This window comes from Camellia sinensis, chromosome 9 (assembly GCF_055761805.1).
Source record: "Camellia sinensis isolate YWXY chromosome 9, ASM5576180v1, whole genome shotgun sequence".
NCBI lineage: Eukaryota > Viridiplantae > Streptophyta > Magnoliopsida > Ericales > Theaceae > Camellia > Camellia sinensis.
In genome coordinates this window covers 160,724,118-160,868,296 of record NC_138969.1, presented here as the reverse complement: position 1 = coordinate 160,868,296, position 144,179 = coordinate 160,724,118, and the positions used below count along the sequence as shown (strand labels likewise).

The 144,179-nt window shown below is 37.0% G+C and overlaps 5 protein-coding genes and 2 pseudogenes across 18 annotated transcripts; 2 read left to right on the top strand and 5 right to left on the bottom strand.

Moving 5' to 3' along the window:
- Window positions 1-1,140: 1,140 nt before the first annotated feature.
- On the bottom strand, window positions 1,141-2,225 carry LOC145799861 (uncharacterized). The gene is made up of 3 exons (XM_082889493.1): window positions 2,164-2,225; window positions 1,876-2,081; window positions 1,141-1,794 (listed from the first exon to the last, which is right to left on the bottom strand). The coding sequence occupies exons 2-3, from the start codon at window positions 2,077-2,079 to the stop codon at window positions 1,141-1,143; spliced, it is 858 nt and encodes a 285-aa protein (XP_082745619.1). The 5' UTR covers window positions 2,080-2,081; window positions 2,164-2,225.
- A 10,835-nt stretch (window positions 2,226-13,060) lies between these two features.
- LOC114321332 (protein FAR1-RELATED SEQUENCE 5) lies at window positions 13,061-16,183 on the top strand. The gene is made up of 4 exons (XM_028268495.2): window positions 13,061-15,660; window positions 15,747-15,812; window positions 15,915-15,992; window positions 16,133-16,183. Exons 1-4 carry the CDS (start codon window positions 13,387-13,389, stop codon window positions 16,181-16,183), a joined length of 2,469 nt encoding a protein of 822 aa, XP_028124296.2. The 5' UTR covers window positions 13,061-13,386.
- Window positions 16,184-33,630: 17,447 nt separating this feature from the next.
- On the top strand, window positions 33,631-34,729 carry LOC145799860 (putative mitochondrial protein AtMg00310 pseudogene; annotated as a pseudogene).
- A 1,868-nt stretch (window positions 34,730-36,597) lies between these two features.
- On the bottom strand, window positions 36,598-46,065 carry LOC114296244 (lysine ketoglutarate reductase trans-splicing-like protein (DUF707)). Of its 4 annotated transcripts, none has more exons than XM_028240533.2 (17): window positions 45,590-45,974; window positions 44,781-44,843; window positions 44,470-44,579; window positions 44,222-44,329; window positions 43,829-43,864; window positions 43,473-43,583; window positions 43,185-43,268; window positions 42,964-43,082; window positions 42,513-42,614; window positions 41,974-42,090; window positions 41,828-41,893; window positions 41,462-41,528; window positions 40,065-40,118; window positions 39,279-39,368; window positions 37,912-37,938; window positions 37,791-37,817; window positions 36,598-36,839 (listed from the first exon to the last, which is right to left on the bottom strand). In XM_028240533.2, exons 3-17 carry the CDS (start codon window positions 44,527-44,529, stop codon window positions 36,699-36,701), a joined length of 1,209 nt encoding a protein of 402 aa, XP_028096334.1. In that variant the 5' UTR covers window positions 44,530-44,579; window positions 44,781-44,843; window positions 45,590-45,974; the 3' UTR covers window positions 36,598-36,698. The 4 variants fall into 4 exon arrangements, with proteins under 4 accessions (XP_028096334.1, XP_082744008.1, XP_028096331.1 ...); XM_082887882.1 differs by having other exon boundaries at window positions 44,470-44,544; XM_028240530.2 differs by lacking the exon at window positions 44,781-44,843 and having other exon boundaries at window positions 45,590-46,065.
- Window positions 46,066-85,629: 39,564 nt separating this feature from the next.
- Window positions 85,630-105,571, bottom strand: BRD4 (bromodomain 4). The gene is made up of 5 exons (XM_028240541.2): window positions 104,730-105,571; window positions 91,217-91,266; window positions 89,107-89,184; window positions 87,555-88,164; window positions 85,630-86,593 (listed from the first exon to the last, which is right to left on the bottom strand). Exons 1-5 carry the CDS (start codon window positions 104,889-104,891, stop codon window positions 85,865-85,867), a joined length of 1,629 nt encoding a protein of 542 aa, XP_028096342.2. The 5' UTR covers window positions 104,892-105,571; the 3' UTR covers window positions 85,630-85,864.
- On the bottom strand, window positions 94,252-95,583 carry LOC145798821 (PHD finger protein ALFIN-LIKE 4 pseudogene; annotated as a pseudogene). The gene has a single exon (XR_014340517.1). The product of XR_014340517.1 is annotated as a PHD finger protein ALFIN-LIKE 4 pseudogene (transcript).
- Window positions 105,572-121,277: 15,706 nt separating the features above from the next.
- On the bottom strand, window positions 121,278-141,931 carry LOC114296265 (katanin p80 WD40 repeat-containing subunit B1 homolog KTN80.2). 10 transcript variants are annotated; one of them, XM_028240554.2, is made up of 18 exons: window positions 141,508-141,912; window positions 140,361-140,491; window positions 135,876-135,993; window positions 135,358-135,584; window positions 135,161-135,263; window positions 134,224-134,297; window positions 133,930-134,004; window positions 133,700-133,843; window positions 133,364-133,541; window positions 131,775-132,293; window positions 130,702-130,758; window positions 130,483-130,619; window positions 129,274-129,399; window positions 128,970-129,044; window positions 128,747-128,859; window positions 124,614-124,730; window positions 124,439-124,507; window positions 121,278-121,710 (listed from the first exon to the last, which is right to left on the bottom strand). In XM_028240554.2, exons 1-18 carry the CDS (start codon window positions 141,530-141,532, stop codon window positions 121,650-121,652), a joined length of 2,349 nt encoding a protein of 782 aa, XP_028096355.2. In that variant the 5' UTR covers window positions 141,533-141,912; the 3' UTR covers window positions 121,278-121,649. The 10 variants fall into 10 exon arrangements, with proteins under 10 accessions (XP_028096355.2, XP_028096354.2, XP_082744006.1 ...); XM_028240553.2 differs by having other exon boundaries at window positions 135,876-136,020; window positions 141,508-141,906; XM_082887880.1 differs by having other exon boundaries at window positions 135,358-135,559; window positions 141,508-141,906.
- Window positions 141,932-144,179: the final 2,248 nt, after the last annotated feature.

The window sequence follows — 144,179 nt, the reverse complement described above, 5'->3', positions numbered from 1 at the left end:
TCGATTTTTTTTAATGCCATGATTTTGTCCAAAACAAAGCAAAAAAAAGCCCACAGAACAAACAAATAGCGGTGACTATAATGCACTTTGAAGGGGAATTGATTACTTCATAAAAATGCACAAACGGTGAAAAATTGCACAAAAAATAAAAACAACCATACAACAGACCATTAAAAACACAGAGTATTGATATTCAATTTTTTTTTTGTTCAGCAAAACAAAAAATTGTATTGATGGAAAAGCACATACAAGGTGTCAATGATACATCAACAAAGAGGAGGTTGGAGACCAACGAAGAGAAACAAAAACAGAAGGAAAACAATAACAATGTAACTCCAAGCCCATCCTCACAAAACCACATAACAGGGCAACCAGATGAAACTCCAAGGCAGCATGAACAAACTTCAGACCATACAGCCACCATTGAGACTTGAGCCTGAACCTTCAACCTCCATTGAGACTTGAGCCTAATCCTTCAACCTCCAAAAAAAAAAAATTAGTACAGCAGCAGACCAACAATTACAACAAGGCCCGCAGCAGACCTCCAATAACTTTCCCCAATCCAACAGCAGACTTCCAATACAGCACACCAAAACATCATTCAAACAATTGCAAAAAAGCCAATATGCAGCAGCAGACTTAAGCCTATTCGTTGATCCCATATAGCAGCAGCAGAGTACATATATAGCAAAGCAGATTTGAAGCACAGCAGAGCAGCAACCAGAAATGAGCATGCCTGACCCCATAAACTAAGCCAGAGCAACAAGCCAAAAATAAGGCAAAGCATAGCAACATTGAAGCACAGCAGAGCAAAAGTAGCCACCAAGAAGATATGGTAATACCACAGACTGACCAAAATCCTGCATACCACAGCTTGACCAAACTCCTGCACCCCAGTTTCAAAAAACACCAAACACCACCCCCTAAATGAGACTTTGATACTATCCAGAATACAATATATGTCGTCCACTGAATACTGTAGGCCTCTATAACGTTGCTTACAGCAAAGTGCAACCCTCACTTTCACCATCTCAGCCAATTCGGGCCCATCAACAATCTTATCATTAAAAAGGCAATCATTCCTACCTTTCCAAATCATTCCTAGGTGTGCAATACGAAAGAATACATATATAAACTAGCCTAGGATTTGGGGAACAGAATGCCTAGAACACCCCACTCTGATTGAGCATCTGCCAGCATGGCTTGGGCTTGGTCCAACTCAGCTTTAGTTGTCTGAATGGATGCAGAACGATGTCTAATTTGGGAGAGCATCATCCTTGCTTCTTGATTAAGCTGGTCGTGTTGCTGCTGCAGATGAGCCTTTCTTTGCCGGACAGAGGCAAGTTCTGCCATGAGTTTGGCTTCCTCAAGTTCAAGTGCTGAGTGTTGCTGAAGAATGGCTGCAGAGGTCTGCTGGCTGAGTTTGATTGAAGTAGATATGGTGTGGGCTTCGTTTAGGAAATCCTTATTGGTTTGAATATCCTTCGAGCAAGTCTGAACCATCTCTGAAAGGGTTGGCCATTCTGTGATGATCTTGGCCAATTGCTTTAGTTGAATGGGGTTGAAAGGATTAGGGGAGAGGTTTACAACAGCAGAAAGACAGGCCAAGGTTTCATCAGGTTTGTGGAGAATGATTTCTTCAACTGGGGTGTTAATGAGGTTGATGAAGGTGGTTAAGGTTTGTTGAGTTTCAGCATCAAACAGATGTAGCCTTTGAGGCAATGGGGATATTTCGTCTAGATCTTGTTGAAGAATAGAAACTTCGGCCCAAATATCCTGGCATGGACCGACGGCCTGTGAACATTAATAGTTTGGTGAGAATATATGCTTGCAAGTAATAAAGAGTAAATAGGATGAGGTTGGAAATGGTAGTACCTGTCCTGATAACGTGCACGCAGACGGTTGGCCTTGTTCAGCTGTGGTTGTCGCATGAGGACGAGTTGTTTCTGGTACTGATGAGATGGCAGCATCAGCGCCTTGAGGGTGTTTCTCTGGTTCTGCTAGCAGGGGAAAGTCATGAGGACCTTCAAGTTCTGTCTCGCCCATTGGTCGTGGAGATGAGTCCTGTATTATGTCCATCCCTGTAAATTGGAGAACAATACCAGTTACTTAAAGAGAAGTTTTTTTTCCCAAACGAACAGTAACATTTGTATTTCTATTTACCTTGGTTGTGGTGAACTTCTGGTTGAGGGGATTTTGTGTTGTCATCTATTGGAGAGGATTGGCTGTTGATTGAAATGTCAAATTCAATCCTCTATGATTCTTTGTTTGACGTTTGGGAATTGGAGGGGTTGGATGGTGATGGTTGAGGGCTAGAGACAGAAGGGATAATGTGTTGAGGAGAAGTGGAAGGATGTTGTGATGCAGACTGTGTGGATTGCTGTGGCGAAGACTGTGAAGCAGGTTGTAAGGAAGTTTGTTGCGATGCTTCAGGTGGTGGTGGAGTTGGTTGTACAGTGGGTTCTGTGGGTACATTACTGATTGGACTGGGAATTTGATGAATGTGTTGAGGAGAAGTGGAAGCATCGTCATCATCAGCAGCAGCAAGGAGTAATCTCCTTCTTTTTCTCTGCACAAAAGTAAGTGATCAGTCGGGCGTGAATGCAAATTCAGATGCTGTAAATATGTAAAGTGAAGGCTTACTTGGTAGAGCTGCCCTGAAGGATTTGATGTTGTTTCGCCAACCATTTGGCTGAGAGGGATATCCCACTCACTTAGGTCTGTGCTTAGAGCAGGAGCAGTGGAAGGCTCTTCTCTCTTCTTCGCCGTGACCTCTGTCTCAGCAGGGGTACGGGTGGTAGCTCCTCTCTGTGCTTGTGTCTGCGCGGCTGCGAAAGAGTCTGCCATTAATTTCGGAACTGAGGGGGTGTTTGTCTGAGTAGTTGCATCCATTGGATCCTTGCCTTTACGTTGGTCCCTAACCAATGGTTCAACAGCAGGCACAATTTTGGCTGTCAAGGGTTAAACAAGTTAGTGTTGTAGAGAAAAAAACAAAACAAATTGCATGACACAGTCAGGGATATAAAGTATATGAAGGAAGGATACCTGTAGCCTTAAGCTTGGAAGGCGAGGATATGCGGCCCTGAATATGAATACAAGTATCGTTAAGGCAGCTTTCAAGTGGCTTGCAGAAAATAATGGCAGTCATAAGTCCCCACCAATGGTCAAAAGCAACCGAGCAGTCCGAAGCAGGTTTGAAGAAGAAGGGGCCAAAATCTTGGAAAAGTTTGGTGTTCTCTGTCAGAATGGATTCAGCTTGTGTAGGATCTTTCAAGTGGATTCTGGACCCAATCTCCTCATGGATGGTTGGGTGGAAATAAGGATAAGGGATAGCCTGGGAAAGACCAAATTGCCTGGACCATTGATTGGGACAGTATGTCTCAAAACTGCAGCTGGATAGCTTGGCGGAGGATATGGAACAGCCAACCAAGACATGTCTACAGGTGAGAATGTGTCTCCAACTCTCATTTTGTTCTTGGACTTGCTCATTGTGTAAATCAGAAGGGTCTGTGAAGAGGAAGCGAAGTCTACTGGAGGAGAATTCAAAGTTTTGAAATGACATGTACAGGTTGGAAGGTCTCTGCGAAGGAAGGTTGTAAAACATGGTAAGATGATTTGTGAAAGTGAGTTTTGAATGGCTGTTATAAGTGAGCAGTTGCTCAGCATAGGAGTGGCAAACAGGTTTCAAGGTGTTAGGTGGTGGGGGTCGTGCCTCAGGGAAATAGGCATACAACCAGGCCTGGAAGAGCCAGAAGGGGCCACCACAGTTGCCAGAAATCTTCTTGTCGACAAAGGAAAATAGGGCCTTGTAAAGGGTGGCAAGAAGATAAGGGGCTAAAGCCATAAGTTGGCCGTCTTGCATACACAAGGCAAGGGGGAGGTATTCTTTCGTGATCTTGTACCCAGGGACACAAAAAAGAAACTCACAAAGCCAAAGTAAGTAAAAAGCAGTTCTTTCTTTGTCATCGACAGGGGAACCACGCTTGCCTTGGTATTTTTTGGCAAAATCTGTATAGCACATGTCAGTGTTTAAAGTAAATGTCACTTTTGGAGGCTCAAGGAGAGCATGAATTGGATTGCCCAAGATTGGCAGACTAGTCAAGTGAGCTACATCTAAGATGGTAGGGGAAATCATACCAAAATTGAGGAGTAGGGAGTTACTAGACTGCGACCAAAAGCATGCAGCAGCAGCAATCAGCCCTTTCTCCACGTCATAAATTTTAGTCGACAGTCTAATTGCTTCAGCAATGCCCTGGTGCTTCCATACTTCGGCTTCGTGACCTTCAATTCTCCTGGCCCAGCTTCACCAATCAGAGTCTGGTGACCTCCACCCTCTGAGTGGGTTTTTGCTGACATTCCAGTTAGTCCACTTGAGTCCAGCTTGGTTGAGAAGAAGGTTCTCACCATTACCAAGGGGATAGTATGGAGCTAGCTCGTCTGAGAAGTAAGACGCGAAGGTAGGGCCTAGAGTAGCCTTAGCGACAGAGCTTGGGCTGGGCAATAGGGTTGCAGCAAATTTTAGAGGAGCGATAAGTGCTCTGATAGGGTCCGGGAAGCGGAGTAGGTCTTCATTGTTCTCCTCAGCTGGAGATGGTTGAGATTTTTTCGGTGCCATGGCTTAGGGTTTTGTGGTGCTCTGGTTTTGAACGGCAATGGTTGAGAAGAAGGAGTACAGTCTGGGGAGTTCGAATCAGAGGGAAATGAAGTGGTTTGAAGTTGAAAGGGTGGGTCTTTTATAGCTTATGATGGGGCCAGTATATTTAAAAGCTCTTACATTGGGCTGTACTTTATGTTTGTTTTGGGCCCAAACAATGGCCCCCTCGTTGAAGTTAAATATCATATGACTTGGACCCCCATGACCCCCTCTCTTTCTGATTGGCCACTTTTTTTTTTTTTTTTTCAATTTCTTATTTTTTTTCCTTCTCCAAACAGCAGCCCCCACGTGTGTGTGTGTGGGGGGGGGGGGTGGTGATTGGGGGGGTCTCAATCACTTCCGCAATATTTAACTTGAACATGGGGGCCATTGTTTGCACCAAGTTTTGCCAGTCTCTGTCGACAGATGGTCCACTTAATCGAGGGCATGTGGCCAAGTCTGAAGGAATGTCCACGACCTGAAAGTGGGCTCTCTGCATGTGGGTCACCTAGAAGTGATAGGGGAAGTTTTTACCACCAGTCATGGAGTTAGCGGGCACACTTTCAGGAGGAAGCATGAGACAAAGCAGGAGCCTTGCTCTGTCGACCGAAGTTTAAAACAGTTGGTGGCCATGAAATAAACACAAGAAAAGGGAGCTCGACAGAGAGAAGTGGAGGTTTAGTATTGATATCCGTATACTGTTTTTGTGGCCCATCATTGCATGATCCCACACGTCTACACCATAACTGCCACTGTAACTGCCCCGACTTCGAATCTTCAAGTCCACTCTGCCAAATATTGACTCTTCCCTGTCGACCTTCCTTTTCACCATTGTGGGGCATGTCCCTCATCATTATGAGACAAAAATCGACAGAATATTGTCCACTAAACACAACCACAGTCCTTGCAAACTGGGTCAATGAACCGCAACACTTGGCCACTCACAGTTACTGCCCCTGACTATGAATCATCAAACTCTGCCAAATATTGAATTTTCCCTGTAATTTAATCAAAATATATTCAATGTCGGTAAACTTGAAAATACGTTTGAAATAACCTTTTTCTGTATTGTAATGACTTAAACACAATTGTTGTCCTACATTTTACGTAACGAAAATACACAACTTATTTATATCAAAAACAAAATATACATCTCGGGTTTATAATCAAAAAAATGGGAACTGCTTTTTTTTAAAAAAAAGTTCACTCATATTTTCACCTACATTCTGATTGGATATTAGATTAAAAATTCCTCTTTGCACCTATTTTTCCCACATCCTCCCAACAGCTGCTCCATTCAACTAACATTGAATCTTGCATGCCACCTGACTTACACGCTGGAGCAGTTACTGGCAGTGCTCATGGATTTAGTGGCCACCCTCCAAGAGGAAACATGAACGAATTGGGAGTCTGTATCTGTCGAGGAAAGGCTAAAAGGACCTGGGCACATGTGGTAACTTCAATTATATGCACTTCGACAGGTGGCAACTTACTTTCTACATTGTAACTTCTGTGTAGTTTTTTCCCTTCTACTTTCTACTTTGTTACAAACAACACAACAACACAACAACTTACTTTCTACTTTCTACTTTCTACTTCGTTACTTTCTACTTTGTTACCATCACTTCATCGAAAGAAGTCTTCATCCATTTCAGGCATTTGAACCAATACCACAATTGCTTGATTTTCTTCTTGAACTTGTCAACTTTAAATTACTGCTTCGTTGCTGTCCATATAGGCCCACCATAATTTTACTAACAATAAACCCATAGTAAACATTAAATAATTTCACAACTCCTGTTCGTAACTCGTAATTCATATACCGATCGGCATGGAGATAAAGTAACGAGTTCGTTGGGTTACTTTCTCCAAGTAACACCCAAAATTAACTGCCACTTGGATTATATACAAAATGCATGTGCTGGTATGTAATTTTGCAAACCCACTTGGACAAAATTCGTATTTTACTCGAAATATAATACTAATTTACGGACACAAGTCATAACAAATCAATACGAAGCGAAACACATCGTTAGTTGATAAAACACACCGCAAAAAACCCTTCAGTTAGATCCAACCAAATATGGAACAGAAACAAGCAACCCGCAATAGGAATCTTGGAATACAAACATAAGCCAATTCCCCACCCAAAACAACACACAGACAACCCATATATATCTCACCTCACCTTCAGTTAGTTTTGAAAATGACAAGTCACTGCAAACACAAATGACAACATCACTCTAAACAATATGGGAAATTTACAACTCGTGGCCTTGTACATAAGTAACGTTGTGCCATTTCCTGGCATTGTACATAACCAATTATTTACACGTTACGTACAGCAATCCGTGCAAAATCAAAACTACATACATTATTTCCATGTGTTTTCAATAGCTAAGGGAATAAGTAAATCATACAAATTATACAATTACCTGATTCACCTCATCAATTGTGTTCGAATCATTTTTCCACACTGCTGCTTCAACACTACCGTATTGGCCCACAGGCTGCTTGGAATCAGGAGAAACATCAAAAAATAGTCGCCGTTGCTTAATGTGCGGTGTACTTGGATCCACCAACCCAGTTTTGCAACGAACGGGCAATGACTCCGCATTGTACTCACGGTCAGTTATGTGGGGTGTATCTGCATCTGAGTTATTACCCACTGTTCGGCTAAACCGAACCTTAGGACACGTTCGCTTTGTGTGCCCAATGCATTTGCAATTCCCACATTTTCTTGGTCTTCGACAGTTGGACGAGGCCCGTCCTGGGTTTCCTTTTGTCTTCATAACATCAGGATCTTCTACTCCAAATTGTCGACGGAATGAATGTTTCCCTTTGTCTCCATTCCCACCGTTCAAATTCCTCTCATATAACTCCTTCATCCGGCTCGTCATCGGAAGACATGCATCCCTAGCATCCTTGAAACCTTCCGTTGATTGCGAGGCATAGAAACACATTTCGTTGTAGGAAGAACACAATATCCCATACCGGGCCGTCTGTGTTGTAGTGCTATCAATTGAGGGTTGAGGCCATTGCTGGCCATCCTTGCTTGCAGCCCTTGTCCATCTATGCAGCACACAAGTTGGGGGAATTTGCGTTAAATTTTCAGCTTTCATAACACATATCATGTGGCAGCAAGGTAGCCCCAACGACTCAAACTTCATGCAAGAACATCTCATTGCAGCATCCATTGGACTGTGTGTTACTATCCATGATCTGTCCTTCACTCTGTACTTATGAATATAGTAGCATTTCTGACCATCCGGCAAAGGGAACACATCCTTCACATTCAACTTCCCCTCTTCTAAGATTTCATCACGGAACATTCTAAATATATTTCGGGTGAATAGCTCAGCTCCATGTCTCTCTATATCTCGCAATGGAGTAATCAATACCGGAAAAGTGTTATTTGTTTCAGCATCATCTCCAGCCTCGTTATACCTTATCCTTGCAAGAGCCCGATCATAGTGCCTAACAAATTCATATAGCTTCAATTTGTGTTGGAGGAAGGGATTGAAATAAGCATTCATACACTCCGAGCGCTGAGTGCTCTTCATCCCAGCAAAGAAATGTCCACGCATATATGCCTCAGCCCACATATGACGCTTCTCATATGTCTCCAACACCCAACTGTTGGTTTGAAGTCCAAATTCTTCGACCATTGTCGTCCAGCCATGCTCAAACTTTGTCTCATCCGTTTCCATGTCCATGCACTGCTTGAAAGCATGTGCAAAGCCACTTATGTGAACATTTGAAACAGCATTTTTCCCAAGATGCCAATTACATAATCGATGTCTTGCATCTGGAAATACTCTTCTGATTGCCTCTCGCATCGACTTATCCCCATCTGTCAGTACGGACACAGGTGCTTTATTGCCCATCGCCTCCATAAATGTTTCCAAAACCCATGTGTATGTCTCAATTGTCTCATTAGCTAGCAAAACACATGCAAATATCATGGTCCTAAAGTGGCTAGTCACACCAGCCAACATGACAAACGGTTTCTTGTATGCATTGGTTCTGTAAGTTGAGTCAAATATCAACACATCACCAAACTTTGCGTAGTCGGCCCGCGATTTCGAATCTGCCCAGAACAGATTTTGTAACTTGTTATCGTTACACACATCATACTTGTAAAAAAAACGTGCATCAACATCAAGTTTTGCGCATAGGTAAACCAACACACCCTGCGCATCACCATCCTCAACTTCTGCTCTACGTTCGGCTTGAATATGGTTGTGCAGATCCGTGCGGATGAAACCAACATTCTCATAAGACCCGGACTGATTTACCATATAGTCCATGATTTGGCTAGTCTTCACACCGACATTGCGCATAGCCATTGCTTGAGCTTTGTCACCGCTGTTTAAACTGCGATGTGACCTCAGATACATCACACAGTGTTGTTCCGCCAATTCATGGTTGTGGTCTGCGACGAAATGAGTCACAACATACTTTCCCCCTTCACCAGCATCCGCATCGTACCATATGCGAAATTGGGCTTTGCAACCTACTCTTGTTAGTGCCTTGGGAGCTCTACTCTTCTCAGCAACACGGTCCAAGTATTTTGGTAATCTCTGACCTTTCCTTGAACACAACCACAGCCTACTAACGACCTTTCCCTCTTTATTTGTGTTAAATCTGGATTTTCGTATACTAAATCCCTTGGCTTTAGCATACGCATTGTAGAAATCTTCTCCATCTTCGACCGAATCAAATTTCTGTTCCAGAATAGCACGTTCAACATCACCAACCATGTCATTGCGATGAGCATCGTCAACCATTTCTTTTTTCACATCGGCTCCGCCATCTTCAACGTTCATGTTGGTTGCTTCTTCATTGCTCGGACCAGTTTCGCAACCATGATCAGGTTCTGCCCGACTTTCATTCATCAAACGGATGTCATCTGCTTCATTTGGAATGTCATAATCATCACCTTCCCTTTTAACTTCCGCTGGGGCCATACTGCACATGACATTACTACCAACAATTACTTGATGACCGAAAATTGTTAACACAAACACAAACATGACATTTTCACACGGGTTACCTGTTTGTGCAAACACAAACACTCGCTTGAGAAACAGAAAGAGAAAGGTTAGCTGCCAATGGAGGGGTTTCCGTTGGAGCGAAGCGTAGAGCGGTTGAAGTTAGGATGGGGGTTTAGTTGAGGGAAAATAGCTGAAGTGAACAGGCCAGAGAGACAGAGAGGGAGACAGAGAGAGGGACACAGCTCCATACCTCATATCTAGTTCGAGAGAAGGGCTTCACTTCAGCAATGGAACCAACACAGCCTTCTAGTTACGTTGTTGTTGGAAATCGCCCGTTATACTGTTCCCTACAGAGCTTCGTCAATGGAACGAACCCAACAGGGGCTTCTCCCTGTTAATGGAAATCAACGGTTACACTGACTCAACCTTACACAGAGAGGAGAACAGAGAGAGATAGAGACGAAATACAGAGAGTGAGTGGGATGCAATCATGCAAATACAAGCATTAACCGGTTGCCCCGGTTTCAACTTTTTCACGATTAAACAATTCAATGGTCTTGATCAATTATTGTAATCTAACGGCTAACAATTGGGTTGCATATGGTGTGCAACCTTAAGGGGGTTGCACACTTAAGCATGACCCTATTTGTTATAGCTGTTTGGGAAGTTGAGGTTGGGGTTTTTTTGGTTAAAATAGTCGCAACAAAAACAAAATAGGTTTTTTAGTCTAATAAGACAAAATATCACATCCAACCCATAATCATTATATTCTTTCTCTCTCAAAAAGTCATTCTCAAACGAGGCTTTTTAATCCTAAGCTAAAATAACCAAAAAATTAAAAAGTCAACCCACTTCCCAAACGAACCCTCAAATAATAAGAGTCTTTTTCATTATATTATTTGTCTATTTATCCATAGTTCGAGTCTCATGCCCACCAACTAAGTTGTTTCCTTTATTAAGAGTATAGATAAATAATAAGTTTTATAATTTTGACATAATTATATTATATTCTTTGAAGATTTTAATTCAAATAATCTTTTATTCATTTTTTTTATCAATAATTCATTTGGTATATGAATAAAAATGATATAATAATCTTTTTGATTTTTCTTATTCATTATTGTATTTTCACATATTTTAGTTTCAGTCGCTTCACACATACTAAAATAGAAGTCAATGTAATTAAATTAATTGTATTTTTTCCAAGCTTTAGGAATAGAGTCGGTTTTGGCTCAAAAGTGACTTTGGCCCCCAAAAATTGATTAAAAAAAATGTCCCAATTATCATTTGAATTTAAAAGTCCCAATAAAGTTTGATGAAAATTCAAAATTAATAAATAGTTGATGTGGGGGATTATTAAAACTAATGGATGATTGTTTTTACTGGAAAAACATTATGGGGAAATTACTATTCAGGGTGGATTTTGAAAATTTATTGCACACATGTAAAAAAAAATTAATTATAATTATTAATATTTATAATATTTGCTACCTTTTTGTAAAAAAATTTCCTAAACATCACTAATATGTAACTCTCCCAAAAATTAAAAAGTCAATTGATATGGTAAATTATTTAAAATTAAGGATGGTAGTTCCTCAAATGCATGAATTGTGTGTAGAATACGATTAATTATATCACTTACAATTGCATATGGAGAAAAAAAAAAAAAAAAACCTTTTAAATTTAAACTTGACGGAATTTACCTTTGGTCAACCATGTCACAAACAAAATTGAATGAATTAACAATTTTATCCATTAAAAAGTATTTAGTTGATAAGTTAGATTATGTAAGTTTGATTAGCAATTTTGCTATTAAAAATGCGAAAATGGTGTTATTTAAATGATATTTTGTTATAGTTTGTTCACTTTTTATTTGTTACTTGAGTTTAGATTATTTTGATTTTTTTTTTTTGCTCTTTTATATGTTAAATAAATTTTAATAATTATATATAAAAGTAACCCCTTCGTAAATACTATCTAAAATAATGAATACATAATATTTTGATCACAACATTTTTATAAATGTATGAAAGACCTTATATTAGGAGTTCACTTTAGGCCCAAACCAACACTGCTTAGGAGAGGGATAAATCAGATCCTCATGTTTGTCAAATCATTGTTGATATTTATAGAAAAGACAGAAAAAATAATATGTTAAAAAAATTCAACAATGCTAGGTAGTTCAAAATTTTGTGATTCAAATGGCTCAAATCACTTAAAACGACGTCGTTTTGAGTGTAAATAAATATAAAACGACGTCGTTTTGACAGATTTGAACTATTTGAGTCACAAAATTTTGAGCTACCAAACATTTTTCAAAAAAATTATACTGCAATATGCAAAAAGTATATAAAAATATTTTACAATATGTGAAAAATATATTAAAATTATAAATATTTCAACATTTTGTGATTGTTATTGACTGCCTTTAAGGTTGTCATTAGCATGACCATTTTATGATAGTGTCAAAATAAATTCAAAACTCAAAAAAAAGCACTTTAAGTGGTATTGAAATTTATTGAATATGTACATATTTAAAATTTTAAAATATATATATATATATATATATAAGAGGAAAAGAAATGCCATGACCTTAGGGCCCATGTGGAGTCCGTGCCCCTAACGGCCCAACCTAAAGAATGGCAATCGCGGTGCAGGGCTCGAAAGACTAATGGCTCGAATGGCTCGAATTTTTTCCCGCGTGAAATTTTGATTCACGTGGAGCTCACGTGTTCTGCACAAAGTGATGAAGAAAAATGAAACAAAAGAGCAGAAACCAGAGAGGAGAAAAGGGAGAGAGAGGGAGACGATCACGACAGCGAGAGAAGGTTGCAACCACGACGACGAGGGCGAGACAGACGACGACGACCGACCTGGTGTTCACTGACGGGCGTCGCTGACCACCGTCCAGCGGTGTTCGGAATCTCCATTTTGTATCTGTAGGTAAGGAATTTGAGATGTATGTTAATACAAAAAACGTTTGTCTCAACTGAATCTGGAGACAATTACTTACCTATCTGTAGGTAAGTAATCTGTATGTTGAATCTGTAGGTAAGTAATCTGTATGTTGAATCTGTGTGTATTTAGCAGATTCAACACACTGAATCTGGAGACAATTACTTACCTATCTACAATTACTTAATCTGTATGTTCTCCACTGAATCTCCATTTAATAATGATCTATGTATGTTAAAAAAATTCTGCACTTAGGCTCCACTGCAGCTATGTACCATCTGGTTATTGATCTTTGTTTGTTATTGATTGAACATCTGGTTATTGATATGTGTATGTTAAAAAAAAAATTTTGGTTGTTCTGGAAGCAAGCCCTCTGTTAAACATTTCCATGGTAGTGATGCATGCCAATTGTTTGATGAAAGTCCACATAGAGAACTTAGCCTATTTTTTGTGTTGGTTGAGTTCACATGAAAAATCAGGACTTCCCTTACTGTGTAATCAACTTAACTGAAACATATATTTTCAGTTTGTTTCTGAACTCCCCACCGCAACATAAATTTCCTTGTAATCAACTTAACTCAACCATAGATTTTTAGTTTGCTTTTGATTCTGTTTGTTAAAATGAATCAACCTCCTCGAGCCATGCACCACCTTCTAATCTCAGTGTGTTGAATTAATATCAGTGTTGTTGAATTAATATCAGTGTTGAATTTCATCTCAGTTTGAAAAATTGAAATGCACATACATGCACTTACAGTTTAGTTTCTATTTGGTTTGAAGCTACACGAACTACACACTTCAATGGACATTGATTCAACTAATCCTTCATTAAATGGGAGTGAGGAAGTTGAAGAGGCGGAAAACAATCCGTCATTAAATGACATTGGTGAAGTTGAAGAACCTATGAAGGGCATGTGTTTTAGCTCAAAGCAAGAAGTATATTCATTTTATGCAAAATATGCGAAGCGCGTCGGATTTGCTGTAGCTTATAGATCACGGAATATTGGACAAGATGGGGAAGTAAAATACTTTGGAGTTGAATGTACTCGGGCACGCAAGAGAACAAAACGATCAGAAGTACACCCTCTCGAACCATCTTTGTCATCATTCATTGACTGTAAAGCAAAGGTTAGAGCAACTCTACAAAAGGATGGAAGTTTTAAGTTGACCACAGTTGTCCTTGAACATACGCATGACTTGATTCCTAGTGACTCACGACATTTTGTAATGAATAAAAGAATTCTTACCCCTGTGAAGAGAAGACTAGAAATTAACGATGAAGCAGAAATAGGGGTGGCTAGGAATTTTCATTCTATAGTTGTTGAAGCAGGGGGGTATGAGGCATTAACATTTGATGAACAAGATGCCAGGAATCATATTCAGAGTATGAGAAGATTGAGGCTTGGGGTCGGAGATGCTGAATCAGTTGCACTTTATTTTCATAGGATGCAACAACAAAATTCGAACTTCTATTATGCAATTGACCTCGATGAAGATGGTCGCATGCGAAACTTGTTTTGGGCTGATGCAAGGAGTAGGGCAACTTATAAAGCGTTTGGGGATGTGGTTTCATTTGACACAACTTACCTCACAAACAAATATGATATGCCATTTGCTCCGTTTGTAGGAGTTAATCACCATGGGCAGTCAATTTTGCTTGGTTGTGGGCTAGTATCTAATGAGAACACTGAAACATTTGTCTGGCTCTTCAGAGAATGGTTAAGTTGTATGTCTGACGTTCCTCCAAAAGCTATAATAACAGACCAGTGCAGAGCTATGCAAAATGCCATTGAAGTTGTCTTTCCAGAAGCTCGACATCGTTGGTGCTTATGGCATATCATGAAGAAAATTCCTGAAAAATTAAGAGGATATGCCCAATATGAATCCATCAAGCTTGCTTTGCAAACTGCAGTTTATGATTGTTTTACAAAACATGAATTTGATGAAGAATGGGAAGCGATGATTGGTAAGTTCAACTTAGATGATAATGACTGGTTGGGGGTATTATACAGTGAGCGACACAGGTGGATTCCTGCGTATGTGAAGGATGTTTTTTGGGCTGGCATGTCGACTACACAACGAAGTGAGAGCATGAACGCATTTTTTGATGGATATGTGAACTCAAAGACAACTTTAAAGCAATTTGTTGAACAATATGATAATGCCTTGAGAAGTAAGGTTGAGAAAGAGATGAAAGCAGACTTCAAATCTCGAAACAAATTGTATGATTGCTTAACGGTATATGAGTTTGAAAAGCAATTTCGTACAGCCTACACGAATGCAAAATTTAAAGAAGTGCAAGTAGAATTGAAACGGCTATTGTATTGTCGTGCGAATCTTGTCAAAGAAGAGGGAGCTATTTGTACTTATCATGTCAAGGAGGCTGTTCTTGTGGGTGAGAAAATGAAGACTGTGGAATTTGTTGTGTACTTTAATGCAACTGAATGTGAATTGCATTGTATGTGTCGGTGGTTTGAGTTTAGGGGCATTATGTGTGCCCATGCAATTACTGTGCTACTTGAGAGGTGTATATATCAGGTACCAGATCAATACATTGTATCAAGATGGAGAAAAGATATCGAAAGAGGGTACACATGCATTCCAACGGCATACACTAAAGCCGGGGCTGTTCTTAATGCAAAGTTGCATGACAAATACCACAAGATGTTGGACGAAATCATAGAAATAGCTGCCAACGATGATGGTAAACATGAAATGCTTGATCTTGGGCTGATAGAAATCAAGGATAGAGTGAGAAAAGACCAATCGGGTAGTGCGAGTCATGCACCACCTTGTACTAGTAATGTACCACATTGTCATAGTTCGTTGAGAAGTCCGTCTGCTCGTAGTACTACAAAAGCAAGCATGTCTCGCAACATGCTTAGTCCAATGGTTGCTCGCCGAAGAGGACGTCCATGTACGAAACGGAAGGTTAGCAAAGTGGATGCAATAGTGAATCGGTTGAAGGGAAAGAGTAAAAAGCCTCCAAAAGTTGACCCGGTTCATCAATGTCAGCCTCGGAAGTTAAATTTTCCTGGTACCGATGATATGCAAGACAATACTTATGATGAGCCGGTATGTATTTGAATTTTTATGTTGTTGGTTATTTTTTATTTTAATGTCTTCTATGTATAATGAAATTGTGTTACGATGATCATAAGGCGACGCAAACTGCACCTTACTATTTTCCTTGCATGGATGGCACACAACAGAGTATGTATGTACCGGTATGTGGTCAATGTTTAAACTAAAATATTGGTTCTTACTATTTTAATTACTATATATGTTGAATGGACAATATTTGTAAAGTGTACTTCTTTATTGAATAGACACAGTTTAATCAAATGCAAACGGTGGACAATATTGGAGGCACATCTCATACTCAAAGTTCGACAATCGGCTTCATGGTAATTTTTTATCACTGCTTTTAATTGGGAGCTATATGCATTGCCTTGGCCAAGTTCTATATATTAGATGTTTTGATTGGTGAAGGTTGGGATGTAATGGAGATGTTAAAGTATTTAAATAAAGATGTCATTTTTTTCAGGAAGAGGAGCTGCTGTCTTTGCTCCGTGATGAAGAAGATGCAGAATGCTGAATCTGATTCCTGATGCATTACCTGAAGATGGGTGACTGTTGTAAAAAATGCTCACTGACAACTACAAATATGTTGTTGTAAATCATCTATTTGGAGATGTGTCCTTTTACTGTAATGGTCATATTTTATGTTCAATGATGGCAAATGGATGTTGAATGGGCCAGATTTTGAATGTATATCTGTCATGCTGAAATGTATATATCTGATAGCCACATGTTATATTTTATGGTAATATTCCAGGTTTTGAATCTATGTTGAATTTGTATGTTGAATCTGCTGAATCTGCAGAACAGAATCTGCTGAATGAAGCATCACAGAATCTGAATGTTGAATCTGCAGAATCTGAATGCTGAACCAACAGAATCTGTATATTGAATTATGAATCTGCTGAATCTGTGTGTATGTTGAATCTATGAATCTGCTGAATCTGTCTGTATGTTGAATCTATAAATCTGCAGAACAGGTTTTGAATGTATGTTTTGAATGCTTAAAGGTTTTGAATGCTTGAAGGTTTTGAATCTGTATAACAGGTTTTGAATCTGTATGTTTTGAATGTGTATGTCTGTGAGCATAACAGGTTTTGAATGCATGTCTGTGAGCATAACAGGTTTTCAATGTATGTTTTGAATCTGTATGTCTGTGAGCATAACAGGTTTTGAATGTATGTTTTGAGCATAACAGGTTTGAATCAAGGCTTGAATCTGTATGTCTGTGAGCAAAACAGGTTTTCAATGTATCTGTGAGCATAACAGGTTTTGAATGCTTCAAGGCTTGAATCTGAATACAACAATGCTCCACATTTTGTATGATTGAATGCTCCATGCAAACGAATCCATTCTGTAAATCTGCCTGAATGGTCAATCTGTTGTGGTTCATATTTTTAACAGATCCATTCAATCTGCCTGAATACTCAATCTGTCATGCTCAATCTGTTATGCGCCACATCCATTGAAACAGATTCATCATAAAATGGTCCAAGTTATGGTTGTTCAAACAGTAAATTCATCCATTCAATCTGTTATGGTTGTTCAATCCATAATAAAACAGATCCATTGAAATTACATAATAGAATACGTCCATTACAAAATAGGTCCATTACAAAATACGTCCATTACAAAATATGTCCATTACATAATAGAATAGGTCATTCACATATGTCCATTACATCCATTCAAACACTTCCCAACATATTTCCATTACGTTCATTTACATGATAAAGTAAAAAAATACACAAAATACAATGACATAAGTCATTGCCTTCAAAATCTTCTCCATCCTTTCGAGCCTTCTATCATGCTCACGAACCCTTCTCATTAGCTCATTAATTTCTTCAGTTCTTATATCTGTGGAGGCAACATCGTTGTCATCATCATCTGCGAAGGCGAAGTAATTGCAATGTTCGTTCACAGTCTACAATGCAAAAGAATCGGTTAATCAAATTAGACAAATGAAATTTGTAACAAGTAAAACATTAATTTATATTACAGATACTTACATATTTGTCTGGGCAAACAAAAAACACACGTCCCTCATTTCCATTTTCATTCGTTCGTACAATGTGCACGGATGCTGTTCTTCCACAATAACAGAATTTTGGCTTCAATCTTATTTTCATTCCACTAGTAGAAGATGAAGCCATTTTTTAATCTGCATAAAAAATACGAATTCATTCAACTACCTCAATCTTGATAACAAAGCCATTTTAAATTCTAATGAATGTTGATTCTTATAAATGTTGAATCCTTATGAATGTCCCTTATTCTATTACTCTCTTCTATTGCAGTCACTATTGGTCTTTAACATTGAGAAACAGATCTAAGGACTTCACATACAATTCTGCTTCAAGTATGGTCTCACCGAGGCTGAAAGATGAATAAACTATGTCACTGAGCATAGCATAAAACTGGTCAAATGTCTCAGACTCTGTTGTGTAACAGAATGTGTTTAAACTGAATCTGAATCTGTTAGAATGTTTAAACTGAATCTGTTAGAAGCAGAATCTGTGAACATTTTAAACTTTTAGAAGCAGAATCCATTTTAAACATTTTAAACTAGCTAAACTAAAATGTTGACCAGTTTAAACTAAAATGTTTAAACTAAAATGTTTACCTGAGCATAGCATTCAACATTGTAACAGATTCTAGCAGATTCTGCTTCAGTTTGACAGATTCTCAGGTATGGTCTAACAGATTCTCTTATTGGAGATATTGTAACTAATGCTAACAAATTCCTACTTGTTCAACAAAACATGACTGCTTTTTTTTACTAACAGAGCCATTATTATCAATTTGAACAGCTGAGGATAACAGAGAACAGAGTAGCACAAAGCCAACCTGTATTATACAAAGCCAACCTGAACAGAGTAGAACAGGATGTTAGGTGTTTTACAATACTGCTTTTTTTTCTTCCTCCCAGGCCTTCATTCCATTGAAGGCCATTGAATTTCAGACAACAGAGTAGCACAAAAAATTTAAACATTTCAGACAACAGAGTAGCACAAAAAATTTCAGACAACAGAGTAGCACAAAAAATTTCAGACAACAAAGCCAACCAACAATAAATTTCAGACAACAAAAAATTTCATTTAAAGTGGGTTCAAAGTGCAACCAACATATTATGTTTTCAATATAGAGATGAGAAAGCCAACCATTATTATACAAAAAATTTCAATACAAACCAACATATTATGATTTCAATACAAAGATGAAATGCAAAACACCTAACATCCTCGAATAATTTCTACAAAATATTAGTCGTCCTCAGTCCTCCAAACATTATTATAAACCCTAATTTCTACTAAACCCTAACATGGCTAATTTCTATAAAAAAATCGGCTAATTTTTACGACTAAACCCTAACATGGCTTGATTTGGGGGTTTACCTCAGTCGTCCTTTGTACTGCTTCAACAGACGAGAGGGATGAGTCCAGATGCACTCAGTCTCCACTGAAGAGATAGCAAGAGGCGAGAGGGATGAGAGGGATGAGTCCAGATCCAGAGAGGCGAGAGGAATGAGGCATGGGTCAAGAAAAGGAAGAAGAAGAAAAAAAAAAAAATGAAACTCAAAACGACGTCGTTTTGAGTTTCGAGCCAATTTTGAGCCACGCCTTTCGAGCCCTCAAACATTTTTCTAAAGAATGGACTTGGGTTATACATTTAAAAAAAAAAAATTTGTTTACTAAATTATCAGCTTGATGGAAGCAATATTTTTTATAACTAACCATATTCACGGATCATATTGAGCCGATTTTAGAAAAAAATTAGGAGCCGAATTAGTTTTTACAATTCTAAAAAAATTAGAATCATAATTGAATCATTAAATTTATGAAACCAAACTAGAATTGAATAATAAAAGTTGATTTGATTCAGTTCAATTATATAAATATGATATATTTTATGTTGCTAAACAAATCAACAATAATTAGTTTGGTTAAATTGGTTAGAGTATGTCAATTTTACAATCAAAATTAGTGCACAAATCTTATGAGTAACTTCTATATTTTTATTTTTAATATAAAAATATAAGAAAATAATAAAAAATTTCGAAACAAGAACAAGAATTGAAATTAATAAAAATCAAACCAAATCGATAATTTAAAAATTAATAAAAATCAGACCGAACGGTTTCACTATTATCAAAATAAAAATAAAAAACTAATAATTCAAATTGAATTAAAATGATTTACTAATTTCACAGATATTTTTAGAAGGGTAATGTTAGGGATACAAAATTTCCTACCAAATAAATGACCAAATGTCTCATATAGGTGTAGAGTCCACTTTTTTATAAGCTCCACTCCCATGTAAAATATTTGATCATTCATTTAATAAAAAATTTAGGACGTATGCCATTTTCCTTTTTTAAAACAAATTATACATAACATTTGAAGGGAATGAGAAATTTGAACACAACATTCCAAAATCAAATGAAAGACAAAGACAAAGACTTCAATTCCAACGTCAAAAGCAAATTAACCGTCAAGTAGCTGCCAACTATTGATGGAAGAAAAAACAAATACTTGTCCAACTTTTTGATGTTATCTTTTCATACTATAATATTTGGATTTTTGACTTAATCAATTTTATTTATTTTTAAATCAAAATAAAGCAACCGATATGTGGATCAATTTAAAAACAAAAAAAAAATTATGTTGGAGCATCTCTAATGTTGAATAGGTAAAATGAATAGTTAAAACTATAACTTAGCAATAAATAATGTAAAATAGTAATAAGACAATAATGTTATTCCAATGGTCAAATTGCTATTTTTTGCCTTAACCAACTTTTAAGTTGTAGCCCAAGCAGTCATCTAAATTGATAACTTTTACAAACATTAAGTAGTCATCTGGGTGGTTGTCCAAGCGACAAACATTAGATGGTCATCTAGATGGTTGTCCAGGTGATCATTCAAAATTTGTTGTGCTGACAACTTTAACTATAAGTAAAACGTGTGTCAAATTTGACACAAGATATAACAATTGCTATTTTTAATAGCTCCAATAATAGACTGTTGGAACACCATATTTTTTTACACCTGCTATATTTTGTCTTTATCAGACTATTGGAAATACTTTTAAAACGTGATTAATAATCACAATTTTCTTAAAAAGTGTTATTATTAATGGAAATTTAGTCACAAGTTCCTCACACCTTTTATTTTTTATCAAAAGGACAAAAAAAATTCAATACTTGCAAAACTCCCTCACAGCTCCCCTTTTTTTTTTGTAAAAAGGACAATTTTACTTTGATTCATAGTAAAATTTTACTCTGAATCATAATAAAATTTGCGATTTTCACCTGTGAACAAATAACAAAAAAAAAAGAACAAAAAACAGGGGTTTACAGGGGAAGAAGTGAACGAAAGAGATAAATAGAGAGAGAGAGAGAGAGATCAAATGGGAGAGAAACAGAGAGAGAGATATCAAAGAAAAGAGAGAAATAAAGTCAAAGAGAGAGAGAGAGAGAGAGAACGAACTATCGATTTTCAAATCTAAGGTAACAAATCTAAGATCTGAGGTCATCAATCTCATATGAGATAGTAGAGGCAAACAGTGACTATGAGAATGATAAGAATGATATTTTAAAATACTAATGTTGTGTTTAGTTAGGGGATTTGAGGAAGGATTTGGAAAGGGAAATGGAAAAGATAGATGAAATGTGAATAAAACATACCTATATTTCACCAAGTTTCACACACCTTTTCCCTTTCCCTTTCCAAATCCCCCAACCAAACACAGTGTAAGGGTTTTTTAAGGTATTCATATAATTCTTGTCCTTTTGACAAATTAAATGTCTCCTGAGAGATTTATGGCCAAATTTCCCTATTGTTGACTATGTTTTTTAAACACACGATTGGTAATTACCTGTGGAGATATATTTTCTAAGTACCAACACGTAGCCAAGGTGACACCGACGTGTCAGCCGAGGTGCCACGTGTCCTGGTCATGACGCCGAGGTGATCTCGGCTAGGCCGAGGTTATCTCTGAAGATATCGGAATCCGAGATAAGAAGATAAAGGACAAGAGTCCTAGAATGGGAAAGGAACTCAGCTTGGATAAGGATAAAAGCTCTTAGGAGTTTATCTTTATCTATAAGAGAATCCGGGATAAGCACTGAGCTAAAGTCCATTAGAGCAAGGTTTCTATTGGGACAAGAATTGAGTTAGCTATAAAAGAGAGTCACTCTTGATGGGTCGAAGGTACGCAATTTATACTCAGAACAGTGAGTTTAGCAATTGATTATCTTTGAGAGATATACTGACTTGATCGTCGAAGTGCCCCCAGGTAGATGAACCACCGCCGGAATCTTCTGTTTCTGTTGCAGGTCAGCCAGGTGTCATTTATTCTGCCAGTACTCTCCAACTGAATACTAAGTTGGTAGTGTGATCGGAAATTCACTCACACAATTTGGCACCGTCTGTGGGAAAGAAAGGAGAATAGATGGCCAGCGACGGACAGAAGGATAAGGTTGGGAACAAAACCCCTGCTGGGAACGGTAATCACACTGATCCTAATATGAAGGGAGATGGTCACAATGAAGAGACTCAGAACCAGAATCACGGTAGGAAAGATGTCGGCCAGGTGGCGACGTGCCAAGGGAACCAGACCGGAGTGGGTACTACAACGAGGATGACCTCCAGGTATGGAAGGATAGATGTCTGAGGAGGGACGAAGAGGTGAAAGAGATGGCAAACAAATTGGTAGACCTGCAATCGGTCGTCAATTTTATGATGCAAAACAATGTTATGCAACCACCATTCCCGTTGCAGGACACGCCGATTCCAGCGGCCAATGCCTAGAAGGGAGGACAGAAAACTATCGCTGCAGCCCCCCAGCACACCAAGAGCGAAAGACACTCTCACCGACCTTCAAGGGATGTCGGGCGAGGAGAGTCAAGGAGGGAGGAATCGCGGAGGACGCACCACACCAAGGAGGCAGACCCCAAAGAACATCGGCATGTTCAAAGACAGGTGCTATGCTTCGACACAACTCATGGAGAAGGGTCAAAGAGGGTTCACAATGAAGTTGAGAGCAGTGCACCTAAAAAACTGAAGTCAGGAGGTAGCCAAGCTCTTGGGCGGACCAAAGAAGACTTGAGAGATTACCTCAAGAGGAAGCAATAAAACGCCAATGCCGAAGTAACCTTCCCTGATAAGCCGAGAACACCATTCTCTGCGGAGCTAGACAAATTTAAGGCTCCAAAGAGATTCAGTATGCCGAGGTTTCAAATATATGACGATAAGTCAGACCCCAACTTTCACGTTGGATTGTACCTAAATTCGATGGCATTATATAGTGGGAATGAGCCGTTGCTCTGCAATGTGTTCCCCTCGTCTTTTGGGGAGATTGCATCAGATTGGTTTCACAAACTGCCGAAAGGAAGTGTGAAGACCTGAGAAGGCCTGGCCGAGATGTTCGTGGCCAGGTTCATGACAAACAAGCTACAACCATTGAGGGTGGACGCATTGATGGCTCTGAGAATCAGTAAGGATGAAGGCCTTAGGGCCTACGCAAAAAGGTACTACGAGGTGTTCAACCGAATACCTGAGTGCAATCAAGAGGTGGCAGTCGTATCCTTCAAGAACAGCTTAAAAGACGACTGTCTACTACGAAAATCTTTGGCAAAGACGTTGCCAAAAAGCATGGAAGAGCTCATGGCTAGAATCGAGAAATATGCCAGAGCTGAGGAAGATACATCAGGGACTAAGGAGACAAAGTAAGAAAAAGGAAACGGCTCGCTGAAGCGAGGCCGAGGTAACAATGGATCCAACAAGCAAGAGATAGGACTAAGGGCTACACAGGCAGTTACGACTGTGTTCCGAATCCCAATTCACAAAGTCCTGGATAAAATTCAAAACCAACCCTATTTTATAGCGCCATCGAGGACACCAGGAGAATTTATGGAAAGAAACCTTGGCAAGCATTGTGCTTACCACAATGAAGATGGGCATATGACTCAGGGTTGCAGAGCCCTGAAAACACATTTGGAAGACCTGGTGAGGCAAGGCCATCTGCGAGACCTTGTCGATGAGGCCAGGACAAAGGAAGAACAAGCAAGACTGCCTCAGGCACCAGCAGCTTCGCCTCCCCGAGCACAATAACCTCAGGCAGGAGGACCTTGGGTAATTAATGTAATTCACTCAAAGGTCAACGAGAATTAAATTAGGGGGGAGACTTAGAAGGTAAAGCACTTGCAGCATGTCTATCAAGTCGGAGAGAAAAGACATCAGGCAGAGGAGTGCCAGGGACCAGTAGTGTCCTTTACAGAAGCCAACCTTAAGATAGTGCAACATCCACATAACGATGCCTTGGTAGTATCCCTCCAAGTTGGGGAGTGCCAAGTGAAGCGCATCTTAATTGACCAAGGCAGCTCGTGTGATATCATGTACGTCAGGTGTTATAAGGAGCTTAGACTTCATCCAAATAATATGGAGCAATCTAATGGCCCAATGGTCGGGTTCAATGGAACGCCGACATGGCCACTAGGAACAACGAGCTTGGAGGTGCAGGCAGGCACCAGGAACATAATGACAGAATTCACCGTAATCGACACACTCTTCCCCTATAATGCAATCCTGGGAAGACCATGGCTGCACACCATGAGGGCCGTTCCCTCAACATTGCATCAACTGCTGCGGTTCCCAACAGAACATGGGATTGAGGAGGTCAGAGAAGATCAACTGCAGGCAAAGAATTGCTCTATGGCAACAATGAAATCTACCTGCAGCATACGAGAACCAGAGAAAACAGAGATCGAAGACGAAGACGAAGACGTGGAGGTCTTAGAGGATGTCGGCAAGGAGCCAACCAAGAAGAGTGAAAAAGCACTGAAGAAAATCCTTGTCCAGGAGGGCAATGAAGAACATTTCTTTCTTCTCAGCTCGGGCTTAGCCGAAGAAGAAGAAAAGGAGTTAGAAGCTTTCTTAGGAGCAAATATTGAGGTGTTTACTTGGACGCCTCACGAGATGCCTGGCATTGACCCCAAGGTCACTTGCCATAGACTGAACGTTGACAGGTCGGCCAAACCTATAATCCAACGAGCAAGAAGATCGACGTTGATGCACGTCGAGGCAGTGGATGAGGAAGTAGACAGACTTCTGGAGGCCAGGGCCATTCGAGAAGTAAACTACCCGACATGGCTGTCAAACACAGTGGTGGTGAAGAAAAAGAATGGTAAATGGAGGGTCTGCGTGGACTTTACCAGCCTAAACAAGGCCTGTCCCAAAGACAGTTTTCCTCTACCCAAGATTGACCAGCTGGTGGATACCACTTCAGGGCATAGAAGAATGAGCTTCCTGGATGCCTACAGGGGGTACCACCAGATAGCCATGTACCCCCCAGATAAAGAGAAGACTGCGTTTATCACCCTAAAAGGGCTGTATTGCTACAAAGTGATGCCTTTTGGGTTGAAAAACGCAGGAGCAACTTACCAAAGATTGGTAACCAAGATGCTTAGACATCTGATCGGCCGAACGGTGGAAGTTTACATTGACGATATGGTCGTCAAGACCAAGGAACCTGAAGGTCATCTGGCCGAACTAAAAGCAGTATTTGAAATCCTTAAAACATATCGGCTCCGACTCAATGCATCGAAGTGTGCATTTGGAGTTGGATCTGGTAAGTTCTTGGGATACCTGGTGACCAGAAGGGGCATTGAAGCCAGTCTAGATCAGATCAAGGCCATCTTGGAGTTGAAGAGCCCAACATCGGCAAAACAGGTACAAATGCTGACTGGAAGGGCCGCAGCCCTTAATAGGTTCATAAGCAGAAGTTTAGACAAGTGCAAACCTTTCTTCAACTTAGTAAAGAAAGCCACAGATTTTTTGTGGACCAAAGAATGCGAAGTCGCCCTGGCTAACTTGAAGATGTATTTGACCACAACTCAAGTTCTTTCAAATCCAAAACCTGGAAAGGAGCTGTTCCTGTACTTGGCAGTTTTAGAACATGCGGTAAGTGCAGTGGTAATCCGAGAAGAAAAAGGGGAACAAAGGGCTGTTTACAATGTAAGCAAAACCCTGGCTGATGCAGAAACCAGGTATTTACCCCTAAAGAAGTTAGCGCTGGCACTAGTAATGGCTTCAAAGAAGCTGAACCATTACTTTCAAGCCCACAAGATTATGGTATTAACTGAATATCCATTGAAGTCCCTATTGCAGTAGGGAGACCTAACAAGAAAAATAGCCAGATGGGCAATGGCCTTGGGACAGTATGACTTGGAGTACAGACCCAGAACAGCAATCAAAGGCCAAGTTTTGGCCGACTTCGTGGCCAAGTTCACACCAGAATCCATTGTACATCAGGCTCCGTTGAGCCAAGGTGAACGATGTCCAAGCAAGAAAGGAGAAGCCCAGCCGAATGCAACAGAACAAACGAAGAAGGAAAAACTCAAACCTTGCAGCATTTACATCGGTAACTTCTTTCGACTGTTTGTTGATGGGAGCTCAAACCGACAAGGAGCGGGGGTAGGAGTAGTACTGGTATCTCTAGATGGATAAATAGTGAAACAGTCTATTCGTTTAGAGTTCAAGGCCTCAAACAATGAAGCAGTGCATGAAGCATTAATTGCAGGACTAAAGCTGGCAGTAGCAGCTGAAGTAGATGAAGTAATAGTCTTCTGCGACTCCCAGCTCATAGTCAACCAGACAACAGGCGAGTTTGCAGCCCATGATGAAAGGATGTCGGCCTACGCAAAAGAGGTCAACAGGTTGGTGGCCTTGTTTCAAAATTGCCGACTACATCAGGTTAGCCGAGATGATAACAGTCACGATGATGCACTGGCCAACCTGGCTAGTGCAATATAACCTGGAAAAGCAAGAATAATAATGGTCGACTACTTGTCGGGCCTGAGCATCGAACCACTAACCATAGAGCGTGAAGCAATGTGTGTGGATATGGGACCAAGCTGAATGGATGCAATTATTGCATTCCTGAAAGAAAGAAAGCTGCCAGATGACCACAAGGAGGCGCACAAGATCAGATTGAAGTCGGCAAGATTCAGTCTGACAGCAGAGGGACATCTTTACAGAAGATCCTTCACTGGACCCCTTTTGAGGTGTGTACATCCCTCACAAGTTGAAGATTTTTTATATGAAATATATGAAAGAGTTTGTGGAAGCCACGCTGGGGGCAGATCACTTGCCCATAGGGCCATTACGCAGGGGTATTGGTTGCCCTACATGCAGAGAGATGCAGAAGTCTATGTGAAGAAGTGTGAAAAGTGCCAAAGGTTTGCACCTCTGATACACCAACCAGCAGCAGACTTAAACCCAGTATCCAGTCTTTGGCCGTTTGCCCAATGGGGCATGGATCTTGTTGGACAACTACCCCAAGCAACTGGACAAAGGAAGTACCTGCTGGTGGCAACAGATTACTTCACCAAGTGGATAGAAGCTGAACCCCTTACCAAGATCCGAGATGTTGATGTGAAGAGCTTCATATGGAAGAACATCATCACCCGGTTTGGGATTCCAAGAGCAATAGTTGCAGACAATGGAACACAATTTGACAGTAAGCTAATCAAGAGCTTCTGTGCAAAGTTCAAAATCAAGAATTACTTTTCCACCCCGAGTTTTCCTCAGAGCAATGGACAAGCAGAAACATCCAACAAACTCATATTGGATGGGATTAAGAAGAGGTTGCAAGCAGCAAAGGGAAAATAGGTAGATGAACTGCAAAGTGTACTTTGGGCATATCGAACTACGCCGAGAAGATCAACAGGGGAATCCCCCTTTGCCATGGCCTATGGCATAGAAGTTGTCATTCCACTGGAGGTCGGCATACCAGGGATCAGAACCGAGGGAGTAGAGAACGGGACTAATGATGTACTTTTAGCCCAAGATCTGGATCTACTAGAAGAAAGAAGGGAGAGAGTTGCAATTCAGCTAGCAGCATACCAGCAGCAGCTTGCCAGGGCTTACAAATAAAAGGTTAACCCAATAGAGTTCCAAGTCGGCGACCTAGTCTTGAGGAAAGTCATCGGCAACAAGAAGGATCCTAGGGAGGGCAAGCTTGGCCCAAATCGGGAAGGACCCTATAGAATCATCTCGGTATTGGGCAATGAGGCATATCGGCTAGAAGATAATGAAGGCAAAGAGTTGCCAAGACCTTGGAATACTTGCAATTTAAAATTTTTCTATCATTAGATTTTTGTGTTTTTTGATTATTTTCCGAAATAAATCAATAAAGTTTTAGCTTGATGTCTTACACTTATGACTGAAAAAGATAGCTGATGATACATGCATAATGAGAACCCAAATGGAACTTAGGTTCACATTAGGGGACAAAGAGTAGAAAAATGGTTTTAACACTTATTGAAACTTGAGAAAAATTTACAAGTTGAAGTTAAACCGAGATCATGTTTAACACTTGTTGAAACTTGAAAAAAGTTTACAAGTTGAAGTTAAACCGAGATTATGTTTAACACTTGTTGAAACTTGAGAAAAGTTTACAAGTTGAAATTAAATCGAGATCATGTTTAACACTTGTTGAAACTTGAGAAAAGTTTACAAGTTGAAGTTAAATTGAGATCATGTTTAACACTTGTTGAAACTTGAGAAAAGTTTACAAGTTGAAGTTAAACCGAGATTATGTTTAACACTTGTTGAAACTTAAAAAGTTTACAAGTTGAAGTTAAATCAAGGTTAAACACTTGTTGAAACTTGAGAAAAGTTTACAAGTTGAAGTTAAACCAAGATTAAACACTTGTTGAAATTTTATGAAAAAATTTACAAGTTGAAACCAAGGTTGTGCCAAGAAAGGTACTTGGGTACTTGCCGAGGTAAATCATCAGTTTGTATAACCGAGGTGTGTCACCCCGAGAAGGTTGCACAAGATTGAAGTGTATATTCAAGATACGCAAAATATTCTAAGTATGGAATCATACAAGAGTAGTAAAGAGAAGGCAAACATACAAACGTTCAAAACAAAGAAGTTGTATTTATAAGAAGGCACTTCGGCCATATGAAGAGCTTACACTGTTTTAAAAGAAAAAAAAAAGTACAGAGCACAGAAGAAAGAGAAAAACATAAAATTAAGATTCTTTAGCATCATTAGCAGGCTGGGTTTGGACTTCGGAGGACTGCTGAGAAGACATCTCAGCGGCCTTTTTAGCCGCAAGCTCGGTGTCAATTTCTTGAAGAGTTAGATCTAGGCTTTTATCGGCAAGAGACACGTCTGATGACGCATTCTCAGGAGTGGCATCCTTGGGGACTTCCTCACCCTCCTCATCTTGAGTCAAGTCTAGGACTTGCTCATTCAGAGAAGGGGACTTGGTCCCAGCAGCCTCCTTTGATTTCCTCACCAAGGTCTCCTCCTCAGACTTAGATTTGTCGTCAGATTGACTTGGAGTTTGAGGGAATGGAAGAGGAATTACATTGGCGTTCCTGAGGGGCGAGTCCTCGGGGACTTCAAGTGTTTTTAGAAGAGACATCCAACCAAGGGTGAAACCCTTGTTGCATGCCTGCTTCACTTGCTTTTCATAGTATGCCGTGACATTGGTCACCCCCTCGTTATAGCCTTTCTCATCGGCAGCCTTGAGCTCGGCCTCTTTTGTTGCCAGAGCATCTTAAAGTTCTTTCTAGGCCTGGGACATCTTTTCCTTGGCCTCTCTTTTTTGGGCCTCAAGAACCTTCTTGATGGCCTCAACGGATTCCGCCTTTTCTTCGACGTCATTTTGAGCTTTGATAGTATCCTCGGCTTGATCCTCCAAGATATTCATCTTTGATTGCAAGTTTTTATTAGTCTTCTAAATACTGGAGACCTCCATCTTCTTGTCGGCTAGCTCCTTCCGGTTCTCAAAAGATTGTAGTGAGAAGGAATGGGCGTACTGGATTGCCTGAGAAAAAATAATACAGAGCATAAGTTATTACAAAATTTTCTAAAGTAGAAAAAAGAAAAAGAAAGAAAAATTACCAAATAAAAACACTTACTTGAACAGAGCGCTGGAGCATCAGAGCATAGTTTTCATATTCGTTCAACTCGGCGTTTCGGTTGAGATCGTCGGGAAGAAGCAGAGCGGTACTAAGGGCAACGCCAACATTAATGTCATCAGTGCTGTCGCCAGCCCTAACTGGCTTGTCCTCCAGTACGATTTTGGGGGCCCAGGGGGCATCATATTTTAGGGACCCCGAGGTGGTTGCAGAGGATAACCTCGGCCTTTTTGATCTAGTGGATTCAGATGGTTGTGTTTCAGCAGACCTCTTCTCGGGGACAGAGGTGGTCTTCTCACTCTCAGCCAATTTCGAAATTGGTAAGGTGTCCTCAGAATCAATCTGAGTCATCGTTGCCTTTGACTGAGCCTTCTTTATCCTTTTTTGCTTTGGCTTTGGAAGCTGGGTTGAAGCTAGTTGAGCATCAACAGAGGATGGAATGTTGGCCAAAAGATCCTTAGGAACTGCTTTCTGGCGGCCCATCTCGGCAGAAAAAATAGTTCGTCGCTGACGTTGGCGTTGAGATGACGGGATCGAATATAGAGCCGAGGAGGTTGACGGCTGCTCTGCTGAATCAGAAGTTGAGCCTTGATCTGGCCGAGATGTGGAGACAGTTTGAGGAGTTGTGGCAGAAGGGGGAGATAGACTCTTTTTCTTCCTTTTTGGAACGTCGGGGAGTATTGATTTGTAGGTAGGAATGAAATTAAGTACCAGAGGAGCTCTACGCTTGTGGACTGGTAGGTCTAGTAGCTTCTTTAGACCCTTGCTGGGGTAAAAAGACTTGCAGAAGCCTTTTTCTGGTTTTGGAAGAGCTGCAAGAAAAACCAGACATTAGAACAAACAAAGTATTGAAGACATTAAAAACAAGTAAGTATGAACACAGGGTTCTTACCATTATCCTCTACAAAAACTGTTCGAGGAAGAGGATAGAGGTGGAGGTCCTCATCTGGAGCGAACTCCCAGTTCCCCGAGGTAATGAAATAGTCATCCCCAGCTTCTTTGTTGGAGTCAGGGAGGTCGGCGACAATTTTGTACTCTATGGACCTCGGCTTGAGATAGTAAACGTAGTCCGTATCTTTTTTGAGGCCAGACATGGTGTAGCAGTATTGGATATCGGATAAGGTAACCCTAGCGTTTTCTTATTTGGCTAAGACTATTATGCCAATGATGACTCGGTAGGAGTTGATGGCAAGCTGCATCGGGTTCTGCTTATAATAATGAAGTATCTCACGGAAAAGGGTATTTAGTGGGAGCCGAAGTCCGCACTCGATACAGGCCACCACAGGGAAGGGCATAGAATCAGTTGTAGGCATAATGGAGTCATCTTCCCCAGCCAACCTCAGATAGACGTCGGCTGGGATGCCAAACTCACGCCTAAAGTGATCTAACTTGGTCGGGGTGTCTACCCTATGTTTCCACATACCCATGATATCGGCTTAACTAGGAGGAACTGGGTTTCAGAAAGAAGGTGTTTTAAAAGGGTTATTGGGACCTCAGCAAAAACCTAAAAATTTGTGGGGTAAGAAATTGTGGGGATCGTTTCAGTTTTTCCTAAGAATTTGTGGGTTCTACAAACAAATCCCAAACCTAGATCTATGGAAATGAAGATTGAAGGCACGAATCTGGAAAACAGAAAAGCAAGAATGCGCTTCAGAGTCAAGAACAATGATGAACTATCAAGAACATTGTGCCAAAGTAAGTGCAAAGGGTATAAGGCCAAGAATAGTGGCAAGAGCGCAGGAAAATTGTGAGCAGTATGTGTATTCAGGACATGGGCAAGAGCAAAGTCATGAAATAAATACATTCAGATGCATGATTCATAAATCAAATACTTGAGTAAAACAGCAATGGCAAATAATGAAGCAAAACTTCTTGAAGAGCAACAAGAACTAAAATTGGGAAGAAACAGTAACTCACCGAAGGAAAGAAACCGGTGTTGAGTTCGCCGAAGTCAGACGAATGGCAGCAGCGGAGAAGATTAGCAAGAGCCTCACCGGAGGAAGATAAACAGTGGTGATAGCAGAGCTTGAAAGCTAGAAACAATGGAGGATTTAAGAAAGCTAGAGAGAGAGAGAGCTTCAAAAACGATGTAAAGTGAAGAGACGAAAAGAAGGGATATTGGTTTTGTCCAAAACCCGAAAAGGCGGCAAAAATGAATTAATGAGCCTAGAAAGACGGATTTGTCAGACGGCGCATGCAGGCGCGAAACGACTTACAAGCGCGTACGGAGTCCGATCCAGTAAAGGGAAGACGCATGGTCGAAACGGTTGAGTTATTTTGCATGACAACTCATACGCGTGAAGGAGATCTTAGAATTTTTAATCCTTAAAGAGACATGTCGGCCTATATGATGATCTCGACTGAGAAACTTTAAGCCGATGTATTGGCAGGAAGTGCCGATATAGGTTCCATCACCTTAGAAATGTCGAGGTAACAAAACCTAGGGGCAGTTGTGGAGATATATTTTTTAAGTGCCAACACGTGGCCAAGGTGACGCCGATGTGTCAGCCGAGGTGCCACGTGTCCTGGTCATGACGCCGAGGTGATCTCGGCTAGGCCGAGGTGATCTCGGCTAGGCCGAGGTTATCTCCGAAGATATCGGAATCCAAGATAAAAGAATAAGGGACAAGAGTCCTAGAATGGGAAAGGAACTCAGCTTGGATAAGGATAAAAGCTCTTAGGTGTTTATCTTTATCTATAAGAGAATCCGCGATAAGCACTGAGCTAAAGTCCATTAGAGTAAGGTTTCTATTGGGACAAAGATTAAGTTAGCTACAAAAGAGAGGCACCCCCGATGCGTCTTAAGGTACGCAATTTATACTCAGAACAGTGAGTTTAGCAATTGATTATCTTTGAGAGATGTACTGACTTGATCGTCGGAGTGCCCCGGGTGGACGAACCACTGCCGGAATCTTCTGTTTCTGTTGCAGGTCAGCCAGGTGTCATCTATTCTGCCAGTACTCTCCAGCTGAATACTAAGTTGGCAGTGTGATCGGAAATTCACTCACACATTACCTTTTTTAAAAGAATGCAGTATACTATCCAAACAAACTTTTTCAACTGGTGTTTACGTTTAAATAAAAAAAATGTTGTTAGCAACAATACTTTTTACAAAAAAATTGTAATTTATAATCACCCTTTAACATAATTTTGAAAAAAAAAAGGGAGTAATTTATACACTAATTATTTACTTTGCATATAAAAAACCTAATCATGTCAAAGAGCTTATTACATTGAGTGAAAAACTTAATTTAGTGCGAACAACAAAATGAAACTATGTAACAAATTTCCCAATGGGTTCCATAGACGTTATTTCTTTTTCTGTACCCGACAAGGTGGATGCTAGCAAAATTTGTTGTGCATTCTGTTTTATCTTCATTCTTTTTTTAAATCACCCTTTTTATTAGATTACAAATGTTTATCAAGCTCTTACATTATATCCTATTATTTAAACAAATTTATATATTATTTAATATATAAACAATATATTTATTCTATTATCTAAACAAAGTAAACAAGTTGAACTTATTTGAGTTCAAGCTCGGCTCATTTATTAAATGAGCTTAAAAATCTAGTTCGAACTCATTTATTTACTTAACAAATTGAGCCAAACAGAACCCTTAACCCTTAACGAGCCCAACTTGAAAATAGCTCAATTTGTTTATAACCTTACTTTGTGTTGATCCAAAAATGTGGCAATCCCGATCAGGATAGCATAATATCCAAAAATGGAAGAAGCCCAACAAGGTCCCAAACCTCTAAAAGGTGAGGTGGATTTGAAGAAGAGACAGGATTGTCTATAAGTTGTGTTGTTATCCCAATACAGCCCAATCAGCTTATGTAATTTTAATCTAAAAATCATCACAAAGATCCTAGCCAATCGTCTGAAGCCAATTCTGAAGATCCTTATTTCTCCAAACCAAGCAGCTTTTGTTCCGAGACGAATGATTCAAGACAATATTGTTGTGGCCCATGAAGCCTTCCATGCTCTCAAATTAAAAAAATCAGGGATTGTCGGTAATATGGCTATCAAACTCGACTTCAACAAGGCTTATGATCGAATAGAATGGGATTTTTTAGCTGCTGCCTTGCAAAAGTTGGGGTTTCATTCTAAATGGTTAATTGGGTTATGGAATGTGTTTCCACTGTAAGCTTTTCTATTTTTGTGAATGGAGAAAAAAGAGCCTTGTTTATTCCTTCCCGAGGGCTTCGACAGGGTGACCCTCTCTCCCTTTATCTATTCATTTTAATGGCAGATGTTCTCTCAAGACTCCTCAACCGGAGTATCGCTCAAAATCAAATCTCGGGGATGAAAAAACTAGGCACTGCCCAACCCTTTCATAATTATTTTTTGCGGATGATGTGCTACTATTTCTTAAGGTTGACATTCAGGAATGCAAAAATGTGTTAGAGGTTCTGGACTTTTACTGTAAGGCATCTGGTCAACAAATAAATTTTGACAAATCCAGCGTGCAATTTTCTACAAATGTTCAGCCACAGATGAGCAGCTCAATCAGTGCCCTCCCGAGTCTAAGGATTACCCCTGCCAATGCAAAATATTTGGGTTTACCCTCCTTTTGGGGTAGGTCCAAAGCGGAAGCGTTTCAATTCATAATTGAAAGAGTTCTCTCAAAGTTACAAGGGTGGAAATCAAAATTGTTATCACAAGCAGGGAAAGGGAAAGAGACTTTGATCAAAGCAGTGATTCAAGCAATCTCATCCTATGCTATGGCCTGTTTCGTCTTTCCAAAATGGTTTTGTGCAAGGTTGAATGCATATATTAGCAACTTTTGGTGGGGAGGGGACCCGGAAGGGAAAGGAATTCATTGGATCAATTGGGACTCTTTAACGCTATCAAAATTTCACGGAGGGTTGGGCTTTCGAGACTTCAAAGCTTTTAATCTGGCCCTGCTAGCTCGCCAAGGTTGGAGATTAGTGAAGTATCCAAACTCTTTTGGTGCTTGCATCTTGAAAGGTATCTATTTTCCTCACTCCTCCTTTTTGGAAGCGGTGAAAGGTCGTAGAGCTACTTGGGCTTGGGCTAGTATTTTGCAGGAAAGGAATGTGCTTATGGAAGGTTTGCGATGGCAAATTGATAGCAGCACAAATGTCAAGTTCTAGGTAGACAAATGGGTGCCAAATCTCCCTAAATTCAAGATATCCACTCCAATACCTGATGGATCTTTGATCATGAAGGTAGAAGATGTGATTGACCCTACCTATAAGAGTTGGAAGGCAGACATTCTTCAAAGTCTGGTATCTGAATCTGAGATGGCAGCAATCAGGTCAATTCCTCTACCTTTGGCAACTAAAGAAGATGCTATGATTTGGCACTTTGAATCGAAAGGGGTTTATTCAGTCAAAACTAGATATCATGTAGCTCTTTCGGAGGCGCAAAACCAGTGGATTCAAAGACCCTCTACCTTTTTTAGACCTCCAAACAGTTTTTGGAAGTTGATTTGGACACTTAAAGTTCCTCCAAAGATCCACCATTTCTAGTGGAGAACGTGTAAAAATGTGTTGGCTTCCAGAGAGAATCTATTTCGGAGACGGTGTGCCCCTCTAATGAATGCCCAATCTATCACAGCAAAACCAAATCAGTGGAACATATTCTTTTCGATTGTGGATGGGTAAGAGCCATATGGTTTAGGAGTGACCTAAACTTCAAAGTTGAATGTGAAGCCATTCAATCGACCATGCAATGGTCATGTGAGCTGGCAGAAAAATTCAAGAATAAGGAGATTCGAGCTTCCTACCTTGGTACAGTAGCTTGGATTAGCTGGTTCATATGAAGGACCGAAACAATTATGTTTTCAACCATCACCCGATGAAGCCCTTCTCGACTTTACATCGAGCTCGAGTGGTAATGGCAAAATTTGAGAATGCAGTGCATCGCCCAACAGTTTCCTTTCCTCACTGGCCTTCTCTGATCCTAGATGGAGTGGGTGCCTGGACACCCCTTGATCAAGGTCGATTCAAATTCAATTGGGATGTGGCTACAAAGAAAGGCTCTTCCCAAGCCTCTATTACGATGGTTCTGAGGAATGCTTCTGGACGGATTTTGAATGGTCTAACCAAGAAAGAATACATCTCCTCTTCATTCCAAGGTGAAGCTCTAGCTTCCAGATGGGCTTGACTTTTTGCTTAGGCTTGGGGTTTACCGGGGGCAATTATTGAAGGAGATAATAAATCAATCATCATCCTCAGTGTGTCTGAGATTGTTCCTCCTTGGGAATGTGGACTGATTATTGATGATATTAGGAGATTGGCTTCTCAGGAAATGTTGATCCTTCAATGGAGACCTCGTTCTGCCAATAGTGTCACCCATTGGGTAGCACAAGCGTCAGCATGGTTATCTCCCACAGGATTGGGTCTCAAACCCACCAGCTGCCCTTGCTACTTTGTTGGGTGCTTCTTAGTTTTGCTATGTTTTCTATTTTCTCTGTTTCATTTGCTTGGCTATTAATTCCCCTATTCAAAATAAAAAATTTAAAAAAAATCCTTTGCCCTAGAACTTGTAACAACACAATTGTTTAAACTATTTCCATCTATAACTATATGAACAAAAAATGTAGAAATAACTGGACTACATAAATTCGACACTCAAAACTATAGTTTCCCTCTCTCCCTCTCCTACTAAGTCATTACAAAAAGCGTGCTACGTGTGTACACGTTCGCTAGTTCAAAACCCGAATAATGCTTGAGACCCCCTTTTGGGGGTCACCCCCTCACCCCCCTTTGTCACGTGGCAGGTGGTGATTGGAGGAGCAGGAAAAAAAAGAAAAAGAAAAAGAAAATGTAACCAATGAGAGAGAGAGGAGGTCAAAGGGGGTGGGAGGAAAAGGGGGGATGAATCATTGTTGTTCAAAACCCCTTGCTTGGTACATGACACATGACATCTACTTTCTGTTCTATTCCAAAAGGACATAAAATGAAATTTGATGCTATTAAGTGAAGTTTGAAGATGAATGGAACCATCACGCGACAAGTAAATGAAAAACATGGACTAACTAAAATAATGAAATAATTATGAGATCCAATGAGCCAAGACGAATTAAATTACAACATATGGAAGTGAGATACAAAAAACTCAAATGTGTAATCTTTGCTTGCGTCTCAGTATCAGCTTTCGCTTTCTTCTAAATGGATCGACCCACTTCCTGTCCTGCTTCACTGCTTGATCCCAACGCTTTTTAAATGTTAGAAGCTCTGATGTCGATTGCCTTCGTATCTGCTCAAACCAATTTCAACATATAAACGAAGAAATTACGTCAAATACGTCTGGATCAGTATAGTAATCAAAGTCTTGGAAATTGGTCCCTTATGCTGTGTTTGGATCATATATTTGTGCGGGGAAACAAAATGGCAACCGGAAAAGTTGACAAAATTCAGCTTTTACTTGCACACTTTCCTCTTCCTTTATTCCCTCTTCACAAATTCAAGATACAAACACTATCTAAACACAAATTCCATATGCAACAAGTGTAAACGTGAAATCCAACTTTTCATCTAAGAATAAAATTTTTTGGTACTCGGATATTTTTTCAATTCCTAAAAATCAGAGAAAAATATTTAGAAAAAAACTATAAACTACAGATGGTTCTAGTAAGGTCAACTTGCACTAATTTAAAGTGAACCACAAATAATATAGCAGCAGCAGTGGCAATAGTAAGCAACTTCAACGTTCCGTATAAAATATTTTCCAATTGTATTTTTTTTTTAAAAGCAAGTTTTTTTCCCAAAAAATGTCTTCCATAGAAAACATTTTCCTATGTTTGATTGCATCCTTAAAACTAAAGTACTAGTCATTGTATTAATGGTGGTGGGGTGGCGGTGGCAGTGGCGGTGACAGGGCGGGGTGGACGTGGTGGTGATGGGTCGGTGTTAATGTAGTGGCAATGGTAAGGCTTTGGTCCGAAAAACGTTTCCACCTTTCAAAGTGGAAAACATTTTCCGTTGACTTTGTTTTCCATTGAATCAAATGCCAGAAAATGTGAAAAATATTTTTCAAAAAATGTTTGCTGTCCAAACAAAGTAAGTGCAAGTGAAACGAACTACTGGAGCTGCCATCAAGACTTCATAGCAGATATGAACGTTCCAAACACAGGCATTTTTGTATTTAATGATAGTAATTCAAGAGCGCATGTACTTAAAATGACATAATGTAGGTCCATTGTCTCACCTCAGCCCGCATATCAAAAGTAGGTTTCTGAAAATCAAGAGGGAAAAACCAAGTGTGAGAAAATTAAAAATGTCTAAGATGAAGAAATATGAAAGACTGTAGAATTAAATGAGAAGTATACCTTCATTGACTCTTCAGGATTTGAAGCCTGGATGAAGATAGAGAAAGCATCAACAGCAGTGAGTGGAAATATGAAGGAACAATAAGTCATCAAATAACAATAAAATATGTGAATTTGCTCCTAATTCTTGTATTCTTTATAACCATTAACAATAATCTAAGTAGCACAAACACGGACATGCCACATGAGATGGACACGCCACACGCCACACGCCACATGAGACGGACATGCTAACATGTCAATTTTAAAAAATACAAGAAACGACACGCTTGGGACACTAAGAAATTTATTATATCATATATATGAATAATATATTAAAAGATAATGAAAAATATGTAATATAACACTAATTACATTAACGCTGTGTTTGGTTCGAAAATTTGGGAAGGGATTTGCAAAAAGTAAGAGAAAAGATATGTGAAACCAGATGAAATATAACTATATTTTATTCTCATTTCACCTACCATTTTCCTTTCCCTTTCCCTTTCTCTTTCCAAATCCCTTTCCAAATCCCCCAACTAAACACAGTGAAAAAAGCTATATATTTTATAACTTAAAACATCAAGTTATCATTCGCATAACAATAACAATTAAATTCTAAAGAATACAAAACGATTATAAAACATTGTAATATAAATGATAATCATTTCAAAACATATTTACAGTGCATAAATTATATTTTGAAGAATGCAAAAAATCATTATTATGAAGGGATTCATCACACAGGACGTGTTTAGCTGTTCAAGAAGTGTCACCAAAGTGTCCGCGAAGTGTCAATAAAGTGTCCAATGTTATGAAATTGAATTTTTAATAAAGACACATTGAAGTTGTGTCAGACACACTTTTGGTAGTGTTTGAAGAGTGTTGGTATCCGACATGGGTGTCAAACACGACAAGCTTGCCTCTGTAGAAGTGTTGTGTTTTTTTAGATGATAATATATGAATTTAAAGAGAGAGATGCAAACTAATAGGTCTAATTTCAACAAACTTTGTCACCATAATGTCGTAATCCAGCTGTTTTAGATCACCACATACATCTGTTTTAGCTCAGCCTAATAGTTGTAATTGTAAGCACTAAACACGAGTTCCAGTGAATCAACGGGCTCAAAGACCAAGCAGGTATAAGCTACTTGGTACAAGCCAACATCGAAAACATTACATTACTAAACCACCATCTACAAAAATACATCAAACTAAATTTACGGATCATAACACTCTTTATTTCAGTTAGGACCGTAAAGGTTTGATGTATCTAACCTCATGTATCTGCTTAACATATATATGCACGTTAAATATCGGTCAGATCTGACATAGGTTTTTAACATAAAATTCAAGAAATCTACCAACATTAGAATTAAGATAATGACCTTTTTTGCAGATGGCCCGCCCAGAGTTGGTATTGCTTGATGAACAATATATTCACTATCAACTACTCCCACATTTTTTGTCCGGTCACCCTGTAAAATCCAAATTTTATCAAGAACTATAAGAATGCTACTCAAAATTGTAAACAAAGCATTGAAACCCAAAATATCTAAAGAAAAAAACATGAAATCTACAAAAACCAAACCAATTGCTTAAATGCATCACCCAAAATTAGAGATACAATGAAAAACTACTTAAAGAACCTAGAGCTAAATCTTTTGCGACGGTGAAAGCTGGTTTTAGAACAGATGACTATGCAAACAGTTGATGGAAATGATTGTGCACATTTTACAGAAGAGATGACTTTGCAAACAGTTGAAGGGGACGATTGTGCACATTGAACCTATGCTCATGCAGCAGGATTATTGGGACGGGTGGTAGTGGTGTAAGTTAGGAATGTGCCTGAGGAGTTAGTGATAATTGTAGCAATCTCTATACAAAGAATAAAAAACAATAATGAACAACAAAAATAAAAATAAATATGAAGGTGCTCCTCCACACACAGATTCAGACTACAAAAATTCTGAACGATATAAAGTTGTACCAAGTTCCACTGTTTAATCATTGCTTGAACAGCAAAAAGAATAATGAATTCTGTTTACAACAAAAGCCTGTGGATATGAGTAATAACAAAGAGTTACATGGCCCAAAATGAACATTAATGGAGACAAGCCCAAAACAATTAGCAGTGCTAGACTAAAACGTGGAAAGGTGCAAGTAAATCTCACCTGTGCACAATACCCAAGTTTCATGTCCATTCCCCATCCATGAACAAGATCATTCTGAGAAAACGAATGAAAGCAACTCTATAAGTTAAATTGTATTTTAATTAATATACAACACATTCAAATAAGTACACTCTAGAGAGCAGAAATTTCGGTTGAGTACCCAATGAAGACTGATAACTTAAACATTCTGACTAACAATGGCAAGACAAATTTGTAATACTTAAACTAGGTGTAAATTGTAACCAATCGGTTACAAATCCTTGTCAAGATGATAGCCTATCAAATAAAGATTAAAGCATCAATACATAAAAGCAACCAACACAAGTATCTCCTTTTTAAATTTTTCCCACACCTCCTGTGTGCAAAATACTTAAGGAAAGGTCCAAAAATGACATGCAATACAAAGTGCTCCAAAATCGTTCATTGCCCATCAGATAATGCAAAATTTTCTCGGAAACATCAAATATGTGAACATAATTTGGCTTTAGGTCATTAATGACAAGGCATCCCATAAAAGAGATGTATAGCCAACAAAGAAATTAATTTGGAATGCTGAAAAATTAATTCAAATTAGAACAAACACAATGCTTAGGGAAACTATCTCTAGATAAACGTAGTGCTTTGCTGATTGCTTCTTTAATATTAGTTCTCACCCATCCATTTTACCAAACCAAACCAAACCAAGCCTTAAGTCCCATCCATTTTAAATGTCATAAAATCTAAGACATTTTAAATGTTATCCATCTTGTTTCATCAAGTAAAGATCATTTTCAAAAATTAAAAGATGATGGATGGGATACTTTACTTATCATGATAATATCATTTTGAGCGGCACGGAAAGGGAAATTGTAATGAATTTTAGTTGTCTTGACTATATAGTTTTATACATTAAAATCATTGGTCTCGACTATTAGCCGATTTTGTACATTAAAAGAAATTTTGCAATGAAACTTAATTCTAACTCAATTTTAAACTATTTTCAAGATTTAAAAGAACTTCAAATTTGTTCAAAAGTGGAATTAAACTTATTTTGTTCATATTTTGTTAAGGTCAAACAATTTTTATTTTTTTATGAAGAAACTAGTCTATAATCTTAATATATTTTTCTTGATTGACTTCATATGTTGTTGGAAAAGTAAGGGTTCTATTAATTAGTAAAAATATCTTTTTCTATTATCATGTGAAGTAAGAATTTTTTTTTTTTTCCTTCTTATGTACATCATCAAACAGTTGGTATGCAATCTGTCAGTATACTATGGGAATACTGATAATTTTGTAACTTGAAAATGTTTAACAACCGATGTTTATATACAAGAATTGTGTTTGCATGAATAATATCACACAAAATGTGATTCAAAGTAATAGGATCTCTGGAAGAAAAAAAAATCTAAATTCACCTGTATAAGATGCCAAGCACAATGCCAGGCAGATCTTGAAAATACTGGAGCCATTCCTTCCACAAATCTGCAAAAAATGAAGTGTTTTACTCATTTTTAGTCATGAACGAAATACATGCTCCCTGAAATCTACACAGAAATCGTATTTCTTAAGGTTCCTTACGTGAAAACTTTAAAGGACAAATACTTCTACCAGAGTTACAGAAAAAAACTTGTTTGATGACGTGGCTTAGTTGCATAATGATGACAAATTCAACCAAGGACAAATGGGAGAATTAACACAACAATTAACCAAGACAGCACATTTAAAAAATTGAGAAAAACAGCAGTAATTAAGGTCATGACATAGGTATTACGATTACTTGCCCTGTGCATGGTGGACCATCGCTGTCCTCTGAACACTTTGTACTGCCTCTAACATCCCAGACTCTTCTGTATAAAGCAAAAATATGCTAGTATTAATATCACAAAATTTCAACGGTAGAATTATATCTGAAAGCCACTACACTCACCTATGAAACTTATTTGTTCTTGACCGTATTGTTATTTTGTGATGTATACCAGTCGAATTTGGGTCCAAAGCTGGCTGAGATATCTCCAATCCTTCCGATTTCACAATATGCAAGTATCTGCAATGGGAAATACTACCACTCAATCAATAAGCTACATGGAATAGGGGGCCCGAGTTGACAAACAACCTTGTCATTATGTTCTATGGAAAAATTAAGGGCTTTGCATAAACAAATGATCACCTTAACAACCACAAGTTAAAAAAAAGAGCTAAATTTTCCTCTTTTTTTTTATTGGCATTAGGGTGTCCCAATCAAAGCCTAAATTTTCCTCATCTGTTTTATTATCTTAATCTAGATGGTTCTCACATCTGCTAATTTCCAGAGTCACAAACTCCAATTTTACTATGTTTAGGTTCATTCACAAAGAACCATCTGTACTAGTGCATTCACAAAAAATATTTGTGCAGAAGATAAACATTTTTGGAGGAAAAAATCAAACTAAGATAAAGAAAAAATGTTAGAAAAGGCATTAACCATACCTTCCTGGGTGAAAATTCTCCACCCCCAAATCCTCATCCCAAAGAAATATATAATCATAGATAGATACAACAGCTGGATGCAGAAAGCGTTTTGCATACCACCTGCAATAAAAATAAAACACTATTACACCAAGGATTAAAACTAGCACTATATACAAAGTTCAACTAGAGAGTAACACTGCTGAAAGAGAAAAAAAAGGCAAAAAAAAAAAAATTGGTTGTTAATAAAGGCAATAGAAGGACTTGTTATTTGATCTGTCTGCCAGAGAGATCTCATATTAAGAAAAATATATCCGTCTAATTGAGTTAGAACCATCCTATCTGAAGACCAATGTTTCAGCCAGTTGAAACTTCAGGGCTCACTATAAATTATGACATATCTAAACTCATCTAAATATTACTATGAAATAACTCATCTAAAATCCCAATTAAGAAATATATGTAGCCTTACCATTTTGTTTGGTTCTGAGCAACTATATGTGTAGCGTTCTTACTCCATGGAAGATCCCACCATCCATCCATATTGCCATCATAATGGAATAATATAATTGTAAAATTCTCTGAAAGAAACTGAATTCACTAAAATTAGGCAAATAACATCCACATAATGACATGTCTAATGTCAATGAACTATTATAGCTTTGAATAACAAGCATTAATAAACAATTATACCTTTTGAACAATAACATCAACATTACTCTTTTGTTTAATGCCAACTGGAATTGCTAGTAAGTTATGAGAGCTTGAAACATCAACCTGATAATTGAAGAAAAGGCAGCCACATGTTAGCCACAAATATGACGTAATGATCATGTACACAAGTAACACAACATTTGAAGCATATAAACAGAATTTGTCTGTTGATATAGAAAAATCAACAAATAGTAAATGAACTTTCTGACAAGTGCATGTTCAAAAGAAGTTTGCACATTGGCAAGTATAACAAGATCAAAACCTAACCTTTTCCCTCAAACTACTTGTTGACCATAGAGGTTTTAACTCCAAATCTGAACCAGCTTGAATGATGCCACGAGGTAAACTAGCCAAACTATTGTAAGCCACACCAATATCCTGGTTCATAGGATCAGCAATAGCTCAGAATAACAGTAACATAAGGAACATCAACACCAAATCACCTATCATGTGCAAGTTCATAAAACAACTGAAGAAATAAAAAATTAAAAAAAATTGCAAAATCAAGCATTAGACCAAATCCAAAGCAATACAGAAGTTATGGCATGTCTAAGGCAGACAAATAGAAGAATAAAAACAATGCAATTTTTTAAAAAAAAATAAAATAGAACTGAAAATAATACCTTCGACGTGTAGAAGGGGTTCAATCGTTCGTCTATCTGATGGTGAAATAGGAGAAAAAAAATTAGAGGAAGCAAGGTAAAAAAGAAAAAGGCCCAACTTCATATGTATTCCAGTGTGTAAAGAATGATTACACTACAAAGAAACTGGTTTGAAACCTCGGGGATTTTTTTTTTTTTAAAGAAAACTTTGGGAAACACTCTAATCAACCAACGACTTACACATAGGTCATATGGTTCTGTTATTGCAAGTAACATGGTGTAAGAATACCTTTAAATTGAATTGACTACCAAAATTTAAATACCATCAATAGGGCCTGCAGTCTACCCCAATTTCCATATTTATTCATGATTACCCAAAACACAACATTCAAATTATAGATAATGTCACTATACCTCTGTCTGTCGATATTGATAATTTGTGGTTCTGTATACTATGAACAACATGACTGTACAAACAATTACCATAAACGGCAGTTGTTTCATTTTGACTCCGCATGTTCCCTGCATTCCAATTGTTACATGGTTTAATACTCAACCCTTCAACCAAGACATCTTTAAAACATGAAACAAATTGTTCACAACATCTATCCACCTAGTTTATGAAATTAAACAAATTACAACTACTTTCAAATAAAATATACCCCGTCAAATAATATGTGTCTTTTCCTGACCACCCATCTCCATGATTTAAATGCCCTCATGAACAGCAACAGCTTCTGTATATTCTCATATCAAACAACAATCGAAGTATCTGAAGAACATATTAGTATCAAAACATAACCCAAGAGTAAAAAACATGTGAATGCTTATCTTATGACAAATGTATCTTTGTGGTGTGACATGCAAGTCGTGTGTTACTTATGTTGTAATTCTTTTTTGTATGTTTGTATATGTGTGTGTGTGTGTGTGTGAGAGAGAGAGAGAGAGGGCAGGGCAAAAACATGCCACGTACTGTATATGATTTGGGCAGGAGAGAAATGCTCCAGATTTCAAATTTAAATTGACAAGAGCATCACTGCATCAGTATGTTTAAATAATCCATAAATGAAAGAAAAATACTACATGAGTTCACCAAGATTATCAAATAGCAGTCAAAGATTACTGAACTTCTCGCTGAAAATTAAGACATCAATCGACTTTCTACAGAGGTAGCTCAATCATTAGGCCACTCAGGTGATCCCACAATTTTTTTAAAATTTTTTTTTGTATTGTAGAAGGGCTCCAACTTTTCAAAAGCCTAAATAAGGCCTCATTAACCTAAGGTCACCAAAAACTTGAGCCGCCACTATATTCTACATGCATCGAAGTTTCTGTCTCTTTCCGTAAGCACACAACATAAATTTTCCCGGAAAATTAACAAATATTTTCTTGCAAAAAAAACACTAAGCAGGCAGCTTCTCCGCTTCAAATCAAACACCAGAAGACCACCAATAATCACACATATAGTGCCTATGAGTGCATATATTCGAAAAACAAAGAAAAGTTTTCGGCAATTTTTATTGGATCTAATAACTGCAAAACCTCCTCGCTTTCAAGAAATTTAACCAAGCGCAATAGATAAATCATTCGCACGAATTTCAACTACCAAAACAGCTTATTCGCCAGAAAAGTCGATGTTTCACAGCAAAAATTGGATCTCGGTGCTTCTAATTCGCTATTTACAAACCAAAAAAAAAAAAGCACTCCGAAAATCAAACAATTCCGATTCCCAAACCGCAATTGGAGAAGGCAAAAAAAAAAAAGGATTGAGAGAACACAAACCTCTGCGAGATTGCTGCTGAAACGGAGATCCGCGAGCTCCGGCAATCGGAATTGAAGTCCGGCGAGTTTGATTACGATATATATATTGTATGAGATATACTGAAGTAAAAGTTCAATATGCTAGGGAGAGAGAGAGAGAGAGAGAGAGAGAGAGAGAGGAAAGCGAAGGAAAGGGTCGAAGGACGGAAGTGTAGGAGGCGACACGTTTTTTTAGAGAGAGAGAGAGAGAGAGAGAGAGAGAGAGAGATTGGTTTGCATGCGTTTTGGTGGAGATTTTTATGTTTTAAAATGTACACGATATACACAAATTTGAAACATCGTGTACACTATTATAATAATCTATTGAAAGATTTTTAAGATTGGATTTGAATATTGGATTATATGTAGAGATCTGTAAAATGAAGTTTGTTTATATAGAAATTTTTTAACAAAATTTAATGCCTGAATTGAATGTTGCGATAACGATAATAATAGACATTTTTACATGATGTTTGGTTTGCATAGAGTAGAAAGGGATTGGGGGTGGTTGTTGTGTGAGGTGTACATCAGTTACTGTTGTATAATTAAATAGGTTAATTTTGAAACTTATTTTGATAATTCAAACAGTTCACATTTTGTAATATATTAAGTAAAATATATCTGTAAAACATTAAGTTAATCGGATATCGTTTATCTATTCATCCACTCACATTTGTATCTACAAAAATAAGGTGTCGTTTGGGAAGAGCTCATTTTGGCTCTTTGAGCCACAAAAGACAGAATAGGCTATTTGAGCCACAACAGACAAAATATCACATCCAACCTATAATCATTACACTCTTCTCTCACAAAAAAAGTCAAAAAAGTCAAAAAGCCAAAAAACTTTTGCCAAACCAAGCTTTTGGGCCCAGGCTCAAATAGTCAAAAAAAGCTAAAAATTCAAAAAATCAACCCACTTCTCAAACGGAGGCTAAATAACAATTGTAATTTAAACTATTAAAATGAATACAAATGTGAGTGGATGATAAGGTAAATGATATTCGATTAATTTGTTTTTTTATAAGTATATACTATTTGATTTATTCTAAAATGGGAACGGTTCAGATTATCGAAATGAGCTCATTTGGCTACACAATAGTGACTATTGTGCACCCCGCACAGCAGCCATCCCAAATCCGAGTAGAAAATAATGTGCCAATTTATAATGGTCTTTTGATTACAGACTCAAGGCCAGTTTTGAGTTTTCAAAGGCTTAAAGCGAAATAAAAAGAGGGGCCTATATTTATAAATAAATAAAAAAAAAAATCATGTTTGGTATCACTATCGGCGATTGATACTAAGGCCTCGTTTGGAGTGACCTATATAATCCATTTTTTTATATTTTTTCTATCACACCACCTCTCTACTTTTTTGCACATCTTTTCGTAAAAAGACAAAAGTACACTTTTTTAGGACATCTCAAACCAATCCTAAAATAGATATTAAAATGTATTCATGCATTCTAGGGTACCAAAAAAAATAAAAATACTGTCAATTGGTATCAAAATAGATATCAAAATGTATTCATTCTAGAATACAAAAAAAAAAAAAACCATAAGGTATAGTTCAAATCAACAAAACAAATTAATTAATCAACAAATTTAATTAATGAAATGTTCTAGCAGTATGAAGCAAACAAATCTATTTGTTTCTTGCTACCAAAATATTTATCAAGTGATCCCAATTGAGATTGAATTAATTGTTCTACTTTCAGCTTCTTCTTTCTCGTTTCATTTCTAGAATTACTAGGAAACATGACTATAATCACAATTCAATCCACAAATCACAATTCACTGATTATTTCATATTTGATAGTAAATAAAATATAAAAAATAATTTAATGAAACAAAACTAGGGCAAAAAAATTAGGGAAAAATTATTTTATTCCACTAAGATCTGATAAATAAATAAGGTAAAAAAAAATTAGGACAAATTTATTATTTCACTAAAATCTGATAAAGAAAAAGAAGATAGAAAAAAATCAAGACAAATTTATTTATTCTATTAAAATTTGATGGTAAGAGGGAGAGAGAGAAGAGACTTACTGTGAGAGAGAGAGAAAGAGAATGAGAGAGAGTAGCTGTCGTTGATATTTTCCAATCAATTTTTGCCATTGCTCAGTACTCTGCTTATGCTTGGTATGCTTCATTTCCTTCATTACTTTGTGAGAAAGAGAGAAAGATTGAGAGCTTGTATGTATTATTCTTCTTCTTAGTGTCACGCACGGTAGGCTTGCGAAGGTTGAGTGGCATTCTTCCACCTAAACTGCGTGTGTTAGTGTGGTTGAGTGGGTAAGGCTGACTTAGGTGCAACCAAGAGGGTTGAGAGGCATTTAAGGCCGCACGGTAGGCTTGCGAAATCTAAGTCCGTGACACTAGGCCATCAACACTTTTTGTAGATATTTTAATTTTAATTGGGTCAAACCATGCTTATAAATAATTATGGTCCAATAGAATATTTTTAGACCCTTTGAATTGGCTCTAAAATAACAAAAATAATTTAGGCCAATTTAAATTTATAATATACTATAATACTTTACTAAATTTGAAGCCCATTATTTTGGGCCAATTTTTTGGAAGCCTAGGGCTGGTACTAATTACAAATCTCTCTTTCAAACATAGCCTAAGAAATAAATGATAGGGTTGGACAAGTATTCATTTGATTAAAGGTATAATGGGTGGTTTTGATTCTTCAAGCGAATAGGTGCGGATGTATTTTTTTCAAAATGTCTAAGGGATGGTGGATGAGAAATCACCCGACCCAATATAATCCGTGAACACCCATTATTTAATAGAGATGTGGTGATAAACTTTTATTCAAGAAAATGAATAGTAATGCATTGACAATTATATATTTTTATTTATTTTAAAACATGATAATTTGCTTGTTAATTTTTTTTTTTATTTATTTTTTTGTTAGCATTCCCAAACACAGCCTAAGATATAAATGATAAGGTTGGACAAGCATTCATTTGATTCACTGTAGAATGGGTAGTTTCGATAGTCCTAGCGGATGAATGTGGATATATTTTTTTCAAAAAGTTTAAGGATTAGTTTGGCATATTTGAAAAAAATTAAAAAGTCACTATCATATTTAAGTCACATTACTTTTCTAACACATTATTTCAAATCCAACGCATATTTCATAAAAAGTAAAAAAATACACTTATTTAAATCATCCCAAACAACCCCTAGTTTAAATAGATGGCGGATAAGAGACCACTAAACCCAACTCCACCTGCAAGCATATATTTGTTGATAGAGATGTGATAATAAACTTTTACTTTAAAAAAAGAATAGTAATGTATTGACAATTATGTTTTTTTATTTATTTTAAAACATGACAATTTGTTTGTTAATTTTTTTTGTTGGCATGCTAGAAAATGATGTTTTGTTTTAGCTTTGTATATTAAAAAAGGGACCAGCTTCAATTTATCTACTATTGTTTGAGTCATGTTTGTTTTGCCTCCTAATGTTTAGAAATGGTCGCATAACTATTTTATAATTTGTGGACTGAAATGTATCGTTAAGTCCGTTAACGATTTAATAAAAAAGACCAAAATATTTTGGTATTTTCGTCATTTGTTTGGAAGGCAAAGTGCACTTTAACCCCTGTATTTTATTTCATGTGCGATTTACCCATTTAAAATTTAAAAATGAGTATATAACCCCCTTATGTCTGTTATATATTTTACATTTACTATTAAGTTGGGTAGAATGTTTAACTGTGCACTTCAATCGACAAACCATGTGAGGGTTATGTGGTAATTTCTATATGATAGGGGGATAAACTGCACATGACCGAAATTACAGTGATAAAGTGAAATTTGTCCTTAAAAAAATGGCCCTTTTATTAATTAGTAATTATAGTTATTTATAATATATGAAAGTTGGGTCACTATATTTACTATAAAAATTGAAGAATGAAAAATTTTGGACCCAAATAAAGCCAAAAATAACAGATAACCACTAAAAAAATAGTATTTAAAAAAGGCCCAAAACAATACCTAAACTACTAAATCGATTTTCATCCACCTACCAACCAGTACAGTCCACTTAATCCACATCTACTAACTAAGCAGATAGATACAAATTGATTTTTCTCAATCCACCTAAGTTCGAATGGATGGCGGATAGAAGGCCACCTAACCCGACACAATCCAATTTGCAAGCACCCTCAATAAATGACGCATGCCATTTTGTATGTAGCTTTTGAGAAATTTCGGTTTTTGTTTGATTTGATTTTTGAAATTTATTTTTGGAAAAAAAACTAAAAACTAATTTTATTGAAAATAATAATAAGTGAAACTCATCATTTTCATATAATTTTATCTTTTTTTGAGACAAAAATAAATTTTAAGAATTTAAAAGTATCTTTTGATATATATTTTTGTCAAATTAATTTTTATTTTTAATTTTTTTTTAAAAACTAATTCTAAAATTAAAATCAAACAGAAACATCAGTTTTGCTTTGCTCAAAATAGTTAGTAATTTTTTTTTTAAAAAATTATAATTTTATCTTAAGGGCTATGCTACAGACCCCCAGCTGGGGGCACCCCCAGTGACCCCCAGTGGCAGGTGGCACACTGCCATTGGGTGGACTTCAAAAAAAAAAAAAAAAAAAAAAAATTTTCAGCCTATCAGGGGCGACCCCCAGTGACCCCCACTGGGGGTGTTAGGCATTTTTCTTTTAGGATAAAGAAAAACAATAGCGCTATATACCCCCAGTGGGGGTCGCGCCCCCAGTGACGTGGCGCGCCCCCACTGGCTGAAAACTTTAAAAAAAAAAAAAAAAAAAACAGTTTTTTTTTCGGACCAATCCGGGGTCGACCCCACCCAGTGGGGGTATGAAGCATAAATTATCCTAAAATAAACCTAATCTCTAATTCCCTACCCTTCCGTCAACATCGCCAATCCACCCAACTCCTCTTCGAAGTCATTGTATAGTTTTTTTTTTTGGGGCTATATGTTGGCATAATAAAATTGTACTTCATACAAATTTGTTTTAACAATGTGTACTATTTATTGTACAAAAGTAGCTATTTTTTATTCATTTACTTATCAATTACCATTCTTTAACTACTAATTTATAATAATACTTTAATTCACCAATTTAACTCAAAATTTAACCTTCATGGATTGAAAGACCCACGCCTCCATTGAGGAGGAGAAAGGACCTCTACAAGGGAGAGAAACAAATCTTCTAACGTGAAGAATTATTATATCAATAAATTAAAAATTAATAAAACCAAACCAGACATATATGTGAGTTCCACCGCTTAACATAATTTTACTTAATATTGTGTCTAGCTAGTGTGTTAGCTGATACATAATTTGTGTTTATAGGATTACTCAAAATCTATAGTGCACATTCTTAAGATCGGCATTTAACATGTCATTTTATGTAAACTTTATGAATGAATCAATCGCTAATATGCATTCCTGAAAATGTTACAAATTATTTATGGTGAAAATAATTATAACATATTATAATGTATTATGAAAAAATTTAATTATATATGCATTGTGATAAAATACATATAATATATATTTTGGAGAATGCACACCGTAATCGCTCTCAAAATCAATATTTGAAGAAATTATAAAAAAAAAAATCTTAAACTTTGACCCTTATAATAAAATAAATTTTGAATTTTTTATTTTATCAATTTAAACTTAAATTTTTTAGTTTGTTTTCAATCTAAATCATTCACATATTTCGGTTAAGTAAAACTGATGTAACAATAATATTTTAGCCATTAAATACAATAGCCCCATTTAGGAAGTTGACTATTTAATAATTGTGTTTAGGAAGAATGTTTGATTTTTTTTTTATAATTGGATGTAATATTTGTGAGAGAAAAAATGAAATAATTATGAGTTTGATATAACATTTTGTTGTATTGATTATTTTAACTTATTTTATATTTTAATGCTATTTTAATCCAAAAAGTCAAAAAAGTCACTTCCCAAACACTCTCAATGTAAGTGTACATAAAATTTCTAAAATATTATTTTTTGTTAAATTTAATAACTAAATATCTTTTTTTCTATTAGTTTTGTTAAACGAAAATAGATAAATAATTTAAATTGAAAATAAATCAAAAAATTAAAATAGAAATTAATAAAATTAAAAACTAATAATTTATTTTCCTACCACGATCAACTTTGATTTTTCTTTTTTTTCTAATATCTTTATCATTGGATTAACTGTAAGAGTTTGTTTTTAAGTTTAAATCTAAATCAGATGGGAGGGTGTTGTTAGATTCGTAATCCATCACGGGTCTCATTTTGATAATCCGAACCGTTCAATGTGTAGAACTCGTTGAGTACTATATACCTATAAAAATCACGTTAATTAGATATCGATAGTTATTTTATCGGCTTAGATTTCTGTCAACCGTTTATTTTTTTACTGTTCTTTTTTTTATAAAAAATTAATTTAATCACGTAACTATCAATATTCGATTAATATTATTTTTTACAAATATATAACACTCAATAAATTTTACATAATAAACCGTTCAAATTATAAAAACAGAACTAATGATGTATTCTTTCGAGTCCAACAATACTTTTCAATACGTGAGAAAAGCCCAACCCTTTTTTATAAGCATTAACCTCGGAGACTGCAATATCACTTGGCCTTTTGTGCTGACTTTCTCTAACCTCATCCATACCAACTTCGGGAACCACTTTAACCTACCCCAGCTCTACCACAACACATATGTATATAGAGGGGTGTTTTAACAACATCGCCTTTAGTCATTTTTTCAGGTTACTAATAAAAGTTAAAAGTTGATTTTTTTATTTATTTTTATTTAAAAAGTTAGTTTTTAATCAATGATGAAATTATAATTTTATCTTTTATGGGTCAAAATGTATTATATGGATGAAATTATAAATATTTTAAATAAATGAGATAGTTTGGTCATTTTATTGTGATTTGATATCATAAGTAAATATTAATAAAAAAAGTCAAAAGTAACTTTTTATCATCTTCCTAAATTATTTGTCTAAAAAAGTCAAAAGCTTGGTTAAAAGTCAAAAAATCACTTTTTACCATCTTTCTAAAATTTCACAATGAGTAATGGTAGCACCGTCAAATGTTTTTATTAATATTTTTATTAAATGTTTTACATGAGATGGAATTCATGTAAAAATATCTCACATAGTGAATTCCACATTTATATAAAATATTTAGTAAAAATATTGAAAAAATATTTATCATGCATAACATTTTTCTTTTAGAAAATATGAAGATAAATCTTCTCTTCTTTTTTTTGGGAAAAAAAAAAAGATATTCCGAGGTATTATCACTGTATTTGTGGGTTCAGGTCTTGAAGTATTCATTCAATCCATAAAAAAGAACCACCACTGAGAATCAATGGAGCTCAACTATACGTCACAGACAAGTTACAATTCGATCAAAATACAGAATAAGATTTTCGCAAAAAAACTAATAAAATTACCTAAGACCATCTCCAACGGTGAACCAAACTTGGCATCAAATTTAAAATTTGGTGAAAAAGCCACTTTTTTAAGCTCCAACGGTTTCATCAGATCGATATCAAATCCAGAATTCAGCAAAAATGGTACCAAACTGAGTGCAGGCGAAGCGTTTAACCAAATCACTGTTCCTAACCGTTGGGATGAAAGGTGCGGGTCGACCATCCGGTTGACCAACCGGTTAACCAACCGGTCGCCCCGGAGAAAGTTCAGACCGTTCAAAAAAAGGTTCAAACGACTCAAAAAAAAAATAAAAATAAAAATTTTTGCCTAGGTGGTCGACCACCCGGTCGACCGGCCGGTTGACCACCCGGTCGACCACCAAAAGTTGAAAAAGTTCAAAAAAAAAGGTTCAAACCGGTAAAAAAAAAAAAAAATTTTTTGCCATTACCGGTTGACCGGCCGGTCGACCGGCCGGTCAACCAACCGGTTGCCCAGTGCAAATTTGATGAAACGGATTTGATGTTGAACTGTTGGAGCGCGAAGTATCAAATTAAGGAAATGACTCATTTTTCACTCAGATTTGGTGAAAATTTTGGTACACCATTGGAGATGCTCTAACATTTCGCTCATTCTAAGAATCAAACTTGAATCACGCCTATAAAGAATAATACCTTTTTTGAAAAAAAGATCCGCATTCCCTTTTTCTTTCATCCCTTAACCCCTTTTCCCTCTAATTAGTCAAGTTTTATTTTTATTTATTTATTTTTTCTTCTCCAACCACGACCCACTACATGTAAGGGTGAAGAGTGGTAATCGAAGGGAGTCTCGTCATTGTCAAAGCCACCTCCTTTAATAGGCCACTCCATCCGATGGTGAGATAAACCTTCTCTCGCTCTCTCTCTCTCTCTCTCTCTCTCTCTCTCCGTGTTTTGCTGAATATATATATTCAAGCAGTAGAAGACATGTTCTGTTGAGCACTAACGTTTTATAATTTACTTTTTTTTTTTTTTTTTTTAAGTGCCAGACAGGGTCTAGGACCTTCCCAATGCTATATTTTATTTTTCCACATAAATTAATAATTAAAGATAGGTATCAAGATTAAAAAAATTGTTCAATGCTCAAGAGGTATTACGGTCTTGTTTGGTTTATGTTTCTCAAAAAATTTAAAAAAAAATTCTCTACAAATAAGTTTTTAAAAGTAATCAAATCAAACAAATTTTTCTAATTTTTTTTTTCAAAACTTGTTTAGTTTACAAATTTTCCAAATAAATCTCTCTCTTATACACATCAAATCAATCACTTTTTTCAAAACTCTCTTTCAAAATAATTTTTCAAAACATTTTTTGAAAAAAAGCTAAGCCAAACAAATCTTCGTACTTTTTATCTCAAAACATATTTCTCAAATACAAACCAAACAAGGCCTACGTGTTCATATTTAAGGATTAATTATTATACTTTATATTCTCTCATATTTTTCAATCATCTAATATAAAATTAAGAATCATATTTTTTCTATCAATTACAATACCTTAAAACACTACGTAGTTGCACTCTAAGAGCATCCAATAACTATTCCGACTTCAACCATGGTCTCCCTAGCTTCGGTTTTACTTTTGTGGCAATCGCGTGTTTTTTTTTTTTTTGGTTAAAATGAAATTTTATAAAATTAAATTAATACAAGTTTATTCTTCTGTGGGGATATATTTTCTGAGTACCAACACGTGACAAGGTAACGCCGACGTGTCAGCCGAGGTGCCACGTGTCGTAGTCATGACGCCGAGGTGATCTCGGCAAGGTCAAGGTTATTTTCGAAGATATTGGAATTCGAGATAAGTGGATAAGGGACAAGAGTCCTAGAATGAAAAGGGAATTCAACCTGGATGAGGGACAAGAGTCCTGGAATGAGAGAAGACTTCAGTTTGTATTAAGATAAGACTCTTAGAGAGTTTATCCTAATCTTACTAGGAGTCCAAGATTAGCAGTAATCTTGAGTCCATAGAAGTTAGGCTTCTATTAGGACTAGGTTTATGTTGGCTATAAAAGAGAGGCACCTCCATGGGTGTAAGATATGCTTTTGATACTCAAACTTGTGAATTTAGCATTTGATTTATCTTTGAGAGATATACTGACTTGATCATCGGAGTGCCCCCGGGTAGACGAACCACCGCTGGAATCTTCTCTTTCTGTTGCAGGTCAATCAGGTGCCATCTATTCTGTCGGTGCTCTCCAGCTGGTTACTAAGCGGGCAATGTGGTCAGAAAATCGCCCACACAATTGGCGCCGTCTGTGGGAAAGAAAGAAGAATAGATGGCCAATGATGGACAGAAGGATCAGACTAGAGACAACGCTCCTGTTAGGAATGGAAGATCTATCAACCTCGACGTTGAAGGGGATAACCGCAACATAGAAACTCGTGACTAGAGTCACGGAGTGAAAGACGCCGGCCAGGAAGGTGACGCACCAAAGACAACAGATCGAAGCGGATACTACAACGAAGATGACCTCCAAGTATGGAAGGATAGATACCTGCGGAGGAACGAAGACCCTTCCAGAAGGGATGCAAAGACAGGGGGCATGAGCGATCCCAAGGAGATAACATTCAAGTATAAAAGAACCCATCCTGAGTGAGCAGATCCTGGATTCCAGATCCTAGATCCCGGATCCGAGAAGACATGATCTCAACCTAGACAAGTAGGCCCGAGAAGACGAGAGCTCAACCTAAGTGAGCAGATCTCGGATTCTAGATCTCGGATCCTAGAAGACATGATCTCGGCCTAGATGAGTAGGTCCGAGAAGAGAAAAGCTCAACCTGAGTGAGCAGATCCAAGATTCTAGCAGACAAGGTTTCGGCACTTAAGTCCGAAAAGAGAAGAGCTCAGTGAGCAAATCTCAGATCCCAGAAGATAAAAAAGAAAACACACAAGGTTGGATTGCAGTTAGCCAGGTTGAAGACCTTTTATAAGGTTCGCAAAGGAGTATGTGGAAGCCATGCAGGGGGCAGAGAGAAGAAGAATATGTTTACCACTTGTTGAAATTTGTAGCAATTTACAAGTTGGTTAAACTGATATGATATTTACCACTTGTTGAAATTTGTAGCAATTTACAAGCTGGTTAAACCGAGATGATGTTTACCACTTGTTGAAATTTGTAGCAATTTACAAGTTGGTTAAACCGATATGATGTTTACCACTTGTTAAAATTTGTAGTAATTTACAAGTTGGTTAAACCGAGATGATATTTACCACTTATTGAAATTTGTAGCAATTTACAAGTTGGTTAAACCGAGATGATGTTTACCACTTGTTGAAATTTGTAGCAATTTACACGTTGCTTAAACTGTTATGATGTTTACCACTTGTTGAAGTTTGTAGCAATTTACACGTTGGTTAAACCGAGATGATGTTTACCACTTGTTGAAATTTGTAACAATTTACATGTTGGTTAAACTGAGATGATGTTTATCACTTGTTGAAATTTGTAGCAATTTACAAGTTGGTTAAACCGAGATGATGTTTACCATTTGTTGAAATTTGTAACAATTTACACGTTGGTTAAACTGATATGATGTTTACCACTTGTTGAAATTTGTAGCAATTTACAAGTTGGTTAAACCGAGATGATGTTTACCACTTGTTGAAATTCGTAACAATTTATACGTTGGTTAAACCGATATGATGTTTACCACTTGTTGAAATTTGTAGCAATTTACACGTTGGTTAAACCGAGATGATGTTTACCACTAGTTGAAATTTGTAGCAATTTACAAGTTGGTTAAACTGAGATGATGTTTACAGATTGGTTAAACCGATATGATGTTTATCACTTGTTGAAATTTGTAGCAATTTACAAATTGGTTAAACCGAGATGATGTTTACCACTTGTTAAAATTTGTAGTAATTTACAAGTTAGTTAAACCGATATGATGTTTACTACTTGTTGAAATTTGTAAAAATTTACAAGTTGGTGTGTGAATTTACAAGTTGAAGTTAAACCGATGTGATATTTAAACACTTGTTGAAATTTTGTGTGAATTTACAAGTTGAAGTTAAACCGAGGTCATGTTTAACACTTGTTGAAATTCTGTGTGAATTTACAAGTTGAAGTTAAACCGATGTGATATTTAACACTTGTTGAAATTCTGTGTGAATTTACAAGTTGAAGTTAAACCGAGATGATGTTTAACACTTGTAGAAATTCTGTGTGAATTTACAAGTTGAAGTTAAACCGATGTGATATTTAAACACTTGTTGAAATTCTGTGTGAATTTACAAGTTGAAGTTAAGCCGAAGTCGTATCGGAAAAAGATTGGTTTAAACACTTGTTGAAATTCTGTGTGAATTTACAAGTTATAGTTAAACTGAGGTTATGATAAATGAAGATGGTTTAACATTTGTTGAAATTTTGAGAAAAATTTACAAACTGAAGTTAAGCCAAGGTTATGATAAAGGATGATGGTTAAACACTTGTTGAAATTTTTGAGAAAAATTTACAAGTTAAAGTCAAGTTCAAGCAATATCTGCGTACTTGCTGAGACTACCAGGTTGTCAAAACTTGAAATATGAAAAACTGAAGTCTTGATAGAAGACATTGAGAAAGTGACAAGTCCTAAGCAACACTTGTGAAAATATTTGTTACAATATTTTCAAGTGTTAGGACAAGGCCGAGATGAGCAAGATTAGAAGTTGTGACCGAGGTATTTTACCCGAAGAGATTGCACAGTCAAGGTGTACCTTTGAAGACATGCAAATTATTCTAAGTATAGAATCATACAAGAGCAGAAAAAAGAAGACATATATTCAAAGAAGAAATTAGATAAATGCATTTAAAGAAGAAAGAAGGCACTTCGGCCTGAATATTGAAAAATAAATTATTCAGACTACAAAAATGGCACGTCGGCCGGATTAAAAGCATACAAAGACGGACAAAATACAAGGTACAAGGTAGAAGGAGTAAAAGAAGGAAACAAAACTACTCGGCATCAATGGCAGGATATAGAAGATAGCTGGGAAGACTTCTCAGCAACCTTCTCGGCCTTGAGCTCAGCATCGATCTCCCGAAGAGTTTGATCAAGGCTCTTCTCGGCGATTGGCACCTCAAAGTTTGAAGGCAATGATTGAAAGCAAGAATCTGGAAAAAGACACAGATAACAGAAACAAGAATGTAATTCATAATCAAGAATGGTGATGAAGCTATCAGGAAATTAAGACAAAAAGATTGCACAAGTATGTCAAGCCAAGAACAGTGACAGAAATCAACGGATGTGTGAACAGTGTGTGTTCAAGAAGATGATTTGGAAACAACGTGTAAAACAGCAATGGTGATTAACAATGAAGCAGAGCTTCTTGGAAAGCAACAAGAAATAAAACCAGGAGGAACAGTGGCTTACTAGAAAGAGGGAAGCCGGAATGAGAATTGCCGAAGTCTGACGACAATGACAGAATGATGTAAGCTTCACTGGAGGAGAGGAACGAAGACAGTTGCAAAAGCTTGAAAGCTTGGAACAATGACGGATTTAAGCAAAAGAGCTAGAAGGAGAAAAAGCCAGAGGATTGAATAAAAAAAGAGAAAAATAGTCAAGAAGACGACAAAGTTCAAGAATAAAGCCAAGTGCACATGCACTAAGTAAGTATGTGAAGAACAAAAAAGTAATGACCCAAACACGATGCTAGCAACAGAAAGCGGCTATGACAAGAACAGTGCCAGGCATTCAAACAATTCAAAACTTGAAGACAAATGAAAATAGAAGGCAACAGATGGCAAGTAAACAGATTCAGAAGAGTTATGAAAGATTGAGCTTAATAGCAAGTAAAGAGTTTATGAACCTACCAAGTGAAATGAACGCCGATATGAAAGTCGCCGGAGTCAAATAGATGACTGGAAATCGGGAACTCACCAGAGAGTGTGAGTGGAGCAGTTGCAACGCTCTTGGAGTTTGCGAATTAATGGAACCAGAACCTCGGCTAGGAGGTGTGATTTCAAGCAGCTTGGAAAGCATGAAACTTGATTATTGACACCAGTGGACAGTAAAATCCAGGGAACTTTGAGGTCGGCGAGTTTGATCTCGGACAGAAGGGCACAGATGAACGAACAGTGTAGGTTCCATCACCTCAGAATGCCGAGGTAATAGAACCTAGGGGGCAGTTGTGGGGATATATTTTCTGAGTACCAACACGTGGCAAGGTGACGCTGACGTGTCAGCCGAGGTGCCACGTGTCCTGGTCATGACGCCGAGGTGATCTCGGCAAGGCCAAGGTTATCTCCGATGATATTGGAATCCGAGATAAGTGGATAAGGGACAAGAGTCCTAGAATGAAAAGGGAACTCAACCTGGATGAGGGACAAGAGTCCTAGAATGAGAGAAGACTTCAGTTTGTATTAAGATAAGACTCTTAGAGAGTTTATCCTAATCTTACTGGCAGTCCAAGATTAGCAGTAATTCTGAGTCCATAGAAATTAAGTTTCTATTGGGACTAGGTTTATGTTGGCTATAAAAGAGAGGCACCCCCATGGGTCTAAGGTATGTTTTTGATACTCAAGCTTGTGAGTTTAGCACTTGATTTATCTTTGAGGGATATACTGACTTGATCGTCGGAGTGCCCCCGGGTGGACGAACCACCGCCAGAATCTTCTCTTTCTGTTGCAGGTCAGCCAGGTGCCATCTATTCTGTCGGTGCTCTCCAGTTGGTTACTCATCTCCACACACCTTCAACATTGAATGCCAGTTGATTAAGAAGTGGATTGACTTTTTAACTTTTTGGTTTTTTTAGTTATTTTAATCTGGGTTAAAAAGCTTAGTTTGAAAAGAGTTTTTTGATTTTTTGACTTTTTTTGTGAAAGAATAGTGTAATGATTATGCGTTAGATGTGATGTTTTATTTGTTGTGACTAAAATAGCTTAATTTATTTTTTATGGCTAAAATAGTCCCAAACCTATCTAAACTCACTTGCCAAACCATGCCTAAAAGTAATAGAAACAGGTATATGAAGTACATGAAATCCAAATTCCATCTTGTTGCCTCGATTAGCCAGCAAATTAACACTTGTATTTGCTTCTCAATAACAATGGTTAATCTTTAAAATCACTAACTGGTCCAAAAGAAACCTGTAGTCGAGAATTACATTCTTAAGCGTAGAATTTAGTACGTGCTTGATATGTACTAAAAAAGTATATTTTTTTTTATATATATACATTTATTTAGGTCACATCAATTAACATTTATCAACATATTCTCTCTAATTTTTTTACTTATTTTTTCTAATTTTCTACACATTTTTTTTTATAAAAAATTAAAAAACGTGAACATCTCAAACCACCCTTTAATTTGTTGTTATCCTGTGCGAGGTCGAAACCATTTTTGCATCCAATTCTACAGTGAGGTTGTTTGCTTGTTGAATTTTTCTTCCGACCATGGATTTTGTTATTAAAATAGGGATTCAATTATCGCCATTTCTGACAATTGGCACAATAATCTATGTATTTATGCGTTGAGAAGGTCAAAATTTAAAATTCAAGTCGATTGAACAATTACTACCTTTTTGTTATAATCTAATTTTATTAACGTTCTATTACTTGATACAAAAAAATGAATAATGCTTGAGGGCCCGAAATTAGTAGCTCGAATTTGGCTCAAAACTCAAAACGACGTCGTTTTGGATTTTGATTTTTTTTTTCTTCATTTTCTTTATTTTCTTCTTCTTCTTCGTTTTGAACCTGAGAAACAGAGGCGAGAGAGAAACAGAGGGGAGAGGTGGGAGCTCGTCGTCGGTCGTCGGCCAATCGTCGCAGCTCGTCGGTCGTCGGCCGATCGTCGCCTCTGCCTCCGCCCGCCTCCACCTCTGCCTCTGCCTCCGCCCGCCTCCACCTCCGCCTCCAGCCCTATTTTTAAGGCCCCCTCCAGTTCTGCTTCTCCTTCTCTTCTTCCTTATTCTCTTCTTCTTCTTCTTCTTCCTCCTTCTTCTCAAATTCGAGCCAAATTTGGCTCGAAACCCTTTCGGGCTCTGTAGCAGAGCTGCAAAAAAATATATACATATATATAATCTTTGATTTGACACAAATTGTCTACATTTATAAGTGAAAAGATTAATTTAAGATAAATTTATACTCACCTTCTTTATCAATGATGAATAGATACTGAAATAAATAAAAATAAATATTTATTTTAATAGAAAAGATATGATAATATCATTTTTTAAATTTAAGTGTTATGTGAGTTAATATTTTGAGAGAAGTTAGTATAATTATGTCAAAAATATAGAGGTGAGTCCAATTTACACATTAATTTATTATAAATGGTAAAGAGTACAAACTGTTTTTGTGTTTTCCTATTTATGCAAATTATAAAATTTTAGCCTTATACAATTAATAATTTTATACATATATATAATTCTTCAAAAAAAATTATTTATTATGTATATAAATATAAATTTAGAATAGATAAATATGAAAGGTATATGTGAGTATATTTATTTTTAACATTTTCCCTCTTTATTCCATATATTTTAATTTGACTTCAAATAAACTTTTTAAAAATTATATAATAAAAAAATATACGAAAGTGTCATGAGGTGCGTTTAAACATAAAACACATGTCTATGAAGTGTCTTCAATATATCTTATAAAAAATAATAATTAAAAAAAATTTGACATACCATGTATTTTATCCATAGTGTTAGACACAGATGCGACACATATCTCAGAGTATCGATGTTGCATAAATTGTATCTTTCCTTCTTTTTTTTAACGTAAAGTTTTAAATGTTTCGATATGGTATTTGAGTTATAATTCTTTGAAGTCTTGATTTAAGTCCTTAGGTACATATGCAACTGTATTGTACAAGCATGTGCAACAAATTGCCATTTTGCTATGGTTGTTGTGGGGATATATTTTCTGAGTACCAACACGTGGCAAGGTGACACCGACGTGTCAGCCGAGGTGCCACGTGTCTTGGTCGTTGTGCCGAGGTCATCTCGGCTAGGCCGAGGTTGCCTCCGAAGATATCGGAATCCGAGATAAGCGAATAAGGGACAAGAGTCTTAGAATGAAGAGGGAACTCAACTTGGATATGGACAAGAGTCCTAGATTGGGAGAAGACTTCAGTTTGTATTAAGATAAGACTCTTAGAGAGTTTATCCTAATCTTACTGGGAGTCCCAGATTAGCAGTAATCCTAAGTCCATTAGGGCCAGGCTCCTATTGGGACTAAATTTATATTGGCTATAAAAGAGAGGCACCCCCGTGGGTCTAAGGTATGCTTTTGATACTCAAGCTTGTGAGTTTAGTACTTGATTTATCTTTGAGAGATATACTGACTTGATCGTCGGAGTGCCCCCGGGTGGTCGAAACCACCGCGGGATTCTTATATTTCTGTTGCAGGTCAGTCAGGTGCCATCTATTCTGCCAGTGCTCTCCAGCTGGTTACTAAGCGGGCAGTGTGGTCGAAAAATCACCCACACAATTTGGCGCCGTCTGTGGGAATCGAACGAAGAATAGATGGCTAATGACGGACAGAAGGATCAGACTGGAGACAACGCTCCTGCTGGGAATGGGAGATCTATCAAACTCGACGTTAAAGGAGACAACAGCAACACAGAAACTCGTGACCAGAGTCACGGAGTGAAAGATGCCGGCCAGGAAGGTGACGCACCAAAGACAACAGATCGAAGCGGATACTACAACAAAAATGACCTCCAAGTATGGAAGGATAGATACCTGCGGAGGAACGAAGACCCTTCCAGAGGGGATGCAGAGTCAGGGGGCATGAGCGCTCCCAAGGAGATAACATTCAAGTATAGAAGAACTCATCTTGAGTGAGTAGATGCCGGATTCCAGATCCTGGATCCTGGATCCGAAAAGACATGATCTCAGCCTAGACAAGTAGGCCCGAGAAGACGAGAGCTCAACCTAAGTGAGCAGATCCCGGATCCTAGAAGACATGATCTTAGCCTATACAAGTAGGCCCAAGAAGACGAGAGCTCAACCTAAGTGAGCAGATCCCGGATTCCAGATCCCGAATCTTAGAAGACATGATCTCGGCCTAGATGAGTAGGTCCGAGAAAAGAAGAGCTCAACCTGAGTGAGCAGATCCAATATTCCAAAAGATAAGATCTCGGCACCTGAGTCCGAGAAGAGAAGAGCACAATGAGCAGATCTCAGATCCCAGAAGATAAAAAGAAAACATACAAGGTCAGACTGCAGTTAGCCAGGTTGAAGACCTTTTATAAGGTCCACAAAAGAGCATGTGAAAGCCATGCAAGGGGCAGAGAGAAGAAGAATTCGTTTACCACTTGTTGAAATTTATAGCAATTTACAAGTTGGTTAAACTGATATGATGCTTAACGCTTGTTGAAATTTGTAGCAATTTACAAGTTGAAATTAAGTTGAGATAATTGTTTATCTTCACTTGTTGAAATTTGTAGCAATTTACAAGTTGAAGTTAAGCTGAGATGGTTCCTTATCTTCACTTGTTGAAACTTGTAGCAATTTACAAGTTGAAGTTAAGCTGAGATGGTTCCTTATCTTCACTTGTTGAAATTTGTAACAATTTACAAGTTGAAGTTAAACCGAGATGGTTCCTTATCTTCACTTGTTGAAATTTGTAGCAATTTACAAGTTGAAGTTAAGCCGAGATGGTTCCTTATCTTCACTTGTTGAAATTTGTAGCAATTTACAAGTTGAAGTTAAGCCGAGATTATTGTTTATCTTCGCTTGTTAAAATTTGTAGCAATTTACAAGTTGAAATTAAACCGAGATGATGCTTAACCGATGTTAAGCCGAGATGATACTTAACCGAAGTTAAGCCGAAAATGATGTTTAACCGAAGTTAAGCCGAGATAATGCTTAACCGAAGTTAAGCCGAAGATGATGTTTAACCGAAGTTAAACTGAGGTAATGCTTAACCCAAGTTAAAGCCGAGATGATGTTGAAACTTGAGAAAAGTTTACAAGTTAGGTTAAACCGAGAAGATGCTTAACACTTGTTGAAATTTGTAGCAATGTACAAGATAACGTTAAGCCGACATATGATCATCTGTTGAAATTTGCAGCAATTTACAGGTTGAGGAAAAAGCTAAGTATGCTGTTTAAACACCTGTTGAAATTCGTAGCAATTTACAAATAGATTATTGTTTAACACTTGTTATGTTAATCTTTGTTGATCCTTATTACAGTATATGTTAATCCTTGTTGAAATTTGTAGCAATTTACAAGGAGGCTAGACCGAGATCACCGTTTAAACACTTGTTGAAACTTGAGAAAAAGTTTGCAAAGTTAACATTGAGTAGTATATGTTTCACACTTGTTAGAATTTATGAAAAGTTTGCAGGTCAGTATCTTGCCGAAGTAAAAATTTTTGTAGCTATTATACCCGAGGTATGTAACCCCGAGGAGATTGCACAGTTAAAGGTATATGTTGAAGGCGGATATATGACTCAGGTCTGCAGAACACTAAAAGCACACTTAGAAGATCTGATGAGGTAAGGCAATCTGAAGGGACCTCGTCGATGAGACCAGAACAAAGGAAGAACAGGCAAAACTGCCTCGGGCGCCAGCAGCTCCGCCTCCCCCAGCACAACAACCTCAGACAGGAAGACCTCGGGTAATTAATGTAATTCACTCAAGGGTCAATGAGAACGAAATTAGGGGGGAGACTCAGAAGGTGAAACACCTGCAACATGTGTACCAAGTCGGGGACAAGAGACATCAGGCAGATGAGTGCTTGGGACCAGTAGTGTCTTTTACCGAAGTCGACCTCGAGATGGTCCAGCACCCGCATAATGATGCTTTGGTAGTATCCCTCCAGGTTGGGGAGTGCCAAAGTGAAACGCATCCTGATTGAACAAGGAAGCTCTTGTGACATCATGTATGTCCGATGTTACAAGGAGCTCGGCCTTCATCTAGACGATATGGAGTAACCCAATGGCCCAATGGTTGGGTTCAATGGAACGCCGACATGGCTACTAAGAGCAGTAAGCTTGGAGGTGCAGGCTGGCACTAGAAAGATCACAACAGAATTCACCATCATCAACACTTCATCTCCTTACAAATCTTGAAAAGATCATGGTTGCATGCAATGGGGGCAGTTCCCTCAACATTGCATCAACTATTGCGGTTCCCAACAGAACATGGGATTGAAGAAGTCAGAGGGGATCAACTGCAGGCGGAGAATTGCTCCATGGTAGCAATGAAATCCACCTGCAGCATTCGTAAACCGGAGAAGACATAAATTGAAGACGAGGACATGAAGGTCCTAGATGATGTCGGCAAGGAACCAGCCGAGAAGAGTGAAGAAGCATTAAAGAAAGTCCTCGTCCAGGAGGATGATGAAGAACGCTTCTTGCTTATCGGCTTGGTCTTAACCGAAGAAGAATAAAGAAAACTGGAAACTTTTCTTAGAGCAAATATAAAGGTGTTCGCCTGGACACCTTGTGAAATGCTTAGCATTGACCCCGAGGTTACATGCCACAAATTAAACGTCAACAAGTTGGCCAAACCTGTAATCCAACGAGCAAGAGGACCGACGTTGATGCACGTCGAAGCAATAGAGGAAGAAGTAGACAGACTTCTGGAGCTCAGGGCCATCCGAGAAGTCAATTACTCGACATGGCTATCAAATACAGTGGAAGAAGGAATGATAATCAAGGAGCAAGGAATGTTAAACAACAGACATTTTTCAGAAGCAAAAAAGGTGACATATGCAAAGAAAACAAAAGTACAGAGATGAAGACCCTAAGAACTAGGGACTAAGGCAAGAACGTCGGACTAATCTACTTCAAACGGTTGATGGTGGTTCAGCATTGGTAGTCAGCTGGAAGAGCTTCTCTACCATTATCTCGGCAACAATTTCAAGAAGGGACGTGGTTCTAAGACTATGCAGAAAACAGAAACGAAGGCAAGAATCTGGAAATACAACAAGAAAAACAAGAAGAGAAAAAACAGAGTCAAGAAGATGACAAAGTTCAAAGAATAAAGCCAAGTACACAGGCACTAATTAAGTATGTGAAGAACAAGAAAGTAATGAACCAAACATGATACTAGCAACAGAAAGCGGATATGACAAGAACAGTTCCAGGCATTTTAGCAATAAGAAATCAAAAACTTGAAGACAGACGAGAACAGAAGGCCACAGATGGCAAATAAACAGATTCAAAGTAAATCAGAAGAGTTATAAAAGATTGAGCTTAATAAAAAAAATGAGAATTTATGAACTTACCAAATGAACGCCGACATGAAAATCGCCGGAGTCAAATAGATGACTGGAAATCAGGAACTCACCAGAGAGTGTGAGTGGAGCAGTTGCAAAGCTCTTGGAGTTTACGAATTAATGGAACCAGAACCTCGGCTAGGAGGTGCGATTTCAAGCAGCTTGGAAAGCATGAAGCTTGATACTTAATAGAAGTGGACAGTAAAGTCCAGGGAACTTTGAGGTCGGCGAGTTTGATCTCGGACAGAGGGGCACAGATAAACGAACAGTGTAGGTTCCATCACCTCAGAATGCCGAGGTAATAGAACTTAGGGGGCAGTTGTGGGGATATATTTTCTGAGTACCAACACGTGGCAAGGTGACGCCGACGTGTCAGCCGAGGTGCCACGTGTCTTGGTCGTTGTGCCAAGGTCATCTCGGCTAGGCCGAGGTTGCCTCCGAAGATATCGGAATCTGAGATAAGCGGATAATGGACAAGAGTCCTAGAATGAAGAGGGAACTCAACTTGGATATGGACAAGAGTCCTAGATTGGGAGAAGACTTCAGTTTGTATTAAGATAAGACTCTTAGAGAGTTTATCCTAATCTTACTAGGAGTCCCAGATTAACAGTAATCCTAAGTCCATTAGGGTCAGGCTCCTATTAGGACTAGGTTTATGTTGGCTATAAAAGAGAGGCACCCCCGTGGGTCTAAGGTATGCTTTTGATACTCAAGCTTGTGAGTTTAGTTCTTGATTTATCTTTGAGAGATATACTAACTTGATCGTCGGAGTGCCCCGGGTGGTCGAAACCACCGCAAGATTCTTATATTTCTGTTGCAGGTCAGTCAGGTGCCATCTATTCTGCCAGTGCTCTCCAGCTGGTTACTAAGCGGGCAGTGTGGTCGGAAAATCACCCACACAATTGTACCTCTCTGTGTAATTTGTTCAAACAATTTGAACTTTTGCATAGATGAATATTCCAACACTAATGGTGGCTAAATTTGTATATCATTTAATGTTATTAAATTAATGTATTTTAGTATATAACATGAAAGGTGGAATTGCTAAATCAATGCATTAGGAAATACTTATAATTTGGGAAGAGCTTCTCTTCAGCTTATAAAGTGGAGGTGATCGTGTTAGGCCCGTAAGGTCCACCACGGGTTTCATTTGGATAATTCGAACCGTTCAATGTATAGAACTTGTCAAGTATTTCATCCTTGCAAAAAATCGCTTTGATCAGATGTCGATAGCCTTTTGATCAAATCATATTTTTGTCAATGGTAAATATGATTTTAAAAATAAATTGTTAGCAAGAATGTGTTCCGATTAAAGGATTATCGATATCCGATCAACGTGATTTTTTGTAAGAATAAAATACTCGACAAGTTCTGTACATTGACAGTTGAATCATAGAAATGGGATTTGTTGTGGGCTCCACGGGCCCAACAGCACAATTCAGTCATTCCCTTATAATTTTTTTTGAAAGTTTATGTGGTAAATGTAACTTCTACTCATAACTTATAAGGTATATATAATTTAAATAAATTGAGAAAAAAAATTTATTATACCTTTTTTTTTACTTTTTAATTATCAACTTTTAATTTAAAAAAAACTGCACTGAACATGCTCAAAAACTCACAAAGAATAAATGCAAATGACTATTTAATGGTTGGTAGTTAGTCACATATATATATAACATATATATATAACTAACTATGTAAAAATGTATTAAAATGTTTGAAATAATATATTCTTAACTATTTTTGTCATAATCTCAATGTCAACACAACCTAATAAACCATTTTAAACATAACTTTTATTAGAACCAAAGCTCAAAGTTATAGTACCCTCATAAGCTACTTTGACATAAATTAGTTACATCCAACTACCTCAAGGCAAAACCCAAAACTCTAATTAATGAAAATGGGATTTCCTCTGCAAATTCTTTGTCCAATTCCACTTGGCTTTGTGACCTTGATAGAGACACCTAACAAATTAATAATCATGTATGAAACTTGAAAGCAATTGATTTTATTTTTATTCTCTCACAAGCTTTCACCTCATAAATGCCAATTCATGAGTTTCACAACATAGGTGTGATCTTGAACTCTAGAATTTTGACAGAATTTTTAATTGATGCAATTGTCAGAAATTTGAAATCTTGTCCAAACAAAAAAATTATGATTGCCATGATTTGGTCTGAAATTGAATGGCTGGAATCTATGTATAACATGAATTTAAACCATATATTGAAATTTTTTAATAAAATTCTAACTATTATTGCTACTGGTTAATTTGTATACAACAAGTCTACATATTCAGAAAGAGTAATGATATACAAATAAGAAATTCATACAGAATTTTCATACAAAATGATGTGACTAAATGAGAATCATTCACTTTAAAACAAAACACTCATAAATATGAGTTTATTTATAACAATGATATTGCCATAGTCTCCTTGTAAATTCTATTGTATGATTAGAGCTTTTCATTTAAAAAATAAAATAAAATAAAAACTAAAAAACTATCCAAATTTAAACAATTTTGCTACATATACTTACTAAATTACTAATTTTTCTATCACACCGATGTATAGTAGTGGAAAAATTAATAATTTAATAGAAATCTCTATCATTTTTTGAAATATAAAATTTAAAGTCAAGATTCATTTACTATATGATTTCATAACAATATTTGGTCCACAATGTTTAATTTAGTGAACTATTCTAATATGACACAATTTGAGAGACCGAAATATTCCCTCCAATCCGAATATGAACAAAAGAAAAGCCATTAAAAAAAAAAACAAACAAAACAAAACTATGGAGGTTATCTTTCAAGTCGTTTCTTTCTAGAACATCCTTTGGTTGCTGAAATGCAATTATCTTCACAGGACCAATGGTAACTCAATGGTTTATGTATGGAGGAGATAAAATTTTCCATGCCACTGGGCACCCCTTAAAGCCATTAGTAAAGAGCAAAGATGGTCTCCTTGACTTTCCTACTTAATTTTTTACTTGATTTTTTTATTTGATAGCCTATTGGGTCAACTTTTGAGTCAAATTTTAATAATTTGAACCGTTTATATTTTAAAATTTATTATGTATATCATACCTGTAAAAAATCAAGTCGATTAAATATCTTTTTTTTTCTGGAACTTGAAGTCGATTAATATCAAAAACAGCAATGATTGAGGGCCACAATTTTTGTGGCTCGAAATTGCTAAAACGACGTCGTTTTGAGTACAAAACAACTTTAAAATTGCCAAAACGACGTCGTTTTGGCAATTTTGAGCTATTTGAGCCACAAAAATTGTGGCCCTCAAACATTTTCTTATCAAAAATCACGAGAACTAAAAGTTTTATTAAACAATAAAATTGTTTATTAAATTTTTTTTAATAAACGGTTTTTAGTTTTTCCAATATTCGATCAATTTGATTTTTTACAGGTATGATGTACATGATAAATTCTAAAATGTGAACGGTTCAGATTATCGAAATTAGACCCAAAAGTAGATCCAATGGCCATCAAGTAGGAAAGTTAAGGAGGAAATTCTTGCTCGTTAGTAAGGTCCTCAGTGTGACTTTTTTTTTGTTTTTTTGAGGCTAATTTTGTTTTACTTTTTGCCATATATGAATGCCATTGTTGTGACTATTGTGACTTGGAAGAGAAAAAATAGAATAAAATTATACGTATTAATTGGTATACTAATTATATATTAATAGATATGTAATATAATTTTAAAAATTTTAGTTTTTACCGTTAGTATAATGACTGGAGTCTATAATTTTAAATTGACAATATCATAATTAGTACAGTAACTGGTATATCAATGGGTGCTATAGCACAATTTGAAAAAATATGTACTCCCAAAAGTTTTAGGTAAGATCATTATTAAAGTAATCTAATGACATTTAAAAGGCTTTAATGCTGATTGTTACACTTTGGAAAAATTGATATTCTTTCCGACCAAAATGTTGACTTTTGCCCAATTCCACATGTTTTCAAACATCTTCAATTGCATAAACATTGTTTATGCATGAGAGTATTATGTGTGCACTTAACATCAATTTTCATAAATTTTGGTTAAAATCCTTATATTTTACTAGGAGATTATTGGTTCAAATTTACCTACACCTTTTGATATTTACTATATGTGTAATTTATTGAATTTCATTATAATATGGTATATTAATGAAACAATACTTGTTATATATGATAATCAAAAGGGATATATATTAGTATTACAATCACAAAGAGAGGAAATGGAGAAAGGAGGTTGCATCTACAATAGTGGGCATTTTGATGCACTTTATATGAGTTGTTTATAATTTTTTATTTTTTATTTCAGAGCTTGTACGAGACTGTTTAGTACAACTTCTTATTATAACTTAATAGACAAAAATAACTTAAATAACTGATTATCTAAAAGTTGGATAGGGTGTTTTTGACTTATAATTTATAATTATGAACTTTTAACTTATAATAAACTATACTAAACAGGTCCATCAACAACTCATTCATCAGACTAACCCTTTAATAATATATATAAACAATAGTATTACAATGACCACATTTTTGTACTCCACTTAAGTTTACCATATGAACTCATTAAATCGATGTAATGGTAACAAAAACAACTCCAATAATATAATATTAAATATGATTATTGTATCATTATTGGCCCCCAGGCCATTAGGGTCATTTTCTCATGAGCATTCAATTAGTTGGCAAGGCCCTATTCTTGTTTAGAAATAACGAGAAAAGTCACAATCAAACAACCTTTAAAATCAATCAATCTAAGGCCCTTTGATAATCACTTTTAATGTATAATTTTTAAGTCATTGTCTTGCTTGTTCACATATCTTTTCATCAAATTAAAATATTAATTTGATAAAGTTGCTTAACTTATTATGAGAATTGGAGTGATAGGCACCGAATACGACATTCACATATATATGATTGTTTGAGTGATTTTTCGATTACACTGTCCAACTCAGTATTTAGTTGGAGAACACTGGCAGAATAGATGACACCTGGCTATCCTACAACAGAAAGAGAAGATTCCGGCAGTGGTTCGTCTACCCGGGGGCACTCCGACGAGCAAGTCAGTATATCTCTCAAAGATAATCAATAGTGCAAATCTCACTGTTCAGAATATAAATTGCGTACCTTAGACCCACGGGGGTGCCTCTCTTTTATAGCTAACTCAATCCTTGTCCCAACAGGAGCCTAACTCTAATGGACTTAGGATCACTATTAGTCTTGGACTCCCAGTAGGATTGGGATAAACTTCCTAAGAGTCTTATCCTTTCCTAACTGTAGTCTTCCCCCTTTCTAGGACTCTTGTGCTTTATCCGCTTATCTCGGATTCCGATATCTTCGGAGGTGACCTCGGCCTTGTTGAGATAATCTCGGCGTCATGACCAGGACACGTGGCACGTCGGCTGACACGTCGGCGTCACCTTAGTCACGTGTTGGTACTCAGAAAATATATCCCCACAACTGCCCCCTAGGTTCTATTACCTCGGCATTCTGAGGTGATGAAACCTATATCATTCCTTCCTACCAGTACATCGGCCTAGCCGAGATCATTGTTTAAGGCGAACATGTCTCCCTTAATCAAGAATTCCAGTGAATTCCTTCACTCGTATGAGCTGTCATGCATCATTATTCAATCGTCTCATTCACACGTCTTATCCTTATTGGATCGTGCCTGTGACGCGCCTGTAAGCCGTCTTACGCCTGCGTACGTCGTCTGACGCATTTGCTGCTCTAGGCGCATTAACTGCCCTTTTTTGCCGTCGTTTCAAGTTTTAACAAAAACTTTTCCCTCTTCTTTCATTTCTTCACTTTTCATTCGATACTCTTGCTTTTTCTCTTTCTTACTTTTTTCTCTTGAATCTTCCATTGTTCCAGACTTCAAGCTCTGCAACTGCCTTTATTCCTTCCTCTTGGTGAAACTTTCGCCGTTCTGTTACTTCCGTAACCGCCGCCTGACATCGGCGATCTTCATACCGGTTTCACTTTTTCTAGTAAGCCACTGTTTCTTTCGTTTTCAATTCTCTGATGTTCTTTACTGCTTGTTCCCATTACTGCTTTGTTTAAACATTCAATTTGTGAATCTCATATCTGAGTGTGTTTACTCCACGATTTTGCCCTTGCCCATGTCTTGAATACATGCATTATTCACCATTTTCTTGCACTTTGTACCCCTTGTACGCGTTATGTTCTTGATAGCCCATCTTTGTTCTTGATTCTGAAACTTGTTCTTATTTTCTGTTTTTTGTGTCTTTTCCAGATTTGTGCCTTCAATCTTCGTTTCCATAGACTTAGGTTTGGGATTTGTCTGTAGAACCCACAATTTAGGAAAAAACTGAAACCTGCATTTACCTAAGTGTTTGCCGAGGTCCCAATAACCCTTTCAAAACATCTTTTGAAATCCAACCCCTTTGATTAAGCCGATATCATGGGTATGCGGAAACAAAGGGTAAACACCCCATCTAAACTAAAATTCTTTATACAAGAGTTTGAAATCCCAGCCCACGTCCATCTGAGGTTGGCTGAGGATGATGACTCCATTATGCCTACTGATGACTCCATGCCTTTCCCTGTGGTAGCCTTCATTGAGTGTGGACTTCGGCTCCCACTCAACACCCTTTTTCCGTGAAATACTTCATTATTACAAATTGAACCCAATGCAACTTTTCATCAATTCCTATCGAGCCATTAATGGTATCATAGCCTTAGCCAAACAAGAAAACGCTAGGATCACATTAGCCGACGTCCAATATTGCTACACTACATGTGGCCTTAAAAAAGACACTGGCTATGTTTACTACCTCAAGCCGAGGTCCGCTGAATACAAAATCGTTGTCGATCTCCTTGACTCCAACAAGGGAGCTGGGGACGATTATTTCATTACTTCGGAGAACTGGGAGTTCGCCCCAGATGAAGACCTCCATCTCTTCCCTCTCCCTCGATTAGTCTTTGTAGAGGGCAATGGTAAGAGCCCTGCATTCATACCTACTTGTTTTTTAAAGTCTTTCATACTTTATCTATTTCTTAATGACTATTTTTCTTGCAGCTGTTCCTAAGCCACCAAAAAAATTTCGCCAATCTTTCATTCCCAGTAAGGATTTGAAGAAACTTTTGGACTTGCCAATCCATAAACGGAAGACACCTTTACTTCTCAATTTTATTCCAACATACAAGTCAGCTCTGCCCGACGTCCTTAGAAGGAAGAAGAAAAACCTTTCTCCACCCTCTGCCACAACTCCACAAATCGCGTCCACATCTCGGACAGACCAAGGGTCAACCTCTGATCCAGCTAAACAACCGTCAACCTCGGCTCCATACTTGATTCCAATATCCCAACGCCGCCATCGACGCCGAACAGTTTCTTCTTTCGAGATGGGTCGCCCAAAACCAGTTGCCAAAGATCTCCTGGCTAACATTCCAACTGATGTTGACGCTGAGCTAACACAAACCCAGCCTCCTTCAAAGCCAAAACGAATCAAAAAGGCTGAGCCAAAGGCAAAGGTGCCTCAGATTGATTTTGAGGATACCTTGCCAATTTCCAAACTGGCTCCGAGTGAGAAAATTGCCTCTGTCCCTGCGAAAAGGTCCGCTGAAACACTTTCATCCGACTCTGCCAAATCTAAAAGGCCGAGGTCATCTTCTGCAACGACCTCGGGGTCTAAAAAGCTTGATGCCCCCTGGGCCCCCGCAATCACTCTGGAAGATAAGCCTGTCATGGCCAACGATAGCGCTGAGGACAGCAACGTCGGCGTAGCCCTCAATACTGCTCTGCTTCTACCCGGCGATCTTAACCAAAATGCCGAGTTGAGCGAGTATGAAAATTACGCTCTGATGCTTCAACGTTCTGTTCAAGTGAGTGTTCTTACCTGACAATTTTTCCCTTTCCTGTACTTTAGAAGATTTTGCAATAACTTTTGTCTTATGTTTTTTCAGGCCATCCAGCATGCCCATTCTTTCTCTGTTCAATCTTTTGAAAATCGGGAGAAGTTGACCGAGATAAAGAGGGAGTTCTTTACTCTTCAAAAAGCCAACAAAAGCCTTTAATCAAAAATGAAGAAGTTAGAGGACCAGGCCGAAGCTGCCATCAAAGCTCAGACGATGCCGAAGATAAGGTTGATTCTGCTAAGGCCATTAGAAAGGTTGCTGAGTCCCAAAAAAGAAAGGCCGAGGAGAAGATGGTCCAGGCCCAAAAAGAGCTGCAGGAGGCCTTGGCTACCAAAGAGGCTAAAATCAAGGATGTTGACGAGAATGTGTATGCCCAGGACATGGCCGATGTCACGGAGGCCTATGAAAAGCAAGTGAATGAGGCATGTCCCTTCTAAAAAGGCTTAATGTCCCTGAGGACTCGCCTTTGAGAAACGCCGACGCCATTCCTCTTCCATTCCCTCCAACTTCAACTCCAGCTCAATCTGATGATGGCTCCAAATCTGAGGAGGAGACCTTGGTGAGAAAGCCAAAGATGCTGATGGGACCAAGTCCCCTTTTCAGAGTGAGCAAGTCCTAGACTTGACTCAAGATGAAGAGGATGATGAGGTTCTCAAAGATGCTGCTCCTGAGAAGACATCAGTCGACGTCACCTTTGCCGACAAGAGCCTTAACGAAACCCTTTCCCAAATTGATGTCGAGCTCGCGGAGGAAAAGGCTGCCGAGGCGTCCTCTCAACAATCGTCTGAACTTCAAACTCGACCAACTGCTACTGCTGAGGAGCCTTAGTTTTATGTTTTGTTTTTTTTCTGAAGTAGTGTAAAACTCTTTACATCGTCGACGTTCTCTTAATACAACTCTTTTACTTTTGAATGCTTGCATGCTTGCCTTGTATACTTTCATACTTAGAATATCTTACATATCTTCAATATACACTTCAATCCTTGTGCAACCTTCTCGGGGTGACACACCTCGATTGTACAAATTGATGATTTATCTCGGCAAGTACCTAACTACCTTTCTCGACGTAATCTTGGTTTCACCTTGTAAATATAAAATTTAAACAAGTGTTTAACCTTAGTCTTTAATCTTGTAAATTGTTCACAAATTTCAACAAGTGTTAGACATCATCTCGGTTTAACTTTAACTTGTAAATTGTCCACAATTTTCAACAAGTGTTAAACAATGATCTCGGTTTAACTTCAACTTGTAAATTGTTCACAAATTTTAATAAGTGTTAAACAATGATCTCGGTTTAACTTCAACTTGTAAATTGTCCACAAATTTCAACAAGTTTAAACAATGATCTCGGTTTAACTTCAACTTGTAAATTGTCCACAAATTTCTACAAGTGTTAAATAATGATTTCGGTTTAACTTCAAGTTGTAAATTGTCCACAAATTTCAACAAGTGTTAAACAATGATTTCGGTTTAACTTTAACTTATAAATTATCCACAAATTTCAACAAGTGTTAAACAATGATTTCGGTTTAACTTCAATTTGTAAATTGTCCACAAATTTCAACAAGTGTTAAACAATGATTTCGCCTCTCTCTGCCCCCTCATGTGAACCTAAGTTCTACTTGGGTTCTCATTATACATGTATTCTAGAGACAATGTCAAGTATTTTGAAAAGAAAACCAAGCTGAATCTTTATTTATTTACTTCGGCAAATGACAAAAGAACAAAGGAATTCTAATGATAGAAAAATTTCAAATTACAAGTGTTCCAAGGCCTTGGCAACTCTTTGCCCTCATTATCTTCAAGCTGATATGCCCCATTGCCCAGCACCGAGATGATTCTGTAGGGTCCTTCCCAATTTGGGCCAAGCTTGCCCTCTCTGGGATCCTTCTTGTTGCCGATGACTTTTCTTAAAACGAGGTCACCAATTTGAAATTCCCTTGGGTTAACCTTCTTGTTATAAGCTCTGGCAAGCTGTTACTGGTATGCTGGTATGCTGCGAGCTGAATTGCAACTTTCTCCCTTCGCTCTTCTAGAAGATCTAGATCGCGGACTAGGAGTACATCATTAGTCCCGTTCTTTACCCCCTGGGTTCTGATCCCAGGGATGCCGACCTCCAGCGGAATGACTGCTTCTGTGCCATAAGCCATGGCAAAGGGGGATTCCCCTATTGATCTTCTCGGCGTAGTCCGATATGCCCATAGTACATTGGGCAATTCGTCTACCCACTTTCCTTTCGTTGCCTGCAGCCTCTTCTTTATCCCATCCAGAATTACTTTGTTGGATGCTTCTTCTTGTCCATTGCTTTGTGGAAAGCTTGGGGTTGAAAAGTAGTTTTTGATCTTGAACTTTGCACAGAAGTTATTGATTAGCTTATTGTCAAATTGAGTTCCATTGTCTGCAACAATTGCTCTTGGAATCCTAAACCTGGTGATAATGTTCTTCCAAATGAAGTTCTTTACGTCCACATCTCGGATCTTGACAAGAGGTTCAGCTTCTATCTATTTAGTGAAGTAATCTGTTGCTATCAGCAAGTACTTCCTTTGTCCAGTTGCTTGGGGCAGTTGTCCGACGAGATCCATGCCCCATTGGGCAAATGGCCAAGGACTGGATACAGGGTTCAAGTCTGCTGTTGGCTGGTGTATCAGAGGTGCAAACCTTTGGCATTGTTCACACTTCTTTACATAGGCTTCTGCATCTTTCTATATGTAAGGCCACTAATACCCCTGGGTGATGGCCCTATGAGTGAGTGATCTGCCCCCAGCGTAGCTTCCACAAATTCCTTCATGGATTTCATATACAAAATCTTTGACTTGTAAAGGGTGTACGCACCTTAAAAGGGGTCCAGTGAAGGACCTTCTGTAAAGATGTCCTTCTGCTGTCAAACTAAATCTTGCCGACTTCAATCTGATCTTATGTGCCTCTTTGTGATCGTCTGGCAGCTTCCCTTCTTTCAGGAATGCAACAATTGCGTCCATCCAGCCTGGTCCCATGTCCACGCACATTGCTTCATGTTCTGTGGACAGTGGCTCGACACTCGGGCCCGACAAATAGTTGATCATTATTGTCCTTACTTTTTCAGGTTGTACTGCACTAGCTAGGTAGGCCAACGCATCGACGTGGCTGTTATCATCTCGGCTAACTTGAAGTAGTCGGCAGTTCTGAAATAAGGTTGCCAGCCTGATGACCTCCTTTGCGTAGGCCGACATCCGTTCATCTCGGGCAGCAAACTTGCCTGTTGTCTGGTTGACAATGAGCTGGGAGTCGCAGAAGACTATTACCTCGTTTGTCTCTGCTGCTACTGCCAGCTTCAGTCCTGCAATCAATGCTTCATATTCTGCTTCATTGTTTGAGGCCTTGAACCCCAAACGAATCGATTGTTCTATTATCTGCCCATCTAGAGATATCAAAACTACTCCTGCCCCCGCTCTTTGTCGGTTTGAACTTCCATCAACAAACAGTCAAAAGGAGTCGCCGATGTAAATGCTGCAGGGTCTGAGTTTGTCCTCTTTCCTCTGCTCTTTTGTCTTTGGCTGGGCTTCTCCTTGCTTTTTTGGACATCGTTTATCTTGGCTTAGCGGAGCCTGATGTTTGATGGATTCTGGCGTGAACTCGGCCACGAAGTCGACCAAGACCTGGCCTTTGATTGCTGTCCTTGGCCTGTACTCTAGGTCATACTGGCCTAGGGTGACTGCTCACCTGGTTATTCTTCCTGTCAGGTCTCCTTGTTGCAGTAAAGACTTCAAGGGGTGCTCTGTTAGCACCACAATTTTATGGCCCTGGAAGTAATGGTTCAACTTCTTTGAAGCCATTACCAAAGCCAATGCCAATTTTTCCAAGGGTAGATACCTCATTTCTGCATCGGCCAGGGTTTTGCTTACATAGTAAACAGCACTTTGCTCCCCTTTTTCTTCTCGGATTAGTACTGCACTTATCGCATGTTCTGAAACCGCCAAGTACAGGAACAGCTCCTTCCCAGGTTCAGGATTCGAAAGAACTGGAGCTGTGGTCAGGTACTTCTTTAGATCAGCTAATGCTTCTTCACATTCTTCTGTCCAAAGAAAGTCCTTGGCTTTCTTTACCAAGTTAAAGAAAGGTTTGCACTTGTCTAAGCTTCTGCTTATAAACCTGTTGAGGGCTGCGGCCCTTTCAGTTAGCATCTGCACCTGTTTTGCCGACGTCGGGCTCTTCAACTCTAGGATAGCCTTGATCTGATCTGGGCTGGCCTCGATACCCCTTCTGGTCACCAGGTATCCTAAAAACTTACCAGATCCAACTCCAAATGCACACTTCGATGCATTGAGTTGGAGCCGATATGTTTTAAGGATTTCAAAGACTGCTTTTAGATCGGCGAGATGACCCTCAGGCTCCTTAGTCTTAACAACCATGTCGTCGATGTAGACTTCTACTGTTCAACTAATCAGGTGTTTGAACATTTTGGTTACCAACCTTTGGTAAGTTGCTCCTGCATTTTTCAACCCGAAAGGCATTACTCTGTAACAGTACAGGCCTTTTGGGGTGATGAACGCGGTCTTCTCTTCGTCTGGGGGTACATGGCTATCTGGTGGTACCCCCTGTAGGCATCTAGGAAGCTCATTCTTCCATGCCCTAAAGTGGCATCTACTAACTGGTCAATCTTGGGTAGAGGAAAGCTGTCTTTGGTACATGCTTTGTTTAAACTGGTAAAGTCTACACAGACCCTCCATTTACCGTTCTTCTTCTTCACCACTACTGTATTGGATAGCCATGTCGGGTAGTGAACTTCTCTGATGGCCCTGGCCTCCAGAAGTCTTTCTACTTCTTCCTCTACTGCTTCGACGTGCATCAACGTCTGTCTTCTGGCTCGCTAAATTACAGGTTTGGTCGACTTGTCAACATTCAGTTTGTGGAAAATGACCTCGGGGTCAATGCTAGGCATTTCGTAAGGTGTCCAAGCAAACACCTCAATATTTGCTCTCAAAAAAGCTTCTAACTCTTTTTCCTCTTCTTCGGCTAAGCCCGAGCCGAGAAGAAAGAAGCGTTCTTCATCCCCTTCCTGGACGAGGATTTTCTTCAGTGCTTCTTCACTCTTCTTGGCTGGCTCCTTGCCGACATCTTCTAGGACCTCCACGTCCTTGTCTTCGATCTCTGCCTTCTCTGGTTCTCGAATGCTGCAAGTGGATTTCATTGCTGCCATAGAGCAATTTTTTGCCTGCAGCTGATCTCCTCTGACCTCTTCAATCCCATGCTCTGTTGGGAACTGCAATAGTTGATGCAGTGTTGAGGGAACAGCCCCCATTGCATGCAACCATGGCCTTCGCAAGATGATGTTGTAAGGGGAGGGTGTGTCGATTACGGTGAACTCTGTTGTTACCTTCCTGGTGCCCGCTTGCACCTCCAAGCTGGTTGTTCCCAGTGGCCATGTCGGCGTTCCATTGAACCCGACTATTGGGCTATTGGATTGCTCCATATCGTCTGGGTGAAGGCCGAGCTCCTTGTAACATCGAATGTACATGATGTCACAAGAGCCGCCTTGGTCAATCAACATACGTTTTACTTGGCACTCCCCAACCTGGAGGGATACTACCAAGGCATCATTATGCGGATGCTGTACCATCTCAAGGTCGGCTTCTGAAAAGGACACTACTGATCCTTGGTGCTCCTCTGCCCAATGTCTCTTTTCCCCGACTTAGTAAACATGTTGCAGGTGCTTCACCTTCTAGGTCTCCCCCCTAATTTCATTCTTGTTGACCTTCGAGTGAATCACATTGATTACCCGAGGTCCTCCTGCTTGAGGTTGTGGTGCTGGGGGAGGCGGAGCTGCTGCCGCCTGAGGCAATCTTGCCTGTTCTTCCCTTGTCCTGGCCTCATTGATGAGGTCTCTCAGATGGCCTTGCCTCACCAGTTCTTCCAAGTGTGTTTTTAGGGCTCTACAACCCTGAGTCGTGTGCCTATCTTCATTGTGGTAAGAACAATGTCTGCCAACGTTCCTTTCCATAAACTCTCCTGGTGCCTTCGCTGGTGTTCTGAAATAGGGTTGGTTCCGAATCCAGTCCAGGACTTTGGGAATCGGGATTCGAAACACAGTTGTTACTGCCTGTGTGGCCCTCAGTTCTGCCTCTTGTTTGCTCGATCCATTGTTACCTCGACCTCGCTTCGGCGAGCCATTTCCTTTCTCTTACTTTATCTCCTTAGTCCCCGATGTGTCTTCTTCGGCTTTGGCATACTTCTCGATTCTCGCCATGAGCTCTTCCATACTTTTTGGCAATGTCTTTGCCAAAGACTTTCGTAGTGGACAGTTGTCTTTCAGGCCGTTCTTGAAAGATACGACCGCCACCTCTTGATTGCATTCGGGTATTCGATTGAACACCTCATAGTATCTTTTTGCATAGGCCCTAAGGCCTTCATCCTTGCTAATCTTCAGGGCCATCAATGCGTCCACCCTTAATGGCTGCAGCTTGTTTGTCATGAACCTGGCCACGAACATCTCGACCAGGCCTTCTCAAGTCTTTACGCTTTCCTTTGGTAATTTGTGGAACCAATCTGATGCAATCTCCCCAAAAGATGAAGGGAACGCTTTGCAGAGCAACGGCTCGTTCTCACTATACAATGCCATTGAGTTCAAATATAATCCAACGTGGAAGTTGGGATCTGATTTACCATCGTATATTTGAAACCTCGGCATACTGAATCTCTTCGGTGCCTCAAACCTGTCCAATTCTACCGAGAATGGTGTCCTCGGCTTATCTGGGGAGGTTACCTCGGCATCGGCATTTTGTTGCTTCCTCTTGAGGTAATCTCTTAAGTCCTTCTTCGTCCGCCCAGGAGCTCGGCTATCTCTTGCTTTCAATCTTTTTGGTGCGCTACTTTTAGCTTCGTGGTGAGTCCTTTTCGACCCTTCTCCATGAGTTGTGTCGAAGCACAATGTCTGCCCCTGAACATGCCGATGTCCTTTGGGGTCTGCCTCCATTGTGCGATGCGTCCTCCGTGATTCTTCTCTTCTTGACTCTCTTCGTCCGGCTTCCCTATAAGGTCGGTGAGAGTATTTTTCGCTCCCGTTGTGCTGAGGAGCTACGGGAATTGTTTTCTGCCCTCCCTTCTGGGCATTGACCGCTGGCATCGACGTGTCGTGCAGCGGGAACGGTGGCTGCATGATATTATTTTGCATTATGAAGTTGACGACTGACTGCAGGTCTGCCAATTTGCTTACCATCTCTTTTACCTCTTCGTCCCTCCGCAAGCACCTATCCTTCCATACCTGGAGGTTGTCCTCGTTGTAGTATCCACTTCGATCTGGTTTCTTTAGTGCGTCGCCAGTTTGGTCGACGTCTTTCACTCTGTGATTCTGGTCACAAGTTTCTGCGTTGCATTCATCTCTTGTGATATCAAGGTCAATAGGTCTCCCACTCCCAGCAGGAGTGTCGTCCCCGATCTTTTCCTTCTCTCCATTACTGGCCATCTATTCTTCTTTCTTTCCCACAGACGGCACCAAATTGTGTGAGTGATTTTTCGATCACACTGCCCAACTCAGTATTCAGCTGGAGAATACTGGCAGAATAGATGACACCTGGTTAACTTGCAGCAGAAAGAGAAGATTCCGGCGGTGGTTCGTCCACCCGGGGGCACTCCGACGAGCAAGTCAGTATATCTTTCAAAGATAATCAATAGTGCAAATCTCACTGTTTAGAATATAAATTGCGTACCTTAGACCCACGGGGGTGCCTCTCTTTTATAGCTAACTCAATCCTTGTCCCAACAGGAGCCTACCTCTAATGGACTTAGAATTACTATTAGTCTTGGACTCCCAGTAAGATTGGGATAAACTCCCTAAGAGTCTCATCATTTCCTAACTGTAGTCTTCCCTATTTCTAGGACTCTTGTGCCCTATCCGCTTATCTCGGATTCTGATATCTTTGGAGGTAACCTCGGCCTTGCTGAGATAACCTCGGCGTCATGACCAGGACACGTGGCACCTCGGCTGACACGTCGGCGTTACCTTAGTCACGTGTTGATACTCAGAAAATATATCCCCACAATGATAATATTATATTATATAAACAAAATTATTATATAGAAATTTCATATAAAATAACACAATTCATTTATGTTGGGGAGTTTCTATTTACACCATTAAAATTTTTAAGACTCTTATTTTATGCATTGTAATACTTATACTTTATGAAGAAATTGCACATATGGATTAAAAAAAATATTAATGAAGTATGTAATTAGAAGCTCCATTATACTGTTTAATAGAAATTAAAGGGTAAATTACTAATAGGTCTTATTGAAAATAAGTCTTGGTAAAATCGTAGTTAAAAATAATTTTTTGTGATAATTTTTTATATATGTCGCTAAAAATTGACAATTAATGACTTTTTTTATCATAATTTTTATAAATTATCTCTAACATTTATAATTAGTAACCTTTTTTTATGAAATTTTTTCTCATAAGACCTATTAGATAATAAGACCACTTATTAGGACCTAGACGTAAGTACTCCGAAATTAAAAGCCTATTACTATGATTTGAAGTTGAAGTAGATAGTCACTTTTTTACTTTTTCAAAATACCCCCAAATATGATAACTACTCTAAATTGTTTCAATTTTTTTAAATACAACTATTTCAACTAACTGTCATAGTTATAAAATCTAATTACTTCAAATAACTCTTATTTTTCCTTTATTAATATATATATATATATATATATGGGGAAATTGATAAGTGGAAGAAACAAAATGCTATCAATAGGAAAAACAAAGTGTAGCTTACAAAATAAGTGGGTTGTTTATTATGGTAGAGAAACCATCAAAGTTTTAAATGGTAGCACAAGGCCAAACAATTTGATTGGGAATTCATATGTTTGTAATCTAGTGCTAAAATAAAAAAGCTCACTTTGTCCCCTTTAAACTCATCCTCTCTCATTGGCAATTTGGCTCTTGATTGGTTGAGTAAGACATAGGTTAGGGGGAAAAGAACAATGAGTAGATTACAAGGCATGGTATCAAAGTCATTGATTCTTCTAATCCTCTCTCATTGGGTTTTAATTTGTTTGTTCAAAACGATTGCACCAAAAAGAGATTGATATCAGTATGGTCCACAATCCTTGTAGCTTAATTCTCATTTCTTGGGTTTCTATTTGATAAGTTAGGATTGATTTATAAGATTCAATTCTCATTTCTTTAGTTTTTATTTGATAAGTAAGGATTGATTTATAAGATTTAAGCACAGAACTATATATGTTCACAGTGAAGGGACATAACCTCTTAAAATTGTGAAAAATCTTATTATAGCTCTATTGGCTTTCATCTTTCACATGTTGAAACTCAATTTTTTGTTGACTTTCCGTTTGAGAAGTGGGTTAGCTTTTTGACTTTTTAATTTTTTTGACTATTTTAGCCTGAGCTAAAAAGTTTGGTTTGGAAAGGACTTTTTGATTTTTTGACTTTTTTAACTTTTTTTATGAAAGAAGAATATAATGATTATGGGTTGGGTATAATATTTTGTTTTTTGTGGCTAAAATAACTTATTTTATCTTTTGGGACTAAAATAGCCAAAAAAAAGTCTCATTTAGTTCTTGCGAAACCGAGAAATTCGACTTGCATGTGTTTACGTATATAATTAGTGTTTTTCTAAGATCAAACTCTTCTTTCAAGAATGATTGGGCTTTGTAGTGGTACTGATAAACCGAGCATATACTACTTCCCAATTTGGGTATTCTATTTGTACTCAAAAAATAATTCAGTACACTTAATTAAATTTTTAAAATTTTAGTTCATATTATATCCTAATATAAATTTATTAATAAGGATAACACATATTAAATTTTAAAATAAAATATTATTTTTTTCGTATTTTTCGTATTCAAGTTTCTTCATATTATTCCCAAAGTTTCAATTATTTTCTCTTCTTCTTCTTCTTCCTCACTCCAAAACTCCAATCCACCCACTAAAACGCACCATTATCATAACATCATTGTTTCTTATTACATTATTATTTGTGAATAGAAAAAAATTTAAATAAAATCAAATAATCAATAAGAATAATAATCGAAACTATTTTCTGCGGTGCTTCTCAAAATGGCTAAGAAAAGGGAAGGGAGAATATTTTTGAATTGATTTTATATTAAGGTTATTATATAGGTGTGCCGTAAAATTAAAATATTATATTATTTAAGAGTAATTTATAAGAAAATATAGAGTGACACGAGAGCCTAATCATGACGTTTTAAATTCCTCATTGCTACTATTTTTTTATTGACCAAAATTATGTTTGTAATTCATCCTAAGCTATCAATTCTTCTCCAAATTTATTGATAATTAGGGTTTTACAGTAAGGGCATCACAGCTCCACCCCAAATATATCTTTTGGAAATGAAGATTGAAAAGGAATGTACCTATTTGGGATGTATTAGAACAAAGTATTTCGGCAAAAATTAAGAATGTATTTAAATTTTAAATTTCTGAACAGAAAAAAGAAAAGAAATGTTCTTGTTCTCTGTTCTTTCATTTTCCCCCATAAATTCCTTAATAAATTTGAATTAAAACATTACTTAGGCCTCTTTTGACAAAGAGATTAAAAGCAGTTTTTTGATTTTTAACCTTTTTTAAAATCACATCACTTCTCTATTTTTTTATACATAAAAAAATAAAAGAAAATAAAAAACTAAAAAGCTAACTTTTAATCTACCTCTCAAAATCATCCTTAATTGTACCTTGAGCCACTACCTGCCAACCAACAACTAGGTAGAGCTGGCAATAACTTTAGCACATTTCAAGAGGCTATTCCATGCATAATTTATGCCTAGCTGACTAATAATTATACTTAATCAGGACACAACAATATTGAAAGTGTGTTGGAAATCCATCATCTCATACCACTCAGCTAAACAGATCTTAGAACACTTTTGCAATAACACAACCCAACCAAAAGCACTTAGACCTTTGCCAAAAATAACCTTAACATAAACACAAGCAAGCTTAGGGTTGGTTTGGGATATTTTAAAAAAGTGTACTTTTTGACTTATTGGCTTATATAGGTTGGGTTTGGATTGGATTTGATGTGATGTGTTAAAGATGTGATGTGATTTAAATAAGATGATGTGACTTAAATAGGATAATGACTTTTTGACTTTTTGTATTATTTAGTAGATGCCAAACTTGGCCTTAGAAAGATATTCTATTAGTTTCTCACATGGAACCTCCGTGCTAATTTGAATTCATGACATCTAAGTCACAATAAAACAATCTTATCGTTAGATCAAGACCCACCCTTTTAAATGAGTTGGACGATAAAATTATTAATGACGCGTTTGAACAAACCATAAATTTTGTCCTTGTTAAGCATTTTTTTTTTTTTCTCTTTTCAAAATCGTATTCAATACATAAGATTCTTACCTCATTTGTTAATGAGGAGAATGATTGTTGTGAGTTGAACCCGAGCCCTAACTGAGAAAACAAATAGCTCATATTGTCACATCAAATTTTCAAAAATGTTGCCCACTAATCTAGAATTCTCAATAATTCACAATCTCAATATCTTCATTGCTCTGTTTCTTTCCCTGATTTGTTTTTCAACCTAACTAGTATCATACAAGGCAATTACGAGACTTTCTACACAAAAAACACATAGTACAGAAGACCAATTTACTGAAATTACAACCCTAGTCCTAAATCCTAGTGTAACCACAAAAAAAAAAAAAGAAGGAAAATAAACTACTAGATTTCTCCTCTTCGCCGCACTCTCTTCCTCTCCTTCACCGTCGCGTTAGATCGTGGATTAGGGCCTCCGCATCCAACCTTTCCAATCCAACTAAACCCTTTGTTTCCCATCATTAAGGACTCCATTGAGGGTCTAGATTCAGCACTAAACCCTTTGTTTCCCATCATTAAGGACTCCATTGAAGGTCTACATTCAGTACTAAACCCTTCGTTTCCCATCATTAAGGACTCCATTGAAGGTCTACATTCAGTACTACTCGGCTTGCCCGAAACAAAAATATCAGCAGTGCTCGGCTTTTTACATCTTTCCACAGCATTTTCAACATTGCTTGGCTTTTTACATCCTTGTGGAGTCCCGGGACCCATATTTCCAGCATTAGGTAGTTTAACTGACAATTTCCGTTTACGAGGGCGGGCGCTACGAGGCTTTACTGGAGGATTACACCGCGGGAATAGGGGAAAAACAGGAGTGGGAGAGGGAGAGACTGCCCTGATTCTCGAGTCCTTGCAATGTTGTTGATACGCTTTGGTAACGATATCTCTGAGCAACAATGCAGTCTTGTACTCGCGTGTTCTTCTAGAGTAGAAGACGAGGGCATTGTTGGCGAGCAAAAGGAGATCTCGGAAGAGCACCTTCACTGACACAATGGCGCAACTGGCAATCTTTGATCGTATGGTGTCCAAATCCACGTGCCGCCTTATAGTTTTCTTGTATCTTGCTCGCTTCTGTTATGCAAGATTTATAATGAGTTGATTTCAACAGATAATTACAGACTATGATGCACCGACACTCCAAAAGCAGTGTCTAGCAGTGTTGGACACGGGGACACGACAGTGACACATATTGCAAATTTTATTAATTTACTTTTAAGGACCACGGCAATGACACATCAAGGACACGCCAACTAGCTTTTTCCCCCTTCTTCTTTAGTTTTTTTTATAGATGTTAGATGTTGAATACTAATTTCTTTCTGCTTAAATTTAAATAAATAATAAATCATCCATAAACAAGACATAAAGAAAAAAGTTAACTTAAGAGTGGATTTATTTATTTATTTGTTTATTTCATGGCAAATTACACTAACCTCTCTTGAGTTTTGGAGAAAACACAGTAAGTCTTAAAGTTTGACATAATTACGTTGGACTCTCTTAAGGTTTTAATTCATGTAACAATTGGTCCCCTTTTCATCATAAATTCATTACTAGTATGAATGAAAAAAATTATGTCGTCATCTCTTTTACACTGAAATGCATATTTTACATTGTTTATATTTGCATTTTCATACCATCTGCATTAATTCCAATCTCTTTAACCTTACTAAAGGGACGTTAGTGTAATTATGTCAAACTCTAAGGTTGTATATTTTCTAAATCTCAAGGGAGGTCAGCACAATTTACCCATTTAATTTATATTTAATGTTTTAGTTAATTTTGATTTTTTTGATGTAATATTAATCTTTCATTAATTTATATTTAGTGTTAGTTTTAATTAATTTTGAATTTTTTTTATGTAATATTAATCTGCATAGCAAAAAAAATTATTTATTGTCATTGTTGTGTCCCCGCCGTATGCGGGTCCCCATTTTTTTTTTTTTTTTTGAAATCACCTTGTCCATGTTTGTGTCTGTGTCCCTATGTCAGTGCTTCTTAGATTACAAAGGTTGTTCAATTGACAATTTGAGGATACCTGGCTATCCAGCCGACGTCGAAAAACCAATGCAATCTCGTTCTCTGCAACAGAGTTAAAAATACCCATCAAATCATCATTTCCAGTCCCACACGAACCTCCATTGTGATCGTTTATACTGGATGATCTGACCGTTGGACCACAGTCGCCGGATGAATTTTCCTTACACGAGGAAGCAGTAATAACATTGGTCGAGCCCAAATTCTCGCTATCTCCAATGCTCGCTTCTTTGGGTTCCCTATTACAATCCTTCCTCTTTCTCTTCCCCCTCCTCTTTCGTAGAGTCCTGCCTCGTTCATTGCCAGTCTCGACCAATTTCTTAATGCTTGAACATTTTTCCGGCTCCAACGATTCGGAAATTTCTGGCTTTGTATCAATCTCCGCAGCTGATGCTGTTGCCAGAATCTGATGTTCGGGCAACCAGTTTGTACTGATATCTTGAGTGAAACTGCTGGCAGATAGTCCATCCTTGGAGATATCCTTTCCAGAAGATTCTACTCCCTCAGATTTCACAATGGGTATAGGAGAATCGGTTTGGCTGGAGCCTACATCAACGTGGCCGCAATCTCCTTTTTCAGCCTTAAGACTTTTGAGTTTTGATTCGAGAGATCTGAAACCACAAAAGGTTGAGTCAGCAGCAAAAACAATGGGGCAAAAATAATGCATGCCATAAGACTATACAAATTATATGGAATCTAAAAAGCAAATACACATGAGATTACACAGAAATGTCAATACGGAAATATTAAAAAACCCCGAGACACCACATGAATGAACCGTGCAAAATATATAGTCTTTTGTATTTATTAGGTCATATATGGGGATAAACAATTATAATATGTCATTAATATGAATATTGAATTCAAAGATAATAAAAAAGAATGTAATGAAAAATTAATTTTTAAAGTCTACATAGATTTATATTGTTTTTCTTTTATCACTGGATTTTAAGTTATTTTATTGAACTTGTAATGTGTTTCATGTGTGTTTAAAAGAATAAACATGTGTGCTTCCCAAGTATTTGAAGCATGTTGAGCCTAGAAAATATAAAAATAATTGGACATGTTTGGACATGTGTCCGAAATTCATGGAGAAGTGTTGGATGAGTGGAGCATCATGTCATGACATGCTGCAAGTGTCCGTGCTTCTTAGCATGGAATACTAGAAGGTACAGTAACAAATCTGTAGAACCTACATGCCATGGGTCATTGTCTACGTGAAAAATATAGCAATCCATGGCTGTATTTCATTTTCAACAGAAAGGACGGACCTCAAAACTACTCTGAGCATCATGTCACGACTTAAATTTACAATCCGATTTCTTTTTCTTTCTCCACCAAATTTTACCGATCTAAACCAGTTCTGAAGCACAATTTCAAGTGCTTTAAACTTTATAAGGGTAATCAACTTGCAAACTAAGGGCAATAGACAAAAGGTTGATGCATCAGAATTCCAATAATCCTTCCTAGGGAGGCAGCTTCGACATAAAACAATAATTAAATTATCAATTGGGTTCTTGATGCATTACAAATTCGATGAATAATTTACTAACCCAATTGAGTCTTCAGATTTCTCCAATTCCCGCCTCAATTCTGCTACTCGTCTCTTTCGTAACTCTTCAAACCAAGCTCTGTGCATTAAAAAAATCAAAGCACAAGAATGGGACATTTATCAGTGCAAGATTTGATAGTAAATATTGAAAATCCATAAGGTGAGAAAAAATATATTGCAACTTGTTAAATTTTCTGATGATATTAATGAGCATTTACTACATGAATAAGGTTCATGCAATTCCAAAGAGAGATGAACCTGAAACAGCTATCTAGATAACAGCAAAGAGAATTGTAAAATTTGGAAACCAGAAAAACCTTCATATCTGGCATTTCACATAGAAACCTCGTTGGTACCAATGAAATTTTTGTAGTGATCTCCATCCTGACAAATTGAGACGTGTACTGTTCTGAGTGATGTAATTGTTATTGGGTTCCACATACTCATAGCTAGCTAAATTGCTATGAGTCCAATGAGAAAAGAAGGGGGGAGGTGGCTGAATACATAAAATAAATTTTTTGTACATGAGCATACACCTCGATGTGGTTCTGAAGAAAGAGGGTCAAGCTTCCATCAAAGCATATTTCTAGATTTAGTGTCATAATGCAATATTAACTAGTGCATATATTATCTTAGTTACTTCTGATAGCAATATGAGTTTGACACTTGACGTGGTATGAAACTAACCTAGATAAAAAGACTTGGGTTGTGTTTCGATCTTGGATTTAGGTAGGGAAAGAAAATGGGAGAGAAATGTGTAATAAAACATTTCTCTCCTATTTTCCTTTTTCTTTGCAAATTCTCATCTAAATCCATGATTCAAACACAACCTTAGTTATGAAGAGCATGAAAAAAAAAAAAAAATTTAAAAAAATATGGAATTTCACATAGAACACATCTAGGTTGAAATTTTTGGAATAATTTTAACTCTTCTATTGTGTTTACTTTAGTTTATTATATTGTTGGACAGTAATTGTGTCATTAAATTAGGTTTAAATACTTTGGGGTAGCGTTGTAATTTCAATAATAACTGGACATAATTAGGAGTTATAGTTCATGGGTCATAAATTGGGTCAGGTAATGTTATTTGAATTTTATTTGGATACCTAGTTGATCAATATTCTTAAATTTTAAATTGGAATTTTAGTCATTATAGGAGTAAGAAAAGTCTAATAGTTTATAAATAGGTATGTAATATTTCTTTTCAAGATATTATGAGAATTCCATATTGTGTTTGTGTGAATTTTCCTAACCCTTGCGAGGGTTAATGAGCTCTTTCCTCATTCACAATCCTGAAAAAGTGCACTTTTCAACCTCAAAACCCTATCCAATCAAAGCTTAAATCAACCCTAATTCATTCTCCTACGTATTGGTCTTCATTTAGCCATTAAAACCCTAATGTACTCAATGTTTAGGCCCTATAGTTTCTTCATGAAAATCTAGCAAACTGTCACTTGTAAATTAAAACCAACTATGACACCTATTCATCTCAAACCTTTAGAACCTTAATCCTACAAGCTTTCCATAACCAAAACACACCATAACGCTTATTGTATCTGGCAAACTGCCACTTTTAAAATCAAACCAAATATCAGACAATTTCATCTCAAACCCTAGAAACTTTTTTTCTCCTTCTCAGAACCCTAACCCTAGAAACTTTTCATAATCAAAACACACCACAATTCCAAAAAAAAAAAAAAAACACGCCACAATTCCAATTTTAGGCAAAAATATAAAGCTGTCCTGCATCACTTAACAAACTGAGGTGGGCACACTACTTGGAGCAAATTCTTCCCCTGATCATACTTCATGCCACACCTCGATTCATCAAGCATTGTAACACCTTTTTTGGTTCCTAGTAACATTGAAGCAGTGTTTTACATATTATGTATCCACTATTAATCCTCAAGTCACATGCACTATAGGCATGTTGAAGTACCACTACCATCAAAGCCAGCCCATTTAATAAGAAAATATTTTACTAGTAAAGAATATCCAAAGTTCACATGCACAATGAGGCTTCCAGTCACTTAAAAAGATGATGATATGAACTGCCATAATTAAGTCCCCTGTTGAAATTAATTCAATTAGACAAAAAAAATGGTACTCACGTGCAGCCAGAATACCGTTGTTGCAGGTCCGCGTACTTGGCTTTACATGCCTGCAATACAATACACAAACGGTTTTTGTCACTTTAAATGAAAAAACAAATTGAAATAAAAATTTGATCAACCATAACCTTCATTTACTGCATATCAATGAAAAACTCTTAATTAAATGGTCACAGCAGGGAAGGGACCCGAGCATATATAAATTACAGTGTGACAGAACTCTCACAGAGAGATAGAGGTGTATTAGTATTTCAAGAAAAGAAGGTATCATGTGATGTGCAACATTTAAAAACAATAACCACGGGGATCTAGAATCGGGATGGTTTGGTTACATTGCCTATGGCAATGCATTAAAAAAGAACAAAAAAAAGGATGAGGAAGAAGAGGGAGTATGCCAAAGAAGAAGGGCATGAAATGATTGCTACATACACCTACTCTTAACCAGGTCTAGAGAACTTAAAAAAGATACAATTAGTTAAGCTGCCACTAAAATAAAATAGGGGTTTTAAGAGTTAAAGTTATTAAGGACAGATGCTATTCATGAAGTAAAACTAATTTAAAATAATATGGAATTTGCAACATTATTTGTTTAAAAAAAAAAAAATTAGAAATAAGCAAGCACGATTAGAAAGAAATTTGCAATCCTAATAACAACCATGCGCATGAAGATTACTGAAGTAGCATTGTCATGCTTTGGAGGAAAACCAAGGAAGAAGCTAGATCAAGAAACAAATGTGTAAAAATTAAGAATATATAGTCATCAGGGAACTGCTGTATGGTTCCCGACAAAAATAAATAAATAAAATTCTTCAAAACAAATTTGTGAATTTGCTTATAATAATGTAGTTACAATTTACGGCTAATATTTTGGGTTTATATTATTAGATTTTGATGATTGCTCACCACTTAAACGAATAGTTTCGATTTTTAACTGTCCAAATCTTGAGACAAAGAGGACCTATAAAGCATTGACACTTCAAAATGGCTGTCATGACCATGTTGGACACATATGGGCCATTGACGCATTGGGGACTGTAAAAAAATGATGTATTATTGATTGATATTTGATAGATAGATTACAAGATGATGATTCCTATATATAGAAGAGGGTGAGTGTGTAGTAGGTAAGGAGTAGGTGAAGTGGAGGTGGTAGTGGTGTAGTGGGTTAGGTTTAGTGGAGTAGGTGAGGTGGTAGTGGTGTAGTGGGTTAGGTTTAGTGGAGTAGGTGAGGTGGTAGTGGTGTAGTGGGTTAGGTTTAGTGGAGTAGGTTTAAGTGGGTGAAGTAGGTGGAGAGTAGGTGGATTTTAACAGCCCCCCGCAAACTCAAGGGGGATAGGAACTAACCAACTTGAGTTTGGAGAGTGTAACAAAACAAGAAAATACATAAAAATAAAAGAGGATAGGTGACACTGTATGGTCGTGTCAGACCATTGGTGAAGACACTGGATGGTTGTGTCATAACGTTGTAGAGGACACTGTATGGGGGTGTCATAACGTTGTAGAGGACACTGTATGGTGGTGTCATAACGGTGTAGAGGACACTGGATGGCGGTGTCAGACCGATGTAGAAGACAGTTTATGGGGTCATGTCGGACCGTTGTAGCAGACACTGTGTGGTCGTGTCAGACCGATGTAGAAGACAGTTTATGGGGTCATGTCGGACCGATGTAGAAGACAGTTTACGGGGTCATGTCGGACCGTTGTAACAGACACTGTTGTGACAGTTGTTGTGACAGTTTACGGAGTCTTGCTGGACCCTTGTAGAAACTAACCGGAATCAATGTCGGGACAGTTTACAGAGTCTTGTCGGACCCATAAAGGAGCTAACCGGAATCAATGTCGGGACAGTTTACAGAGTCTTGTCGGACCCTTGTAGAAACTAACCGGAATCAATGTCGGGACAGTTTACAGAGTCTTGTCGGACCCTTGTAAAAACTAACCGGAATCTATGTCGGGACAGTTTACAGAGTCTTGTCGGACCCCTAAAAAGTCGCACCCTCAAAAGGTGTGCCCAATCTTTCAAAAGGCGTGCCATCAAAAGGCGTGCCCAATTCATCAAAAGGCGTGCCATTAAAAGGCGTGCCATCAAAAGGCGTGTCCACTTTGTCAAAAGATGTGCCATGAAAAGGCGTGCCAGTTTGTCGGGCGGCAAGAGGCGCGCGATACGCGTGGCTGCCTCGGCTATTTAACCAAGACGAAGGCTGAGGCTGAGGCATACCATTCTGAAACCTCTGAAACCAACCCTTCGCTGAAAAAACTCTGCCTCTACGGAGAGAGAAACTGTGGAACACTTTGTTGCCATTCTGTCACCAACCCTTCCGAAGATTACTAGTCTGAAATTGCTATTTCGCTGAAACACTTAGCAACCCAAAAACATGGCCTCTTCTTCCCGTCCAGCTACCCAGAACCTGCTCACGCTCTTTCCAGAACTGAACGAGCCCACAAGAGAAATAACTGGTGCGGTGGCCAGTGAACCTCAACCAAACACCTCTGGTTTTGCTCCATTGAACTTTCCGATGCGGTCGGTGGAGCAAAAAATGGCGGTGCAAACTGATATTGAGGCTAATCAGTATACTCTGAAGTCATGCGTGGAAACCATGACGGCGGTCACAAATTTGTCGAACCGGCTGCAGAGTAGGACAAATGAGGTGCAACATTTAAATTCCCAGCTGGCTCTGCTCCAACGCATGTATAAGGATGCGCGAGCAGAGATCAGTGTGCTAAAGGCAGAAAATAAGGAACTGAAGCGGAAGGCCACCGTGATGTTCCGATTTGGAGGGCCGCCATATGCTGCAGTGGAGGAGCAGGGAGTAGTGATCATGCCCAGTGGAGTGGGAAATATGGAGACAACACCGGCAAGGGCTGCCCAGGACGGAGGCAAGAAGAAGAGACCTGCAGTAGAGTAGAGGAGAAAAAATTCCGCCTGTGGATGAGGTTGTTGTTGTTGTTGTTTTTTTTTTTTTTTTTTTTTTTTTTTTTTTTTTTTGTGTAAAATGGTGATCGGAGTTGATCCTGATATGAATAAAATGAGTCTATTGTGCAAGTTCGTCGTCTGCCTGTTTGTTTTTTTTTTTTTTTTTTTTTTTGTTTAATAATAATAATAATAATAATAAGAGAGGACAAGCTCACATGGGTGGAACCAGCAGAGGGGTTTGATGTTATGAGTGATTATTTTAATATATATATATATATAATAAAATAAAAGAAAAGATGGGTATAAAGAAAGTGGGGGATATGGGCGGTGGATGTGTGATAATGGTTTTGGATGGAGAATGGAAAAGAGGATAGAATAATAAGGAGAAAAGGGAATGGGAAGATTAAAATAAAAAGAAAGGAAAGAGAGTGATACTGTGAGAGAGAGAGAATTCATCCGATGCATAGTTCTCCCCACACGCCCCACACAAGGTCTCTCCATGCTCATCTTCATCTTCCTCATCCAAACCCTCCTCTTCATCTTTCGTCTGTGGCTTTGAAAACTTTGTTTGAGATTCGGATCCCCGCACTTTAGAGTTTGACTTGGATTTGTTGCTACTATGATTTGAGACTGAAGATTTCTCCTTCTGTTGTTTCTTTGCAGCACCAGTAACAACTTCAAATATTGTAGGAAGATCATTTATCATATTGAAAAGTCGCTTCCTGTCAGCTTTATCAAATCCGAATCTAGCACCAAAATAGAAGGCGACAGAAAGTAACCATGCATCACTGTGGACAGCAACAAGGGATAACCAATCCTTTTCCTGCATCCCATCTCGGGCAAAGTTAATACCCAATGCAGGCTCTGGGAGTTCTGGAGGCACTTCTTCAGCAGGTAAATTGACCTCCCATTGCTCACTTGGAAATCCATACAAGCACAGGTTTTCCTTCTCAGGATCACACTGCTGATAAAACTCTTCAACATCTGTGGTGAGAGCTTTGATCATGCCGGCTCGTCGACCTTTGAAATCCCTAAAAACCTCTTCGACAGTGCGAGGATTGTACTGAGCTCCTCCGTCCATTAGAAGCAGAGAGAAAGTGATAAAGAATAGGGTTTCTGGTGTTTGGTTTGGTGATGTTGTTGAAAAACTCCCGCGGGCAGCGAAGGCAAGGTTGCCGGCCGGCTGCCCGCCGGAAAGAAAGGAGTATATGCCTAAATCTTATCGCTCTGATACCATGTAAAAAAATGATGTATTATTGATTGATATTTGATAGATAGATTACAAGATGATGATTCCTATATATAGAAGAGGGTGAGTGTGTAGTAGGTAAGGAGTAGGTGAAGTGGAGGTGGTAGTGGTGTAGTGGGTTAGGTTTAGTGGAGTAGGTGAGGTGGTAGTGGTGTAGTGGGTTAGGTTTAGTGGAGTAGGTGAGGTGGTAGTGGTGTAGTGGGTTAGGTTTAGTGGAGTAGGTTTAAGTGGGTGAAGTAGGTGGAGAGTAGGTGGATTTTAACAGGGACAAGCATGTCCAAGTGTCACTTTTTTAAAATTATTATAGTATTAAATTTTTTTTTGCAAGACACTTTGGGAATAATTCACGGACACGTGTCTTGTGTGTGGACACACCTCAGAATACCATTGTAAGTTCCTTTTTTATAAGTTTAGAAAGTTGATTTGAGGTCAAAGAAAAATATATGAAAAGAAAGAGGAAGGAAAGTGAAATAACATAAAAATACACCCACATATATTGATGCAATGATGCCTCTTATATCTTTGTGTCCTAAATTTATGCTCATATACATAGCAAATATATATTTATAAATTTTGTCATATCCCTACAGTATCTGTATCCTAATTTTTTTCAAAACTGTCTTGTCCCGTGTTCTTGTCCATACTTCTAAGTACTCAACTTTTTACTGATGACTAAACAAGCTTAGCGTAATTTGAATTAACAAATTATCTTTAAATATTATTTCTTCAACTTAAATCCTTGGCACTAATTATTCCACAATAGAGTGTTCACTTTCATCAAATAGCTAGCATCTTCGGTTGATTATCAATCAGAAGCAATCTCTGCACAAAGAAATCCACAATAACCAAACAAATTTTGGTCTCAAGTCACTTAACAAAATCTCAGCTCCAATGGAGCTCAAGTATATAAGTGTATTAAGCACTAAAAGGCCCTCAACTTTCTAGAAAGAAACAATCAAAATTAATATCATGAGAGAATACAACCCGATGCAATATGCCATAGAAAACCTCAAAGTCTACAAGGTGTCCACTCATGTGAGGGAAAGATCATGGATATAGCATAAAAAAAAATACTACATATGAGCATGAGAAAAATAATATCTCGCTAGGAATGGCAACTGGGGCAATATTCTTAGTCCCTAACGGGACAGGTTCCCCATCAATTTTGGCTTTGGTAAAAATTTAAACTAGTTTTTAGTGACTAAATTTATAGTTATCATACACACGTGCTAATTTGAAGCTGCATGTAAACTACACACTTTGCACAAACATCAAACAAGCCAAGAGATTTTCTTTTATAGTTGGTTGAATTCCTCATAACTTTTGTGTATAATTGATGCGGGTTTCAAATCTTTACTTGTCATTAAAATTAAAATAAAAATAAAAAGATAAAACTTGTTTTTATAGAGTGTGGGGGATGACTTAAGGCTCAACATCTAAGTGATGTGAGATTCATTAACAACATCATTTTGTTTGCTAAGTATATATTGTTCTTGTGCATAATTGGTGTTTGAAGATATAATGTTTTTTGAAGGATGCATGTAATTTTATTAACTAGGGACAAGAGCGGGGATATAAGGTAGGGGAGACCCATACCATTCCCATACCAAAATCAATCAAGGATGCAACATTAAATACCCTCAGGTGTCCTACAGGTGGAAACTAGGCAAGAACCGGTTCTATAGTGGCGGGGTGGGTTGGGACTCCACCGGCACAAGATATATTGCCATCCTTATAGCTCAAGCTATAATTGCCACCAAAATGCATGGACCCTAAAATTACAAAAAATTATTAGGTGAGAGCAATTAGGGGTGTACATGGGTTGGTTGGGTCAGTTTTGGGAGAAATCATCTACCGAACCACTTTGGGCAAATTGAGAATTTTTCAACCCGTTGCCACATCACACATCCTCAAAATTGGCAAATTGGTTGAATAGAAACCAAAGGTTTGAGCAGGTTAGAAATACAAAATGGGAAGAATATTAGTGCAGATACAATTTCATTTATTATCAATTTTACAGAAAAAATTTATCATTTGGAACACAAAACCTACTAATTAATCGAATGGATGATGTTAATCAAAACCATATTTCAAAAATTAATATACAAAACCATCAAATTAGAAAAATAAGATATGGATGAAAATGAGGTACGGGTATAATCCAATTAATGGTATTAAAGTAAAGATTGTGTAAGCAAATGTAAGGTCGCTTTGGGTATACACATAGGCGGGTTGGGTTGGTTTGTGAGTAAGTTGACAAATTTTAATCTGCAATCTAACTTACTTGTCAATTTCTATCATCTAACTCACTCACCTTCTCAAACCACATGGGTTCGTGGTTTGGCGGTTTTTTGCACACTTCTAGGAGCAATACTTCATACCATTTATCAATTGAAACATCTCATGTTGTCATCTAAAACACCAATGCAAAACTAATATACCCTACTATCGAGACCAATAACTATCTAATTAAAGCACCATATAAATTTGTTATAAGAGCACAAAATAATTTCTCGCATGTTAACTTACGTGATTCAAAATTAATTCAATAGTCAACACGCACTTAATATATAGAGAAAAATCAACTTTACCCCTTGTGATTTCGATAATTTGCACTTCACCCCTCTTACTTCAATAATAGATAGAAAGTCCTTATGATTTTGGATTAAAATGCAATGTTAACACCATTAATGACAAACAATAAATGACCAAACTATCCTTCTATTTCGACCTATTTGATTTACTCTTTCTTTGCTAAGTTTTCGCTTAATTTCAAACTTGAGCAAATATTAGCTCGATTAAGCTTAAATTTAAGTAAAATACTAAGCTAATATAAAATTTTATTTTTATAATAACGTGTATAATTAACTAAAATACAATAATTACTAAATAGATATTAATTATATGTATAATTATGTTGATAATATTGTGTATTTAACATTTTTGGATGAAAAAAGATGAAGAAAGGGTTTTGGAAATTTTTGACTTTGTTGGAAGGCGCACGGTGATCACTTTATGTTAGCTTTGATGGATTTTTTAACAAAATGGAACAAAGTGCTAAAAGTCATAACCAATTTGCTTATTATTGAAGTACAAATGACTTAAATCACAATGGGTAAAGTAAATTTTGATAATAAAAAAGTCTTACCCAGAATTGGGTACTAGAAAATTGACCCATAAAATAAATGGAGGGTTTAGATTCAAATGGTGTATTGTAAATCCATGTATAGATTATGGTCTTGACCACACATTCATAATTCTAGGTATAAATTTGGGCACTCAGGGCAGAAGTCCATTTCTGAAACTTAAATCTTGTTTTGACCAAAAGGGCATTATTTGTCCACAAGGACACCTATATGTTCAAAGCTTACCTATCTGTCTATCTGTTTAAATGTCACTTAACCATACACATGTCATTTATATATGCAACTATCTATTCAATTGTCTTACTATATGTACTTACTGTGAGAATATTAGATTTTATGTATATATGGAAATATATATTTTTTGTATATATTAGAGATTGAGTGAATAATTCATGTTTTATTTTTTGTTCTAGGGTTAGATTGTTATATAAACCAATGTATTCTTGTATTACAAACAATTTGAATATACAAATTATTATTCAGAAATCTTACATGGTATTAGAGCTCTCTGTGAGCCTAAACCCTAAAAGCTGTCTTTGAGTCGTGACTCTCTCTGCGTGCATTCGGTTCAATCGAAGTCACGAGTGCCTCTTGCATCTTCTCATGCTTCTCATCTGCTTCGTGCTTTGTGTCTCCTTTGGAATCACGATCATGAATTTTGGTCATTCTCTCTCCAGCATCGCAACTTCTCCCTTTCTCTGGTTCGAAGAATCTCTACACGATTCTTGCGATCCAATTGGTTCGAAATCGCAAACCCTAGCTTCGCGATTATCTCTAGTTCGCAAAGCTCTAAGGCATGACATCTCTTCTTTCCTCTCTTACTCGCGATTGCTTTGGTCTTCTCTGGTTGGTGACTTTTCTCTCTTTGGATTCATGTTCTGCTCTTGGTTACTGTGTTTTATTATATATTTTGCTTGAAGCTCCATATCTCTGGATATTACATTTTGCTCACAGAAATTTCTAAATATTCTGATTTAATCCCATATATTACAATGTCGGACACTAAAATTCAAGCCATTAAATGCAAATTCACTGGTGGTAATTATGTTTATTGGGCTAATGTTATGAAGAATTTTCTCCTTGGTAAAAAAAAAATGAATTTATGTTTCTAGTTCTATTTCTCGTCCATCGGACCCCAAAAAAAAAGGATATCTGACTTCCTGTGATACTTGCGATTGTGATAATGCTTAAGTTTTGACCTAGTTTCATAATTTTGTGGATGACCGTATTAGAATAATGTTTTCCAAATACAATACTGCCAAGGAGGTGTGAGACTATTTATTGGGTATGTATCAGCAGTCCAACTTTACCAAGCGGTATGAGTTGGAAACAGCTATTCAAAGTGCTTGCCAACGGGATCAATCTATTCAGGACTTTTACATTGAAATGACAGGTTTCTGAGATCAGTTGGCTCTCATGGAAACATCTAGCCTCAAGGCACTAAAAGCTCATGTTGAGTTTTGGTAACAAGGTCATTTAGTGCAGTTCTTAATGGCTCTCTCTCCTCAGTATGAGGCTATCCCTGGTGGCATCCTTCATCAGTCTCCTCTTTCATCCGTGGATGCTATTGTTCGTGAGTTCCTCTCCGAGGAAACTCGTCTTAAGACGGCCAGTCAGACTCTATCTCCATCTGTCTTCTTGGCTCCTACTCAGCCTCCTCTATTGTCGACCCCACCACTTTATCAGCTTCAGGCCAATGTGAAGCCCAAGAAAGGGCCACTAGTCTCTGATGAGTGTATTTTTTGTCATCAGAAGAGCCATTGGAAGTACAATTGTCCCAAGAAGAGACGTCAGTCTACTCAGTCTTCTCAACCGCCTCAGACACAGTTCCGAGGCCCTGCTTCGAGTACTTTTCGACCTCCTGCTACTTATACTGCATCTGCTCCGGCTTTTGATCCTAACTTGGCTTCCTTAAGTACCCAGATTGCTCAGCTTCAGCATCTTTGGTCCACCTCCCAGCCATCCCCATCTGCCTCTGCTCTCACCTCTCTTCATTCAAGTTTGTTTGGATCCTCTTCAGGTATCTCATCTTCTGTTTGGCTTTTTGACTCCAGTGCCTCTCATTACATGACTCCTTACCTTTCCTTCAAAACTATATCCCCTTCCCTCTTCTATTACTGTTAATATTGCTAATGGGTCTGGTATGCCTATTCTATCTACAGGGTTTGTCTTCCCCTCTATCATGTCTGTTGTTTCTATTCTCTTTGTTCTTTATGTTCCTCAGCTATCTGTCAATTTATTATTTATCAGTCAACTTGATACTTTGGGTTTTGATGTTATATTTTCCTTTTCTATTTGTTATGTGTAGGAACGGGCGTTCAAGAAGCAGATTGGGACCGACCATAGAGTTCGAGATCTTTATGTGGTAGAAAGCTTGCATCTTTCTCTATCCACCTCTCCAGTTTCCTTTTCCTCATTTCAATTAGATTCTCAGTTGAGTCAGTTTTAATTATGGCATTCTTGCCTAGGTCATTTGTCTGTTGATTGTTTACGATCTTCAGCTCAGTCAGAGTTATTAGATAAAGTTTATCCTAGTTAAATTGATGAATGTCGGGGTGTAAACTTGTTAAAATGTCAGCTTTACCATTTAATAAAAGTACTTCTGTTTCTGTTTCTCCATTTTCTCTTGTGCATATTGATGTCTAGCAACCCTCTCATGTTCTCGCCAAAGTGGGTTCCGCATACTATGTGTCATTTGTTGATGATTGCACCCATTATACTTGGGTTTATCTTATGACTCATAAATCTGACTTCTACCAAATATATCGTATATTTCAGTCTATGATCACTACACAATTTGGGGCTACCATTAAACTATTACGATCTAACTTAGGTGGAAAATATTTTAAAACTGAGTTCTGTGAGTATTTAACTAATTTGGGTACCATTCACCAACCCTTCTGTACTGATACACCCGCCCAAAATAGTCGCGCTGAGCATAAACACCGTCATCTCCTTGAAACAGTTAGGTCTCTCCTCTCTGCCTCTATTTCGGCTCCTTTTTGGGGTGAAGCAATTCTCAATGCTGCTTTTTTTCTAAACCGTATGCCTACTCCCCTACTCTCTGGTCGTTCTCCTTATGAGGCTCTGTTCTTTCAACTTCCTAATTACTCCCTCTTGCATGTTTTTAGGTTTGCTTGTTTTGTCCTTCTTTCCCGTAAAGATAAGACCAAACTTAGTGCCTGGTCTATTCTGTGTCTTTTTAGGCTACAGTCTTACCCAGAAAGGCTATCGTTGTTAGGACCCTGTTTCTCGTCATTCTTATGTCTCCCGCCATGTTACCTTTCTCAAACGTCTGTCTTACTTTCAACTCCTCCCTATCAATGCTCCAGTTTCCAAAGAGGATTTGGTTCATATTGATCAATTTCCTTCTAAAGTCCCTTCGGATAAGTACATCTCTACTGTTTCCCATGAGCTTGTTCCCTCTACCACTCCTAGCCAAGTCCCTCTCCACTGACCCCCATGAGTCTGCTCCCTTTTTTCTTCCTCCGCTTTCTCTTTCCCCTTCCCCTTCGCCCCTAGCTCCATCTCCGCCTCCTCCTCCGCTATTCCCTCCACCAGTTGTCTCTGCCCCTACTGCCGATCATCCTGCCTCTGACAACTCTGATCTTGTCAACCGTAAGTATCCCCTTCGCATTCGTAAACAAGCAGACAAACTTGGTTTTGCTAAAACATGTTTTTTTTCCTTCATATTGCACCTTTTTATCTGTTATTCACTCTTTTCCACAATCTCAGTCTTACAAGTAAGCCTATTAGGATCCTAATTGGATTAGAGATATGGAGGATGAGTTGTCTGCCTTGCAGAATACTACTACTTGGGAGCTGGTTCCTTTGCCTGCTGGCAAGAATCTGATTGATTACAAATGGGTCTAGAAAGTCAAGACTTAGTCTAATGGTTCTCTTAAACGCTACATAGTTCGCCTGGTTATAAAAGTTTTCTCACAAGAGTATGATATTAATTATGAGGAGACATTTGCCCCTGTTGCCAAAATGACTACTGTCCGTACTTTGATCTATGTTGTTGTTGTTCATCCTCCCCCTGGCCTTCCTCATTCCTCTAGACAGGTTTGTCATCTTCGACTTACTCTGTATGGTTTGAAACAATTTCCCCGTGCTTGATATGATCGTTTTCAAACAGTTGTTACTGAGCTTGGGTTTCATCCTTGTGCCTATGACTCCGGTTTGTTTCTCCTTCACACATCTACTAGTTTTGTTGCCTTATTACTATATGTAGATGATATGATCATCATTAGCTCTGCATGTTCTGCTATCTCTGAGGTCAAGCAACATCTTTTTCACACCTTTAAAATGAAGAATCTAGGCCCATTGTAGTATTTTCTTGCTATTGAGGTCTCTTCTTCTCCCAAGGGCTACTTTTTATCTCAAGCCAAGTATGCCAATGAGGTTATTCATTGGACTGGTCTTACTGACACTAAGATTTCTGTTACCCCCATTGAACTTAATGTAAAGCTCAACGCTACTGATGGTGTTCCTCTAGATGAACCTACTTTATATCGAGAACTTGTGGGTTGCTTAGTCTATTTGACGGTTACTCGTATTGATCTTGCCTATGTTGTTCATGTGGTTAACCAGTTTGTTTCTGCTCCTCGTTCTACACATTGGATTACTTTGGTTCAAATTATTCGCTATCTTTAGGGTACTATATTTCAAGGTTTACAGTTGTCTTCTACTTCCTCGTTAGACTTGGTGACTTATGCTGATTCTAATTGGGTTTGTAATGTCGCTCATCACAAGTCCACGCCTGGTTTTTGTACGTTTCTTGACGATTCCTTGATCTCTTGGAAAAGTAAAAAACAAACTATTATTGCTCGCACTAGTGCCAAAGCTGAGTACCGTGCTATGACTCAGGCTACTACTGAGATTGTTTGGCTTTGTTGTCTTTTATCTGATTTGGGTGCACATCAGTCTTCTCCAACCTCTCTCTATTGCAACAACCGCAGTGTTATTCAGATTGCCTATAACACGGTCTTTCATGCGCAGACGAAGTATATTGAGATTGATTGTCACTTTGTAAGTTAGCATCTGCAATCTAGTTCTATTTCACATCCTTTCGTCTCTTCGACTCTGTAACTTGCTGACTTCTTCACCAAGACTCACACCACTGTTCGATTTCAGTTTTTTCTTGGCAAACTCTCAGTGTTTTCTGCTAAAACACCTGTTTGAGCGAGGGTTGGTTAAATTGTTATATAAAACAATGTATTTTTGTATTAAAACAATTTGAATATACAGATTATTATTCAGAAATTTTACACATACACGTGTCACCTATATGCGCATCTATCTATTCAAATTTCCCATTAACTATACACGTGTCACCTATCTATTCAACATCACCTATCTGTCTGTGAGAATAATATTATGTGAAAAACAATATTCACATAATATATATTATACTAATATTATTCTCACACTGCCCACCTCACTGCCATTAATTGCCGCTACCGGCCGCCAGTGATTTTCCAGCACTAAAAAATTCTTCGTCAACTTTTAGTGTTCTTATCACTAAAAAAATATTAAACCTTGAACTAAATAACATATGTCTCCATAAGAATAGATTTTGCACCAATTAAACCTATAAATTTTGGGGATGTAGTGTGATTGTTTGCTAATGTATATTATTTTCTCCCTAAAACAAATGTTCTCAAACCCTTGACACACTTGGTTGACAAGTAACTTACGTACCCACCTGAAATATAAAACTAGTGGCGTATATAGTTTATAATTTGCATTTAAGGTGACTAATATTTATACACCTAAGGACCCAATCAAGTTTGTGCTAGTCAATATATATGTATATATTTTTTGTCATGTAGCACATGACACGTGTGAAATGCAATAATAATTTTAATTTTCCTTTTTTTTATAATCATTTTATCTCTTAACATTTATACTCACTATGACCCCACAAAATCGTAGTTCCATGATATCATATCATACAATTACTTTCCAACCGCAGCAAATCAAATTAAGCATAACAAAACAGAAAAACAATACATTGTTTTTAGAATTTTTTTTTTTAAATACTAAAAAAATTTTTTAAAATAAAAATAAAAATGGTGACTTGTTTGAAAATTTCATTATTCTTCCTTAAAACACGAAAAACACAAATAAACAAATCCAATGAACCAATAAATTCATGTGTAAATATATATAAATATATAATTAAATCAAATAAAATTGAACCTCGGGTGTGAAGCTGTAAGGATAAATGGTTCGGGCTCGGAGCTCCGAAGCAACGGCATCCCAGGCTTGGGTCCCGTGGCGGAGAACGGCGCCGCCGAGGATGAGCTCCTCCCACGTCCCCCACCTCCCGCTCCCTCTCCCCCTCCGTGCCAGTACTACCATCCTCCAACCTCCACGTGTACGGCCACGATCACGTTAGCAGACTCAAAAATGTTTTTTTTAAAAAAAACCCTGTTTGGTTGCAGAGAAAAGAACAAAAAAGCCCAGAAACCCAGAAATTAAAGGTAGAAATGGGGTGTTTTGGAGGTATTGGGGATGTGGATAGGAGAGAGAAAGGTGGTATTGAGGGTGGTTTTGTTTTGGGATTTTATATTTAAATAATAATTATTATTTTTATAAAAAAAAACCCAGTTTGGTCGCAGAGAAAATTACCAGAGAAGAACAGAAAGCCTAGAAATTAAAGGTGGAAATGGGTCGAATGGCGGCTCAGGAGATGTGAGTAGAGAGAGAAGGGTTGTATTGGAATAAAAAAGGTGGTATTGAGGGTGGTTTTGGGTTTTTATTTTTTCCTTTTTTTTTTTTTGAAAATGATATATAAGGTATGCGTGAGAAAAGGGGTTGACAGATTCTATTAACTAGTCAGGTCGTTGTAAAAATCAAAGATGGAGGAGGAGAAGAAGAACAAGTGTGATTGATGATGGGTATGGAGAGAGAGAGAGAGAGAGAGAGAGAGAGAGAGAGAAACATGAGCGATGTTGAAAGACAGAGACACACATTTGGGATTTGATTTTCCTGGAAAAGCTCTATTTGTTTCTCGCTCTACCTGTTTGTTTATCTTCGCAACGCTAATTGCCTTTTTGTGACCTTTTTTATTTGCACATTTACCCCATTTTAGATATTAATAATTGAAAAACTAAAAAGAAAAATACCTATGATCTCAAATAATTTATTTAATTTTTTTATTAATTATGTATTTGATTAGGAGATTTGAAAATAAAGAAAGAAAAAGTATGTGAAATTAGATAAAATATAGACATATTTTATTCACATTTCACTTACCTTTTCTCTTTACCCTCCTAAATCTCTCAACCAAACTCAATATAAATATCTCACATGAATATGGGATCCACATAAATTCGCATGTGTGTGGATCTCACATTCATGTGAGAGGCTTGATAAAAATTTTAATAAATTATTTGATATCCCTATCATAATTTAACTAAAAATGGACTTACCTATGATTTATAAAGGTATTGTTTGAATTTGTGAAATTTATTATGAGTTCTGTTGTTATTTTTTAGAACTCTTGATATATAATATTCATACACAAAAATAGGTTCTTTTAAAAAAAAGGATAATTTTTTTTTTTTTTAAAGAGACATCTATTTGTTTATAACAAATGTAATAAAATAAAAATATATTACAATTATTGTATTGATTTAATTTGTTTCATAAATGTTATACGTAAAGGACCGTATACAATGAATAATTTAGATTATTGAATTGAGATCTATAGTAGACTCGGCAAATCCAAATAATGCCGTGTAATTAAGATTATGAATCGGAAGAAATTATCCTTCAAATATTAACCATTCAAACAATTAATTTTATTCTGATATTCAAATAATTAATTTTTGCTTAATAATTAATATTTAAAATTAAAAAATATTAACAAATAGAAGTTTAATCATATTCTCAAATATATTCTTCTAATTTAGGATAATGACATGCACGTCCCTAATTCGAGTAGTTAGTTGGCGTTGAGTGAACAATTCATGGCTTCGTTTGGAAAAAAGGGCTGGGTTGGATTGGGTTGGGTTGGGTTAGGAGCTATTTAGTCATAAAAAAATAAAATAGACTTTTTAACTTAATAAGACAAAATATCACATTCAATCTATAATCATTACATTCTTTCTCTTACAAAAAGTTAAAAAAAAAATCAAAAAATTCTTTCCAAACGAGACTTTTTAACCTCAAGCTAAAATAACTTAAAAGCTAAAAAGCCAACCAAATTCCCAAACGAACCCCTAGATAGACACATTGCCTCACTTGATAATTTTTCCTTGGGTTAACATTTTATTCTATTTTCTATTTTCAATTAATTTCTCCACCTTAGGGAAAATACGTATAGGTGGAAGAAGAGAAAAAAAATTAATAACATGAAATTGGTACTCCCACAATTTTTTCATTTACACCCCACTACAGATATACTTACACTCCTTGTGCACTAGTAATTTTTTCTTCTTCTCTCACCTACACCTACACGTAATTTCCTCTTTGCCTTAGCAACCCATCAAAACTTTTTGATTTCTTTTATTTGTTGAGGAACCTTCAATCCTCAAATTGTATAAAAACATTTGCATAATCATGTAAAAATATCAAAATATTTTGTGCCCTCAAAATTTGAACTTTATGGCGTGGTTTGGAAAGTTGATATTTTAGTTGGTTATTTAATTTTTTTATTATTTTATTTTGGCTAAACTAGTTGTGTTTGAGAAAATAATTAGATTTTTTTGTAGTTAATTTGATAATTATAAGAAAAAAAATAAAATAATTATGACTTAAATGTGACATTTTATCTTATTAACTATTTTATCTCATTTTGCCTTTTAATAAACTATATTAGCCCAACCTTCTTCCCAAACAACCCCATGTCTCAAAGTATTTTTAACAGTGTAATCATGTAAAAATAGCAAGATATCTTCTATCCTTAAATCTTTAACTTTTTGTTCCCAAATATTCGTAATAATGTGACTATGTAAAAATTTCAAAATATGACAATTTTGAGGCATTATATAATAGAAAATATATTTAAATAGAAAGAAAAAAATAATAAAAATACACTTATTTGGTTCTAATTTTCAAATTTTAATTTTCTAAAAATTAAATTTTTTGTTTTTCGTATTTTTTTGGTTTTTTGTGAATTTTTTAATATTTTAAATAATTTTTTTACTTTTTAGATACACCTAGATGCACTTAAAAAGTAAAATATTTGTAAAAACATATTTAACAAAAAACAATAAATGCACAAGAATATGAACATATATTGAATTTTTGGATTTTTTTATATTTTTGGTATTTAGTGAATTTTTAAAAATCTTTTTCACAAATGTTATATTTTTTAATTATATTTAAATTAAGTGTATTTAAAAAGTAAAAAAATGCTTAAAATAGTAAAAAAAGAATCACTACAAAAACAAAAAATAAAAACTCAACTTTTAAAATATTAAATTTAAAAAATTAGAACCAAACAAGATATGGAGAGGGAGATGGAAGAAGAGATTTCAAAAATTCAATGGCGAGTTTGATGAGCACAACTTAACTAAATGTTAATTCATGGTAAAAAAATGAGGTCAAGAGCCTCTCTCTCTCTCTAGGTGATTTCTGGTAATACTTCGGCAATAATTTGGCGACATTTTGGCGACCTATTTTACACTTCTAAAGTGTAGATTTACACTCCTAGAATACAGATCTACAATTTTAAAATGTAGATCTGAACTTTTTATGTCTGAAATAGAGGTTTTGAAAGTTTTTTTCTCCGATTTCGACATAAATTTTTGAATTTTCGACACCAACAATGGTTCCTTCCTCTCTCAAGCCTTGTCTCATATCACTGTGAGTGTACTTCCTTCTTCGGTAGTAGCGGCGATAGAGTTGGGCAGTAGCGACGGGGACGATGTCGACAAGAACGGCGAGCTTTCAAGCAAGTCTTATTTCCCAGACCACATCTTTGAGCAGATCGATGGTTTTTTCTAAATCGTAACTTTTTTTTTGACAAATTTATTTTTTGTTGTTTGGTTGAAACAACCCTTTAGAGTCTTATTTATGTACCGTTATTGTTTTATTAATATAATATTTCCCATGTTCTCAAAGAAAAAACTAAAATGTTATGTGCCATAAATATATATTTTTTCATTTTAACTAGAGTTTATCTCACTTGAAAGCCCTGGAAAAGAGAAAAAACTAAAATGTTATGTGCCATAAATATATATTTTTTCATTTTAACTAGAGTTTATCTCACTTGAAAGCCCTGGAAAAAATAATAATAAAATCAATGCTGATTGAATTTTAGTTTTTTTTTTTTTTGATAAAAAAATGTTGATTAAATTTGATGATAAGGAGAAATAGGATCATTATAGAATACGCACCCTCAAAATGATGTTTATTATGTACAAATTATGACATTTGTGTGTGTTAATTATCACAAATATTATAACTAGATCACTTTCACTTATAATTAAAAAAATATAATGAGTCATAATTAAACAACACATAAGGTATAATTAAATACCTTTTCGATCATGATTAAAATAATAATCATAATAGATTATAATTAACATCACAATTAATGGGTCACAACCAAATATCACAAACGTCATAACTAAGTATATGATACATTTAGACTGTGTATTATAGAATTTTTTGGCAAAATATTTGTTAAAAAATTGAATTTTAGGTCAAACCAAACAAAGTTTAATTAATCAATAAGAAACAAAAAGGGAAAAAAATCTTAAAAAGTCAAAAACGGAAAGAAATATTTATTGATCGAAATACAAGCGACATTTGAAAAGGTATTTTATCAGATTATAGAGATGACGCTCATTACTCCAGTCAAATTGAGGATTCAAATAAATACAAGTGACATTTAAAAAAGATTTTTATCAGATTGTAGAGATGAGACTCATTACTTTAGTCGACTTGAAGATTCTATTCCCAATAATTCCTTTTGTTACATAAATAAAAGACCCCACAAGCATATAGTAATATCGATTTAATTCAATAAAAAAAAAAATTAATCTACAAACGTCACTCCAAAATTCAACATATATTATTTAAAATTTATATCCACTTAAAAATTTAAACCTTACAAGTGAAGAATTCATATATATATATATATATATATTAAAATTCGTGTCTTTCTTTATCCAATGTATCCTCGCACACCTTTTCTCCTCTAATAAATTTGGTAAATATATATGTTGACCTCTTTCTATGTACTCAAAAAGGTTTTAATGATAGTTCTACTCGATTAAAGGAATTAAATATGGATATTAAATTATATACATTTTGTTGTTTCACAAACAAGAAATTAATTAATTCAATGACATGTAACTAGATATATTTTTTGAGTTAATTATCTAATAGTCTTATTTATAAATATTATGATAATTCAGGACTATTTAAGATTTTTTGAATCAATAAATCCTATTTAATAGTGAGAATATTATCAATTTTTCTCAATTTTTAAAACTAAGAACATTATCAATTTTACATTATAATGTTTCAGATAATTATTTTACTAACTAATGAAAAAAGCAAAGTATGAGAATAAACGTTTTTGCCCTTTTACTTATTGAGTTGATTCAACTATCCAATAAAACCGAGAACATTATCAAATTTTTTTAGTTTTGAAACTCAGAACATTATCAATTTTGTATTTTAATTTTTTTTTTTAAAAATTTTGCACATCAACGTTCCAGCATCATGCTCCTATATAGACACACAATTTTCAGTTTTGCACAAAAAAATAATTCAGCTTTATCAATTCTTTCCAAAAAAAATATTTCAGTATAATTGATTTCAATTTTCTGAATTTAGTTTTCTGAATTTGGAGTGTGTATTATAGAATTTTTTGGCAAAATATTTGTTAAAAAATTGATTTTTAGGTCAAACCAAATAAAGCTTAATTAGTCAATAAGAAACGAAAAGAGAAAAAAAATCTTAAAAAGTTAGAAACGAAGAGAAGTATTTATTGATCGAAAAACAAGTGATATTTGAAAAGGTATTTTATCAGACTGTAGAGATGACGCTCATTACTCGAGTCAAATTAAAGATTCAAATAAATACAAGTGACATTTAAAAAAGATTTTTATCAGATTGTAGAGATGAGGCTTATTACTTGAGTCAAATTGAGGATTCTATGTTGGAACAATTTTCTGTGTAAAATAAATGATGAAACAAATAAAAAAAATTACTTACCGAATTTATTTTATCGAACCGAATAAATATTTAAAAGATCAAGTCGAATGTGTGACATTCTGTCCTTAAGATAGATTCGCGCCCGCTACGGTGCTTACAAATAAAAGGCATCTATCTCCTAGGATACAATGATCTTCATAAATTGTAGTAACACTCCAAATAATTTGTATGACGAACCAAACCTGTGTTCTATACTCTCTGAATTTTTTCCCTAAAAAATAATATGAAGAATAATGCAACCAAAGAGCAAAATCGGGAAAAAAAATAATTTTTCTTGGTATTTTTCGGATGTCCAAACTGCTGGAATATGCTAGTATTTATAGGCAAAATGGTGACCAACAGATCTGTCCAAACAGATGCAGTTTTGAACCAAACAGGTATGACATTTGAATGAACAGATACAGCTCAAATTTGAACAGATACAGTTCAAATTTGAACAAATCTATAGTAGTTTGAATCTGTATAATTGCTGACAGTTTCTGGCAGTTTTAAACCCGTTAAAAAATAGTTTATCTGTTGGGATTTTTGGACTGGAAGAGGCACAATTATGAACAAAAAATTTGGTGCAAATTTTGAATTAATTTCCCGCAAGAATTTTTGAAAAAATTCAAATAAATTTTGTCCAAAAAATTAATGTTAGAATCGACAGCCAAGGTTCACTTTGTCCATAACTCCTTCCTTCTACAAACTTGGGGTACCGCTTGGGACCTAACCCAAGTGTTGTCACCTAAAACTTATATACGCACACAAGTTCTCTTAAGTTTTCAATGTGGGACAAACCTTATAAGGAAACTCACATTTTATTATTTAATTGTCCATTCCACGAACCAAAAAACGACGTCAATTTTTCATTCACTCATAAATAATTTTGATATACCGTCATCACCGTATGACTTGCCATGCAGCAAAGAATACGTCACCTCTTTAGACTCACATCAAAAGACATGTGGGCCCAACTCAAGTTTAGGCTCAAAATTAGCCCAAAATAAACTTATAAAAACCAAAGAGCAATGATTCATACCCCCTTAAAAGTCCTACCCCCACCACCCCCACCACCCCCCCACACACGTACGGGTTGGAGATTGGGAGATCCAAAAAAAAAAAAAAAAATTAGCCAATTAAATGCAAAAGAAGTGAAGGGGGTCTCAACCTTTATTGAAAACCAAATTTCAACATTCTATTCCCAACAACTATTTTTGTTAGAGAATCAAGAGACCCCATAAGCATACAGTAATATCAATTTAATTCAATAAAAAAATGAAAATCTATAATTGTCACTCCAAAGTCCAACATATATTATTTAAAATTTATGCCCACTTAAAAATTTAAATCTTACAAGTAAAGAGTTCATACGTTTGGGAAGAAGTTGGTTGGGTTTTTTTGGCTATTTTAGCCACAAAAAACAAAATAGGCTATTTTAGCCATAACAAACAAAGCATCACATCCAACCCATAATCATTACACTCTTCTCTCACAAAAAAAGTCAAAAAAGCCAAAAAGTTAAAAAGTCCTTCCCAAACTAAGCTTTTTAGCCCAGACTAAAATAACCAAAAAAACCAAAAAGTCAAAAAACCAACTCACTTCCCAAACAAAGGCTAAAATTCATCTCTTTCTTTATCCAATATAGATTTCTACCACACGCACCTTTTCTGCTCTAATAAATTTGGTAAATATGTATATGTTGACCTCTTTCTTTGTACTCAAAAAGTTTTTCATGATATTTTTACTCGATTAAAGGGAATTCAGTTTTTAAATTTGGATATTAAATTTTATATATTTTGTTGTTTCACAAATAAGAAATTAATTAATTCAATGACATGTAACTAGATACATTTTTGAATTAATTATTTAAAAGTCTTATTTACAAATATTATGATAGTTCAGAACCTATCTAAGATTTTTTAAACCAATAAGTCCTATTTAATAAAATTAAGAATATTATCAAATTTTCTCAATTTTTAAAACTAAAAATATTATTGATTTTACGTTGTAATGTTTCATATAATTGTTTAACTAACAGATGAAAAAAACAAAACATGAGATTAAACTTTTTTGCACTTGTACTTATTGGGTTGATTCAATTATCCAATAAAATTAAGAACATTATCAATTTTTTCAGTTTTAAAATTGAGAAAATTATTAGTTTTTCATTTTTATTTTTTTTTTTCTAATTTTGTACATCAATGTACCATTAACATGCTCCTTTATAGACACAATATTTTTAGTTTTGCACAAAAAAATAATTCAGCTTTATCAATTTTTTTTTTTATAAAAAAACATTCAGTATGTGTAGTTTTCGTTTTTTGAATTTGGAGCGTGTATTATAGAATTTTTTGGCAAAATATTTGTTAAAAGATTGATTTTTAGGTCAAACCAAATAAAGCTTAATTAATCAATAAGAAACGAGGAAGTTAAAAACAAAAAGAAGTATCTATTGATCGAAATAAGTGACATTTGAAAAGGTATTTTATCAGACTGTAGAGATGACGCTCATTACTCGAGTCAAATTGAGGATTCAAATAAATACAAGTGACATTTAAAAAAGATTTTTATCAAATTGTAGAGATGAAGCTTATTACTTGAGTCAAATTGGGGATTCTATTCCCAACTCCTCCTTTTGTTAGAGATTCAAGAGACCCTACAAGCGTACAGTAATATCGGTTTAATTCAATAAAAAAAAAATTAAAATCTATAATCATCACTCCAGAGTCCAACATATATTATTTAAAATTTATATCTACCTAAAAATTTAAACCTTACAATTAAAGAATTCATATGTATATTAAAATTCGTCTCTTTTTTTTTTTTTTTTTTTGAGGACTAAAGCAGCTTAGAGATTGCATTAATTATCAGAAGCAATTCTTACAGAAGTTGCAAGAGAATGAGAAGAGTGTACCTCGGCTCTGTCTACTTTTTCTAGGACAACATGTACAAATTTTTTAGAGCATAACAAAATATCACTCAATAGAGAGTGAAGCTGCCAATCACTATGTTGATTAGAGGTATGGAGAAGTTGCACCAAAACCAGGCAATCGGTTTGCAAGAGGAGACATTGGATACCTTGTTGGGATGCCCAACGCATTGCATAGAGAACCGAAGCAGCCTCTGCTTGTTGAGGAGAGAGCATAGAAGGCCCCAAAATGGCTTCATGCTTGACAATGTGGTTATCGGCATCCAGCCAAACCCAAGCCAACCCAGTTCTGTCCGTAACCGAGATCCAAGACCCATCGACAACAATCCGTTGTTGCGGAAAATCTGCAAGGGAAAAGGCAGCATTCTGCAAAAATAATTTATGTATCAGTGGGCCGAAAAGCAGCAGAAGCAGTAGATGACATGTTATGAGGAACATAAGGGTATGGTGACAGAAAGGTGAATAACAAGTCCCGAGCTGTGGCTAATGTATGCGCAATGGACATAACTTCAGACCGAAATTCAACCGAATTACGCTGCAACCAGATGGCCCATAATAAGGCAATGGAATGAACTAAAATCTCAACATTTGTAATTTGCTCCACCCAATTCTTGAACCAGGAGGAGAAGGATAAAGGGATTCCCACTCCAAAATCTAATCCCAATACAGACCCACGCCAAACCCGGTGAGAAAAGGGACAGTCAAAAAATAGATGTTCAATAGTTTCCTCAGATTCGGCGCAGCGAGAGCAGAGAGGTTCAACATTGAGCCCTCGTTTCTTGAGTTCATGCTTAACCGGGAGAATATTGTGTAGACATTTCCACAAAAACGTTTTCATGATATTTTTACTCGATTAAGGGGAATTCAGTGTTTAAATTTGGATATTAAATTTTATATATTTTGTTGTTTCACGAATAAGAAATTAATTAATTCAATGACATGTAACTAGATACATTTTGAGTTAATTATCTAAAAATCTTATTTACAAATATTATGGTAGTTCAGGTCCTATCTAAGATTTTTTTAACCAATAAGTCTTATTTTAAAAAATTGAGAATATTATCAAGGAAAAATTAGTTTAAAGTTCATATCCCATTTTTAGTAATAGAAGAGATCTATAATATTATTTTGTATTGTCTAAAGTCTCTCAACCCAACACCCATATATCATAGAGAAATTTGACTTCTCAAATCAAATCTCATCTCTATCTACCTTCTCTATTTCATTTCTCTTTCTCCTTATCTCTCTAAATCCAAACCTCACTTCAAGACTTCAATCCAAAGCCAAACCCAGATTCAAAATTCCCCAAAATCAGAGACCAATCAAAATTCTCAAAAAACCCATTTGTCAAAAAATGATTCGAGGAGTTTGGATGAGGTCTACCATCATCACATGAACATGACCAAGTCTGACACCAACCCTGCCTCCGGTGAGTTGTCGGAGAAGCTTCAGGCGAAGATTCGGAAGTCAGCGAGCGCGAAGTCGACTTTTGTACACTTCGAGGAGGACGAAACTGTGGAGGCTCGATATTCGATGACGGTGAAGAAAAGTAGAGTCTCGATGGAGGTTGTAGAAGATGAACAGGTTGATGCAAAGGCTGATGATTTCATCAACAAGTTCAGGCAACAGTTGAAGTTGCATAGGCTAGACTTTATTAGAAGGTACAAGGATATGATCAGCAGAGAGGGTGCAAAGTAAAGTATCTTGATTTCCTAGGGTTGTTTTTTGATTTTTGTTAAGTTTTGGGGTAAATTTGAGACCTCCTTAGGTTTTCATCCTCACTTCTTGTGTCCAGAGAAATTTTGTGTTGGAGATGCGTAAAATTTTCTGTGATCTGTCCAGAAAAATTTGGTGTTGGTGATGTGTAAAATTTTATCTGTGATGCGTCTAGGGAAATTTGGTGTTATTGATGTGTAAATTTTTCTTTGTGATGTGTCTAGAGAAATTTGGTGTTGGTAATTTGTAAAAATTTCTCTGTGATCTGTCCAGAGAAATTTGGTGTTTGAGACATGTAAAATTTTCTCTATGATATGTCTAGAGAAATTTGGTGTTGGTGATGTGCAAAATTTTCTCCGTGATGTGTTCAGAGAAATTTGGTGTTAGTGATGTGCAAAATGTTCTTGATGATGTGTCCACAGAAATTTGGTGTTAGTGATGTGAAAAATTTTCTCTGTGATGTGTCCAGAGAAATTTGGAATTAGTGATGTGTAAAATTTTTTCAATGATATGTCTAGAGAAATTTGGTGTTGGAAATGTGTAAATTTTTCTCTATAATGTGTCCGGAGAAATTTTTCCTGTGATGTGTAAAATTTTCTCTAGATCGATATTGAGGGACCTTAGACATTATAAAAATATTGGATGTCATTTATGCTATAAAATCTTAATTCCAGGAACCTTAAAAAAAAAATCCCCTATTATCAAATTTTATCAATTTTTAAAACTAAGAACATTATCAATTTTACATTGTAATGTTCCAGATAATTGTTTTACTAACTGATAAAAAAATAGAGCATGAGATTAAACGTTTTTGCCCTTCTCCTTATTGGTTTGATTCAATTATCCAATAAACCTGAGAACATTATCAATTTTTTCAGTTTTAAAACTGACAACATTATCAATTTTTTCATTTTTTATTTTATTTTTCTAATTTTACACATCAATGTTCCATCATCATGCTCATTTATAGACACAAAATTTTTAGTTTTACACAAAAAAATAATTCAGTTTTATCAATTTTGTTATAAAAAAAAATCAGTATGTTTGCTTTCAGTTTTCTAAAAATTGAGTTTTTTGTATTTTATTTTTACTTTTAGTGAATATTTTTTAAAGGGATTTTTATTGATAAGTCCAATTTAGAAGTGTTTTAACCCAAGAAGTCCATGAAGGAATTTTTTAACCCATTTAGTCCCATGTATGTATAGTTTTATTCCATAAAGTCCATTTTCTTGATTTACACTATTTTCTTAGACACTTATGCCCTTATATTCAATTTTGATACCTTTATAAATATTTTTTGAATGATTAGCAATTTAATGATGTGAACATTCATATTTTAAAATTCACATTGGTAGGAATGTAAAATTGGCCCGTTGGCGGCCCGAAACCAGCCCGCCAGCCCGGGCGGGCCCGGCCCGTTGACAATGTGAATATTCACATTGACATATTAACATTCACATTAATAGGAGTGTAAAATTGGCCTGCGTCCCGTGGTGGCGCGAAACCCGCTCGCGGCCCATGGGCGGCCCGGGGCGGGCCCGATCTGGCCTATTGACAATGTGAATATTCACATTGACATGTTAACATTCACATTGATAAGAGTATAAAATTGGCCCGCAGCCCATGGGCGGCCAAAAGCCCGCCCGCGGCCCGGCCCGGCCTGTTGACAATGTGAATATTCACATTGATATGTTAACATTCACATTGATAGGAGTGTAAAATTAGCCCGCGCCTCGTGGCTGCCCGAAACCCGCCCACGGCCCGTGGGTGGCCCGGGTCGGGCCCGGCCCGGCCTGTTGACAATGTGAATATTCACATTGACATGTTAACATTCACATTGTTGAGAGTATAAAATTGGCCAACAGCCCAAGGCGGGCCCGACCCGTTGACAATGTGAATATTCACATTGACATGTTAACATTCACATTAATAGGAGTGCAAAATTGGCCCCCGTCCCGTGGAGGCCCGAAACCCTCCCGCGGCCCATGGGCGGCCCGGGGCGGGCCCGGTCCGGCCCGTTGACAATGTGAATATTCACATTGACATGTTAACATTCACATTGATAAGAGTATAAAATTGGCCTGCGGCCCATGGGCAGCCAAAAGCCCGCCCGCGGTCCAGGGCAGGCCCGGCCCGGCCCGTTGACAATGTGAATATTCACATTGACATATTAACATTCACATTGATAAGAGTGTAAAATTGGCCCGCAGCCCGTGCGCAGCCTGAAGCCTGACCGAAGCTCGAGGCGGGCTTGGCCCGACTCATGACAATGTGAATATTCACATTGACATGTTAACATTTACATTGATAGGAGTGTAAAATTAGCCCGCGCCCCGTGGCTGCCCGAAACCCGCCCACGGCCCGTGGACGGCCCAGGGCGGGCTCGGCCAGGCCTGTTGACAATGTGAATATTCACATTGACATGTTAACATTCACATTGATAGGAGTGTAAAACTGGCCCGTGACCCGTGAGCAGCCCGAAGCCTGACCACGGGCCGGGGTGGGCCCGACCCGTTGGCAATGTGAATATTCACATTGACATGTTAACATTCACATTGATAGGAGTGTAAAATTGGCTCGCAGCCCGTGGACGGCCCGAAGCCAGATCGCAGCCCGTGGCGGGCTTCGCCCGACCCGTGACAATGTGAATATTCACATTGACATGTTAACATTAACATTGATAGGAGTGTAAAATTTGTCCGCTGCCCAAAGCTCGCCCGCGGCCCGAGGTAGGCCCAGATCCAAACCCGGGCCTCCCCGGGCCGCCCATGGGACGCGAGTCAATTTTACACTCTTATCAATGTGAATGTTAATATGTCAATGTGAATATTCACATTGTCAACAGGTCGGGCCGGGCCTGCCACGGGTCGTCCACGGGCCGTGAGCGGGTTTCGGGCAGCCACGGGGCACGAGTTAATGTTACACTCTTATCAATGTGACTGTTAACATGTCAATGTGAATATTCACGTTGTCAACGGGCCGGGCCCGCCCCGGCCCGGGGCCGGGCTTCGGGCTGGCCACAAGTCACGGGCCAATTTTACACTGTTATCAATGTTAATGTCAATATGTCAATGTGAATATTCACATTGTCAACAGGCCGGGCCGGGCCCGCCTTAGGCAGCAGTCGGGCTTCGGGCCGCCCACGGGCCAGGGGCCAATTTTACACTCCTATCAATGTGAATGTTAATATGTCAATGTGAATATTCACATTATCAACGAGCCGGGCCGGGCTCGCCCCGGGCCGCCCATGGGACGCGAGTCAATTTTACACTCTTATCAATGTGAATGTTAACATGTCAATGTGAATATTCACATTGTCAACAGGCCGAGCCGGACCTGCCCCGAGCCGTCCACGGGCCATGGGCTGGTTTCGGGCAGTCACGGGGCGCGGGCTAATTTTATACTCTTATTAATGTGAATGGTAACATGTCAATGTGAATATTCACATTATCAACGGTTCGGGCCGGGCCTGCCCAAGGCAGGCCACAAGCCACGGGCGGGTTTCGGGCCGGCCATAGGCCGCGGACTAATTTATACTTCTATCAATGTGAATGTTAACATGTCAATGTAAATATTCACATTGTCAACGGGCCGGGCCCGGCTCCGCCCGGCCCGGGGCCGGGCCCGGGCTTCGAGCTGCCCACGGGTCACGGGCTAATTTTACACTCTTATCAATGTTAATGTTAATATGTCAATGTGAATATTAACATTATGAACGGGCCGGCCCGGGCCCGCCCCAGGTGGCGGGCTGGCTTCGGGCCGCCCACGGACCACGAGCCAATTTTACACTCCTATCAATGTGAATGTTAACTTGTCAATGTGAATATTCACATTATCAATGGGCCGGGCCGGGCCTATTTTTTGGCCTGTGGGCCGGCCCAGCCCGACCCAACTCGAATTTTTCCAGGCACCCACGAGGATCGACCTGGGCCGGGCCCCTACACATTGACGATATGAACATTTACATTGACAGTGTGAACATTCACATTAGGGGTATTTTGGTAATTATGTCACCCATAGGACTTATTAAAATATAAAAAAATAATGTGAACTAAATGGAACATAAGTAGATGAAAAGGGTATTTTGGTCTTCTTATCTCAAATTGGACCTAATGGAATAGTCAAAAAGAATATGGGTTGAATGGAATAAAACTCTTAGAAAATGGATTTATCAAAAAAGCTCCCTTTTTTAAATTTTAAACAATTTTCTGAAAAGTGAATTTTGAAAACTGAAAACAAACAGAGTGATTATTTTTTTTGCACGCAAATTTTTTTTTTTTTTTTTAGTGTTTTCAATTTAAAAGTTGATATTTTAAAGTTTTGAAAATCAAAATAAATGTCAAATCATCATATTTCTTTATAGATAATTATAAATGATAAATAATTATTATTTAAAGAATAATTCTGACTATTAAAAATTTAATGAGACTTAAAAGTTTAAAAATTTTTAATTAAGACTTAATAGAATATAAATTTATAAATTAAAATTTGTGTGTAAATGTTTCTAGATTTTTTAAAGACTAGCTAGGATCCTTCCATGACCATATCATTTTATTTGACTTGGTGAATTCAATAAAATTTACTATATCAACATAACAATGTCAATTAATTCACTACTTTATATCCTCTTTTGTAGATACAACAAAAAGTTGCACGTCATGTAGGCATTACATTACAACTAGGGGTGCAATTCGGACGGGTTCCGGCGGATTGAGAAGTTGTCCAAGCCCAACTCAAGTTGTGCTGAGACCTGCCTAAGCCCGCCCAAGCCCGAATTGTAATCCGAAGTTGTCTGTCCAAGTCCGACCCGAGTTAAACTCGAATTGTAAATGAATTTTAGTTTTTTTTTTTTTTTTTTTGCAACTATATTATTAAATTATTAAAATTTGACTCTATTTACAATTTTTTTTAATAGAAAATCATTAATACCATCAAAACAAATAATTTATATAATATAAGAGAGATGCCACTATAGTAGTTCTTACAATTTATGAGTGAAAAAAAGTAAGATTTTATGTTATTTGTATATATAATATATATTCAATATGATTTAATAATATAAATTACTTTAATATCATGTAATGACTAATAATTTATATGTATATTTAATATTTTTATATATCTATATATGTATAATTCGAGTTTCGGGTTGTTCGGGTTGTATGACGTCTTTGCCCAAGCCCGTCTAAATTTAATTCGGACTTCTGAATTTTTGCCCGAGCCCGTACCGAATTTAAAAATATTTTATCCAAACCCTAAAAAAAATCAAGTTGGGCTCGAATTACTTAGGTTAAGCCCGCCCAAGTTACACCCCTAATTACAACCATCAAAACAGGAAGGGGAGGGACAAATTGGATTTTTCATAGATGTTATAACTTGTAAATATGAAAACTTCCATTTGCACACTTTCATTTTTTTTTCTTTCAATTCACATCATTTGTAACTATCAAATAAATAAATAAATAAATATTTAAATAACAAGTACCAAACTAGGTTTCATACCAATAATTTTTTATTTGGATCGTGCATAGGATTGAGATTTCAAAAATTAAAATTCCATTAGTCTAATGTAAAGAATTTGACCCACCATACTCAGTCTTGTTTACACTAGTGGTCCCTTGTATTTATAATTTTTTTTATTTATATTTCTAAACAAATGTAAACATATTACAAAATTTATTAAATTCTTGTAACAAAAATAAATAAATAAAAAAAATTCACTTGTTCAGTAAAACCGATCATCATCCCCCCCCCCCCCCCCCACCCTTTGGCTACAATCGCCACCAAACACCTGCAATCACCCGTCTAAATGGCTTTCAAAATAAGTTTTTAAATCAGGTGTACTAAACATTTAAACATTTTGGTTTCGTCAAACCAAAGATAAATATGAACACGTTAAATGTTTTTTGTAAACAGAAAGTAAAATGTAAAACTTCACCAAATGACAAATGTTCATGTTTATTATTGCAGACATTCAACTGTCGTGAAATCACTTCCATTGCACTCAACAATGTGTTTTAAGCTCAAATAATATTGCAACAATTTGAAGTACTCTTGCACCATTTAACAGAGAAATGTTAAGTCAGATCAACAATGTATATATATAATTGAACTAAGGGAGCACAAGTTCAATATACATGTGATTGGTCCATATTACATATACAAAATGAACAACGAATAGAGACAATGGCAAACCAAAATTGTGAGAGCCTCGATATGGACATAGTTCTCTCTCATATGAAATCTTGTTGAAGGGCAACAACCCAGCTACTGCTCGACTCTTCAATGGCAACGGGTGAGGATGGCACGGTGGATTATGAGTTTTGAAGAACTACATTTAGTTCTTGAGCACATTTTGCCAGCAAACCACCCCTCCTACATCATATCGGGACTGACAACTTAGAAAAGAGATTTGGGATAACAAAATCCACATTCTTGGCTACTTAAGGTAAGAAAGCAAATCAAGCCACTAAACAAAAAGCATGAACGGTTGGGATTGTAAAGCCTAATTAACACTAAGGGTGGTACGGTAATTTGGTGATGTAAACTCTAACATAGTCTACACACAGCCACTGCATTGTAACTTTTCTCTTCTTTCAGTATTGAGGAACTCGTGTGAACCATAGGCAGATGCAAATTTGCGTCATGTTTTCTTGTTTGTGATTGTTTCTTTTTTTTTTTTTGTTTCTTGGCTATATTCCTCAACAAGTATAAGGGGTAGAAAAGAGAGAATCATAAAACTGTTTTTTGGTGACTCGAATTGGTCAACTTAGTAAAACAGGTAGGGATTGGCATAGTACTCTGGCATAGCGACTAGCTTATTTGTGAGGAGACAAACAGTTACTAACATCTTGAAACTTTACGAGATACACTTTTAATACTCATCACATATCTCCAAGACTTTGAGAGAAAGCTCTATATGAAATGATATATTAGCAAACTCTCTATGTAGCATACATACAAAACTCACGACATAATACGAACACGATGATACTCCTAATCTTAAAACAGGGACGACATGAATTGATACACTAATGCAATTTTATGCGTCACATAAGACCAAAAAAAATGTAAAATTCAAGAAAAAGCAACCTAAAGGAGCCAGCAACATTGACTTAAAACCTTCGCAAAATCTATCATAATTTAACTGAACCTAATTTTCATTTGGTGATAAGACAACTAAAATACACAAACGAAAGTAAGATAGAGAGGGGTATGGGAGAGGAGAGAGACAATATAAAATTTATAAGTGAAGATTTTAGCAAATATAAACATTTAAGGAGACAGTTACAAGAATTTTGTTGAAAATAAAAAGAGAAGAAAGAAAAGAGGAGGTATGAAGATTTGATAAATGTTATTTATCACTGGATTTATTTCACCATTTTATGTCAACTCCTTTGTGTATTCATGTTATAAATTCCATGTGTAAGTAAAGAACCTACCATAATACACAAATAGTGGAACTTATAATGGTGCATGAAAAACCATAGGCGAAGAGTTCCGGCGAAAATTTTTCTGTGATATATAGCAGCACTCTAAAGATTCAGGGGACAGACTTAAAATTTAAAAGAATAAATTGAAAAATATATTTTTATTTAGAGCTAAAAAGAATTTTTTCAAAAATTTGAGGAATGTGCCCAATGTAGCTCCACCATTGCCTAAACATGTAAAATTCCAACTTCAAACACATGTTCCTCAGATTCAAGGGATAAAGCCATTGCGTTCAATTTAAAACCAAATTTAATGGAAGTCAACTACATCATGAGCTATGTTACATGGGCTCGGGACACATGCATCGGGTCCAGGTATGTGTCCAAACGTTAGACTGTTATAAACTTGAATCCTAGGATATTGGAAACTATATTCAAAATAGGATATGGGCTATGCTATTAGAATCGTACAATTCGCAATTCAAATTGTACGATTTGATTCAATTCAATGGGAAATTGATACGAACAGGTTGTGAGAATCGCAAATAGCTATGAATCATAGGTGAATCGGTGAATTAAATCGGTGAATCATGAATTGCTAAAATCGATATTTGACTTTCTTTTTTGCTTTTTTATTCTCGGAAAAGGATTCAAACATCCTTTTTAAGGTCATTAGGATTACTATATGCCATCTCTTGACTTTCTCCCTCCCTATTTACTCTCAAATACACAAATCTTAGTAGAAAAAAATGAACTTTCTCTCTCTACAATATTCTAGGCTTACTTATTTAATTTTATCTAAGTACTTGCATTTACAAAATGAATTTTTTAAAAACATTAAGTGAGATTTTAGAAAAAAAATTAAAGATTTTGGTTCTCTAACCTTGTAAAAAGTATGTTGTTTAGTTATTGTTACTTGGAAATTGAAAGGTTGTCTTTGCTTGCTTTCTTTATTAAGAATGGTTGATAAGAAATAGTATCTAAAAGGCAAAAATGTGAAGCGGTAAATATGGGAACCCGTGTTAACTTCTTATCTAGACCACATGATCATCATTTAAAACAATATTTTCATTGATTTAAGTCTAAACATTTCATATTTATTAGATATATTTAATATCTAAGTGTAGATATATTTTTCTATGTAATTTAAAAAATGTGACCGAATCTTTACGATTCACGATTCGATTCGCGATTCGGTACAATACCATTTTGATTCACGATTCGAATTCAGATTTGACAACTACGGATATGGGTATTGAGACTCATTATGGACACACATATATATGACATATTATATAATATTCTTAGATTCGATGTTGTAAATTATGTAGAAATGTATTTGAAATCAAATAAGATATAGAATTTTTATCTTTCATCTATGTTATAAATGTTTCTTTTCTAACAAATGTGAGTTTTTTATTCTTCAAACATTGTAAAAGTTGGAGGATCCAAGTATTTAAATTGAGTACGGGTGTCAGAAACATATTCCACAACTTTATCCTTGTCATATTCGGTGGACATGGGTACAACGGGGCAATAGAAGAGTCCATGTAACATAGATCATGATAAGGCTAATGTCACAAGGGAATTACTGACAACACCTTAACCAAATTTTCTCACACATCTGACTACACAAGAAATCAACAAACTAAGAATCAAGACAGCTTCTTTACCTTACAAGCACTGGAAGATATTTTTGGATCTTTTGGAGTTGGATAAAGCACTGATTGCAGCATTCGAGCCTGTGAATAAATTTTCAAATAGAAGTTAGTGTTCTATACAAGTAATTCTAATCCATTCAGAAGGGGGGAAATGCAAAAACTCAGGTTAAATGTTAAAAGTTCATACCTTTGCTCTGCATGAAGATCGACGCCAACAGCTGGAGATGCTGAAATAGTTGAGTGGACTACTGGGCCAAAGACCGCTACAAGCTTCAATAGCATCTCCAAGGAAATACTGGCATGCCTATACAATTGCAACGTTATTAAGATACGAGTCACAATCTAAGAAATACAAAGAAGGTGTAGAAATTTAATGTATAAAGAGAAATAGAGAATTGTATTATTGATTGATATTTGTTGTGTTTACAATGAGTCCTATATATAGAAGATTAGAGGAGGTAGGTATGTAGTAGGTAAGGAGTAGGTGAAGTGGAGGTGGTAGTGGTGTAGTGGGTTAGGTTTAGTGGAGTAGGTGAGGTGGTAGTGGTGTAGTGGGTTAGGTTTAGTGGAGTAGGTTTAAGTGGGTGAAGTAGGTGGAGAGTAGGTGAATTTTAACAGCCCCCCGCAAACTCAAGGGGGATAGGAACTAACCAACTTGAGTTTGGAGAGAGTAACAAAACAAGAAAATACATAAAAATAAAAGAGGATAGGAGACACTGTATGGTCGTGTCAGACCATTGGTGAAGACACTGGATGGTGGTGTCATAACGTTGTAGAGGACACTGTATGGGGGTGTCATAACGTTGTAGAGGACACTGTATGGTGGTGTCATAACGGTGTAGAGGACACTGGATGGCGGTGTCAGACCGATGTAGAAGACAGTTTATGGGGTCATGTTGGACCGTTGTAGCAGACAATGTTGTGACAGTTTACGGAGTCTTGCTGGACCCTTGTAGAAACTAACCGGAATCAATGTCGGGACAGTTTACAGAGTCTTGTCGGACCCTTGTAGAAACTAACCGGAATCTATGTCGGGACAGTTTACAGAGTCTTGTCGGACCCTTAAAAAGTCGCACCCTCAAAAGGTGTGCCCAATCTTTCAAAAGGCGTGCCATCAAAAGGCGTGCCCAATCCATAAAAAGACGTGCCATCAAAAGGCGCGCCAGACACGCGGCGATGCACGTGATCGACAGTGCGCGTGTCGGCCGCTTCGTCATGTGCTATATAAATGAAGGCGGAGGCTGAGAGAACATGTGGAAATCAAACCAGTCTGAAACCTCTGAAAAACTCTTCGTGGGCTGAGAGAGATACACTGGTAACACTCTGTAAACACTCTGTAACCAACCCATCTCTGAAACACTCAGCAACCATAACATGGCCTCTTCTTCCCGTCCAGCTACCCAGAACATGGCCTCCTCTTCCCGTGGTCTGCTTACGCTCTTTCCAGAACTGAACGAGTCCACAAGAGAAATAACTGGTGCGGTGGCCAGTGAACCCCAACCAAACACTTCTGGGTTTGCTCCTTTGAACTTTCCGATGCGGTCGGTGGAGCAAAAAATGGCGGTGCAAACTGATATTGAGGCCAATCAGTATACTCTGAAGTCATGTGTGGAAACCATGACGGCGGTCACAAACTTGTCGCACCGGCTGCAGAGCAGGACAAATGAAGTGCAACAGTTAAACTCCCAGTTGGCTCTGCTCCAACGCATGTATAAGGATGCGCGAGCAGAGATAAGTGTGCTAAAGGCAGAAAACAAGGAGCTGAAGCGGAAGGCCACCGTGATGTTCCGATTTGGAGGGCCGCCATATGCTGTAGTGGAGGAGCAGGGAGGAGGCAACTTGCTTGGTGGTCTAGGAAGCATGGAGGCTGGGCAGTCACGGGACAATCAAGAGAAAAGCAAGAAGAAGAGACCCGCAGCAGAGTAGAGAAGAAAAATCCCACTGTGGGTGCGGTTGTTTTGTTTTTTGTTTGTTTGTTTGTTTGTTTTTTTTTTTTTTTTTTTTTTTTTGATGTAAAATGGTGATCGGGGTGAGTCCCGATATGAATAAAGCAAGTGTGTTTGGCAAACTCGAATGGTAGGTGTGGTAATGCAGAAAAATCAACTGGAATGATTTTTTTTTTTTTTTTTTTTTTTTTTTGTGAAAATAATAATAATAATAATAATAATAATAATAATAATAATAATAATATTGGTATCATGGAGTGGGCGGTGGTACAAAAATATTGTGTAGAAAAAGAGGGAGATGGTGGAAAATTATTGTTTAGATAGAGAGAAGGCATGTGAGGTGTAAAGTGGAGGACAAAATAAAAGAAAAAAAGGTGGGAAATGTGATGATTTATGTCCCTTCGCACAAAAACAGTACCACTAAAAGATGTTGTGGCTGCAAAGTCTGAAAAACTCAATGCATCAGTGGTTGATGGCGGAGACAATTGGAGTGTGGGACAGAGACAGCTTCTGTGCTTGGGGAGAGTCATGCTGAAACACAGCAAGATTCTGTTTATGGATGAAGCAACGGCTTCTGTCGACTCCCAGACCGATGCTGTCATTCAGAAAATCATTCGCGAGGACTTTGTGTCGTGTACAATAATCAGCATAGCTCACAGAATACCCACAGTTATGGACTGTGACAAAGTGATGGTTATGGATGCTGGATGGGCAAGGGAATATGAAGCCCCATCTCAGTTGCTCGAGAGGCCTTCGTTATTAGCCCAGCAATACTCAGATTACTATGCATTTAGAGGCCATGAGGTGTACCATTCAAGGAGGGGAAGAAAAGAGGGTCTGAGAAGCTTGATCAGAAGCAGGTTGTCCATAGGAAGTCCATTGATGCATTTGGACAGAGGACTTCACAGTATAGAGGTGTCACAAGGCATAGATGGACCGGTAGATATGAAGCCCATCTATGGGACAACAGTTGTAAGAAAGTTGGAAGAGGCAGGAAAGTGAAGGTATGTGTACAAAATTCCAGCGGGCAGCGAAGGCAAGGTTGCCGGCCGGCTGCCCGCCGGTGAGAAAACAAAATACGGGCCTAAATCTTATGGCTCTGATACCATGTAGAAATTTAATGTATAAAGAGAAATAGAGAATTGTATTATTGATTGATATTTGTTGTGTTTACAATGAGTCCTATATATAGAAGATTAGAGGAGGTAGGTATGTAGTAGGTAAGGAGTAGGTGAAGTGGAGGTGGTAGTGGTGTAGTGGGTTAGGTTTAGTGGAGTAGGTGAGGTGGTAGTGGTGTAGTGGGTTAGGTTTAGTGGAGTAGGTTTAAGTGGGTGAAGTAGGTGGAGAGTAGGTGAATTTTAACAGAAGGTTTGTTGCAAATCCACAATTTATTAATGACTTTCTTCAAATGTTAGAAAGATTTTCATTATTATTATTAGCATTTGAAAGTCAAAAGGCAAAACTCATACAAGCTCAATCAAGTATCTTTACATGGTGAACTCATTTATCTATTTTTCCTCCTTTTATACAGGCATAAACAAGCTCCAAACTTGTAGTTCAGTTTTATCTTAAAGACTGAATGCCGAAACTGTGACCCTTTCATTGCTTCCTTTTGTGTGTATTGAGTTTTTTTATTTATTTATTTTTGTGTGTGTGTGTGTGTGTTAGTGCTTTCACCTTCAAGTGGCAGACCTAAAATAAGTTCTCTCCTAAATTTCTATAATTCAAATATAAAAATAAAAATAATTCCCAAAATGGAAAAAAAAAAAAAATTCTTTTAGGATGATTATTGGATCCACCACTAGGTTGACCCATTTTTCATTTAAAGAGTACTTTCTAATATATATATAAATCATATAAAGGTAAAATATATTAGAACGTTACTTGTAGGGTTGGACTAAGCCTGCTGGACTTGGCTGATAATCTGGACTTCAGAACCAGGAAAGCATTACCACAGATTAAGTCAGATTCACCAGTAATGTAAACAGGTCATAGGCCATAACCATTGTAGTCTTTTGCTAAAATAGTAACTCGTGAATCATATCAAATCATGAATCGTAAGATTCACTTTATTTGACATAATATAGAATTTTATATATGAATATATATATATAAATACATATATAGTTTATTTGAAATAAATATCAATATAATATAATTTATACATATATGTACATATAAACCACCGTGTAACAAACTAGTTATTTTTTCAAAAAAAATTTATTTTGCAAAAATGATGTCGTTTCATGCATTATGCAAGCAAACAGAACTAAATTGTAGTGAATCGCAATTGAAATGTACAGAGATGCCAAAACATCCCATGTCAGTGGTTTCCAACGCGACAACATAGGTTTGCTTCTTATTTAAAGTTTACCTTTCCATCTTGCTATCCAACAAACCCAAAAGCACAGGCAGCAGGCATGAGAACAGATCTAAGGTGAGAACCTCCATTTTCTCCATGAGAATACTGATCAGGTCTGCTTGTACCTACACCACGTACAATCTTCATAAAATTAAACAAGCAAGAAATTGGTTACCAATAGGAACCATCTGAAACGAACAAGCAACACGATTGAAATCCTCCAAGAAATACCCACAGAATGATCAGGCAACTTCCTCGTAGCATCTATAGCACCCTTGATATTATTCCGTTCCCAAAAATGGCGCACCACCTGCATTCATTAGAATTTTATATTATCTGCATCCTTATATAAAACAAGATGCTTGAATGCAATTCACATAAGAGAATAGCAATTCAACAAAACGGAAAATGAGAGGCAAAAGCTTGTCAATTATTACAAACATCCAGTAATTTTCCATGCAGGAAAATTGCTTAATAGATGAGATAATTTCAGCAAATCAGCAATAATGCCAAAATAGTAATAAATCAGATCCACGGACCTGTAATTTTGTCAAGCGAGACCGAAGGGTACTTAAGAATACATCATGATTCTGCATCAGATCTTTGGCAACATTACCATCATTTGCAGATGTCAACTCCCTTTCAGTTATTTGTGGATGTCCATTCTGTAAGTTTCCAAGAAGCATGATAAATATTCAAAAAACTACTTGACAAAATCTAAGAATATGTCCGCATTATATGAGAGAAAAAACCTGAAATAAAAAAATAAAAAAATAAAAAATCTGAAATACAAGGTTTTATTTTATATAGTCCAGAATGGAACACAATTCTCATTACAATTGGCCATTAACACTGGCCAATTTATCTGTCAGTACTTAGTGTTTTATCTTTACACAGTCAGTTCCAAGCACAGAAAAGGGAACGGGGTAGAGTTAGGTAGCTAACAATTAACGTATAACTTTGTCAATCCTTTTATAAACATGGATCCTAAGAATTTGGTGAAATGGCTTAATAGGATCCATGCCAATCCCAAGTAATTGGGAGAAAGGCTTAGTCCAATTGACTTGTAGCCTATGGTTTCATTATATCTACAGATATGTGAGTACGTGGAGGATTGATTAAATATTTTGCAATGGAGTTGATTGATTAGAGCTATGAATGGTAGATATGAAAGCTAGTGTTGGTTTGTCTTGGGTGAGGGAACTAGTGTGAGGTGGTGGTTATCTGTAACAGAGGGGGTTGCAAAGGGAATGGTGGTGCTTTCATGGTTGATGGAGGTTTGGGTCCAACAAAGGGATGAGAGAAAGAGAAATCATTCATGGTCAGCCATATGTGACATCTGAGGTGATGGTAGTTGGATATTAACAACGTCACAGAAGATGGTTGGACTTTACCATTTCTTCTTCAAATTTTGCACTCATAATTGGATTAAATTTAAAATGAAAGAAAAGGTATTTGTTAGAAAATGTATAAATATTTCATCAAAGGTTGATTTTGTTGATATCTTGTAATAATTATGGTTTAGTGACCAGTTCTTTATGGTGGTAATTGGCTGCAGCTAGACACAGTAGAGGTGAAGGTAGCTGGATTTGGACCATTAGGATCTGCATATAACAAAATAATGCAGTCTACTAATTCAAAATATCCTGTGTGAGTGAGAGGTCATATAAATTGAAACCAAATTACATATCAATTTATCTATGCATAATAGCCACAGGAGATAACTATTTTAGGGGGGAAAACCATACCAACATGGGGGAAATTTTAGCCGTATCAGGTCTTATTTGAGGGGTTGTATCAGGTGCTTGAACTTCATCACTATTTAATCTCTCTCTCCTTTCAAACCTCTCAACCAGAGAACGTGTCCTTCCTTGTACAACTGCCACTGCCAAAAGAAAATTTCTAAATGAATCAGATTCTATCAAACGCGTCTTTAAAAACTGTGTAGATAGCATTTGATAGCAGACCTCCATTCACAACTTTAACTGAATTTGTCACTTCAGTGCCATTGAGGGACTCATTACCTGCAAATAATTGAAAACAAATCAATATTTTGAGCAACAGATTATTATTATAATAACGTATATACGTAATCAAAAGCTCATAGGTTGTGTATCTATTGTTCATAGGATTTAACATGAGGAAGGAGAAATCAAATTTAAAATGTATGTACGGAACAATGTTTAAAATTCTATATCCTTTGACAAGGCTCGAATATAAATGGCATTGATCTGCCAAAAATTCAAAAATGGAAAATAGTAAGAGAATTCAAGAAATATTGGAATGACATGGAGTTTAAGAACATGCTGTTTCACTATATTAGTATTTCTTTTGAAGAATTTCAAACTGGAAAGGAAATGAAGTTTTCAAAAAACTTTTTGACAAACAATTTTCAGAAATTAATTTAGAAAGAAGTTTCATCAAGTAATCTCCCCTTTCTTTCTGAAAAAATTAAACAACTTCCAGAAATAGAACCAATATGCTGAAATTATAAGCAAAGTTTCGATCTCAAAATATAGGTTTATTAACACAATTGGTAAAGAATCCCTAGATTTCATTTTCCAGAGGAAAATCTCACAAAGCAATAAGGAGAATAAAATGAAATGAGCAAAAAGTTCAGCTGAAGGTGCTATCAGATAGGATGGCCTATTGTTTAACAAATATAGGACCACTAGCTTCCATTTCCATACACCACATTATCTCAGCTCACACACTTTTTTGGTTCAGATTTTAACTTCCGAATTAAATTATATGGTTTGGAAATTGAAAATCAACTTCCGAATGAAACTTTATGATTCAGCTATATCTTTGCTTCGTAAGTTGATTTCCAAACCATGTAATTTTGTCCGGACATCAAATTCCGAACGAAAAATGATGTGTGAACTGAGAGAAAGTTGTGGGTGGAAATTGGAGCTCCCATAATTAGAGAGGAAAAAAGAACGGTTACATGTATATAATAAAAGTAGACAATAGAAAGTGTGTACGATGACATGGAATTATGTAAAGAAATTACACTGCAGTAGGGGAACAAGAACATTACAGTTTTCTTGACTAGGTGGTGCCAGAGGTGATAATTTCTTTTCAAACTTCCATGCAACGCTGTCGATATTCAAATGCTTTTCCCCAGAGTCTTCTCTAGCATCATCTGCTACAAGCCTTTCATGGAAGGTTGGATCCGTTGCTTTGTCACCACTTGTTTTTCTAATAGATTCAGATTCAACAGGCACTGACAGTCTCTCCACGTCAAATTTGGCAGCCAACGATGGCCTCCGTACATGATGTGGCTTCAATGACGTACCAGTGCTGGGCCTAGCAGGGATAACAGCTTCCCTTCTAGAATTCGCAGTGTCTTTTCCATCATGACTGTCCCGAGGTACAACACTAGGTACTACAAAAGATTTACTACGTCTATGCCCAATAGTTTTCGCATGCACGCCAACTACAGGACCTTGCTTCTGGGTTGGTAGATTATCCATTCCCTTGGAATCAGATGGGTGTACAACCTTAGAAGAGGTATTGGACCCAACTCTTTTTGAAGCAACTGGATTTCCTCCTGCAGCTATACATGGAATAGCATGTTAGAGCAGCAAATGGAGAATATAGTTGGAAGCAATATCAGCACAGGAAACTGCAGAGAATTTATTGGGTATCAAATATGATCCCCGCTTGAGCAACAACCTAAAAATAACAGATTCAACCATGTTTTATGCCTAGGCAAGCACATCAGACGAATGTAGGCCAACTGCCAACCTACCTTTAAAATAACACAGGAATCAGTCCAGTCCCAACTTTCACAATAGCCCAGCATGAACCAAGATGCTTAAATTTGGCATGAACTGAATTTGGACTATTGGACCAATGGACCTTCATGTTGGGCAACAGGGCAAGTATTAGCTTTTAACCTACCATTAATTCAGAGTGGAGAGGGAGTTGTCAGTTTAGAACGGGTCAGCTTCCAATCCGATACTGGTTGATCAAGTTGACAGACAAAAAGATCAAGTATGTCTCTGAAGTCAGCAGAGATCAATACCCAAACATAAGGGACTGAGGCAGAAATAAATCATACGGGAAAAGCATATGGTGGAGGAATATTGCTTCGAGGAAGAAATTAAAACTAGATGCCAATAATTCCAAGGCCAGAAACACTTAATGTTAAAAATCCAATGAATGGAAAGATACAAAAAAATTATGTAGAGATTTTTTTTGTTTCTCTTTAAGTGTGGCCCCAAGGAATATAATATCATAATGAAGATATATCACTATCATAAAGATACAGTAACATCAATGGACATGTAAGATATTGATATTGGTTCAGAACAATTAGAGACATTAATGTAAATTTATAAACATCATGTGTAATATCGATATATCAAGGCCTTGAAAAACGCAGTATAATAGATACATCACAAATATAGCAGATATTTCATTCCAGAGGTGGGAGAGAGGTGTATGAGATAGGGTGGAGTGTTGAGGACACCAAACAAAAGATCCGGTCATTATGTTTCCAACCTCTCAATCAACACCATATTGCCAATAGATGAATTCAAATAAATGAAAATGAAATCTAAATATAAAGACATTTTTGGCTAAACCCAAATTAGCAACTTCCATGTAAAAATAAATACTTACTGTCCACGTATATATTTTTTATTTCTTTAGTCTCGTAATCTGGAGATGGGCAGCGGAAATTTGAAGCATTCCTTCTTTGACTCCCAACTTTTGCCAAAGAATTTTCTTGGAGATCACATTTCTGCTCAGAGCGGTTATTTTGCGTAGGTACAATACCAGTCCCGTATGGTTCAATAAGCTGACATGACAAGACATATGGACTTGAGAAAAAAAAAAAAAGGAAACTAAATTTAAGATGCAGAGGTAGAGGGGAAAATAATTAAATAAATAAAACTAAATAATGACCAAAAAAAATAAAATCAAATGAGTTAAAAAGAACTAGATGAAGGAAGCTACTGAAATATCAGCTGCCCAAACTGCAACAGAGTTTCGATAATATGAGCAACCCAAGAGCTTCCCATCATGGATACAGAGGTCACCCAGCGTTGACCATCCCATGTCCACAGTATCTTGACACATTACAGGCTCCCATGAATAAACCTGCAGTACATAGGGCATGGATGTGTAAAGGCTATTTCATTTACCAAAACCAATTCATAAAGTTTTAAAATGGAAGAGATCAGAACCTTTAAACTATCATCCAATCCACAAAACAGGGCTCTACCATCTGGGTGAAAGGCAATTGATCGTACTCCTGTAGCCTGGAAGACAAAAAAATGAAACAAGAAAATTGTGAGGAAAAAAAATTCCATCTCCAACCACTAGCAGTGAACTCAACAACTTGTCCCTGCAATTTCTAGTTCAAGAAAAGGAAAAATCAATGCTTTATAAGACTTTAGTAGGTAACTAAAAAAATATAAACTTTCACAGATATTCAATTATAAATTATCAATGAGTTTAGGGTCACACAAGCCCAATACCTCCTCCGGTCTGGTAGATCCAATCAGTTCCAAGGTTTCCAAATCCCAAAACTTCACTGTCCTGTCTGCTGAACCTGGAAAATAGCTCACCCATGACTATGACTTACCAGCGAAAGAAAGTGAAAATAAGAAGCCAATTTAGAGAACAAATGAGGCAGGAAATCGTATATTGAAGCACATTGACATAGTGCACACTCTTATCAAATTTGGAACCAATCAAAGCCAAAATAAAAGGTAGCCAATTTCCATAGAATTATTAGACAATATATAAAAAGCCGTAACACATGCAACCCAACAGTGATTGAATTAACTAGAAACCCAGCCCCCCTCCCCCCCCCCCCCGGGCAAGTGCAACCATTGGATTTTCACAGTCTCCTAATTTACAAGTGGCGAGGATGATATTCAAAATGTCAAAATGGAATTTCCAATCCTGGTAATAACAAAGCATCAAGTAAATGGACAAGAAATATAATATCAAATACAACCTGAAAAATGCACACTCTGACTCATGTATTAAAATTTGTTTTAAACTTTCATTCATTGAATTTTCAAATCAATAAGAAATACTTCCATCATATGGATTAAAATTCCTGACTGCACTGCCCTTGAATCATAAGGCATTGTGTTCTCATTTTTAAGTATCTGTGGAAATCAAATTCAACTATCCTTGTAGATTACATCAATTTAAGTTAAAATCACAGTGTTCACTTGCATTATTCACTGCCTCCTTACTAGAACTATAAATACGAAGACCTAGCACCCATCGTAACAAAGCCCCAAGTGAGGGGCAACACAAGTGGAGAAAAATGGCCATTGAGAAGCCCAAATAACAAAAAAGAAGTGAGACTTCTTGAGTGTGCCTTGTCTTGTGGATACAAATGTAATGTATTGGGTGTGTCTTAAGGGGAACTCCACTGTATTGGAGTCATGTACTTACCTGTTGCCAGAAGGAATTCAAGCGGATGGAAATCAATGGATCGAATATGTCCTTCATGGAACTTGAAATCATGCAAGAGCTTTCCAGCAGTTAGGTCCCATACCTATCCAACAAAATAGGGGATCATGATCAAAACAATTTTTTTTTATAAAAAAAATGATGAACTGCCAGCTGCAAGTCTAGTTTTACATTATTACCTTTACAACATTATCAAATCCACCAGATACTACCCAGCGACCATCAGGCGTGAATTTTATAGTACTAATGCCTCCAGTATGACCCTTGTATGTGTGAATGCATCCTTTCTTTCTGATATCCCAGATCTTTAGACTAGTATCCATAGAACCAGAGGCGAAAAATTCACCAAATGGATGGAATTCAACAGCAGTGCAATTCGATCTGTGTCCAGTAAGAGTGCGAACCACTACACTTAGGAATAATAATAACCAGATTAGGACAAGCCACCTAACACTATTAAAAAAAATTGTAATATCAAAAGGTGAAGAAATTTCACATATACTAGACCGATTCCCTAGTTCAACTATTTGTAAATCAGGTATGCAGATTACCCCAGCCAGAAGATGATGAATTTATTCAATATTAAATGTGATGTTTCAAAATTACTAACTTCAGTACTTCCAAAGTGGACAACTTAGCACTGTATTCAATTTAGAACTTCAAATGTTATTGACTTATGAAGCGCAAAGCAACTTACTCTTTGTTTCATCCAAATCCCATAACTTTATGACACCAGCAGAAGCACCAGCAAGCAATAAAGCCTCTGTCAAATCAAATGTTACAGATTCTACTGGGCTCGTGTGGCCACACAAGCTCTGCACAATCACACAAGAAAGATAAACCTATTTCATCATGTAAAAGTAAATTGTTGCTGCTTAAGGTGTAACATCCATAGTATCTTCATGTTAAAATCCACCCACTACACCACTACCACCTCACCTACTCCACTAAACCTTCACCCACTTAAACCTACTCCACTAAACCTAACCCACTACACCACTACCACCTCACCTACTCCACTAAACCTAACCCACTACACCACTACCACCTCCACTTCACCTACTCCTCACCTACTACACACTCACCCTCTCCTATATATAGGAATCATTGTAACCATAACATAAATATCAATCAATAATACAATTCTCTATTTCTCTTTATAGATTAAATTTTCTACATGGTATCAGAGCAAGGTTAAGCACTTAGTATTTTTCGCTTCACCGGCGGGCGGCAACCTCGCCTTGGCCGCCCGCCGGACCTCAACCTAATCTGCTAGAATTTTCTACACATACCTTGAAATTTCTTCGAGTCCACCACCACTGCCCCTCCTCTCACTGTTGTCCTCCCATACACCACCGTCTCGGTCGTCTTCATCTACAATGTTGCAGTGAAGGATCTCAAGCGTGGTTTTGTTGCATCCAACTCAAAGGATGATCCAGCCAAGGAAGCTGCAAATTTCACCTCCCAGGTTATTATTATGAATCACCCAGGTCAGATTGGTAATGGGTATGCTCCAGTTCTTGACTGCCACACCTCCCACATTGCTGTCAAGTTTGCTGAGATTGATCGTCGATCTGGCAAGGAGATTGAGAAGGAGCCCAAGTTCTTCCGTGAACATGCTCTCCTTCCTTTTACTCTTGGAGTGAGGCAGATGATTTGCTGTTGTAACAAGATGGATGCTACCACTCCTAAGTACTCAAAAGCAAGGTATGATGAAATTGTGCAGGAAGTCTCTTCCTATCTGAAGAAGGTTGGTTACAACCCTGACAAAATTCCTTTTGTCCCCATCTCTGGTTTTGAGGGTGACAACATGATTGAGAGGTCCACCAACCTCGATATGATTACACAGCCCAAGAGGCCATCAGACAAGCCTCCTCTTCTCCACATTCTTGATAACACCAACAGCAACAGTTTGACGCATTTATTAGAGAAAAGGTCCAAAGGCAGCTCCTGTCAAAGCTGATGCTCAGTAGGCTGTACCACCTATTGAAGTGCCAGCACTATCCTTGCACATGGGGGGCACCCACTCATTTCTTTATTGTTTTCTTTTACTCACCCATGTGACCCACGATGCAACCTATACTTTTTCTTTTCTTTACACTCTTGTTCCCCACTTTCTTTATTATATATATATATATATATATATCTCTTTTTATTATATTATATTAAAAATAAAAAAAAAATATATCTTCATCTCTCCTCCGTTTGATTTCCAACTCCATTATTTTTATTTTTATTTATTTTCTCCAAACCACTTTTCTTATTTCCTCCATCTTTCATTTTTTGATTTCAAATATATTTTTATTATTTTTTCTTTATTTTTCTTTCACATTCTTTTTAATCTTTTTTCCAATTCCCTTCATACCATATAGCTTTGCACACCAAATCATATTTTATTCATCTCAGGGATCAACCCCGATCACAATTTTACACAAAAAAAAAAAAAAAAAAAAAAAAACCAACAAACAAACAAACCACCACAACACACCCGCACCCACAGTGGGATTTTTCTTCTCTACTCTGCTGCAGGTCTCTTCTTCTTGCTTTTCTCTTGGGTGTCCCTTACCGGCGCTGCCTCCATACTACCCACTCCACCGAGCACGTTCACTCCACCCTGCTCCTCCACTACAGCATATGGTGGACCTCCAAATCGGAACATCACGGTAGCCTTCCGCTTCAGCTCCTTGTTTTCCGCCTTCAGCACACTTATCTCTGCTCGCGCATCCTTATACATGCGCTGGAGCAGAGCCAATTGGCCGTTTAAATGCTGCACCTCATTTGTCCTACTCTGCAGCCGGTGCGACAAGTTTGTGACTGCCGTCATCGTCTCCACACAGGACTTCAAAGTATACTGATTGGCTTCAATGTCAGTTTGCACTGCCATTTTTTGCTCAACAGACCGCATAGGAAAGTTCAACGGAGCAAACCCTGGGGCGCTTGGTTGAGGTTCACTGGCCCCCGCACCAGTTATCTCTCTTGTTGACTCGTTAAGGTCTGGAAAGAGAGTGAGCAGACTACGGGAAGACGAAGCCATTTTCTGGACAACAGAGTGTTACAGAGTGTCTCTCTCAGAAATCTCTCTCAGAAAACAGAGTGTTACAGAGTATCTCTCTCAGAAATCTCTCTCAGACAACAGAGTGTTACAGAGTATCTCTCTCAGAAAACAGAGTGTTACAGCGTATCTCTCTCAGAAATCTCTCTCAGAAAACGAAGAGTTTTTCAGAGTTTTTCTAGCAGGTTTTTGTCTCTGCTTCCAAGCCTCAGCCTCCGCTTCGGTTTATAAAGACCATGACAAAGAGGCCGACACGCGTTCTGTCGATCACGTGCATCGCCGCGTGTCTGGCGCACCTTTTGATGGCACGCCTTTTTATGGATTAGGCACGCCTTTTGATGGCACGCCTTTTGAAAACATGGGCACGCCTTTTGATGGCACGCCTTTTTATGGATTGGGCACGCCTTTTGATGGCACGCCTTTTGAAAGATTGGGCACACCTTTTGAGGGTGCGACTTTATAAGGGTCCGACAAGACTCTGTAAACTGTCCCGACATTGATTCCGGTTAGCTCCTTTATGGGTCCGACAAGACTCTGTAAACTGTCCCGACATTGATTCCGGTTAGTTTCTACAAGGGTCCAGCAAGACTCCGTAAACTGTCACCACAACTGTCACAACATTGTCTGCTACAACGGTCCGACATGACCCCATAAACTGTCTTCTACATCGGTCTGACACCGCCATCCAGTGTCCTCTACACCGTTATGACACCACCATACAGTGTCCTCTACATGGTTATGACACCCCCATGCAGTGTCCTCTACAACGTTATGACACCACCATACAGTGTCCTCTACATGGTTATGACACCCCCATACAGTGTCCTCTACAACGTTATGACACCACCATCCAGTGTCTTCACCAATGGTCTGACACGACCATACAGTGTCTCTTATCCTCTTTTATTTTTATGTATTTTCTTGTTTTGTTACTCTCTCCAAACTCAAGTTGGTTAGTTCCTATCCCCCTTGAGTTTGCGGGGGGCTGTTAAAATCCACCCACTACACCACTACCACCTCACCTACTCCACTAAACCTTCACCCACTTAAACCTACTCCACTAAACCTAACCCACTACACCACTACCACCTCACCTACTCCACTAAACCTAACCCACTACACCACTACCACCTCCACTTCACCTACTCCTCACCTACTACACACTCACCCTCTCCTATATATAGGAATCATTGTAACCATAACATAAATATCAATCAATAATACAATTCTCTATTTCTCTTTATAGATTAAATTTTCTACACTTCATATAGAGAAGCACGTGAAATACAATGAATTCATTAACAACACAGTGAAAAGGAGTACTTTCAGGTAATTTATCCGTACTGAGCCCAAATCTTAATGCTCATGAATTCAGTAAGAAATGAATATATAGTTATTGAAGTTGCATTAACTACACAAGGAATATATAGTTATTGAAGTTGTATTAACTACACATATTGCAAACATCCTCAACAAGAAATGTCTCTTTACATTCATGGTAACAAAACACTTGTATTCTTCTTGAATTTCCCAAACCTTTTATTCCTATATTTCGTTAAGCCAAGTCAGAATTTCTAAATCAAAATCTTGTTACTTCATCAAATTTATCTAAATAACTTGGCATATTTCATTTACCTCCAAAATTGCTCTTGCAATTTCCAAATTAATCCAAGAATAACAATGGATGACAATAGAGAACCCACTATTGTCGTTCTCTTGGCACACATCACTTTTATACTAGCTGATTATTTTGGACATTTTCACCGAATTATTCCCGATTATGAGTTATTTCAATACAAAATTTCCAAACACATCAATGTATATACAACACAATGTTGTTTGCTGCAGCTTATTTGAGCCGCTTATAACTTCTTTTTTATTTGAGTCCTTGTCAAACTGTTTGGTGTAATTTCTGCTTATAACTTATTAGGCAGAAATAACTTAAATAAGTTAAAAATAGTTGATTATCTAAAAGTTGGGAAAAAATGCCTTTGGCTTTTGTTTTCTGATTATCAACTTTTAATTTACAATAAGCTGCACCAAACAAGCCCAATACACATCAAGCACATCCACAAGAAGCTATAAAACCCAAACTAAGCATGCCGAACAACATTCCAACATTGAACTCACCATTAAAGATGTCGGTCTGCCAATCGACCAAATATTCACATTTTGGTCATCCCCACCAGTAGCAAAAAGCCGACACGTCTTCTTCCCAATATTAAGACAGTTCACACTCCCCGAATGAGCCAAAAACTCCTCTATTTCCAATTTGGTTAAGAAAACAAATATGTCAAATAGAAATGCAACACCACTCAACCAATCAGTTACGCTCGAAACTCCAATCACCATTTGGCTGCCAATAAAATGTCGGAAGAAAAAAATAAGAAATAAAACCCTAAACCTCAATTATTCTCAGTTATGCAAAACATACTGCAGAAGGTAATTTTACATGACTATGCTGCTCGGCAGAGCACAGAAGAGCGTGGCCGAGCAAGATGTGCAGTTAGGTGTCCGGACATATGTCCGGTCAGGTGTCTGATCACACATGGAGTTTGGAAGGACAAATCCCAAGCATAGGGTAAATCCACAAAGAGTGGGATAATGTCTATCACTTCCCGAAAAGACGCAGGACAAGGAAACAAACCCGTCTTGGGCGGAGCAACATGAGCACATGGTTGCACAAAACTATCAGGTAGTGTTTGGTTCATCAGAATAAAAATATATTGGAATAGAACGATCATTTCTTAGCATCCTTATGGATAACAATTCCCTTGAAACAATAATTCCATTTTCAATCCATTTTTCATAACTTATCAATGCATTTTCCGCAACTTTTTTTAGCTAACCAAGCACAAGAATAAATAATTTGATAGAATAATCATTTCATTCCAGCTCATTCCAATCAACCAAAACATAGCATCAACAATAAAGCAAAATAATATAAAAGGAATTGAGCTCCCTTAACCTAGATACACAACAATTAAAGCATATACTTGCCCTAATACTAAGAGTTCTACCTGCAGTTACTGAGTTAACTCAGTTCCTCAGAGATTTTTTTTGAGTTAGCTGAGCAGTTAATTTTCTTAGCTTTCTTCGTGATTTTCTTTCTTTGGTGTGGATTTCCTCAACTTACTTGGAAACCAAACAGAACAAGAACATACATAAAGGTTCAGAATTCAGATAATAAACGAATAACAGAGAGAAAACCCTAGAAGAAAACAGAGCTCATTGAAAGCCAACAGTTTCAAACAAAAAAAAAAAGAAATAAGGATACGCAATTTGTAACCGCGCTTCGCCATTTCCGACACACCAAACAACGATTTCAAAACCAGAAGACGCGATGAAACGTCGTCGTCTCGGTCGTCTTCTTCGTCGTCGAAGTCAATTGAATTGAGAATTTCAGGGCTCCAATTCGATTTCTGTATATGTCTGTGTGTGTATATATAGATTCTATATGTATAGGTGGGAAAATCCACAGAGAAAGATAGGAATTTGGAGTCAGAATAGGGAATTCAGAGAGAAAATTACAGAGAAAGTTGACAACTTCCTTTTTGACAGACGCGGCTGGTACTCTTTTAGCTTTGATGTTGTTTTTAGAGAGAGAGAGAGCACTGGAAGACGAAATCTGATTCACACTTGACCGTTCTAGGCAGCTACAATACAACTGTGGTTCGCTCACATTTTTTTCCATTCATATTATTTTATTTTATTTTGGGTATACAACTATTTAATACAAGTTATTCTTTATTTCGATTTATACCTTTGGTTTGTTAAATGATTTTTGAATAATTAATCTTTATTTAGTAATTGATATTCAAATAAATAATTTGTATTAAGTAACCACTCCGGTTCTTTTTTTCAATTGATTGGCGTACAAATGCTACAACTATTCTGATCATATCAATTATTTTTTTAATAATTAACGAATCGATGAGTTAAAAATAAATAAAGATTTTAGCTAGAATTAAAGAATTTATCATTTGGCCCTGACAGAAAAATTATTTATTTTTCTTTTGAATTAAAGAATTTATCATGCGGAGGTTAAACTTTTTCCATGATCTGATAATGCAATTTCGAGTTTTGCTCATGACTCTTTCTCTCTCATCCTTGCGGTTCTCTTTTTATCCTTGCTAGCGACTCTCTCTCTCAAACACAAGCAGTGGTAGATGGTGTTTAGAATTAAGGTTTAGATACTTTCTTTCTTACCATGGCTAGAGTTGGTGGTAGTAAGTGGTGGCTATAGTGGGATTTAGGGAAGGGGTTAAGATAGAGCTAATTATAAGAGGCATTGGAGATTTTACGAGAGTAAAGTTAACATGTTTAAATATTTAGTAGGTTCTGTGTGGGCGGGAGAACGAGGGAAGATAATAGTATTGGAGACGTGGAGAAGAGCTGACAATGGTAGAAGGATGAGCGAAGGGTTGGTCAATAAAGAAATTTGGTTTTACATTTAAAATTTTTTATTTATATGAAATATTTAGAGACAAAATTATAATAATAAATGAATGAGAAAAGAAAAAAAATTAGAAGCTTCATGCCCTTCTAAAATTATTCATATACCTTTGTAGATCAAATATTCTGAGCCACCAAGTGCCGTTTTGGGAAGAAGTCGAAAACGCAGCGTTTGGCAACAACAACAAAAACGTAGCACCATGCAAAAAGCCAAAACCCACCATTAGGGAAGATCCCAAAACGCAGCATCTTCATTTACCAAACTATCCTCTGAAAAAATTATTATTAATTAATTCAAAATAATGTTGACATGCCAAAGGGCAAAATTGTAAATCTAATTAAAAAGCAAGGATATTTTGGTCATTTTAAAATGATGTGACACTTTTACAAAATATTAAATCAAAAATCAAAAAAGTCAGCTTTTTACCAACTTCCCAAATCACTTCTAAAAAAGCCAAAAAGCTTGGTAAAAAGCCAAAAGCTAGCTTTTTATCAACTTTCCAAAACACTCCTAAATCTTTTTTTGATTAACTTAAATTATTGGGTAAATTAGTCCGATCATTTTAAAGTTTGAATAACTCATAATAAATTTCACAAATTTGATATAATTATGCTAACTTTTCATTAATAACGTTAAAATGATTAAAGCTAATATATAGTGTAAATAAATAAGAATAAATAAGTTATAATATATATTTCATTGTATAAGTGATAACAATTTCATTTTTCTATACCAATTAGTGAATTATTGATAATAAAAAAAAACTAAGTATAATTTGAATTAAAATTTTAATATAATTATGTTAACTTTTCATTAATAACGTTAAAATGATCAAAGCTAATATATATAGTGTAAATAAATAAGAATAAATAAGGTATAATATATATTTCAGCGTATAAGTGATAATAATTTCATTTTTCTATACCAATGAGTGAATTATTGATAATAATAATAATAATAAAAAACTAAGTAGAATTTGAATTAAAATTTTAAAAGCAATTATGTCAAATTTATAGGGCTCAATAGTTTTTTTTGTTTAAACTTAAAAAATATGTTAATCTAAATTATTTAATTTTAATTATTTATTTATTTTGTGAGTGAGATAGAGAGATATGTTTCAGAAACACCACCACCACTAACCAGCTCGTTGGTTCTGACTCACAAATTCTCAGAATCTTTTTATTTTATTTAACGTAAATTATTTATTTTTGAATATTCTTTTTGTGATGCGTTTCAGAAGCACCACCACCACCAACCAGCTCTAGTGGCCAGGGTTTGTCTCAATTTGTTTTTGTTTTGAAAAATGATAGTATATAAATTAAAATATATATTAGGCAACAAATAAGAGAAAGGTTAGAAATTTATAATTTCCATTTAGAATGATGTGATAAAAGAGTGAGTATTATATAGTTAAGCATATAACAAATTAAAAGTTTAACTCTTAATATGTCATTGTGAATCAAATTAAATTTTTTTTTTAGGCTTTGTTTGGG

Excerpts from the sequence above, each read along its gene's own strand:
- LOC114321332 (XM_028268495.2), top strand. The coding sequence starts at position 13,387 with ATGGACATTGATTCAACTAATCCTTCATTAAATGGGAGTGAGGAAGTT. Across the intron at positions 15,661-15,746 it reads ACAATACTTATGATGAGCCG|GCGACGCAAACTGCACCTTA; the intron begins GTATGTATTTGA and ends GATGATCATAAG. Across the intron at positions 15,813-15,914 it reads AACAGAGTATGTATGTACCG|ACACAGTTTAATCAAATGCA; the intron begins GTATGTGGTCAA and ends TTTATTGAATAG.
- LOC114296265 (XM_028240551.2), bottom strand. The coding sequence starts at position 140,582 with ATGGTGATTGGAGTTTCGAGCGTAACTGATTGGTTGAGTGGTGTTGCA. Across the intron at positions 133,844-133,929 it reads GATTGGATGATAGTTTAAAG|GTTTATTCATGGGAGCCTGT; the intron begins GTTCTGATCTCT and ends TATGTACTGCAG. Across the intron at positions 130,620-130,701 it reads AGTTAAAGTTGTGAATGGAG|TGGCAGTTGTACAAGGAAGG; the intron begins GTCTGCTATCAA and ends TTCTTTTGGCAG.
- LOC114296244 (XM_028240530.2), bottom strand. The coding sequence starts at position 44,529 with ATGAGGGCATTTAAATCATGGAGATGGGTGGTCAGGAAAAGACACATA. Across the intron at positions 43,584-43,828 it reads ACCCCTTCTACACGTCGAAG|GATATTGGTGTGGCTTACAA; the intron begins GTATTATTTTCA and ends CCTATGAACCAG. Across the intron at positions 37,818-37,911 it reads ATCCTGAAGAGTCAATGAAG|AAACCTACTTTTGATATGCG; the intron begins GTATACTTCTCA and ends CTTGATTTTCAG.
- LOC145799861 (XM_082889493.1), bottom strand. The coding sequence starts at position 2,079 with ATGGACATAATACAGGACTCATCTCCACGACCAATGGGCGAGACAGAA. Across the intron at positions 1,795-1,875 it reads CGTGCACGTTATCAGGACAG|GCCGTCGGTCCATGCCAGGA; the intron begins GTACTACCATTT and ends TAATGTTCACAG.
- BRD4 (XM_028240541.2), bottom strand. The coding sequence starts at position 104,891 with ATGGTAGTACTGGCACGGAGGGGGAGAGGGAGCGGGAGGTGGGGGACG. Across the intron at positions 88,165-89,106 it reads AAATCTGAAGACTCAATTGG|ATCTCTCGAATCAAAACTCA; the intron begins GTTAGTAAATTA and ends TTGTGGTTTCAG. Across the intron at positions 86,594-87,554 it reads GACGTCGGCTGGATAGCCAG|AAGCGAGCAAGATACAAGAA; the intron begins GTATCCTCAAAT and ends CTTGCATAACAG.